General features: G+C 41.7%; 5 protein-coding genes across 14 annotated transcripts; 3 read left to right on the top strand and 2 right to left on the bottom strand.

The window, feature by feature from the left end:
* Positions 1-13,317: 13,317 nt before the first annotated feature.
* KIAA1210 (KIAA1210 ortholog) lies at positions 13,318-67,318 on the bottom strand. Of its 4 annotated transcripts, none has more exons than XM_058848192.1 (12): positions 67,229-67,318; positions 37,085-37,161; positions 32,065-32,233; positions 27,575-27,704; positions 25,063-25,221; positions 24,423-24,488; positions 22,763-22,975; positions 22,177-22,270; positions 19,825-21,420; positions 18,912-19,060; positions 18,338-18,437; positions 13,318-15,531 (listed from the first exon to the last, which is right to left on the bottom strand). In XM_058848192.1, the coding sequence occupies exons 2-12, from the start codon at positions 37,149-37,151 to the stop codon at positions 15,359-15,361; spliced, it is 2,916 nt and encodes a 971-aa protein (XP_058704175.1). In that variant the 5' UTR covers positions 37,152-37,161; positions 67,229-67,318; the 3' UTR covers positions 13,318-15,358. The 4 variants fall into 4 exon arrangements, with proteins under 4 accessions (XP_058704175.1, XP_058704177.1, XP_058704174.1 ...); XM_058848194.1 differs by lacking the exon at positions 67,229-67,318 and adding an exon at positions 66,868-66,953; XM_058848191.1 differs by lacking the exon at positions 67,229-67,318 and adding an exon at positions 53,190-53,288.
* Positions 67,319-72,671: 5,353 nt separating this feature from the next.
* On the top strand, positions 72,672-78,206 carry PGRMC1 (progesterone receptor membrane component 1). The gene is made up of 3 exons (XM_058847489.1): positions 72,672-73,098; positions 74,932-75,087; positions 76,250-78,206. Exons 1-3 carry the CDS (start codon positions 72,777-72,779, stop codon positions 76,348-76,350), a joined length of 579 nt encoding a protein of 192 aa, XP_058703472.1. The 5' UTR covers positions 72,672-72,776; the 3' UTR covers positions 76,351-78,206.
* LOC131583429 (A-kinase anchor protein 17B-like) lies at positions 76,486-91,828 on the bottom strand. Of its 7 annotated transcripts, XR_009278518.1 has the most exons (7): positions 91,743-91,828; positions 90,342-90,438; positions 85,330-85,566; positions 82,995-84,495; positions 81,927-82,131; positions 80,434-80,518; positions 76,486-79,602 (listed from the first exon to the last, which is right to left on the bottom strand). XR_009278518.1 is itself a non-coding variant. In XM_058847488.1 (6 exons), exons 3-6 carry the CDS (start codon positions 85,417-85,419, stop codon positions 81,995-81,997), a joined length of 1,635 nt encoding a protein of 544 aa, XP_058703471.1. In that variant the 5' UTR covers positions 85,420-85,566; positions 90,342-90,438; positions 91,743-91,828; the 3' UTR covers positions 80,197-81,994. The 7 variants fall into 7 exon arrangements, 4 of the variants coding, with proteins under 4 accessions (XP_058703471.1, XP_058703468.1, XP_058703469.1 ...); XR_009278517.1 differs by lacking the exon at positions 76,486-79,602 and having other exon boundaries at positions 80,197-80,518; XR_009278519.1 differs by lacking the exon at positions 76,486-79,602 and having other exon boundaries at positions 80,197-82,131; positions 82,995-83,159; positions 83,495-84,495.
* Positions 91,829-95,591: 3,763 nt separating this feature from the next.
* SLC25A43 (solute carrier family 25 member 43) lies at positions 95,592-113,591 on the top strand. The gene is made up of 5 exons (XM_058847525.1): positions 95,592-95,970; positions 98,404-98,645; positions 99,244-99,416; positions 111,463-111,597; positions 112,659-113,591. Exons 1-5 carry the CDS (start codon positions 95,699-95,701, stop codon positions 112,860-112,862), a joined length of 1,026 nt encoding a protein of 341 aa, XP_058703508.1. The 5' UTR covers positions 95,592-95,698; the 3' UTR covers positions 112,863-113,591.
* Positions 113,592-115,756: 2,165 nt separating this feature from the next.
* Positions 115,757-117,803, top strand: SLC25A5 (solute carrier family 25 member 5). The gene is made up of 4 exons (XM_058847526.1): positions 115,757-115,945; positions 116,062-116,548; positions 116,664-116,804; positions 117,410-117,803. The coding sequence occupies exons 1-4, from the start codon at positions 115,835-115,837 to the stop codon at positions 117,565-117,567; spliced, it is 897 nt and encodes a 298-aa protein (XP_058703509.1). The 5' UTR covers positions 115,757-115,834; the 3' UTR covers positions 117,568-117,803.
* The last annotated feature ends 277 nt before the right edge of the window (positions 117,804-118,080 follow it).

Raw genomic sequence — 118,080 nt, 5'->3', positions numbered from 1 at the left:
AGACCAGCCTTCAGCTGGCACATACTAAATACTTCTTAGGATAGGATGTTTTTCAAATTGTTAAAGCCCAAAAATCACTGGCTGAAAGGATCTATATAATGAAAGTATGCACATGCTGTCAATACCAGTTTTATGCCAGTGTAACATCTTTTGTTTCAGTAGATCTGCTCTTGATTTATAATTCCATATAAATGAAAGGAGAATTAAGCTATTTATGTAAGTGACTTTATTTATATAACTGACTTATGCTGTATTCTGTGATGGCAAAGAAAACGAAGCACATGTCTCTTTTGTGTTTTCTATGAGCTACAGAAAGATTTTGTAAAAGTAATGCTAGCAATAAACAGTTTTCTCTATGTGACATTAGAAATTCATTCTCATCCACAGGGAGGTTTTATCATGAGTAGAATACAGGGTAATAGATGATACGATAATGTGGAAGGATTTAAGCAATTCTGCAGACAGTCTAGAAAATGTGAAATCTGCACATGACAATTTAGACTGCAAATCAGTTCAACAGAGCAATTGTTATTCAGCTCTTCCTTGGATGAGTCAATGATTTGTACTGTGACTATTAGTACTGAATGTACCATCTAAAATTCATTTTGAAAGATTACTGAAGCATTAATGATTTTAAAATTGGTTCTACAAGTATTTTTTTATCAATGAGAAGTCCAAACACTATCAAGGCTAAAGAGCATAACATCGATTTTCAACATAGCTGAATTAGGGTTTTTTTTTTTTCCACATGCTTTTCCATTGTTTTTTATTCCTTAGTGAACAATGGCTATATAATATTTAGGAAATCAGGGTCAGTAGAGTAAATGCTTCTGTAGCAATGTGGCAGACACACCTTTCATAACTCATAAAGTCACTACTGGAAAGGCACAACTGGGTCACAGAAGTGCATGGTGGGATGCTGCTTTCCAGTTATGCAACCAGGGTAACTAAAGGTTAGAGCAAGTACTTGAATAACGAGCTTTTTGCCAGAAAGAGTGGAACAGAAAAACAGTGTTTTTAAATGCTGGCTTCTGAGCAGCAGCCGCCTAACGTGTCTAGTTAGGAGTCATCAAACCGAAATAGAACCGGATGCGTCAGAACTTTGAAGAATGGCAGTTCAACATCCCAAAAGAAAAATACATCTGCTTGTATTCCAAAAGCAGATTCTACCGGTTCTCTTTTTCCCACAGATGATACTAGAGACATTTGCAGCATGCTGCTCCACTTTTTCTCCTGGCTCACTGTAACTGGCTTTATCACTCACCTCATCTTTTTGCTTTCTCCATCATCCAGCAACATTTCCAACTTTGAGGAATTCCACAGTTTTCCCTGTTTTCTTTCTTCCTTATATGCATATGTTGCTGGATTACTTCTAATAAACATAATTAGTGCAGAATTCTTATCTAACCTCTGACAGAGGAAAGAAGAGAGGAAGGAAATTGTGTTTCCACACTACAGTGATTTTTCCAAGGTTTGGAAGGCTAGGACTATAGCCCAAGGGCGCAAATTATGACATAAGCAGCAACTAACTCCCATCGTGTTCAGGATATTAGTTACAAAAACCAAAGGCTATTGCAAAGAGACTAAAGAAAATGGTGGTCTTTTAATCACAATTACATGTCCTGTTACAGCTGCACACCAGATAAATATATTAATCAAAATGACCTCATTTTAGGCATGCGTAGCAGTGTGTTATATAACCATGTTAAGTATGCTATTTTATTTTCCTCCCGCCAAGGAGAAATGGTGTTTGTCTCACAAGAGTTCCAAATAAGTCTGGTTATAAGTGATGGAGAAAAGAACAGGAGGGAGAAACAAAAGCAAGAGCATTAATAGGCAAAATGACTCATTTCCCAAGTGCAGAGGTGATGTTACACTCCGCTTCTCTCATGAGCTCTGTAGGAAACTAATGTTGTCATCAGCGCTCTCAGCATTCCTAACATGCCCAGTATTTCTCAGGATGGGAAAAACAGATGTGTGACAAGGATGGAAACTACATCTTTTGAGACCTCATTGGTTCACAGCATTCCTGATTTGTTTTCAAAGCTGATTTTGAAGGCTGCCTCCCTGAACAAGGATTTTGCAGATTCCCCATCACCCTTTTTGTTGCTCACTTCTTTGATGAAAAGTGACATTCAATTAATTCTTTTCGAGTGCTCCTAATGATGCTTTAAACAAGCACATATGCATCCTTAGAAGCAGAATACATCCCCCCACACACAAGGCTTGTCTAGATTCAAACTGCACTACAGAAAAAAGGACCAAGAGGTGTACATTTTTGCAATATAAGATCACTCAGCCAGAGAACTCTGATAAGTGCTGAAAATGTGAAAAACAAATGGCAGGGTATGCATTTCCCATTTGCTCAATACACACACATAAAAGAAACACTGTGTAGGCTTCACTGCAGCATACCAGTGCGTCCAAAACTCAAAGGTTAGTTACATAAATGATAAGGCGTGGGCTTAAATGCTTCATTCAGCTTGTTAATTACTTGCTTTGTGGCCTGAGCCAATGTTCTGAAGCAGGTTCATCCAATATTGTGCTGCTTCCTCTGAATTTTTCATTTACTGTATTAAGCTGGGAACAATTTGTTGCAATACCTAGGAAGAGTCTGTTTTCTTTTCAAGCAATTCACATAACAAACTTAGACTGATCCACAGATGCTCTTTAAATGTCCTAGCTATTTCAGAAAATTATGAAATTTAATTCTTTGAGCATTCTCCTTAAACAAGGGAACTGCTGGCTGCATAAATATGCATGTGTTATTGGCATATGTTTGAGGGTTCCTTTTTTGTGTTCTTTTCAATCTATAGATCCAATATGGGGAAATGAATGGCAATGTGTTAGAAAACTCTCAAAATGCTTATTATGTCTCTGGCAGAATGTAAGAAGCTACATTTTAATAGCAGATGGTAATATTTCTACCTTCAGTTAACTGGGACGCCTCATTGATAAGGCTCTTTAATGCCATGGCTATGAACAAGACCTCATTATTGAACAGCCCATCCCAAGCCAGGCAAACCAACCATCTATTTCCTGAGATGTGCAGGCAGAAAGTGGAGTTTAGAATTCCTTACCTCTGTGGAAATAAATCAAATTGTGTTCAGAGAAAATCCTCAAGATCTCTCCTCAAGATTGCACCGTGAACCTGAGATTTACATCTAACAACAGAATTTGTTTTGAAATTAAAACTTCCTAACCTGCTTTGTTTTCAGCAGTGTAAATTTGCAGACAGCTTGATTTGCAACTCAGACATGGGCTAAGAAGCCTATGGAGACCTTGAATTTAACAGCTACAATAATGTGGAAGCAAATTGAACACAAACATCTTGGAAATTCTTGACTACCTGCATTTTCAAAATAAGCAAACATCCTTCAAACATCACCTTTCTATTTCTACATGAAGGCTCCATCTTTTCTTTCTTTGGTAAGGATGTCAGAGATTTCTGAGTCACAAATGCAGATTAGCATTTGGATTTGAATTACATGTCAAAAAAAGGAGGCTGACTGAAACAGAAACCTCATCCAGTCCATTATATGGACCAACTGCAAAACACAGATCACAGCTGCAAATCCAGGCTGAAGCTATCTGGCTGTATGGACTGCTGAGGGAAAGGTGATGGCATTATCATGTTGCCACCCTATGTAAAACCTTTCTATATCATTCTCCAGACTTTTCAGGAGTATTACTTCTGAAGTTGCTCATTCCTTTTGTTTCTTCATTTCATATTACTTTCCCCACTTTTACTGGCTTGCTTTACTTTGCCCATTTCCTTGTTTCCTGCCCATAGGACATACCACATCATTTCATCAATATTTTACCAGAATTACTTCCTACTGGAATCAGTACAGATTTCTGCTTAAAGATTGATGCTGCAATATGGCCCCGTGTTTCAATCCTTATGCACCTGTTCCTCTGGAGGTACAATCCCTCTATGTCTTAATACCTTCATTCTTCACATTGTTCAGAATTGCAGAGTAGTCTTAACTGTGTTTAAACTATCAAATGAATAACATTTCTAAGTTAGAACATGCATAAAAATGCCTTTTCTATTAGCAAGTGAGACTCAGCCAGACTATTTAGCTAATTTCACTACACAGATCACTTTTGTCTTCAGGCTAAACATTGTTTCTTCAAACTGAAGATGAAAACTACAATTAAATATAGGCCACAGATGTTCAGAATGCAGAGGACAAAAATATAGGTTTCATAACTCGACAGTTATGCAACCAGTTGCTTTTAACAAATCAAAATGAACGTTTAATTTTATGATATTATTTACCCTTAATCTAAACAAAAATAAACCTGTAAGGAGTCCTTAAAATGGTGAGACTTAAAGGCAGATGTTTCTGATCTATTTTGATCTTTCATAATACTTTCCTCAAGATGTTATTTTCTTACTTAACTTCAGGTCCCTAAATACTCAGACATCCAGTTCTCCATTGCATTAATGAGACACCTAAATAACTTTGAGGATTTCAGTCTCAATTTTGTCACATATCTGTCAAAGGCTAGACTGTTTTAAGATAATGTCTATTATATATAGATGTTATTTACCTTACCTACTGTATTTTACTTAAAGTATCTTCCCTGATAGTTGAAGTCCTCTCTGGGACTGGCTGCGTGACACCCTGCAGCAGTGAAACCTTCATCTAGCAGAGCACAGTCATACATGCAAGAGAAAAATTTTTTATAGCAGCTGAATCTAGACTATGGAATTTAATCCTGTAGCAGATAAAAATGATCAGGGGAATAAGCACTTTCTGTACTTACATAAAAATCCCTTTTTTCAACTTAGCTTCCCTCTAGTAAATCACATATATTAATTCTCTCACACAAAAATAAAGCAGCAAACAAAACATGTTTGGTAAATGGAGACAATGTAAAAGTGAGAGAATGTTCTTCTTACAAATATTTGTGCTTTTAGCCTGGGTTTATACAGAACTTCACTTACAGTAAGGTCCTGCATGTCCATCATCTCTGAGAAGTTTTGAACAAGGTGGCTGACTTGTAACTTTTTTTGTTTTATATTTCTACCACCTCCTTTCAAATTTCAACCTGCCAGCCAACCACCCAACATGCAGGTGCACAGAGAGAGAAGGTGGTGAACTTCCAGGTGCCTCTGGACTATCTGCAAGGTGGAGTGGAGAATACAAGGGATGGGGAACAATGTGGTGGGAAATATGGAAGAGAAGATACAAACCTCTAAGAGAGAAAACTTCTTCAGTGTCAGTACTCACAGAAGTTAACTTCTTAATTATTCAGAAGACACTTGAATATTTTAGCAGTATGAGCACAGTTCCCAGAATGAGAAATACAAACTGAGCCTTGACAATTTTTCAAACTAAGGCCATAAAGCAATATCTTAATAATAATAACAACCAAAAGCAGAATAGGAAGACAACAGGTTTGCTCCAAATAAATAAAGGCACTCATTCCCATAACAAGTAATTTTTTGTAGTCAACAAGATAGCCTTTGTAGATATGTCAATCTGTATTTTGGACTAGTGTGGATATGCAGAACTAGCACACTTTCATTTTTAAGCCAAAGAAGTTTAGTTCAGACACAAAACAGAGCCTCACAATACCATTTTTGCAGCATAATTGCACGCTGAAGAATGCAAATCAGACAAAGTAAGAGTCTAAGATTTCTTAGAACAAAATTCATGTAAACATCTAAAAGAGCTCTTGACCCTTTTACAATGTCTGCAATGCTGGAAAGCTTTACAAAATTGGAAAGCTACACAAACAAAACACTTAATAAATCTGAATTACAGCTGCTGGTAAAAAAACCTAATGCGTGCGTCAATTCATTCTGGGTCCCCACAGCCTTGCAAAGGCAGAATCAGCTGTTCCCAAACTCTGTAGAAAATTGTCATTAATCTCTTCTAAGAACCTGACACAAGTCGGTTGGGTCTGTCAGGTTCAGCCAGGCTGCATGAGCCGGGTCACACAAGTCAAGAATAGAGTTCTGCTGGTAACTTGGAAAGGGAGAGACAGAGAGATGGTTGTTTTAAAGACCCTATAATAGCCAGTCTGAATCTGGCAGGCCAGTTCCTCTCCACAGCACAAAGCAAGCTTCTCACAGTTTCTAAATGAAGCACAAAGTTCTTAATGCAGTTACTAAATGAGAAGTGGCATCTCAGTGGGCTGCCTCAGTGGATTAATTTTAAATGCATAATTCAATATAGACCCACATAAACCTTTATGAATAGAAATAGAGGTTATATAAGCATGTTCTTACAGCATATATTGCAAATTTAAAGGCCAGTTTGAGTATAAATCAACTCTATCTTTTATTAATATTTTCACCTTCCCATTGGTTCATTTCTCTAGCAAATGTGCTAATCAGATTACTTCCTCACTCATACATTGAGATGCCTAAAATAAAAACAGCATTTCATTGCCAGAGACCAACTTTTTTCCTCAATCCTTTAAGAAAAGTTTACACTGGGCTTATTCTGTGGAGGCAGTTTGCATCAGTGGTAGCTCAGCAAAGGCACTGAACGTGAAACCATCGTTTCACATTGCTCAAAGTCAACCATCCACAAGTCCTGCAGGTCTCACAAAGCCTTGTCTCACCAGAGCATAAAAGATACTGGACAAGCTTCCATAGCAAACCAGTGCTAGAAGGCAAATTTGCAAAACTTATTCCATGAAACAGGTATCAGGCAAGAGTGAAGTGGGGGATCCTCTAGAAAACAGACAAAATTTGTCTCTCTGCCTTCTTTGGAGCCAAATCACACACACGTTGTGGGAAACCAGAATGGAAACCAACTTCCTATTTTCAGCCCTTCCTAGCTAAAGGTAATTTGCCTCCAAACATCAGCCTGTACCACACACAGGCATTCACTGCTCTGTGACAATAAATGGTCACAGGTCATTCAGTTTAGCTCTCATTTCTGTGCTTTAAGCACACAGCTGTTAACTCATCAAAGAATTCAGAAAGCAAAAATAAACTAAGGCCTACTCCAAAACTGTTTTTCATGCTGTAGACAGACTGTTTCCCATAACTTGATTTCTTTCAATGCACCTCACTGCATTACAAAGTGTAAAGAAAAAAGAAAGGTTAGCTTGATGATTCCAGAAATACAAAGATAGTTGTCTTTTTAGCCAGGGATTAATACTGCCTTCAAGCAAGGTAAATCCCTAACCCAGTGAATGCCACTTTAGCAAAACTGATTAGCAGCCTCACCAGTTAAAAATATGTCCAAAGCATTACTACAATTTATTATTAAGCATAATCAGATTAATTAGAGTCAGAATGTCAGACTTAGGCTATTAGTAGAAATATTTATGATTATGTGTTGATAGTAGCAGCTATTTTGCTATTAGGCTGTATATTAATAGAGCGAGTCCAAAATTAACACTATTTATAACAAGAAAATTGTATGGGTTCAAAAAACAAAAACAATCTTCCAAATATCCCCACGCTTTGAGGGAGTTCAGATCCAAATTTGGACCAGAGCAGCATCTCTGCATTACAGTTCCACAACACACAGAACCAAAATCTCAACCCAGCTGTGGTCAGCCTGTGAAATGTCCCACCTTGGGACAGCTCAGGGGAAGGAATGTCTGCAGTGACATCGAGGAAGCCAAAGAAGCCAACAAAACAGTATTTTTAGTAAGAGACTGGAACTGTTAATTGCAAGTCAAGTCCTGAAAGGGCTGCCTAGGAAATACAGATATATATTCAACCATTTTTATCCTGTAGGCTATCAGGCAATGTGAATTTGGGGTGATTTCCCCCAGTTTCAACATAGTTTTGGCATAGCTAGGAGGAGACTTGACCTCAAGCTGTTTACTGGGATTTATTTTTGAGCAATGCAGAAACAGAAAGGCCCAATTATAATCTTATTTAGACCAAACTAATTCCGTTGGCTTTAGCAGATTTGTTCCTGTCTGACAGAGCTGTTCCTGAGATCTGAAAGAAAGCCCGAAGTGCCATTTAGCACTGAAATCCTTGTTGTTATTTTACATTTCCTTGGAAAATTGCAGAAAGGCTGTTGCTGTTTAGGTCACCCCTTAAAATAAAGAAATCTTCACTGCAGCACTGTGGTTACAGACCCATACTGTTAATAAAAACAAATTCAAAACTCTAGCAAAAGTATGAGTTCCATCTGGAAAATTGTTGGTTTTATCTGCTCAGTTAATACAAAAGTGTGTGCACTCATTTCTGAAATTCTCATTATTAAACAGAGTGAGAAGACTGACAAACTCATCCAAGGCAAAGGAATCATTTTCCAGCAACATTTTCTGGCTCTGGACACCGCTGGCATTGCTGGCTCCACTCCTTTCACATGGCAAAAGCTAAGAGAAAGTAATTCTGAGGACCAGGTTATTATGCAACGGCCGTGGTTACATCAGCACAGCGAGGGAAACACTAGGGGAGAGTAAATAAACGCCAGGGCTTTGCCACAGGGAGCTGAGCCACCGATCCCGCAGGGAAGTGCTGAGCCCGGCCGGAGACTGCAGCAGCCAGAGCAGGGATGGGGCTGGACACTGCAGCCAATCCTTCATCCCACTGCTCCCCAGCCAGGCCTCAGGCTGCTGAGCAGGGCACAGAAGCTCTGCCACACCCTGAGTCTCCACAGAGGGTCCAGGATCCCAGCATTCCATCCAGCTCCTCCTGCTGTCTTTAGCCTTTGAGAGATGCAGACTGCCCTTTCAGAGAGTGCTGTGCTCTAAAAATGAATCAGAGCTGCGTGTCTGTACACTCTCACTTTTGAGCTACTGCCTTCAAAGGTGAAACCCATAAGAAAAGGATGGAATAAGATATAAACCAACCTAAACAAATTACATTCACTCGATTCCTGTCAGTTCCAGGGGCTTTGGTGAAGTTGCAAAGGAGACTGTTGCTGGATGCAGACTGAGCACACTGGGCACATCAGTGCACCATAAAGACACCTGCACTGCAGGAAACCCACTGAGCCAGACTGATCAAACATGCCATGGAACACACCTGGCTGGGTAAGGACTGGCCACAGCTCTCTCAAGAGAGCCCCTAAACTCTGCACATACACTTCTGCTGTATGACAGGATGGAGCTGATGTCTGAATGCAAAGCCAAGCATGCAGGGTGCCCCAGGCAGGGATGCAAACACACATGGAGCTGCATGGAGCTGCATGGAGCTGCATGGAGCTGCATGGAGCTGCATGGAGCTGCATGGAGCAGCATGGAGCTGCATGGAGCAGCTACTCCTCACTGGGGTTTACAGGACTCTCAGGGGTGACTTATCAAATGTGGCTTTAGAGAAGATACATTTGCTTAGAACTTCTGACCACTTCAGAAACCATTTTGGAGTGCACATAAGTGAAGACCTTCATGCCCAGCAAGTCTAAAGCAACCACATGTCCTAGAGGCATTAGACTGAGCACAGCCCCAGAACCTCACCAGCCTGGTTATCAGCCTTGGATTCCCAGGAGTAACTGGTAAGACCCAACTTTTCCCCCATCCAAGTATGGTTGGACCCTAGATTGCAACATTACACTTTGTCACATCAGCCCATGCCATACCAATCCCTGAGTTTTATAATTTGAATTTGTATTACATGGTTTGCTATTAAAGAAGTAATGCAATTCTCTGAAAGCTTTTGTTCCACTTTGCTTAAATCTCTTAAAAGGGGCCTAATCCAATTTGCAGTGTGCCCAGTGAAGAGGAGGACAAGACCTGCAATCTACCTTTGGACAGGCCCCACAGGGTCAGTCAAGCCTCAGCCCACAATGAACCATGATAGAGTACTTTGCAGAATTTGGGCTTTAGTAGCAAGCCATGCTCTGAAATTATTATATAAATAGCAAATAAGAATTGATATTGATTCTTGTAGCATTTTACATGCAATTATTTTGTGATTATTCTACCACAATATGTAGTACATCTCACAGCCACAGCCCTTATTTTATAAACAATGCAAAATAAGAAGACAGTTATTTTTTCACAGGGATCATAACACTAAGGATGCTTATGTAATAAATCGTTCTGTCAAAGTGGAAGAAAAACCCCCACAAAATGAGGTTCTGTTCTTATTTCTTTTCATGTGATTACAGATGAGGTCACCCATTTTGGGCAGAACTCCCTTTATAAATTAAATGCTGCAAAACATATATTTATTCTTCCTCTTTGAAATATATATGACTCAGGATTCAAACTGAGTAAACGCCTCTTGTGCTTAAAACACAGCTCTAGTTTAATGTAGATATATCCTAATTTGTACATCTAGCTGTGACAGAAAATGTCACTTTGTTTACTCCTGAAAAAAATGAATAAAATGTATTTCTGCAGCTCACAAAGTCCAGTGAAGTTATTTCATCCCACAGGCACAACTGGTAAATTTGCAGCTTTGGGGTGCAGGTCACCCCTGCACTGCTGCTCAGTGACTTTACCGTGCTGCTCTGTCACTTTACCCCCTTGCCCACGTCACCAGTGACGCAGACATTTAGCACAGCGAGTGTCACCCGTGAGGAGCCAACCAGCACCATCCCCTCCTGCTCTGTCAGCTCCCAGTGCTGCCAGTGACACCATTAGGGAAGGCTGCTGCATGGAATTTAAACTCTATGGAAACACAACACAGCCACAGGACTTCAACCTTTTCCCATACATTGCTGCAGTTGCCACAGTGAACTTATTGTGTAACTTGGAAGAAGTCACCTCAATGCCACAGAAATATATTCCTAAGTAATGTGGAAAGGCTCTTATTTTAAAGCAGATAATCCCACCCTTCTGTGTTGGAAAAATACTTATAAATAAAAACTAATATGGAGTTGGAATGGTATAATAGGGAAAATGCAATGAAGTATTAGCTTAACCACATAGATTTGGGTGAGTTTTGAACAAGGATTGCCAGTATTGACAGGTGTGTGATCTTGTGTTTTTCATCCAAATTCTGTAAAATAGGACTGACTACAAAACAGGTTAAGTAAAAATTTGGTTTGATCCCCCAAATGAAAAGTAAAAATGCTTAGAGAGGGAAACAATATATTCCAAGGCAGAGAGAAGAAAGGCTGGAATGAGGCTTCCAGGTACCAAACAACCTTTTCCATGTAGGTTATTTATGTCAATCAATCTCTTCCTCTGTGTTTCTATTTCTACATCATATGAAATTATATAAATTAACTACTCTGCACTTCACCCATTTCCATACCTGCTTCTTGTTTAGCTAACTTGGTTTACTGATCAGCCCAAGACTTGACAGTTAATAATCCTGTTTAGATAATCTGCCTCTAGATTCTTCTTTGAACTGCGTCTGAAAAATAAACAGCTATTAAAATAGCTTCTTTTAAAATCACTCCTAGCACAATGGGAATAAAAATAGCATCTCACATTTTCCATAGTCAATAATCTGCCCCTCAAGTCAGAGGAAGCTGCTAAACTTTGGCTCAGCTCACTCCTGAGGAGTTGCATTTTTAATGCACAGATCATACAGCAATTCCATTTAAAGTGCTGCACTGCTGTGGACTTGATCAGCAGATCACAAGAGGTTTTGATTTGCAGGGCAGTCATGGTGCTTGCCTACTTAATATGGTACAAAGCAATGAGGTCTGGTATCCCTTATGTGCAGAGAGAAATGCAGGAAAAGCCACTATTTAAAGGTCCCTTTCAGTGCCCTTCCTTGGGCTTAGACCCATCCCACTATGGAAGAGTGATTTGAATTGTAGCTTCCCACTCTAAGCCTTTCATTTCTCAAGCTGGATTTTCACTCATCATCGAGCCAGGCCCCTTCAGCTACCCAGCTGGAAACACCTGAGTAACCTCTTTGTTCTGAGCAGATGCATGGATTTGTGTTCCAAATCCAGAATTTGCAATTTATATCACCTGCCTACTTCCATAAAAGACATAAAGCCATTTTCAATGAAAACCAGAGGTTTCTGTGAACCTCTGCACCAAGAACTACCCCAGGCTGTAGCCTGTAACAAATATTGGGTGCAACACTTCCTGGCAACATAGAGGAATCAGAATTCTATACTATAGCAAGCAAATCAAGGTCAAAATCTTAAAGAGATGCTCAGATTTCCCAAGAGGTTCCACATCATCATTATGAACATTTTGGTGATGATTGATGTGACAAATTTGTCAAATCTTATAACCAAGATAAATCTCTAACAAAATTGTAGGTAGGCTAACAAACACTAGAGGAAAAGATGAAGAGAAAGGTTTGCCTTTTTTATTAGGCTGCTAAGGACATCTCTCATTACCTGTATCCTTCAGATCTATCCTCTTCCAGGAACAGTTCTAAAGGACAGAGTACCCTCACAGGCTAATATCTTTCCTGTATTGATCTGAAAAGCACTTAGGAGAGCAGGTGGCACACACTCAGGAACTGCAGCTTTTCTGAGCTGAGAATTTCTACTGTAATACTTCAAAACAAATTACATCTCTTATTTTAGACAACAGCCCTTAAAAAGACAAAATACAATACATGAGGGGGGCTCTCTCTACCCAAAGTTCTACATGAAAAGGCTGCTGTTTAGTGCTTTCCTCTCATTGTAACATTGCACATACATACACTGAAATTCTCCTCCTGCGCTGCTCAGGGATGGCACCAGCACCCTCTGCTGTCACACAGAGCCAACTCCCAGGCACAGGGAATTCAGCTTCCTGCATCCTCCACTGCAGATTCTGAGCCACAAAACCTCACAATGACACTCTGCAACGAGCTCTGCAATTCAACACAACTTATTTTCAAAAACAGTGACTGTGTCTAGAAAGGATCACCCAAAATGAGGTTATTATATTAGTTATTTTTACTCACTGAACACCTAAAAACTACACTAGGACAAGAAATCAAAACCTTGCTAATGGAGTTATCAGCTTCTGTAAATGCAACAATAAATCACTGATATTTCAACATTTATCTTATAATCCCATCTCTTAACCTCCTATGATTACATGAGACTCAGTTTGATGTTTTCTCTTCGCTGTTTGTTCTCTTAGTTGCACAAGAGACATGGAAACATTAACTGTAGAAATGCAGAATGTAAGTGAATTTCAAATACACATCACATTATTTTCTTGTGTTTTCCTTCTTTGGTAAAGCACTCCGAAAAATGTTCTAGAGCAGCTTCTTTCAATACATGCAAACAAGTATTGTCAAGGCTTCCCATGACCACAAGTGCCTGCTTTCAAACCAACCCTGCACTGGAGGAGCAAAAACTCCAGAACAACAGGAGAGCCATCAGCTCTTTCATGATGTTTTAAACTTAGACTTAGAAAAGCTCCTTAGTCTGACCAGCTGTATCAATCAATCTTAAGTCACACAAAATCACCTCAAAACAAAATCTATGCAGTTTATCTATATATAGAGTCAATATTGACCAAAGACCTATTTTTATTTCTTCCTTAATGAATGAGGACCATCCATACCTCTTCTTTTCCCAGAAATGATATCATCATCACTGGCAACATTTAATAGTAAACCAAATATGGGAATGGAATACAAAAAGGCTTCCTTCAAGACAAGGATTACAAAAACATATATACATACCAAACATAAAAGATAGGAACAATATTTAGATCAAAAGGAAACACAGGGAAAGAGAGATTATAGTATCCGTTGCAGTATTCTGGGTGAAAAGTCACAATCCACATTAACAGAATGAGAAGAGAGTTTGCTAAATATAGAAAGGCCTGTATTTCACACAGGGTCAGTAAGTTTGTGGTGGGATGACAACTGTACAAAACTTCAGGAATCAAAGTTGAGTATATTCTTTTACATTACACTCAAAAGTTTCAGAGAAATACAAATTTTTCAGTTCTCTGTACGGAAAGATATGCTTCCTAAAGCAGAGAAAAAACAAGTTACAAAATAGGCATCAATTACCAAGCCAATGTGAAACTCCTACTCTTTCTGGTGTTAGTCCAGAATAAATAGTATCTATAGATTCTGAGCCTTCCTGGGAAAGTAAGTTTTCACCTATATAAAAAAAGTCATTAATCACAGTCTAGCTCCTAGTTAATACTGTTTTCAAATTGCAAAAGCTACATATTAAACTCAGGCCAAGACTGGAAGATTAAAGTCTTGCTTGAGCTGATCTGAAACCAATTTTTTTTCTTTGCAGTTAATTCTATCAATAGATAATATTTTCCTTTAAAAATTCCGATCAACTTTCCAGCTAAAAACAGTCCACCAGCCTTCAGATTTTGCACTGACTGTAAACAAAAACTATATAAATGTGCAATGCTGCAAGAACTGGAAGAACCAGTAAGTGCCACTCTTTTAAGCCACCAACATCATTTCACAAAGATTATTTTTCAAATTACTGCATCCTTCAAGTTCAATAGCAAAACTTTTGTGAGGTTAAGTGACTGCAAGGCCAGGCCCTGAGAGAATAATTTTGCTCCAGCTGCACATTGTCAGACTGATGTTGAGTTAATGGTTAAAGACTGATGAGACAAGAAAGAAAGCAGATGCCCCTTTTATGATTAGCATTAGATACAATTGACTAAATATACATCCTTATGAACATGGAGAGTGACATTTCTTGAAAACAAGATGCCCCTTTCTAAGGAGCAAGTTCTCCCCCCAACACACTCTTTAAGAGAGACAATTGGCTGAGGAATCTCACCAAAAAATCACTATTTGCCATAATTAAAGAAAGGAAGGATTTTTTAGTAGAATGTTTAGTTTGCACAGATTTCTAAAGGTGTAACAGAAAGCAGACTGTATGCTACAGTGTGGTGGTTTTCCAGTGCATGGGAGAGAATGTGTGTGCAGCTCTGGGCCATTCCAGTGGGTATCTGTGAGCAAAGCACAAGATGAACAGCACCGAGGCTTCAAATCACACAAAAGCCAGAATCACTCCACTCACAATGAGTTTAGATCTTACAGCGATCACAAAACAGATCCATTAACAATCTGAAGTAGAGTCAGGCTGCCCATCACAGAGCACTAGAGAAAGAAGTGTGATGACATCAATGTCCATGACTCATGGTGCATTGCTGCCCAGCATTGTATCTATTTTAAAGCATAAGTTATTTCTTAGCTCAAAGCCAAACTGTACAAAAATACTGTATGGTCTTTTTAAAAGAACAAGTTTCTTTAAAAGAAACTTTAAAAACGTATTTTGCTAGAGAAATGTTTCAAAAGCCTGTCTTCTTAGTACATCACCATCAGATGTGTAAGCATATAAAAATGAATCAAATTTTCCTAGTGTTTGGTAGCAGGAAATGCTCAGCTTCCTAATACATCAGATTAAGCCCACAATGGCATTTCTTCATTATGTCTTTTACATACAACAGTCTGATCAAAAGTTTTAAGGCTCTTATTTCTCAAAAGAACAGAAATGGTCACAGTAAAGAAGGGATTAAATGGAGTTAACACAGCTATTGGCAATGCAAAGAAGGATGCTCGTGTCATTTGCTATTGTACGATCTGGGGCATTTCACTCCATGCTTTGGCTTTCTTCTTGGCCAGGGACAGCCAGGGCGGTTCAGCAGGACTGCAGGGTGTCACTGGCAGTTTAGAGGAGTGCCTTGCTTCCTTTTCAACAGCAGGAACCACAGATGCTTCCTGAGAAATTGGTCCAACTTTACCTGCCCATGAGAAGATATACATCACCAGAAGTCTAGAGAGTTAAAAACCCAATTTATGTCAATAGTATTTTCTTCTCTCAAAAGAAACTGTTTTACAGCCCAAAGTGCTTGTGATTCACCAGTAAGTCAAAGGAATTGTTAATTGGATATTGCTGGCACTCTCTGGTCCAGCTATAGCAATGGTGAGGACTAGCTATTGCAACAGGAAAATTGATACAAAACAGTGAGTAATGTGACCATAAAAAAAAACATCTCCTCAGTGCAAACAGCAAGTGTCTGAGCCCAGATAAATGAAGGAAATCTTTCAAAATGCTTCATGTGAAGCATGTGAAGACTATAGCCCCAGTTATTTGTCTAATTCATATTCTTGGTTAATTAATATCTTAATTTTTCAAACTCTTGGTTCCTAATAAAGTGCACAGCAAGGACTTCCACAGACTAATTCCGGCTCTGTGAGAGCAAGAAAATCTAGGAATAAGACTCCTGAGCATGCAGGAAAACAGAAACAAAATAGCTGCAGAATAAGGATTACCCCAGGCTTGCTGTGGAGTTAAAAGTTTATGTTTTCCAATACTGAGAAGACTTAAAGGTTTTTTTTAGTCTTCACTGCCAACACAACTATTGCTCCAGCAATATTATTAAATATTAAGTAGGAATCAAACCACTGCTTTATGTACTTTCACCTGCAAATTATGCTGGTGGGATTCTGATGGTACTAGGTGTTCCTAGAACTTTTAAACTTTTAAAACTAGAACTTTTAAAAGTTCTGGCTGGTTGGTAGTTCTTGCAGGAGGCAAACTGTATTTAAGAATACTGGAGGAAGTATTCTGTCCATTAAACAGGATGAAGCTCTACATACACAAGAAATTTTCAGAAGTATCTAAGGTGAGGTAGGAATTCAAGTGTTACTAAAATTTTGATTTTGAAAATTTATTTCCACATTTTGGGAGAGAACTATCTTCATAAGCACAACAATCCAAATAAATAACTCCTCTGGATACTAATTCTACATCCTTTCCACCAGCAGCATTTTCAACTAGACAAAGCCCTGGTTGGGCTAATGGGAACCAAATCAGAGAAGAGAAGAGTTTACATTTGGGATTCCAAATTTCCTACACGTGTTGACAGTCCTGACCATTTCCTAAACAATAGGACCTGGCTTTCTGAGCAGCAGAAAGCTTTCCTTAAACATCAGCACTAGTCAGAGCTTTTTGTGATGTTCAAGTCATGGAACACCAGAATATGCCTATAAATGCTACCTCTGGAGGAGAGGAAACAGTCACTGGATGTCAGGAAACTAGGCCAGTTCTGGGGAAGAGGTAGCACACAAAAACTTGTAATTCTGCTGTAAGACTGCAAATTCTAGTAAACGAGTAGCAGAGCAACTTGTGAAGTTCTGAATTTTGACCAAAGGCTGCTGGGCTTCCAAGGCTAGGATAATGCAATAAATAGAAATCCAGAAGTCCAGAAAACCAGCCTTTCAAAGGAAGATCTCATCTGAGCAAAAATCTTGGCCTGTTTATATTTCATCTCTCATTTTGCACCTAAAACCATAAGACAAGGCTGGCCTGTAACAGAATCCCTTTAAAAGTTATGGTATTTTAATCACACATACACAAAATTAGCTGCAACTGACATCAGAGCCTCTGTGCTGGTGCAAACATCCTGAGCCAGTCACTTACTGTAGTGAGGGAGAAAGCTAATTTTGTAGAAGCTGTGGATTCAGAAATGGTTAACAGCTCTAGAAATAACTACTACAGGGAGCAGTGCAGAGGTGCTCTCAAGTATCTCTAGTACAACAGCTCTGGGTGCTGTTGGATTACACAGGGAAAGAAAGGGGCCAGGCCTCCCTAGACAGCATCTCTTACTGTGCCAGCTACAGGAATCTGCAATGGAAAAGCCACAGGTCTGACACAGTGGTACATTTCTTATCTACTTAGGCAGTATCTGCAATCAATAGCTTTCAGCTAGAAGATGCTTTTATAGCTGAAGGATGGGCTTATCTGTATCTAGCTGGAGCGTGGCTCTGAGGTTTGGCACCACACTGAGTAAGCAGGGAGGGAGAAGCTGCAGCCCAGCAGAAGCCTTGGAAGAGGTAATGTGAGTCACCAAGTGAGTCACACTCGTCCCCTGCATCTTTAATATAGAGAAACACAGCTAAGTGCTCAGGAGAGGGGCCATCCAGCTTCTGTGTTCACCTGAGGGTGAAACTGACTCTACCTAAATTATTCTTGATACATGTTTATCTATTCAACACATCCAGCCATGGAAACTGCACACTCTCCACATGCAAGCCACGCTCTTCTGCACCTCACTGCTCTTATTGTTAGAAAGTATTTCCTAACAGCTAAGCTAAACATCCCCTGGTGCATTTTAAGTTCATGCTGGCCATAAAGACTAGTCTTGCTGTCTGCAGAAAATTTAGCTGTCTTTCCTAGACTAAACAACTCCACTCCTATCTATTTCCTGGCTGACTGGAGATCTAGAAGACCTGACCTTTTTTGCTGCTCTTTTCTGGACACTCTCCAACTTCAACTGCTATTCTTTAGTACGGATCTTGGCCAATAATAAATCACCAGACTGTTTATATGCCATTTCATGAACTGGCAGTGGAGATAAGAGTTCCTCACTTGCTTTCTCTGCTGAGTGAAAAAGCCATTATGTTGACTTATACAAAAACCACAGTCTGAACAGGCCTTATATAAAGTGTGCTGATTACAAAAATGGTGTCTCTCTTCCCCCATCACCTGCCACCCACACCACTTACTGGTGCAAACTGTAGCCAGTATGTAAAGAAAAAGAATACCTGCTGCTGCAGACACACTGGTCTTCATTTGTGTTTTCTTGTCCTGAGAGCTGGAAGGCATATTCTTCTTCAGTGTGTTCTCACTAGCACAGATCTCTTGCTGCAGCATGAGAAGAGAAGAAAAAAATGCAACTGACTGCCAGCCATGGGCACTCATAAAGCTCACCCTGGCAACCTCTCAAACCTGGCTGTGCAAATGCAGCAAAAGCCAGGCAAGGATGGTTGGGAACATCCTGTAGGAGGGAGGGAGAAGGCAGCGAGGAAGTTAATGCAACTCAAAGCAGCTACACAAATTTGCTCTGGGCAATAAGAAAGATCTGAGAAGGCTCAGGTTTGAGCAGTGCAAAGGAACATATAGGATGATCCAGCTCTGAAACTAATCCCTGTGACAGTGTAGTCACAGGCATTTGCTCACTTGCATCAGTCTCTGCGTTTTAGAGGCCAGGCCAGCAAAGCTCTCTTTGAGTAGTGCTCACAACACACGTGCCATGAAGACAATATTGAACAGTTTGCAAAAGTACCCAGGTGACCTGGGGCAGGATTCACACCCATGCAACATTACTTGGTACTCTACCTCCCCTTGATCCACTTTGGTCAAAGCTTTGTCTTCATCTTTATGTTCTTTGGCAAGAGGATGGTCCTGGAAACCCTTTTGTTTTAGCTTTGCCATGGAGACCCAAGCTGGTTCAGAGGAAGCAGTTTCCAAATATGGAGAGACTTTTTCTACAAAAAGAAGCATTTCTGAAGTAAAGAAGGGATTTAGGTCAAGTCAGCCTAAAGCTAGTGCTTCACATTTTAAATCCTTCAGCATCTATAATTCTCTTTGAACATGGAGGAGATAAAATTACCTTCCCTGATGATTTTGTCCTTGGCATTAACTGTTCTTTCTGTTTATTCTGGAGTTTTTGACCCAACTGTACTTCTGTCTAAGTCAATGGCAGATGTCCCACTGAGATCATTGTGAACTGGATTTTGCCTTTGAAACAACATCTTTCCATTGCAGATTAAATGAGTACTACAATAATGATTTTTTTCATGTAGGCAGTAAAATACAGGCTTCCTTGTCACTTTTAAAATACATTAAATTAAATCATTGTTAGGAAAAAAATAATCACACCTAATGCAACTCCTAGTTAAGGTTTGAGCAGCTACAGTCTGAATTTTTAACTACAAAACTGCAGCACCTTTTAAAAAGCTGTGTTAAAACTCCAACTATATGTACAAATACCTTGTACCAGAAATGTTTCAGAGGCATGTAAACTATTACTCTGTTGTTATTCTTGCTGGAACACACCCTTCATTAAGATAAGACAAGAATTCTCTTGATTGGCCAAACCATCAAGCCAATTAAATTATAGTGGTGATAAACTCAAAGCTGAATTTGGTTCTTAGCCAAGAGGATTTTCTTTTCTTTGTGCCACTCTGCCAAGGCCCTTTTCATGACCACTGTTTTCTACAATGTTTGGATACAAACACAGCATAAATACCTGAAGGTTTATAACCATTTTGCTTCTTTGCCACTTCTTCTGATCTTTCCTTGGCAGGATTTTTGTCTTCTAAGAGATCTGTTTTTTTAACAACAGATTTTGTGTTGCCAGGAAGGCTTGGAGGTGGCTTCCCTGTGCCCATCAATTTCTGATCCTCTCTGACTGAAGCAGAAGAAGCAATTGGAACAGCTGAGGGGATCAGCTTTGGAGGCTCTACACGGCCTTCATTCTGGTATTTCAGTAAAGATGATGTTCTTCTTAGTCTGACCCCAAATGGATTCTCAAAGTTTTGTGTTTTATGGTCAGCCCACTCCATAAAAGAATTCAAATGCAGATCTCTGTCCTTACAATCTCGATCAAATCTGTCTGTGTTGGTTTTTGTTGATTCCTGAGTAACTGCATCAAAACATGTATGTTCTTTTGTCATTCCTTCAAAGAACTCGGGTCTTATAGGGGATGTTGGAGAACTTCTGGAATAGGAATCTTCCTTTGAATTTGAACCTCCTGAGAGAGACCTTTGCCATGCTGGTGCAATGGTAAATCTGACTGGTTTAGCAGAAGCAGTCTTCAGGGGACTTTTTACATTTTCATCTGATGATTGATTGGCTTCTCCTGTTTTTCTGTGAGCAACTGTACTGCTTATCTGGTAATCCTTACTGTCAGCACCAGAAGATACATTACTCTTCACGCCACTTAAACTTGAAGAGGCAAGACAGCCAATAGAAAGCTTTTCAGAAATGTATGATGCATTGGCCTGTTGACTGCCTTGGTTACCCTTTGAAACAGGAACAATATTTTCTTTAAAACATACTTCCAATTTACTGCAAGGTACCACACAAACTGCTTCTGAGACAGGTGCAGCAGTGTCTATTTTTTTTCCTACACTGTCCTTGGGTAACCGAAATTCCATAATTTCACATGTTTCTTTGTCATTTTTTGCTACAGAACTCTTTTCAGACCTCAAAACAGCCACTGTCTTGAAGTCAGAGCAAGACTCTGAATCAGCTACTGCAACTTGTGGAGTGCTCAGTGCAGTATCTGAGACAGCACGGTTGGAATGATTCCCAGTAGTACCAAAGCAGAGTTCTTTGCCAATAAACAGTAGATCCCCCTCTTCCTGGGCTTTAATGTTTGGATCCACAGAATTCACTGAGGAACTTTGTGCAACATCTGGCAGTATGTCCATGGCCACTGTTTCCACACCACTGCTAAACAAGTCAGCTGCTGGTGTGTCTGGAGACACAACAGCTCCTCCTTCAAGTTGTTGCAGTTCTGGAAGTGCAGGTACCTCAGGACTGGTACTTTGCAGCTGTACTTTTGATTCATTAGCAGACTCATCTGCAGAACACAACACTTTTGCACTGTGGGGTTCTTCCAGGTTTACTGGAGAAGCCTCAGGCCTGAGAAGGGGTGTGGCTCCTTTATAGTGATAGTCCACACCAGGAAGGCACCCATCCTCCTGCAGCAAAGCACAGGGGTCTTCTACCCCAGGTGTGGCATCCCAAGAGTCAGGGACAGCATCAGTAGGAGTTCGTACACCTGGCATCTGCTGAAAACCACCTCCCTTTGCACAGTGTCCCACCTGGGCTGATAATCCTATATTAAACAGAGGAAAAGAGTGTGTACTTAAAGGTGACAATTCAGACACCATCTGTATGCATTCCAGATTGTGCAGTCCTTTAACAAGAATGTCCCATGTCTGGCTACTGCTAACTGATAAATAAGCCTGTTCAGAGCCTATTTAGAAATGGGCTAAGTGAGAGACTCATTAGGTTTTAGTTTGAACATACCTAATCCAGAAAATGACTGAAAGTTGCTGTCTGTTTCAGTGTACCACATTAGCTGCTGTTTAGCTGTTTCCTGTGCATACCCATAGTTGTAAGACTACTAGCCAGATTTTCCTAGACAATTCTGCATATGTGTGTCTAGAAAAGCCGTCTACAATGACAGGGAAAATTTTCTCTGGGTGAGTGGCAAAGGAGGATCCAGTAAACAGAAGCCAACCAAAGTCACCCAACACACACAACATGTAATGCCGAGGTTTAGGTTTTTCTGAGGAATTCAGTTTCACATTCATTGAGGTCCAGCCAGCTGTGTAGGGCAGGTGCTTCTCGACATGGTGCTTTCACCTCATGTGTTTTTTAATGCTGCTCTCAAAATTCATCACTTCAGCATCACTTTGCTGAATGTACTCAACTTTTTCTATCACAACAATTTAGCAGCCAGGATTGGTTTTATGTTATAGAAGCAAAAGATGCCTAGTTTGAAAGGACTTACAATTCAAACAGGTCCTGTCAGTGTTATGCAGAAGAGTTCAAGCACCCAAAGTAGCAATACCTATGTCTTCATTACCTTCCCAATCGCTTTCATGTTTGTCACTCTCAAGTAATTCTGTTGAATTTCCCTTCCTTTCTGGAGTTGCAGGAAGACATGCTTCATTTTCCAGCTGTTCCACATAAAGAAGTAAAGATGACTTAATTAAAGAATTATTCACAAAAATGTACTTTATACACATGCATTTCTATCAATACTCAAAACATAGACACAAAACCTCTGTCCTGTAATTAACCAGCACTGTGGGTAATGTACTACTCCAGTTAAGAACTAGATTTGTAAAAATAGACTTAGGCCTCTTTAAAACTGACATTTAGCTTTTTAAACACCAGAAGTGTTTTTACAGATGAAGCATAACCCACAAATTTTGGCTAAATAATAGAAACCAAAAATTGCACTTTTCTTCAGCTTCCATGGTATTGAAGTTTTCAGAGACTTTTTTGGTTGGTTGGAGGGTGCAAAAGAGGTGTTTTCCCTTCACCCAATGGAAAAAGTAAAGGAGCATGGATAGGAAAGAAAAAAGAAATGTAAATATTTAAAATAATAATTAAAAACTCACACTCATTTCCTTCTGCTCAGTGATTCTTTTCCAGAAAACACCTACCTGGAGAGGAAGCTGATGCTTGTTGGTGAAACCTTTCTGTTTCCGAGGGTTGATGGCAATCCTGTGCCTGGCTGCTGAGGTGTCCAGGCAGCCAAGGGGACTGGCAGGGATGGTAAAATCAACAGGAAGGAAGCTGCTGCCTCGTGAGATGGGAGTCCCCTGAGTGGTGGAGGATGAAGGACTGATGGGCCTGGAGGAAGCTCCAGAAGGTATCTGTAAAACAGAAATACAATGTTGTATATATTTTGCTTTACTTCTCCACATCTCTGGAACATTTCCTTTGTTAGCTCATTCCATTTCAGAAGCTTGAAATGGCTATAGTTTTGGACATAAATCCTCATTTTAAAATGCATGTCTAAAGTCATCTCTGCAGAGCAATTACTCCATTCTGTGTGTCCATCTGTGCATAACACAGAGGGAGAAATACCTGTCTGTGCTGCAGTGAGAGCCTCAGCTTGTCCCCACCCCAGCTGTTATCTGCAAACCCGTTTGCAATGTGTGCACACACCGGCAGGAGACACTGCTGCTGTTTGTAAAGCTGCCTTTTCATCCCGGTAACCTGACCCACTGCAGAAATACATTATTCAAAAGCCACAGAAGCAGCACGGATGCTTGCTCCTCATTATGTCTAAGAAAGCTGCCAAAGCCACTTTTCTCTTTCAATATTTTCAGGAAAATCCAACACTTCCCACTACATCAGAAGCACCTTCCAGAGAGTGATGTGGATCTCATCCTCATAGCAAAGCTGCTCTGGGAACCGAGCAGCAGTAACCTTAGACTGTGCTATCAAAATAAAGGATTTACAGAAATGATTGTAGAAAAGCACCTAAATGTGAAGTTTGAGTAGTTTTGCTACTGTTTTGAAATGCAGACCAAACTTTCTGGAACACTTGCAAAATGTCCCAGATGTGCCAAAGAAGCTTCATTCATAAAGCCGGGTGACACACAGCCATTGCACTATTCCTGCATTCGCAATTTAGTTTTATTTAAGCTTAGGCTGTAACACAGCATTTCAAACATGTATGCTGATGAAATGTTAAAGATCATGAAAACACCTTCCCATCTACAAAAACTGTCAAGGTACATCAAAAAATATGACCTCTTCAAATTTTTCCAATCTAGTCAAGGACAGTGTTGTTCTGAGAGCAGAACCTGCTGCTTCTCAAGGTCGTTTATCATCCAAAGAAAATTGCAAATTAAAACACACCCTTTCCTGTGGAATACCTGGCATCAGGAAAGGGTGGTCCTGCAATCATTTCCCATGATAAGAGAGATGGAGGGCATTGCTCACAAGCCACTGCTGGTGGGAAGGTGTAATTATTTGGTATGGGGGGCCTGGGACACGGAAGCAGAATTGAAGCGCATTGCCTGGTCCAATTTTTTGTGTAACTTTATAGATTCATATTGTGTCACAGAGCTGCCTCTGTGCTGTTCATACAACCCACTTACCAGTAGATTTCTGCCTGTCTTTATTTCTTATTCAAAACCCAGAGAGGTACATTTTAAGTATCATTTGCCTCACTCTGGACTCTCAGATTGTTTCCTAGGATACACCATACCCAGAACAAATTTTAAAAAACAAAATTACTGTACTGGCTCCATTTAGACTCCACATATGCCATCTCAGAGAAGTATATTATCAGGAAAAGGAGCTATTTACCTGTTCATCTTCACTGTCTGTCCCGCCTAAACTCAAAGAGCTATGACGCTGAACAGGGTTGGAGGACTGTGGGACAAAATGAGGAAGAGGGTAAGTCAAGGGAAGTATCACACTGAATTATCTTGAGCTGGGTATCCAGTGTTAATTATGAGAAAACACAAGAGGAAAAATAAAGGAAGGGTCACTGGGTCCCTGCCTTACACTGTAGGTTTAACTTCTTCATTGGCATCAAACATAAAGTAGGGGAGATTTCTTCTGCATTGAGATACACCAGGAAGGTTGACCACAGGAGGCAGTATATTTTATAAGGTTCTTTTTGGTTATTGTTTTAAAATCATCAGATTTACAAATTCTCAGAAGTTCACTGATGTCTAAAATCATGCATTTGCTAATGATAGAGGTGAGAGTCCTGGTCTACATAAAAGCATGGAAAATTGTACCCAGAAAGGGTATTTGTAGGGTCAATTTCTAGCTATACCTCAGAGTGAAAAGTCCACAATCCATCTAGGTAACTTCTTCTGGTTCTAACTGATCTGGACCATCATGTTTTGTCACAAGCAAACAAAAAGGTCTTCCCCTTCTCTAGGCAGATTTCATCTTTTCTGTACAGATGTTCACCAAGGTGACATGACAATTATACCTTGTTTGGCGAATCTGTCAGAACTTCATGAAAGGTTGAAATTTCAGGAGGACTTCTAGGTAAACCATCATCTTCAGAAACAGCACCTGCATCTTCCAGCTTTTTCCCAGTTATAACAAGAGGATGTGACCCAAGCCTGATGTTCTGCTGCAGCTGAAGCTGTGGTTGAAATATAGAATATAAACTTTCAATAGTACAATTTAAAGGAGTTGTTCTGGACGTTGTAACCCAGATGCTCCTATTAGATATGCAGAATCCTTTAGTTAACAGGAAAACTTGAAGTAGCAGACTATTTACAGAAAACAGACATTAATAAAATTTTATCCAGCTAGATTCATCAAGGACCCATCATTAAAACTGGTGTTGGTATAAACTTAAAATCAAAATCAGTTTTATTCAGTAATTTACTAAAAGAAGTCAGAAATTTCAGCATTCCAGAAAATTTACTACAGTTTAACTCCATTTAAATTAAAACTTCCAAAATTCTAGATTTAATTCTTTAGTCACATAAATTTAAATATTTAGTCACACAAAGTATTTATTGCCAGTCAGTATTCCCAATCCCATAGTCACCTTTCCCTCACAAAGCCCTTCCAAATTTAAGAGCTTGTTACAATCCTCTCCCACACAAGTACCTGAGTCACGATTTTTATACAATACCAAATCAATTTCATTTCTGGTCCACCCTAATGAATTGCTTGGTAATTTTCCCCATCATCACATCTGGGTTGTGTCTACAGTAAGAATGGTAACAGCAGCCAGGAACAACTTTGTAAAGGAGAATGGGGATTCCTTTCCAGGACTGCACAAAAGAATGCTCTGGCCCTGACCCTGAAAAATACAACAAAGTCTGCAAATTCACAATCAGCCAGATGTTCCCTCAAACTAAAATGTTCAGATCTCAGGAAACACCATTACTAAAATTCTTGGCTTAAGTCTGTCAGCTGTGGCAAAGCTGGAACAGAAGCAAGGTCTGAACACAAACTTTGTCCTTCAACTGAAAACATCTCAACAGAATATTCCCAAGATAAACATGCAGATTTATTTTTTCTGTTTCTTTGTTTATTAAATCATATTGGGTAATTTCAAGCCTAGTTTTGTGTTTTCCTGCAATCTACGCATTCATTTACACCTCTGTAAAATAAACCTAAATTGTTGCAACTCTTACTCAGAAATACTAATTTGCAATACAATTCCTACAGATCTAGCTGCCACACAGGGTAGCACAATGTCTAGAACACCAATCCCCCAGTTCAAACATCTTTCTTTTGCAACTTATGGGCAATATATTGCAATACTGTGATACATGGGCAATGTAAGTGCAAACATACAATATAAGCACTTAATGGGAAGGAAAAGACAGAAAGTCTATTTTGCTTTGGTCTCTTCACAACTGCCTGTCTTAGATTTATTAAATTTATTACATGCAAAGACATGGCATATTAGACAGCAAAGTGGTATTGGGGAAAGTGAATTTGCATTCTGTCATCTACTGGTAGAAGTTAATTTACATTGCTAAGAAAGTAACTGCTTTTATTAATGCTTGGCTTTTATTCTGATGAGAGTCAAGCTCACAAAAAAAGCCTGTCTATTATAGCTACAAAAATAATGCTGGCAGTATTACATTACCATGCAGGATGATGGATGAGGAGAGGGCACAGTGGACTGCAAACAGCATGAAAAGAGCTTTTCCCCCTCCACAATGTTCAGTAATATATGAATGTGATTTCTTCTGTTACTTCTTTGTTGTACAAAAAACAGCTTCGCCTATTTTGCAGTCTTAGAGAGGAACAAGTCCCTCTGTGCATCTTCTATTACTTAACATGTGACTCAATTGTCTTTTGCAACATGAAGCTGACACAGAGCAAAGGAAGAATTTCAATGACCTTTGGCTCCTTTATCAACCATTCGTATTCAGTCTCTGGAAAAACCTTAAACTTTTATCTGAGTGTTCCAAGCTGGGAAGTTAGTGAAATGCAATTAATATAATCAACAGTTCATAAGGGAGCTGTCAAGGAGGGTTCAGTATTGCCTTGGAAGAAGGAAATGACCCAGCAGAATGCAGTATCTTTTGCTGGCAGAGATCAAAAGAATAATTATATAAATAAAGCTGTCAGAGTATCCTGACATATCCATCATCCCACACACTTACACAGCCAATGGTACTACCATGTACAGTGAAAACATCTGAGCCAGAACTGCCAGAAAGAGTGACACAAATAATATTTAAAGAGTAACAGTGTAAGGGACACACTACAGTGTACAAGAATGGCCTTAAACCAAAAACAGTAGCTATGAAGTAAAGAATATAAATCCCATTAGAAGAGGACACACTTAACAAGGAAAGTTTCCAAGACTTCAGAGGCAGAATAGACCCAAAAGTAGCAAATTTGGCTTTGGACACTTCATTCAGCAAAATCCTAAGGCACACTGCAAAGGAATCAAGTGACAGACTTTCCTGGGAGACAGCTGACAAAAAGCAGCACTACTGATGAAGGGATGATGTTCTCACCTGCAAAGTTTTCACTCTTCCAGGTATGTTTTCCTGAGACAAGATGTCACCTGTCACATTTCCTGGTGCAGACTCAAAAATGAAGACGCTGTCATGGGACAAGGCTTTGTTTCCCATGCTACCCTTGGGCCTGGAAAGGAAGGAAGGAAGGAAGGACGAGTGATCAGTGCATTCCCCAGACCACTTCACCAGGGCAGAAGGATGATAAAGGGGCCAGAGTGGGACGCATCATGCTTAACTTCAGATTCGTGCATGTTTAAGATAGTCACTGTTTGCTTCTTTTACACTCGAAAGGGAGGAGAAGCACATTTGATCAAATGCAGAATTCCCTTTACAATGCACTCAGCATCTGCACTGAACACACAGGTCAGTCTGCAGACTAGAGAGGGAGTCCAGCATGATTAGGTCCAATGTTAGGAGTTAGGTGGATGCAAACCACCCTAAGAAAGGTCTCCAGTGCAGAAAGAGACAACATGAGTCCCCTGTCCTCCTTCAGTGGCAGTGTGCCTAGCATGAGACATTCAGGATACAATTTTTGCAGCCCAGTGTGTGTCACACCCGCCAAAGATGATGGATTGTTTTTTTCCCTTCTTGCAAATGTGGGCAGAAAATTTAACTTTGATATATTAACAAACTTGATTCAAATCCTCTCGTGTCCAGCAATAAAACCAGTTGCATTCACCTGTATCCTAAATATGATCAGATCCCAAGCATATTAAAAAATGTAGATGGGACAATGTCCATGGCTACCAATGGCCAGGTTAAAGTACCTAGGCAAGATATTCCTGAACTGTTTCTGTGCTCACTGGGTGTTCACCCAGTGAAGCAATAATGAGTTCCCATAACAGTTGAGTTGTAATTAACTGAGATTGATTGGGCTTGGGTATTAATTGATGCAGAGCAAATTTGCACTTGAGTGGCACAACAAGGAAGGCTCCAAATAATTTATTAACCAAGTTCCACCAGCATAGGCACATACTATTTGTGCATTACTTTGTCCAAAAGACAAGGATAGCCTCTACCAGGATCTCATCCTAGTCTTGAACTGGAAAATATCACAGAATATTCTCTCATTGTTGGCCATGACACTATTAGCAAATACAAATTACAAGGATTCCTTGGCTCAGATGCTGTGCCAGCAATGCTTTACCCCTGAAAGTTTGACTCTGGGGAACAGAGGATGATTAGGAGCACAACTCTGACAAGTAAAACTCAGTATGTCAAAGATCTGCAAGGGAATCAAATAGAAGAGGTCTCTGCTATTTGCCTAACCATAGATTCTCTCTCTATTTAGAAGAAAGCCATGAAAGACTGTGAACATTCATTAAGTAAATATACTATGTAAAAAAACCCCTAACAAATGACTCTTTCTCCTCCTGCATCTTCTTTACATCTCCAGAGACACCTCCTCTAGCTGCTAACTAACCCTTTTGTTCCCCCAAAGGTGTAGTCAGTCAGTCTACAGTTATACACAGCCTCACATTAGGGCAAAATAAATTTGCTCTAAGTTTATGTTGTGTCAAAGGCAATCAGAGATGTTTCTGTCACAGTACAGGTCAGAGTTTGGGCTTCCTCCCTTTACATGCCATGGTTAATGTCTGTGTTAGTCTACAGGACAGCAGTTCTACAGATAAGCAGGGCATTTGCCTTATTTCATCATTAATGAAGCCATCCCATCCTTTTGTGATTTTGATCCTTTGGTCCTTTGATTTTATAGTCCTTTTCAGCATGAGAGGTACTCCATATGGGCAAGACATAATTTTACTGCATTAAGAAAAACAGTCATGCAGCTTTTATTTACTGTAATGCATATTCACTATTAGTTGGCATATTTCATTTATTGCAAAAAAAGCATGTGTATTAGGATGTATTACCTTTCTAATTGGGGAATTCTTTACCCATAAGGGCTGAGATCTTCTTGTTCTTGAGACTGCCAGTACAAAATCTCTTTCTTTCTCTCTCTGCATATGTATCATATGTGTTTGCAAGAGAATTACTGTATTTTCTTCTGGCAGTCACCAAAAAAGCATAGAATTAAATATAGAATTAACTGCAGCTTTAGTACAGATCAGTCTTATGTGCAAACTTCTCTGTAATTCCAGGCAGTATTTATATTTATATTTATATTTATATTTATATTTATATTTATATTTATATTTATATTTATATTTATATTTATATTTATATTTATATTTATATTTATATTTATATTTATATTTATATTTATATTTACATTTACATTTATATTTATACTGAGGTTAAAGATGCACTAACTAAAGCCCAGATGTTTCAGCCATTGTATGTCCACATTGACTTCCCTATACAAATGCTCAACTCATTCATGTGTATCAACATCCAAGCTTCCCATCAAATCAGAAGAAATTATGGACTCTACAGGCAGCCACAAGGTTCATAAACCCATCATGGCTTGTTCCGTCTTCCAGTTCTTGCTGCAACCCCACTCCTTTTATTAGCGTTTGAGGCAGGGGGACAAACAGTGATGATAATTGGTGATCTCTCCCTGTCCTCTTGATCCACAAGGCTTTTAATGAACTTTTCTCTCCCATGTCCAGCTGAGCATGGGAGTGACAGAGAAGCTTTGGTGGGCACCTGGTGTCCAGCAGGGTCAGCCTACCACACATGGTTCAAGAAAGAAGAAGAAAAAAGGAAACCAGTGTTTCTGCCTAAAGAAGCAGCAAACAGCAGCATTGTTTCAGAATTGAGTTTTGTATTCTGCATGCCAGAAATTGCAAAGCTCAGGGTCCTGCTATAAACCCTTCAAAAGTTGTACTTCCAGTGGCTTTCAGGATCAGGTTTTATAAAGGATTATGTAGTTCAGTCTCTTTAGGTACTTATAATGAGTGTTTATGCAGAGTCTCTGTATGACAGGGTTTTCAAATAGCACAAACATATCCCTAAGCTTTTTGGATAGTTCCTCTTATCCTAGCTCTAAGGAAAAAAAAAAAAAAAAAAAAAAAAAAAGGGTTTTACTCACTTTCTGATCTCTGATCTTGCAAACAGTTCATAATCACTGGAGGACAGAACTGAGGTAAACAGCAGCTGGACTTGAAATACTTGGTTAAGGGCAAGAGAAAGAGTTCTCACCCACGGTGCCTCTGGAGCAGACAGCTGATTTTAAGCAGATACCTCCTATGGTCTGATGGGGCAAGCTGAGGTGTTCCTAAACTTTTTGGACTGAGCTGACTCAAATTTCCCTTGCCCCAGGAGACTGGTTGTGTGATCACTTAATCTGTTGCTGTTATGCTAACAAACAAAATAAATAGATTGTTGTTTCATTCCCAAATCATTTCCATGACACACAGAGCAATTGGGGAAAGGTGGGGCAAGGAGGAACAAGCACCCATGAGAAAGTAATATCTACAAGTTTTCCACCAAGGAAATGCAGTGTCCAGCTCCACCAAATGCCTTGTTTGATGGTGCCACTGAGAGCAGTGCTGATTTCAGCATGTCCCACTCTAGTCACCTATTCATGCCCTCTGCTGGTGTCACCTCCATCCAAAATCTCCTCCAGCAAAACTCTGCAAACCGTTGGACATGGCCAGTGTTTTGTCACACTTTGTGTGTGTTGGCTCCACAACCCACGGCCTAGAGCAACCCAGGGAGAGAGGCCTGGCTGAGCGGCTAACAGGGGAGGATGAGGAGGGTGGGGAGCTGGAGAACAGGCAAATAACAGGTTACCTGATACCATTCCATGACACCCCTGGAAACCATGCTCAGAGGGTTGCTCCAGGCAAGAGTCAGTTAGAGATTTGCAACAGAGCTGTTGTGTAGTTTGATGGTCTAAAGATTGTTAGTGAAGCAGTGTCTGCAGAGCAAGCTGATAGCTTGTATTACACTGACTGAGAAAATGACATCGTTTTGGACTAACACCCTTCAGTAAGCTGAGAAATGTTCTTAAAGACTTGCAAACCTCACTTATGTAGCACAGCCCTCTAATGTAGCTGACACAAAACCAAGGGCCTTCAGTTGTTATCTATGCCTAAAGGGCTAGGTAAGAAAGTTAAAGAAGCAATCACACACTGATAATTCCTGATAATATACCAGAAATACTTTTCTCTTCAGTGCAGCCATGACAGAGGGCATTGCTGATGCTGAAAACCAACCACACAACTTCACACTTCTCTGTACTAGCAGTACCCAGTTATCATCCTCTTCCTGAACAGTTGCTACTGATCAGACCTTCCTAGACAGATTTCAAATACTAAAAACAATCAAAGCAATCTGGGCTATCTGCAGCCTTAGACTGAGAGGTTGGATCACCCCTGCCCCAGGCTGCCCTCCCCCTCCTTTCCAGGCTGACTCTTCAAGCACTAGCAAAGAAAGAGGAAATTCCTGGAATTCCTTCATCAGCATTAGAGCTTGTTTTGCACAAACTTGGACAGAGGTTGCTCCTAAGGGGCCAACTCATGCTTTCATCCCACTGCTGTGAGAGGTCCACTTTTATTTATTTTCCTTCCCCGGCAGCTTACCCAGCCTCCCTCGGTGAATGAAGTGCAGTAGTGTGGAGCACAGCAACGCTGACATCGCTGCTGGACTGGCAAGGTTTTAAATTACTCTCTCCCCTGGGAGGTGGAGGTTCTTTCCTTTTCTTCTTGGCAAAGAAGTTCTTGAAAGTCTGAAATTTGGATTTTTTCTTTCCTGCAACATGAAAAAAATGTAAATTTTTGAAAGTTGGTGGTATTGATTAGCTTGGATAATGTTATCTCTTAAATTCTGGAGGAAGCCTCAAAGCTAGAGCAGCCAATTCAGTTTCAGTCAGCTTCTTTGTAAATAATTCAGTGCTGGAGTCCAGTGAAAGGTGAAGCTTCAATCCTTACATCTGGTTCCTATAAAGCAACGCTGGCATTAAGCTGACAATAGTGGTACCTACCTAGGCTCCAGTCTACGCGAAAATATACCTTCTATAGAGGCTGTATCCATCTACAACTGAACAGTGATCATACTTGGTATATTTTCAATAAAAATTGCTGTCAAAGTCTTTACATATTAACGTTCTTTACTTAGTTTAGTTCTGCTTACTCTTTACTCAGTGCTCCAAGGAGACAAAACCTGAAGGACATTCAACATTGGCAAAAAGATTAAAACTGGAAAAATAATTTATAAACTCTAAAACCAAAATATCTGTTTCCACATTAAACAACTGTCCCAAAATAAAATCAACAACTCCTCCAGGGACAAAGAAGCAAACTTAAATTAAGGCACTATCTTGCAGAACATGAAAACCCCAAACATAGTAGCCCTAAGAACACAGTTAGAAAACTGTTGATTTGTTTTCAGATTTTTCCATAGTCCAAATGAAAATACAAAAAGAACAAAAAAAAACCCCACCATGAAACATCACTGATTTTTTTAATAATATCTAAGATGCTTCAACATCCATATATATATTTTCTTTCAGCACACAAGTATTGCATTTTGTCCCTGACTCTTACACTGAGGGGTCACTCTAAGTGACTTTAAGTGGTTTGGGCCAAACTATTGTACTAAGACCCCTGTGATTGACTTAAACACATACTCAGAGAAATAACATCATTGCATATCTGAGCCAGCTTCATTGTTCAATTAATACTTTACAGCAGTTGGCATAACACATGCCCACAGCTGGAGGATTCTTTCATAAGCAAGGCATTATTTCAACACAATTATTGTCTTCTCCCAGCAATGATTTAGTTGGTGATGCTCTGTCTCAACGTGTGCCCTGTACATGTAGGGATCTCTGCCAATGGGCCTTATCTGGGCTGAAGCTGTGCCACCACACAGCTGCATCAGACAGTGGCCACTTTGAGAAATAAACAATGATGCTGAGATCTACTCCCCCTGTCTCCTCCCTGCTCCCCAGCCCAGTGCCAGCACCACGTGCCAAGACACACAAGGATGCTGCCACGGTGGCCGGCACGGCCTGGTGACACGGCTGCCCTGTGCAGGGCCACCAAAGACCTGCACGTTGCTTTCCAAGTGACCTGGGCTGTTTCTGAGATCAAAGTAGCTTTCAAACCATGTAAAGTGAACTCTCACTGGAGTCCCACAATGACAGTGGGATGTGGCTGCTCTTAGGGCGGGTTTATCAGTGGAAGGCCTTTTTATCTTCCACCGCTGCAAATCAGGCAATAAGTGAATGAGACAGTCACAGAAAACATTCAGGTTGTATTGCTGTGGCCCAGACAACAGAGCTAATCCCAAGGGTTTGGGATTTGTTAAGACTCCCACAGAGCTCAGTGAGTTTCATGCTGCACCCATAGCAAGAAGGGGCAAGAGAAGACAGGTCACACAGCAAGCACAGAGCCTCTCAAGTAAAACAAGCATGATGAGAGTGCCTCAGAGTCTTTAGAAACACATCCTGAGCGTTCCTGTCTTTCATATCAGCAATTAGACAATGTGTATGGTATTCTTCCAGGAAACTTGTCAAAGCTGATTTATCTTAGATAGGCAAAACAAAAGTTTAGCAAGTTTAACAAAAGCAGTTCCTCAAAATTATCAATTCTGCAATATCTGCTAACACAGTCAATGACTCAAAAAACAAAATGGCAAACCTTGAGACAGGCAAGGAGCTCTGCAACTCAAAAGCTATCTAAATGAGAAACAATGTTCATTGGTCATGTGCACTGGTGAACTGCCAGTTGTACAGACAGAAAGCAAGCTGCATTTTAGTGCAAGCATTATTGATGAGCTAAATTAGATGCTGGTATTTCCAGAGAACCAGGAGAGTGTTAAAAAAACCCAAAACCTCCGCACCAAAAAACCCATCACACAATAACAAGTGATCCTAAGGATGTTTAAGACAAACAGATGTAAGTCTTGCCACAAAAGCAAACATTGCCAATGTGCTACTCCAAATACTTGTCTAGATCAGAAGTGGCGCTAACTTTAGAATAGAGGCTACAGAAAGGATTTCCAAACACTGCCAATGAACAATACCCACCTGGCATGGGACAATACTTGTACCATTGTGCAACAGAGAGTATCTGATGCAGACACATCAGTTACTTCAGTGCCTCCTCTAGACTCTAATTTATTACTGATGTGCAGGGTACATCCCCTCCAGCAGTAACTCCTCTTCAACCATGCTTTGCTCAGCTGCAAACATTCAGTTGTCTCAGATGAATGAGAAGACAGTAAGTTTCCCTGCAGTTCCAGAGACTGGCACTTGCCATATTATTATGTAAAAATAGATAAAATCACTACAAGACAGTGCTGGATGAAGAGGAAAACTGTGGGACTGTTCTGTGTGAGAGCACAAAAAAGACATGGTTCAGAAAGACAATGCTCTTGTTTGTTTCCTGCTGTGAACAGCTGTGCCCAGTTTTGCACACCACTAAAAGGATGCCACCTTTAAGTTAAAGGTGTCTACATCTCAGTGCACTGTGATGCAGCCCAACATAACACTAAATTGGTAAATGTTCAATGATACTTGAACTAATAAAATACAAGAGAAACTTCATACTTAAAATGGAAAAAAAAATCATTGCATAACTAAAATCCAAGCTCAAACAACTATGCCTATTTCCCCTTCATCCACTGGTGATTTTTGAAATCCTATAGCTGCCAATCTTCAGTTTCATGGCATTAAAAACAAAATACTAAATTTCTAGGTTACTACCCTAAAAAGGAAAATCCTTCCCAAAAATTAGTTGCTTATGCTATGTTTTAGCCAACTGTAACAGAAAATAAGCAGGAATAAGCATTTTCCTGTCTCTGTAAAGTTTGTGTATTCTGTATCTTTTACTGCATGTGTTCTGCCTATTTCATTGTGTCTCCTGTGTACAGAGACAATTAACTCAGGACTTTATGCTCTTTGAACAGTTCTTCCCTATAACAAGATAGAAAAGAAAAGGGTGCTTCTTCCAGAGTAAAAACTGAAACTGCAGAAAGCATAGGGCATATCTGATTTGGAAGGCCAATGATCATGTTTCAATTAAACCATTCATTTGGGAATCTTCTATGGTCTCTGACGTCCTAGGGTGCAGTCAGGATGTATTATATTTTTTTTTCTCTCAAATCCAAGGACTAGATAATTTCAACATTAAAAACACCTGCAAAAAAAAAAAAAAAATCCCAACCCAGAGACAAGATTCTCAGAAAATGTCATGATTCTAGCTTCATAAAAAATACCAGATATTGGCAGACAGGCAACAAAATAATGAAATTCATTACTAATAACATTGGATGCTGACAGTTTTTGGACAGCAACCTGATTCCTGCCACAAAGAAGGAGCAGCATGCATTGAAAGCCTTGTACTACAGACAATAAGGCAAACCTCAAGGAATCAGTCTGACTGACTGGGCTGTGAAGGGTGGGGATTTTAGCCTCCTAGAGCCTTTGCATCATGAGCTAATTACGAAGAGGGAGAGGTAAGGCAATCTTCCATTACACTGGAAGTAAACAGAAGATTCTAAAATGGCTTTATCCAGGTCCAGCCAAGTGTCTCCTGAACTCCTTGGCAGCAGCACAGCAGCCTTTAACTATTTAAAATTTTGTTTATTTAGGGTTATTCCTGGTGGGTTTAGAGCCAACATTTCAGATCATGAGATCTCCTGCTTTTTCTATCACCCAGGCCAGAATTTGATCTCTTTTCTGAATCTTCTGAGTACAAAATTTTCATGCATGGGCTTCACACTAGCTTATCAGTTTGCTGGGATAGCACTAGACTGCATGACAAACTAGATTATAAATATAAGAAACCAGAGAGTGCTGCACTTCTATTATTACACTTTTTTCACCTCTATCCCTCTGCCAATCAGAGTTCAACTAAGAGTCTCTTTGCCATTTGCTTACCTTTTCTAACAGTATTTTGATAGTGGCAAATATATTTCTAAAGGATAAAGCAAGATGACCTTTAAAACACAAACATTTAAGTTGACTACAAAACATTAGCCAAAGAAAAGAGAGAAAAATCAAATGGCGTGACAGCCACTTCTCCAGAGATGCTTCAGACATGATGCTATTCCTGATACTCATACTTGTCTCAGACTCGCAAAAAACCCTTTAATGTAGACAAGTCTCTGGCATAAGTAAGATATTTTCCTTTCTTGCCTATTATTCCATCCCCTCACACTGTTTGCATCAGATCATGCCACCAGATTAAAGAATAAGTAACAAATGCCCGTGGCCAGAAGCAGAGAAAGAAAGAGGCTGCTGGGGGTACTGACACAGCTCCCACAGACAGAGTCTCATTAACAGCCTCAGCTCCCAGCTCTGCAGGATCTAGCAATGCAGGCACAACAATCAGCCCCTCAAGCTCTTACACCCTGCTTTCAAAATCCAAGTCAGAATCAAAAGGAATATCCTCCAATGGGATATGTCGCTCCAGTTTTGCACGTTAAAACCTCTTTTCCATAATACTGACACCTGACAAAGACACACAGAATTTTCTTTACACTACAAAACAAGCCCCCAAAAGACAGCACTGCAAAACAGGTCACTAAAGACTGGACTAATTGACGAAAATAAATCTTCCAAACCAGCTATACATTCAGAGAACAACTGCTTACCTGTGCACTCTTCGACTGTGTCGCCAGTTTCAGGTGACTGTGTGACCTCTGTGGGTCTTGTAGCCATTATATAGTCACTGAAACAGAGATGAAAGCATCAGTTAATTTTAGTTCATCTCCCAGCAGAATATGGTCCCACCCAGCATGAAGAAAGAACACAGCTGAATCCTTTCCAAAACTACATGCTGAAATGGTTATCACAAACATGCTTTGCACACTTTTTTGCACTTTGGCCACAAAACTTTTCATTTTTCAGGGACACTTATTTCTCCAGCCACAACTAACAAGTCTGACTAATCATTGCTGGCACCTCTCTCTTGTTAGGAGACCAGAATCAAACCTTGCTTTCAGGAAATGTGTCACCACACTTGCTCAGCAAACACTGTGCTCCCCAGTCTTAGAATAATGAACCTTTGCTAGAGAGTGACAGCTCCACACTACTGTAAAAAACATAAGTAAGTGCTCAGCTGCCCAGGGTTCATGCATTACAGTGTCCTCACAGCAGGCACCAGTCTAGTCTGTCATCATTATTTAAACCAGTTAAGCATCAGCACTGAAACATCATTCCAGGCTATGCTACATTTGTGGAAACCAATAGATCAAATTTATTTTGGATCCAGTGCAATCAGCTTTTAACCACAAGCTCTGAAACCTTATCACCAACAGGGCTATTGATCGACCAAATTAGCTGATGGCATCATCTTCCTCCCCGATGAAAATAGAAGTTCAGCCTGGTTTTAAGATCACTCAGTGTTAACTGGCTCCACTTTGTATTTTCCAAATGGGTGTCTGTCACAGACAAAGGAACGAAGCAGCAGACCACAAGAGTTACAGTATAAATGTCAAGCAACAATGGAAATGTGATGGTTTAGCAGGGCAGCTCATAAATACTGTCCTTTGTTATGGAAGATACCCCAGTGATATTTTTATATAATTAGAGGTTCCCATATGCTGTCAGTATTCAAAGAGCAAGAAATCTTTACCACCAAATCCTGCTCTCTTTTCTGCATAGATCACATCTAACATTTTCCACATTTAAGTTGTATAACAATACAAATATCTCAACAAGAAACAAGTAAACAAGACTATAATTCTGTACTAATTTAGCCAATCACTAAACTCTTCCATTCTTCTGTATCACCACATACTCTAAAATCTGTCATGCCCAAAAGCACTGGAACTTTTCTATGAGCTCACATCCTCAGACAGCCTTAAAACGTGAGGTGCACAAACTCAGAGGCAGAGGTGTCTGTCAGAGAAAAGAAAGGAGCAGCTCATGGAGGTAAAACAGGAAGGGATCCTGTGAAAAATGAGGCCATGGAGTTACGCATTCCCTGCACTGGCCACACAGACATGTAAACTGTCAAGCTGCTGAACTCTGGGGAGGAATAAAAGAGAAGCAAAGTGCAGTCAAACAGATCCCCTGTGAGCACTGGACACAGAAGAGCATTAACACAATGTGGTTCCAAATAATCACACTTCAACTTGTCAAAAACCTTGCAACAACCAGGACTGATTTTACCTTTCCTTACTGAGACACACTGAGGTTGTTTTCAAAACAGTTGTCAGACAATATTGACATGCAGTAAAATGATTTCTAAATTTCCTCCTGGGTGATCACAACCATTCAACTTTTATCCTTTTTTTCTCTTGTCTCATAAATTATCTATGAAAATGTTTGTATTTCCTGAATACTTTCTTTAAAACAGTCATCAGTAGACTTTCTTATAGACTCTTTCCTTATATTAAAAAGAAATTTAGTTCAAATTTTTCCTTTCAACTTTATGCACCATGCATACTGTGTTAGATTTTTCTGAGGTAAAGGGAAATGTATTTGAAATAAAATATCAAGAAAGCATTCAACAAATTTACAAGGACAAACTGACAAGTCTCCAGACTTGAAATTACTTTCACGGAATGTGAGTGGATCTGGCTTTTGGCTCCTCTAAACCTCTAATTTCTGTTTTACCCACCTCCAATTAAACCAAAGCAAGAAAAAATCGATGCTTTCAGATCCAGCTTTGTTTGCATCAGTTCAAAATTTATTTAACTCAATCATCTCAGCTGCTCAGTCAGAATCCTTCCAGTCTTTGAAGGTATTTGCAGTGCTTATTGAAACTGCAAGTGTGTATCTCCAATTGGTATATCTTTTATACAAGTAGAGCTACAACTGCAGAGCTATTCAGCTCTGAACAACCAGTGGCAGCTTCTTCACAATCAAATCAGCTCCAGCATTAATTCAATTTCATAGCTGAGTTCTCTGGGGCACATGGAGCTCAAGTGTCAATTACAAGGGTGCCCCATTTAGGACCTAAGGGTTTGGTGCCTTCATATACCTCATCATCTTTTTCCAGTGAACTGAACATCACAGATTTTCTCAAGCTTTGAGTTAGATGAAGTAGCTGAATTACAGGAAAAAAACCCCATATAATAGATGATGTATATATTCCACCAGCAAAGTGGAGGTTTGATGACCTGATGACATACCTGGAGGAAAGTTGGCAATTAGATGGCATTTAGACCTCAAATTCTGGTGGCAGTGAGTTGTACCTTACAGAGAACAGTTAGCAAATGCTCTGAGCAACAAACCCTAGCCTGGAGGTCAGTGTAATGGAGAAAAAGAGGACAAAACCCCTTCAATACAAATACATGTGAGTGCACAGGCATTAACCAATCGAACATCCAGACATTCACCACTTCCAGGCTTTAATAACAGCAGACAGACACAGTGTCAGGATGTATCAATACCATGTACATCCAGTTCAATCAGCTGTACTAACACCCTGTGAGCTCTCCCAGAGCATTACACCATTAAAGACAAAGTTTTAAAACAAATACTGTCTGTGTATTTATTTTCAGTGATAAAAATATCAGGTTAAATAAATGGCCTTTTAGAGCAGTATTTCTGATACTCCTGAGATGCTACACAACAGCTGGGAGAAGATGCTCGCAGAGGGATGCAGGAGACTTCTCCTCAGTGTGGGAGCAGGGACAGACGTGACCAGGCAAGGCAGGAGAGCTGCCAAGTCACAGTTACTTTTTGCTTCTCACTAGAAGTGGAACAGTGGGCACATTTCCCCAGTCTACAGCTTTCTAATACATTCTTAATCCTCTCTCAAACAGTATTTGCAATCCCTGCATATGCACAGGATGTACCTCCTGCTGCAGAGGTACAGGGCACACAAGATGTTGAATCTCTCCCACACCCCTCAAAAACCAGACTCAGCTATGGCCAGTAAGCCCACTGCATCAATTCCTATATGGGGCCATGGAAAAGACTGAAAGTTTACCAAAACCACAGTGTTTGCCTCTCCCTGCACAGGGTGAGGGGCTGGATTACCACAACTGTGAATTAGTTTATTACTTGCAAAGACTGGCTTCCTATGCAGATGCAATCACAAAAATAATACTGACATTATTAGACCCCATTTGCATTGCTAGGGTGTACTTAAAAGCAATTACATTCATACAAAGTTGCAGGGTTTGCTGTACCTTCAAAACAGTGGAACTTAGCAGTCACCACTACCCTCACTTGGTTTGGTGTTTTAGATTCAGGCTCTCTGCTATTCCATAAAAAATTTCCATTGATAACCCTACTGTTGCATTCACTTGGAGCTCTTCAACTCATTACAGGAATTAATGAGTCTGAAAAGTAAAAAGAAATCCCCAGGAACAGGGGAAATGTCCTTGTCTCCCCTTTACAAACTGAACCAACTGGACAAATATTTGGAGTACTCTATGGGAGGGCAGTGATAGGGCAAAAGAAATAAAGTTCCAGGATGGTGTCCTGACCATTTGCTTTGCTGAGCTGAACACATGACTTATTATGTACATGGGGGGTAGAGGGGTGGGAGAATGCTAAATGAATAAAAGACAATTGCCTTTCACTGCTTGGCTTGTGTATTTAATGACTCCTGGGAAGTCAGCATTGTACAGGACTCAAGTTTCCTGCATTTAACAAAGGTCCAAGACAAACGCTTTCTGCTCAGCCTCAGAAAAGGGACACAGCCTCCCTGCTCTCTCCCCAGTGGAGCAGAAGACTTGGAAACTGCACAGCAAGCAAGCTCCTACCTCACCTTTAGTGTTTCTTCAGCTTCAGTTCCATGGTTCTGTATAAGCATTCTCTGTCATCTCTTATGACAGAGAGAGATCAAAGGAGATGCTGAACCCTGAACAGCCTCTTTCTCATCAAATAAAGCCTTGAGGAAATAAAGCCTCAAGAATGAGAGGCTCTGCATTCAGTTAGCATCATCATAGCTTATAGAAGACAGACACTGGCAAGCAGCCAAGAGAAAGAGGTGAAATTTTTGCCTGGAGCTTTTAAAGACAAATTTCCTCCATGCTACAAAAAATATTTGAAATCAAGCTTATGCTCCAGATTTCAGGACACACACTTTTCACGGCAAGATTCATCAGCACAGGAAAATGGATCCTGTGAACCTCCAGGTCACCACCCTGCAGCCAGCCTCCCCCAGAACACACAAGCTACTGCAGGACATCAGAGAAAGCCCCTCTATTTCTTCTGAAAACTGAGGTTCAAAAAAACCACAGAATGCAGGACAGTTTAATATCCAGATTACATTCTGCAGCAAAAGGTGACTGAGAGGTTAAATTTTCTTCTCTCTTATTAAAGCACATTAGAGGACTCTGCTCTGACAAAATGTGGTTGATGGCTTTCCTCTCTGGGAACCCAACAAGCTGTCAATGAACTCATCAATCCAATGGCAGCTAAGTGAAGTTTACCCTCTGCAGCTCCACGGAACAGGACTTCAGAGTCAATCATACAGCAGTAGCAAAGCCAGCAAGATTTCTATTCAATTTTCACATCCCCTGAGCGTATCAGCAGCTCAGCAACCGAAGCCCCCTTTCCTCTCCATGAGATAAGGGACCTGTACTTCAAGGTCCACAGTCACAGAATTTGCTGAGCAGCGTGGGATTCTACAAACAGCTTTGTTGAAACAGGGTACAATCCAACATACCAGGGGGAACCAGGACCTGACCTTGTACAGCTGATCCCATTGTGCTCTTCTACAATGTCGTGTTTCTAGGATGAAATTCCCAGGGTTTTTTGCCAGCCCCTAGATGGTATCTCCCATGGGGTCCCTCCCATGACTGCTTTATGTAAGTATAGATGAATAGCACAAACAGCAGTTTACACCAGGATTCTCCACTAGTATGGTGAGGGGAAGAGTATTTTATGAAGTTAATGAATATTGATCTTGTAATTTTCACTGAAGGAGGGATAGTTCAAGAAAGTTTAAGATCCTTTTCCAAGGATCACAAATAATAAATACAGCAGTAGTACCCACCAGGAAGTCTGGATAAGCATCTAGATGATACTTAATATCAATAAAATATTCTCCCAGAATCAAGCAGGGGGCCATAATTCCCCATAGCAACAGAAACCAGTCAGCTTCTAACCTTGACAAGATATCCAGAGCAAACAACCAACCACAGAGAGATCTTTTCACAGCTCTCACACTTTGCATTCAGACAATGCCCCCGACCCCCTCTGTCCCCACACCTTGGCTCCTCCGTGAAGACTCGCCAGAAGACAGGTCCCAATGTGCTGAACGCTTGTTAGCTACAATCTACTTTGAGAAGCCTCTGCCTGACAGCGATTCTGAAGGATTTCTGCTGCTCAACAGTGCCTGAAGCATTATGTCCTGCCCTCCTAGTGAGTGTGTGTGTGTGTAACACTAATGGAAAGCAGCTGGTGGGCTGAAGCCGACTTTAAAAAAAAAAAGTAAGAGGAGGAAATGCCTTTCATACAGTCACACAGACTCATTCTGTAATTGTGTGAGAAGCCAAGAGGATAAGAAGGGGGAAGGGTAAATGGGAAAAATGCATAAGCACTCTGTCCACCAGTTCAGGAACTGAGAGAGTCAATGCCTCTGTCCCCTGCCCTGCTGCCCCATCTCCCCAGACTCCCTCCCTCCCTGCCATTTGTTGATTTAGCACTAGAGAATGTGTCCCTGCATGTGGGGACTGGACTGTAGCACAAACCTGGCACCTTAAACCTGAGGCAGGTATCAGCAGCAGGGCAGCTGCTGGTTTGCACTCGGCTTGGGAGGCCAAACTGAAGTCCCAGCTACCAAAACTCTGCAACACTTGGTAACCACAGGGCAGATTCACTTGGTTTGGTGCCACTTCAGGCTGTCCTCATGCACCTAATTACTCTGCTGTGCTTATTAGCATGATCTTGGGTAGCTGCTGTCTATGCAACATCCCTGCTGCCAGTTTGTATCGTCTCAGACAATAGACCAAATATCTGCCTGTTAGCCAAAAGCCAAGGAAAATGGTTCTTGATAACAATAATTTATCAGAGATTTTACAGTGCATTTGCAGGTCGGTACCAATCAGGAGAAATGTGACAGAAATTTGCCCAAATCAACACTGGCTCTAACATAGTCATGATCTAAGCAGGGTTTTGGCCCCAGACTGTCTCCATTTTAAAGGAATGGACATTAAATGACCCAATTAAATTCCACTATTTTGCATTAGCATAGGAGTAAGCTTTTCCCAAGTACTAATTCCTTCTCTTCATGCTAACACACTGGGGAAAATTCAGGAAACAGCTGGAATGAAGTTCTTCTCCCACTCTTCCTAAAAAGAAGAAAAATAATAGCAAAGTCTTCCAGCAACCACACTAAAGGAACCAGTTGCCAGCAATAGGAGAAACTCTCAGATCCAGTTGACATGGATACATTTGAAGTAGTTGTGGAGGAGGAGGCATTTAAAAATCAACAGGGATGTAACCAAAGGCTGCCTTTGCCAGTTAGAAGCTGCTCCCAGCGTGTATTACCGCCTTTGGAAATGGTTTCAAGGCAAAGCAACAGGAAATGTCAAGCTACTATCACTGAACAGCAGACATGCCTCATGCCAGCAGAGTTGAGATGTCAGAGTCAAGTATGGGAATAAAAGTCAAGCTTATTGTCTCTGCCTCTCCAAGTGGCAAATTCAACAAGTAAGTGTAATCTACCATCCCAGATCTGTTGGTGGACATATTTAGACACCGTTTTCCAGCTTGTGTATGTGCTTTTTACCCCCTCTTCAAATTCCTAATTAATTTTGTTTCACTTGGAGCCTTCAAGCATAGTTAGATAATTGGGATCTGACCTGTGGTGTGCAGAGCCCTGGGAGTCTGGGCTGCTTTGTAGGGATCAGCAAAAGGTGGCAAAGGAAAGAGGTTTACCATCAGCTGGCTTCAACATGCTCCACAGGGGCTTGAAAGACTGCAGGCCTGAGAAAACTTCATGGAAATATCTGCAGACTCTGAAGGTGACAAGTATTAGTTTAGACAGCAAAATCTATGAGACAGAGCTTGTCTTTTAAATGTATTCTGGTAGATGGAGACTATTGAGCTGGGACTTGGGTAAATTCACTGGTTTTCCTGGCTGTGCCATTGGATAGAAGGGCAAATTACTGGATTTCTAACAAGAGTCAAGTTATCTATCACTCAGCCATGAGCTTCTTTACCTGTGAAATCACAATGGTCATACTGAACTCCTGAAAAGCTTAATGAGCCCTATGGAAGAGTTAAGTATCACCTCTGCTGTAGGAAACCAGCATGCTGGAACCATATGGACTGACACAAGTGCTAGAACCATGTAGAATGCAAATAACAAAAATCCCCATAAAATTTCACACAAGTAATCTGCATATCTGCCATGCCCTCATATTTGAATCACAGTGATTTCCAATGTTATTCTCAGAAACTGGGAAGAAGATCATCCTGGGCCTAAAAGAAGAGTCTGGAGGCATTTTTACCAAACTAAATTGTCTGACTATTGCAGGAAAAATGAGGCTGAAACAATAGAGAACTGAACACCACAACTGAAACATGGAACTTTAGGCTATATCTAAAGCTTTCTCCAAAACAGTCATTTATCCGTCAATTTTTGGTTAAAGAGCAGCTTAAAGATGGGAAAAAATAAAAAAATCTTCAGATAAGATGAAACATCTCAGGACAAGAGATAATAAAGGTATTTAACAGCCAAGAATTCAAAGTGCACTGACAAAAAAATGGGGAGGCAAACAGAAAATTCTGGGACAAACTGTTACAAATTTTCACTCTGAAGATCAAAATGCCATAAAACCAGTCAGCCATCTTTTGGCTATAAAGAAGCAAATAAAACACAGGCTTTGCGGTCTCAGAAGCTGCCTTTGGCAGGAAGCTCATGAAATCTCTCTTCATGTGAAGTCACAAAACCTATTTGCCAGTATCTACTGCCTGTACACACAACAAATAAAAACAAGGCCAGCTCCATCCTGTGTTGAAACACATCGTGTCTGGCTGGCTAACCCCGAGCTCCCACTGCCCGTGGCATTTCTGCAATTCAGAGCCCATTTTGATTCCTGATCCAGGAAGGCCAGAGGCAGCCCCATGCTTGCAGAGGGGCTCTTCTGCAGCTGTGTGTGAAGTTTGATGGTTTCCCTCCCTTCTTCTATTCTAAAGAAAACCTCCTGCTGTCCCTGCTCTGCTCTCCTGGCTGCTCTCTCTGGAGCCTCGAGTTAGGCAGCTCCTGAAGTACAACTGGTCTTGAAGCATATGGAGAACAGTCAGAGCCAAGGAAGATCATTCATGTGCTCAAAGCAGTTCCTGAGCCATTTCTGTCCTAAGGGCAACTACTGACCCTTCACTCTAGTATCAGCAACTTCTAGAAAGGGATTCTACTTCTCTGGGATTCCAGACACAAATACCTCTCTAAAACAGGATCATCTAAAATAAGATTTTCTGAGCTAATGCTGTTTTGCACCAATGGAGTATCAAGCTGATTTCAACTGTATTTTGAGGCAGTGGTACAGCAGCATCAGGGAGTAGAGACAGCCCATGGCAGCAGAAAAACCCAGGAGTGTGACACCAAAGACAGCAAGAATTGCAAGATGGGGTAGTGACAAGCAGGCACATGGGGGAGGCTGTAGCAATGCATCTGAACACCTTGGGCCATGATGTGCTCCAGCCAAACCATATTTAGAGTTTATTATCAGACCCTCTGGAATATCTCAAGGTGGCTGAGACATAAGATATTCTAAAAATAAGAAAGAAGAGGCTGAAAAACAAGAAATCAGGACCACAAGAGCCAGGTGACAGAGGGTGGTTGAACACCTGGACTGTAACCAGTCCTGTGCCACGAGGGGTGCGTGCAGAGCACGTGGACAGCACAGGGGCACCAATGAAAAGATGTGTGATCGTGTGAACAGTAGTTTTAGAATGTATAAATAAGTGTATAATGTGAACAATAAAGGGCTTCTGCAAAATCATATTGGTTCATTGTCCAGAGGTCCTGAGCTCCTGCAGGAGAGAATCAGAGGGGACAGACATTCTGTAAGATCTCCACAGGCCAAGGCTGCAAGAAAGGAAGCAATAAGACAATTTGCCTCTTTTTAATTTAAACTTTTGAACCATTCTTTTCACTAAACTGAAATGATGGGAAGTAGTTTGATTGCTAGAGTAAACTAGCAAACAGTTCCTCCACACCTCTGTGGTGAGGTCAGGTCTGTATTTTCCCATGTACATAGATAGCTTGATAGTTACCACAATGTCTCCATCCTAATTCTGAGCTGGACCTCTCAAATACAACTAATTTGCATCAGAACTACTGTGTGGATCACAAGTGCCTTATTAGAGGAGTGATATCTGGAAACCCCAGCAGAAGTGCACAGTTACATATTTCTGAGAATGTATAAGCATAAACTAATTCATCACGAATACAAGTCAAACATTTAGTTCACTAATTAACACCAGATCCTTGAATCTCAGAGGCCAAAAGAAACAACCACCACAAAGTTTTGAAGCTGGAATGCCACTGTGGCTCTGGATGGATAAAGCAAGATTGGGCAGCTTTGTCTGCACAGCCAAGTTTCCCTGCTCTGACTGAGGATGCTATAATTCTCTCTAAAGCACCCTGGTCTGGACTGAGGTAGAGTTAATTTTCATCACAGCAGCTGGTACAGAACTATGGTTTGGATTTGTGCTTGAAAGAGTGCTGATAACTCAGATATGCTTCCTTTATCACTAAGCAGTCTTGCCCAGAGCCTTTTCTGTTCCTCATCCCACCCCACCAGTGAGGAGGCTCGGGGTGAATGAGGAGCTGGGAGTGGACACAGCCAGGACAGCTGATCCCAATGACCCAAGGGATATCCCAGACCATATAACCTCATGCTCAGTATGTAAATCTGGAGGAGAAGGAGGAGGGAGGACATTTGGGTGGATGGTGTTTGTCTTCCTGACACCCTTACATGTGAGGGAGCCCTGCTGTTCTGGAGATGCTGAACATCTGCCTGCCCTGGGGAAGTGGGGAATAAATTCCTTATTTTGCTTTGCTTGTGTGCATGACCTTTGCTTTACCTATTAAATTGTCTTGATCTCAACCCATGGGTTTTCTCATGTTTACCTGGGATTCTCTCTCCAATCCCACGTGAGGGAGGGAGTGGCTGTTGTAGGCCTTAATTGCTGGGGTTAAAGCACAGCAGTCACAGAGATGCCAACATGCTACAGCATGGAGATAGGATTCAGCAGAGCACAGAATCCTTGGCAGCTGTACACTTACCCCAGTGCAGCAGCACACACGGGCATAACAATGCAGTTAAAGAAATGAATAATGATGTGTGTGGCTCAGGTCACGCCTTTTTCACACACATTGTGTTGGAAACCTTGAGCTGTTGGCACAACCTTGACTACTGGCACAGTGATGAGCAGTGACAGCTCAGCATCTGCAAGCAAAATCAGACAGGATATCAACTGACTGGGTTTTTTTTTCTTTGTTTATATAGCGACTCCTGCAATGGAGTGGGAGGCCACCTGCCAACTTGAAAAAATAATTATGAATAAAATAACAAGATGAACAATACAAACTAAGAGAATTTGCAGTTAGTATTTGCTGTATTCAAAATAATATTTAAAACTACTTAATCCATAATAGCTTTACCGACCTTGAGACTATAGCAGATGTAATGCAGAACTATAAGCTTGGAACACATTAATGTAGAACACCTTGTGCTCAACTGTTTTCTTACAGCAGGAGAAATCTGGGGGGTGGAAGGGAATCAACCTTGGAATTACCTTGGGTTTTTTCCCTGTTTCCCCATGGACAGACTTATCTCAGATTTTCTCACAACTGGCTGGTAATCAGCTCTAGCTGCTCTACCACCTCAGGTAGGTTATCTCCTGGAAGTACAACTTGAACCCACTGCATTTTTGTCCCATATATCATCAGATTTCAGCTTTTACATCCAATTCTAGGCCTTCATATCACAGCAGATATGAAAGCCTAAAACTTCATAGACCTCTGCACAAGGAGGAAATGAAAATTAATCTCTCCTGCTGGCTCTAGGGGTACAAAGCTAGACACTTGGAGTAGCAGAAGTTTCTGTCTAAGAAGAGAGCACAAGGAAAAATTATGACAAAATGTTTTCATGGCTCAGTCTGGCAAAATAACATAGTCACCAAATGGCCAAATGATGCAGAAGAGTGAGAATCACATCCAGGAGACTGTCCCAACCCAAGCTTCTGCTCCACTGCAAGTGGTGTAGGACAGGCAGCATTAGAGGTCAATTTGACAGCATATCTGCCAAATACTCAGAACCTTGGTGATAGCAAAAGGGCTGTTCTGCTGAAACCAAATAAACAGGCCTGCTTGGAATTCCTCTGCCTACAGCCAGCAAACACACTGTACCACTGTGGCTGCTAAAACAAACACCATCCAGAGAGAAGCACGAACAGAATGAGGAGATGAGTGACTCACTGGGGTATTAAGCCAGAACTGAACTTCTTGCACAAAGATGAGTCAAACAGAATGAGTCACAAAGAGAAATAGTTGATTTTTTTGTTAATAATATAGCACCATTGTACTAATGGTGCCCAACTGCCTGCAGTGCCATGGCTCTTGACACCTCCTAACTGCTTTTGTTCACCCTCTCTGCTATTTTTGAATAAGAAAAAAAGACTTAAGCCTCTATACATTTAATATCAGGCAGAGCACTGAATGACTCCTGTGGACCCAAGACAAAATGCTCACAAATTCTAAACACTGTATAACTGCCAAAATTACCAATGGCAATTGCAAATCCTGCCAAATACAGGAATATGCTCATAGGTTGTGCACTGAAAGATTCCTCCAAGAGACTCACAACACCTGAGGAGTCTTTTCACCTCAGCTCACACTCCCTGATTTGGAATTAGCAGGGAGAACTCTCCACTTTCCATAAAAGCTGTTTCTTGAAACTCATCCAAGAATTGTCTCTGCACAGGTGAACTTACTTTGCTGGGCAGAAACCACCTATAATACTCAGATATTTTCATCTCAAAATCCCCCAACACTGACAAACTTTTAATGAGTGATTCTTGCTCTTGTTGTGAAATAATATGCTAAAGTGATGTACAATAAAAAGACACGTAAACAGACATACTTCAGAATGCCAAAGTGTTTATGTGAAGCATTTCACTCCTCTTGAATTCATCAGCCATACAAACAGATGCCAGATCACCGCAGGAGCAGTGACTCTGCCACAGCTCCTAGGAAGCCTGCATTGCCTCCAAAGCTGCACAGCCTTCTGACAGCTGCCAACTGAGCCCATGGACCATGGCTGAGCCAAGATGGTGCTGGGGGTTGCCACAGGCAGGGATGGCCAGGGAACTCAGTGTCTCACTTTAAAACAGTGCTGGAGTCTTGGAGAGATGCACGGTCTAAAATTGTGCCAAAGAGCAAAGCATCATTCCCTGCAGTCAGTCAGGAGGCAGCTCCTCAGCCCCTGTGGCTGTCACAGCCCTCTCCAAGGGGAGAGAGGCCACACGAGGTGAATGAGCTGCTGACAGAGAAGAGCCAACAGGCTCAGACTGCCCCGGCCCCCACGTGTCAAGCTGCTACTCCAGTAGCAGTTGGTGGAGCTTTAAACCACTTCCAATCCACTTGTCACTGTCCAAGCTAAAACAGCAGCTGCTTGCTGAGCATGGGGAGCCAAAGGCTCGAAGGACCACACAAACATGTAGAAGTTGTAAAAAGTGTAACTGGCCTCCGGGACAAAGGGATTTTTGGGATTTCCACCACCCCCTATGAGCCTCTTCAACAAGAAGGCTGGGGTGAAGGTGCAGGGGCAGTGAGCAGACAGCTTATCCATCAGGTGGACAGCTCTGTACCATCTTTGGAATATGCCCAGCAATCACCACAATCTCTTCCTGACACTTATCTGAACAGGCAACAAAATACAGCAACAGCACCTAACCCAGAAAACATATTTTACTCAATTTCATGGTCAGAACATCATTTTAGACTGGCAATTGCTTTCATATCAAACAATCTAGAAATACATTGAAAATTCTACTGATGCCTTCCTTGATTAACTTTACCCAAATGCTAAACTTCTTTGCAGGATAAAAGTGCACATCAGCATTTTTTGACAATTATAGAATATAGGAAAAGAACACAATACTTTGCACTGGAAGTGCAAAGCTTGGCAAAGCAGAAGACATTCAAGCTGAAATGTCCGTAACTCTGGGATTGTTTGTGAAAGGCAGCATGAAATCCCGAGTGACGACATTAAAAACAGTTAAATACATTTTCTTATAGTCTGCTATAGAAACCAGTCTGAGCTGTCACATAAAGCCTTCAGCCAAATATTTTATATAGCTTCTAACACACTCTATTTGTCTTTGGAAATTGGCAGTTTGCATTGACCGTCAGTGAACCTTACTATTCAAGCAACCACATTTTCAGCTCATAACAACATACTTGGCTAGGCTCAAAAACTGAGGGGCATATGAAACAATTCCTCCACAGGCTTTAGGAAACTTTATAATCTTTGTTCAGGTATAATATTTTTTTTCTGGCATCATGCTTGGAGCAAGGAAAAGACAGAACTCTGCAACAAGTGTGATGAGGTATAAACTTAGCAGAACAATACAAGATTACTCAGGCTGTATATGCTGGTTTAAGAGAAATATGAAAGCAATCTTGAAGTTTTATTTCAGTGAAGTAGCAGCCAAGATTGGGACTGTGATGAAGAATTACCTGGATATGGCTTTGGGTTCTTTTTTTTTATTTCATAAAAGGACATTAACAAAGCACAGGGACAAGAGTATGTGACAAAGATCAGATTCTGCCACACATTATTACAGTGTGCCAAGGCAGAGCTTTTCCTTCCTCTTGTAAAATGTGGGGGAGTGGGGTAAATGTGACAGCAACACAGGAGAGCACTACCTAAAGCAGCTTTTAAAACATTCCAGGTGCTTTAGCTGGACCCAGCAGCTCAAAGCCCTGGAGGGAACCCTTCCCCAAAGTCCATGGCAGGTTTCTTGGCAGGTACTGAGCTCTAAGTCACTTTGGCCAAATTCCTACTGGTACCCAAGCCAATTTCTTAAAGCATAAAAGTAATTTCATTCCAAAAGAGCTTTCATTCAGAAAGCAAACTAACTCCTACAGGTCAAATGAACACGTGAGAATTTGGGGAAGTTGTTCCAATGACACATTTGTCCAGAAAGACAAATACTTCATGTTAAACTCCAAACAAATTTCATTGACAATTAATCTCAGGCTAAAAACATCACTATTACTGCAACCGGTGTCTTGAATTCATTTTAACTGCCAATAACCACAGCCAAATCAGTATATAAAATTTGTGAAGACTGCAAAGGGTTAGTAGTTACATTAATTCACCTGGGAACACATCACAGGGCTGAAATAACAGGTTGAGAAATATTACCCATGCAGATATATATCAAGTGTAGAGACCTAACTAAAGAATATAAGAAAGATGAAACTGTTGAAGAAAAAAAACCCTGTTCCTCATAAGTCAGGTAGAGATCGACCAGGAAAGAAGAGAAAGTTTAACACATGTAAAAAAGCTTCATCTGTCCAGCCTGTATAGCCTCTCTCTGAGTTTCAAGTTAGTTTTAAGTGCATTAGATTCTGAAATATTTGGGGGGAAAAATCAAACAATGTAAATTTACTACTTTTTGTCAATTCAAGCGCCAATCCACCTACATTGATCAGGACTTACTCATAGCCCCTTCACTAGTTCTCATGCACAACCTCCCTTTATCTAAAGCAAACTTCTCCCCCAAATATTAATTCCCTGTTAAAAATTTCAAAGGAGGAAAGGAGTCAAAATGGTATGGAATTGCTGAAATCCAGAAGTTGTGTGCCTTTGAAAATACACATTTCCACCAGAGTAGTGTGAGACAAACTAGTGGTGTGAGGGACCCTTTGGGAGAAGGAAAAAGAGTCAGTTGCCAGCTCCACTTTTGAACTATTTTCTTCCCTCTGATATCCAGGACTTACATTTAACTACCAGTATTCACATCTTAAGCCTCAATACACAATTTCACTTGCCTTCCACTGTGCATGTTCCCTGTCTGTAATCTCTCACTGGGTGCAAGAATAGAGCCCTCTGCTGATGCAAAACACGATTAAACCACTCAGGTTTGGCAGCAGGAAATTTTGTTTCATTCCTCAGCAGGGATAAAGTCAAAGGAAAAACAATGCATCTTCATGGTGGTTTAAAGCACAAATACTAACATGCAATCTCTCTTTCTCTTTTCCCTTGATAGTCTACTCCAACAGAACACGCCAGAAAAGCAATAAAAAAATAATTATTTTAAATACAACCAAATCTCTCAACAGGGAGCAATTACAGAAACAAACCTCAGATTGCTTATAGAAAAACTGAGCTCATCAAGTCCTTAAAGAGCATTTACTAGATAAAGAGCATTTACTAGCTAGACTTCTAGCTGAACATTTTTTAAAAGCCAATGTGAATTTCTGTATTTCTCCTTTTTATGTGTTAATATATAAACAATATAGCTAATCACTAGGGAAGAGGGCATTTTCCCTCTTGCTATAATTAAACAGGAAAAGGTTTTTAATTCTTTTTTCAGTATTTCATGTTTATACCTCTGAAGGAGAAAAAAAAACATGACAAATTTTCACCAAACTAATATTATAGTCAGGACTTATTTTTTGCACTTTTGTGCTCAGGCTGGTACTTCAGACCTAAGGCATAACCACTTTGTTCAATGCTGCAGCTGCAATACAACAAAGACAGAATTTCAAAGTACCACTAGACTCAGCTCGCTTTGGAAAGGTGGAAGGCTCAGCATGGCACTTACTTTTTACTTTTCAGGCACCCGTAGAAGCCAGCCATGGTGCTTCCCTGGAGGCGTGTGTGCATTTAATTCATCCCTGTGTGTGTCCCCACTGGCCCCCAGCAGAACACCAGCCTGCTGCGGCAACCCCTGGCCACATAAAGTTCCTGATCTCAGACTCTGCTGAACTGGCTCCAAGGAGGGCTGTGCCTGCTCCATAAATGGTTATGAATTGTTAACTCCCCCTTTTCCTGTCTCCTTCCAGCTATTGGTAGGCACAGCATCCGAAGTGTAAAATACCATATGGCATTTGATTCTGTCTCCCTGTGGGACTAATGAGAGGCTTGGTTGTAATTAGGATGTGAAAAAGCCCTGAGGAGATTAATTGTTATTGTTATTTTTTTAGACAAAGGAAAGCTACAGAAAATACTTGCCACATCTTTGAAATAACCACTAAAAAATGTAGTCATTCTCCAGCACGGAAGAGGTGCACAGGATCTTTTAAAACAGGCATTATCCCAATTCACTGTAAATCACAATCTATTCTATCAAGCTATTCTGCACATTAACAGGGAAAAAAACACCAAACAACTGCAAATCCCTGCAATATTGCAAGGTCAGGCAAAAAGCTCTAGAGTTGAAATTAGCCAGCACACCCATATGACAGAATTAGTGTCTGGTGATGACCTCTGACAATACACTAACAATTGTTACTCACCATCACAACCAAGGAGGCACTCACTGGGTGTGGAAACTGGTAAATGCTGGGGAACATAAACCTCACGGAGCCTCATTCACAGGGGTGACCCAAGCCCCGGGGACAACATAGCTGTCCACATTTCTGGCATTACATTGCATTAAATTCATATGGAAATGAATTTGCACCGTGGCTATCAATGGCCTCTGCTGAGGTAAAAGCAGAAAGGAGCAAGACATTGCTTGTGTTGCCTGCACAGAAGGAGGGAGCCTGTGCCACAGGGCGAGCCTGCTCCTGGAGTTGCATGCCTTGCTAAGAATATCAGCTCCTGAATAAAAACTACATGGATATTTAAAAGTAGGAGGTTCATAACTCTCATAATAGCAAAGCAAAGATTTACAGTCATTCCTAGAAGATCAGAAGAAAAACACATTTATTTGTATTTCTCAGCTGGTACATAGGGTACTTGGGTCTGGCAAGCCAGTAGGAGGGAGTATTATTAAGTATTTTTATATGAGTTTCTTAAACACATTTAGTAGAAATACCAGATCTACAGCAGAGAATTCCTTTTTTAATACTTGGAAAAATTACTTTATTTTAATACCTTTCTCACAAGAGACACATGTAGTTAGAGAAATGGACCTCTGGTGAAGAGTCCCATAAGTGGCTCAGCTACAGCAGTTTTCTAACTGTGCAGAAGTTGGACATCTGGGAATGGACAACTCAATTTCCTAATTTTCTGTAAAGGCCCCTCCACAAAGGAAAGCTGTCACACAAATAATAGATGACAACAAGTGCAAGGGCCACCACAAGCAGGAAACAAATCATACGTCTAGTCATACTCTAGTCACACTTAGCTGGAAAGCAAAAGCCTCTACAAGCAGACAACTTCATTGCCATCCACAGAGTGCACTTGCATTTGCAGATCAAAGCTGACCTCAAGCAGATATAATACATTTTCTGTCTCTTGGGAAAAGACAAAGCAGTGAAAACACAGTAGCACTAGTTGAAGTTTTACCCAAATGAGTTTCACTGCTGGGAATTACTGCACTTGTCACAATGACTTCATGCTGAACTCTTAATCCCAGCAGAAAAAGGATCACTAGAGAGCATTAATCTCCATCCATCAGACAAAGCCCATAGGAAAAAAAAAAAAAGCAAAATCAAGGCTTCAGCTATTGGGCAACCACCACCAGGAAGGAATTCCTGGAGATCACTGGAGAAACCTTCTGACTTGCTTAATGCACAAAACCTTGGATGCAGCACTGCATCTGAAATCTGCCTGGCATTTTGTTCAGACAAATGCTGCCAACAGAAACATTTATTCTACAGTAAGAAATTAAGGAGACCTCACAAGAAATTCACATTTATATTTAAAATCAAGAAAGATCAAATGGCCTTCCAGTGAGAAGGCACAATCCCTAAAGCTAGTGGGAGGGTGTAATCCTGATGACTTTGGAAGAAATTCACCACTTTAACTGGTGTAGAACACAGCCTGGAAGCTTAAAAAAAATCCGTGTTTTTGCTAACATAAAGCAGGTTTCCTGTCTCCAAACCTCCTCAGATGGCTTGCCTTCAGAGTATGCTTCCTTTCAATATTGTTTTTTTCTTTCACACATTTTTGTCTTGAAGTTACTTACCTGAACATGCAAAACTTCATCTGTTGGCTTCCATTTAGGTCAAACGTAGTCCTGTTCTCAGCAACCAGCAGTTTAGCAACACACATTGCACTATCTGAAAACCCCCTTGCTTTCCAAGAAGCACAGACTAGTAAACAGTCATTAAAAATAATTATCCCACCTCAGAATTTAATACTTTTTGATTCTCTATCTTCATATCACCCTCCAAGGCACTTCATGCTAGATTTATTATTCACTGCTCTGCCTCTTTATCACTAGCACAGCTTGAAATGGCTACACACTGCACGTTTTGGGTACAGCCCTGAAATCTTAGATGTTGATAAACATCACAGCTCTATGTCCACAGGCAAATCAGTGCAAGCAAGCAGGTATGTGCTGTAGCTGCCCTGACAGCCAGACATCGCTGCTCTGACATTTGCTCCTCACTTGTCAAGTGCTAAAGTGAATGGGCTGCTCTGCTGCCAGTTAATTAATTGAAGCTGGGAGGTAGATGAACACCAAATAACCACAGACTTCGGCAAAGTAAAGATGGTCCTTCAAAGATAGAGAAGACAACAAGTTTAAACACCTGGAATTTCAATCAGATCTGGATTTCCTCTAAAGTTTGTGGCTTGGCTTGATTGAAATAGCCCAGTCTAAGCCTACTTTCATTTGAAAATCATGGCTTTCTTCAAACTCACTGTCATGGCTTTCCCTCAACAGCCCAACACTGCAGCAGCCCCCTGCACATCCAAATCACTGCAGATCCAAATCTGCCTCACTTCTCCTGCAGGGAGGGCGAGCAGTCCCAAGGGCAACCTGCCCTCCCACAGTGGTACCAGCAGCAAGCTCCCAGCGCCTGGTAAGCTTCCCAACAAGTTTCTTAATTTCTCCAGAGGGAACGAGGGAGGCAAGACTGAGCAAGGTCCAGCCACCCAACCATTGAGAAATCCTTGCACCAAAATACAGCTCCTAAAATCATCAAGCTGTTTGTCTCACATGTGCTGCCACTTGAGCCATTGCGAAAAAGACCTGTTCAACTTAAGTAAGCAACAGCAACTACTAATCCAATGGAGGAAACTCAAATACACATATATTACAAATACCAGGGTACATGCCAACAGCCTGAGAGCAGAGGTGTTAGGAGCTACACACACAACCAGCAATCCTGAATTTGTTTCATGTCCAACAGAGCTACTGTGCTTCTTGCAGCCTCTTGCCACTGGATCTCTAAGGGCTAACCACATCCTTGCCTCCCTGGCTGCAAACACTTCACATTTCACAAAATGCTCATCCAAAGCTGGCTTGCATGGCATCAGGACACACAGTGCAGCAGGAAGGGACCAGATGTCACAGAGTTAGGAAATCACGTTTCACAAACTGCTTAAACAGGGGTGCTTGGTTTACATTTTTTAAAATTTATTTTCAGAAAGGGACAAAAATTTCATTTGAGCATTTTACTAAACAAGTTTAGAGGTAGGAGTAACTGATAGACAGTAGCATTTCAGATTTCTGGTATATTTTGATGTCTCTGAACTGACTTCTTCTTATCAAGGTAAGTGTCACATTGTGATAGGATGAGCCATCATACACTGATCTTTGAGTAACTTGAATTTTATGTCATGAAGATTCTGTGTGTTCTTTACAAGCATGTTGCATTTGTACCCCTAGCAACACTTTGCAACTGTGTGCCGACATAAATGTGGTCTGAAGAAACATTTTGCAAAAAAGGGATTCAGCTTTTACAAGTGAAATTCCCAGGCTGGCAAATTTGTCAGGCTTAGAAATTTCTGTAAAAACTCTTCATTTCTAAAGAAACAACTGAACAGGCATCACTGTTAAAAGCTGCACTATCAGAGCTTTAAGCAAACAGGGTTAGAAACAAACACAGTAGTCTGCAGACAACAAAGAAGTGGAGATAAGAGGATTTCTGCCTTGCAGAGTTTATACATCCATCTGTGATTAATATTATGAGGAAAATGAGGGTCAAAGCCCATCTCTGAAACTGAAAGTAGAGAGTGTAGTTGGAGGCATCCAACTATGCACTATTTCAGCTTTTTGTTCATGCATTTATTTATAGATGCATGAATAAATTCTTCACGACAGAAGAATTTGCCATGATACTTGCTCTGGAGTCTAATTACTCTATGCTGCTCTAATTATGTGTGTTTTCACACTTTGTGTACAATGTGTGGGATCTGGGGGATTTCTGTTGTTGTCATTCCCTGTTAGAGGGATTCCCTGCAATCTCCTTCAATAATAAGAATATCCCAAAGACTGCAGCAATAATATAATCTCTTTGATTCCAGTGTTTGGTAATTCTTTGTTATTTCTTTCAGTTTATCACAAACACACAGTCTTCTCCTCTGAGGAAGAAGTGAAGAAGAAATTCAGTATGGGGTATCCAGTGCAATACTGAGTTCTAAAATATGGCCAGAAAAAAACTGGCACTCTAAATCTATCCTTTGTGTCTCACAGCCAAATGTGAACTCTTCCTGGATTAACTGGAGATGAAGGTCAGGTCATGTCATTCAAAAGGTAATTTCCCCTAGATTTGCAACAGGATCACAGATGTAACCTCAGACTTCAAAATATATAAATATAAATGACAAAAAATATCAATTGCCTAACAAATAATACAGATCCAGAGATAGAATTGCTTGTTTGACATTTTACAATCTACAAGGATTTATTTGCATATATATATATATGTAATTTATTTTTAGATAAGTAACAGCATCCCTGTATACAAAGATTAGGATGTGCTGCCTCTCACATCTCTGCTTTTTTCATCCAGGATCATAAATCTAAAATCTAAGATTTTAAGGAATCTAAAATGAAAAACTGATCATTTTTGACAAAGTGGAAGAGCTGCTATTACCTAAGAAAATACTAGCATGGTCAATATTTTTTATACTGGGAAACTGTGGTTCTTTTGTCCTGGTGGGGTTAGGGTAGAAGTTGAACAAAGGAGCTCTATTTCTGCACATTCTGACTTAAGAAAATACCATGTTAAAGAATATTAATTTCCAACAACACAACTTTTCCTTCTCGGTGTCCAGGCAGGCACCAATACACAAGACCATCTGGAAAGAAATGTGAGAACACAGTATGTAGCTACAGGCACATGGACCAGTGCCTGGTCTAAATGTCGAACATCAGAGGTAACAGTTACTGAGTCTAAACAAATATCCTGCGATGATGTGAATAATGAATTGAGTTTTCTACGCACCATTCTTCCCGAATTCCCCTCTAGGGATAGATCCAGTTAATGTCCTTCAAACACTCTAGCCAAGCTCCCTTGGAGACAGATCAGAACAACACTGCCACTAATGCTGTGCTGTGAACATCAATCCACTTTAATGACTTCCCATGTATATTAGTTTAACACTAATGTAGGCCCATCTCTTCAACAGAGTTATTTCTGATTTGTTTGTCCAGGTATAAACAAGAGAAGAACCAGGGACTCACACATCTGGAATAATATTCCTAAAACCATCAACATCCTGAATTCCAGCTGCAACCGAAATAAGACTTCAGAAATGAAGGTCATCTCTGATACCATCTCAGTGACTGTCGACCGAAGCAATAATACAGGAAATCACGGAAGCACAGCTCTGGGGAAAAGCTGGCTGACTCCAATGTCTGCAAACACAAGGCTAAAGATAAGGTGACCATTAACCTTCAGAGAAAGGCAGGGAAGTCCCAGGATGTCCTGCCTGCAGGCTTTACTGCTCCAAGGGGAAATAAACAGAAAAATAAAACTCAGAACTGCATACTCTTGACATTTAACTCAAATGAGTACACAGTGGTAAGAGTGTTTTCTCTGTTACCTTTCCTCTGTATAAAGGCATGAATACAGTACTAAGTTCATTCCCAATCAGCAAAATAAGTGAAAATATTGAGTAATAATAAATTTATTCCTACCACTTGATATCTGTCAGATATCAGACCTGTGCCCCTCTGTACAGAATATATTATTCTATACTGCAGATACAGTGGGGAGAACTGAGGACGAGTAATTCAGTGACTGTTCCAGAATCCATAACTGAACTGAACTCAGAAGTTCCTGGTGACTGAAACTGTATTTTAGAGTCTTTCCCCACGCTTCCTTGCTCAATAAGGACAGCCAGAAAGACCCTACAAGAATAGGCACCCTATAAATACCCAAGATAACTTTAAGTTCATTGGTCAGCCTTCAGCCATGGGAATTCTTACAAGAATACTGGCATCAAAATGCTGAGTTAAATTAGAAATCAGTGACTGCACAACATGATTTGGCCCCGCATGTCAAGAGTTTTAAAATCATCACATAATAAAAAATACCTCATACTGAGCCAATTTCACCAGAGTAGATGCATAGCTCATCATAGTCCTTACACAGCAGCCTAACACATTACTCAGACAAGTTCTGGCAATCTTTAAATCTCTCAGTGTGCTCTTAATTGTCTCTTAAATATGCTGGCACTGTTCCCACAGTAGTGGGAAGGGAAAAATATCTAATACATACCCAAAGAAAGGAAATAAGCTAATTGCAGAAGAATTTTACCCAGAACTGTTGAATAAACCACAGTTCTGTGTCACTAAGTCACATAATCACATGTTTAAACTGAATTTCTGCTTGGTTTTTCCCAACCACAGAGCCTGGCACACACTTTAATCTATTTCCTGAGTGTGTATCTGTCATCCTGGGATCAGTGGTAGCCAAAAAAGCTGCAGTTAAGAGCCATGACAAACTTAAGTTCATTGTTTTAATATCTTTCTGCTTCACCATGGAGTTTAGGGGATACATACAGCTTTCCTAGGATAAATGCCACTCTCAGCCTCACCACTCCAGCCCCTATAGCTAACCTTTGCACAGAACATATTTGAGATCTCTGGTATTGGCACCAGGTTAAATCATCCTTGCTACTAAGTGGATCCTTCCACCCAGGTATTCATACAGTGAAATGCCAGCCAACATTGCAGGTCCAATCTGAAAGTGGAGCAGTTGTCACCCTGCACCATGGAGATGAAAAGTCACCTACACCTTCTACAGATTTTATCAACACCTACTCAAGAACACAAACTCAGCTTCCTTCTCTCATGAAACAGCTGCTTTGGATATAACACAGAGGCAAATATAATTGATACTGCCTGGCATGGTACTAATTGAGTCCTCAAAGGATTCTATACATCACCTGAAGATAAGCTACAGTGAAGGGTAAAGATTAACTCTGCTTGTTCTGCACTCTGAGAGCTCCCTTTGGTCATGGGAATGCTAAGTAAGCCCTCCTTCTATTGGGGACTGATTATATTTCATGTACATAAGACTAGATAGGATTTAAAAGCCACTGAAGATTGATGAGCTAAGTTAACAAGATGGATTTGCAGAGCTTTCCTGATTACACGAAATTGATATTGTAATATTCTCTCACCACAGATGAGAGAGATATAATTTTTCACAATGGCAAATGCAAAAATGTACAAATGCTAAACAATAATAAGACTTTCAGATATTTTTCTTAGCTTGTGCAGTTTCCTCACCATGTAGTTGCTAAATACAATGGGATGTTAGTAAAAACCATCTAAAGGAAATGCCACTGACTGTTGCAGAATTACTACTGGTCACCAGTTAACATGGTATTAGTGATGGTTAAGCTTTTATTTCTATCAGAATCCATTACAAAACCAGTAAATACTTTATCTCTGAAGAGTCCCAGACACCATACAAATGTAACACACATTCCATCAAAATGAAAACCTGTTCAAAATCTGAATTATGTTTCCTTTGCAGGAATGAGGACATGTGATTATGCTGATGCTGAGTAATGTAGGGTAGAATAAAATCTAAGTCACACCCTACAACCATTTTTAACCCTCTTCTGACTACAGAATGAAGAGGAGATGCAATGGCCATAGATTGAGGACCAGTCAAGCAGAAGAAATGTGATCATCAGAATCAGAGCAAGTATATTTCTTGTATTTCTTTTTTTCCTCTATCCAATCCACAAAAGTTGTGATAATATTGATATAACATAGTTTCTTCAGACTCATCACAATAATTATGGCTGATTTTCTAATTTCTTTCCTCTGCTTAACATGATTTTACACTGATATGAATTTAAAAGATAATATAAAATCTTTTGCATAGCCTAGAAGCTTGACAAATCAACTATGGCAAGAACTGAGATAAATTATAGTCTTTCTTTGGCTCAGATTTCTTGCTTTAAGCTGATTTATTGCAAGAACCTTAATATTTTAATGTATTTTCTTATACAATAAGATATCAATTTTAATTATTGCAGAACCCACAGCTTTCAGAGTTCAACTCATTAAATTCACTCCTCAGTCAGCACACAGTCTTCAGTAGCAACATAGTGTTAATGTACAGATGATAGATTCAAAAAAGAAAATAAGCACTAAAAAATGTTTAAAGAAGTACATTGTGGTAGTTAACGACAGGTGTATAAACATTCTCATGTTCATTGTACTGCTCTTGAACCCTTATGAGCCCACAAACAGGTTGCATTGTGGTTTTGAAATATACTTTGATGTGCTGCATGCTATGTCTTTTTCAAAGTACAAAAAAATTTTAAGAACTAAAGCTTTATACATCTGTAAGTAAGGTCTTTCTTAATATATCTACAAACAAAGAACAAAAGGTTTTGGAAAAACTTTCAATACTAATGTAAACAAGGCAATTCTGAAATGGTCTCTCCAGCCAAGTTTAGTCTGCTAATGCACAGGAGGTTTTCTATGCCTCATTCTCTATAACATTGTGTTGACATCTCTGTCTTTTAAATTCAGATTTAAAGAGTCAATTAAATAAATCCAGAAGGTCCCTATGACATGTTAAATCATTTGAAGGAAGACTCAAACATAACATATAGATTGAAAAAGCAAGAAAATCAAGCAAGCACCATTCATAAACACTCCCTGCTTTTAGCATGTTTCTGGGAAGTTATACTGTGGGTCTGTAGTTTAAATTTATAGAGAAACTCTTGGATCATTCTCAAATGTCAAGCAAACCACACAGCCTATCTCTCCTGTTTTCATTCACTTGTCCTTTCACTTCCTCCTACTGAGATAATGAAATCATTAGCATATAAAAAAACAGGGTAAATTTAGGAGAGCTCAGAAATCCTGACACTCTTGGCGAGACAACAGGATCAGAGAACGCATCTTCTCCAAAACTTCCCCCTCCTGTCATTATCAGTGCTTAGAAATATACAAATAGCTTCTTGAACAATGGGATAAAATTTATCCTGCCATAGCGAGGAAGAGCCTTAGATCTCTGTTACCTGGCTGCAGCCATGAGCAGTGAGTGACAGAACTTGGAAAAAAGGTCAGTTTGTCAGACACCAGGATTTCGAGAGAGACAAATGCCCCCATATTGCATGGTAAGGACTGCAGCTCAACTCTACTAAGCTAGACATATTTTAAAAAGAAAAAAAAAAAAAAAAAGTCACAAAAAAAGTCTTGGCACTCAATACAGCAAAGACTTGCAAAGAACCAGACAAATACAGCAGCATTAACCCCCTGTGTGCTGGCAAGTACCCTTCCCACTTTACCTAGTGTTATACAAAAATGATCTTACGAAGCATTCACTGGGAGCAAAGAAAGGACACATTTGACCAGAAGATACTATAATGTGATTTGCTGCAAATTGTACCAATAATATATAACAGACTCCTAAGAATGATAGCAGTCTTTTTTATGGGCAAATATCAGTTAAATCTAAGAAATGCATGTTCAGCAGAAAGAAAAATGAGTGGAGCAGCAGATGAAAAGAATAGCAGTGAAATGACAGGATGGGCTGTGTGATTCCTTGACATGCCATTTTACTGAGGTTAGCCTTAAAAGGGTATCAAAGTTGTAAGCAAAATAAGTATGCACACTAACCTCTGTTTCCCCCCACAGGCTTTTAAGCAGCAATTTCAAGAAAGAGTAAGATCCTTATTACTTTCTACAGTTTTAAGAGCTTAGAATAGTGCAGCCACCCCAAATTCAGCATTCCTGAGTCAGCTAAACTATGAAACAGCTTAAACAAGTAGGTATATTGGAAATAATTTGGTGCTCTCTTCATTTTGTTTCTGAACCATTAAAGATCCTGCTTTCAAGCTTTTGACTGAGTATTTTGGCAGTTTTGCTGCAGTTTTGGTTACTCAGAATAATGTTCAGAGTCTTGCATGAACACTTGGCTATCTGAGCTATGACCTGATGAGATCTTAGGAGATTTTGGGGGAGAATTGCAATAGTCAGCAGGAGTCAGAGATGAATAGTAGTTGAAACAATCCTTGTTAATAACATCAGTGAGTGTCTGCTGCTCACCAAAGAGGTGGTTTCAAGTTCTAACCTGCCGCGTTCCTTCCCATTACACATACAAGCTGTCAACTGAAGATATGGAGATAAACCTCTCCAAATGGAGAGAAATATATTTATGTTTAAGCTACACAATAAATTGAACTTAGACAGAAGAACTGACATAGAAACTCATCTGAGGGAATGATGAGAACTTAGTGTCAAGTACCAAAATCTCATGCAATGTGTTCGAATCCATTTAGAAGAAAATGATGAAATACAAATGGCATCTATGCTTGTGGCATTGGCACTCCTTTTAAATTTTAAGAGGATGTATATGCATCTGTGCACACATGACTCAACATGATGCTGGTGGCACTCCAATAAAACCAAGCCACTGATTCTTCAGCTTGGCCTATATCCAGAGCTCATTAAAACCAATGACAGCCTTTTCACTAAATTCAATTCTTCAGATCATAGCAGTCAGCTTGCAGTCTGATGTACCACAGAGACTGCAGTCACACTGTTTTGTCCTGTTTGACTTACAGCACAGCTTGATGTTTACGTTACATAACTAAAGATATTGAGACCCAACCACACCACGCACACTGTCCACAGTACAAACATAAGGATTACTGAAAATCCTCAGCAGAAAAAAAAATCAGCTCCCCAGTTTAATATACCATGTGTACTTTCTTTTCATTTATATATAAAGAGACTTCATATAAATCAATAAATACCTATGAATGAATGTCTAACACACTTCAGTGGTATCAGATACAGGAGGCATTCCAGTCAAAGTTGTAGTGGATTTTAGCAGATATTAAGCAGGAACAACTAAAGATGTGTTTGTTTGTATTTAATGTATCAGACTCACACACACACAAAGTATTGCTCCACGAGTACCCATTTTCACAGCTGTTCAAAATTGAGTAACATCTCAGCCCCTTTCTTAATGCTTATGCAAAATTCCAATACTTGCACTTGCAGCTACTGCTTTCTTGTGAAATACTCTAAATACCCACTGATCTCTAAATAAATGTATTTACGGTTTAAATAAAAGGGCCTATATTGAGCAAGTCTTTGGACCAAGTACAGCTTCTTGTTTCTTCTCTGAGTGCCATACATCTTCTTCTGGCAAAAGAAAACATAGCTGTGTATTTGTCTGAAGTAAATTCCCTGACTGGCAAATCAAGAACCATTACAAGTGGAAAAAAATATTAACTTTGAAACTAGAGCCAGTAAAACTTCTTAGGTGATAATATTTAACTTTTGATGGTTGTCTGCACTTAATTGTTCCCAGAAATACTAAAAATAAGTCTAAAAGGGGATCTATTTCCCAAATGTCTGAATACAGCCAAAAATCCTGCACTGTGGGTTCCAAAGGACAAAGAATTTTGAATCATCAAATCTGCATTAGGCATGTCTCCATCTCTGTGGTCACAGGAATCTGTGACATTTCATTTTCTGAAAACTTCCATCAAATCTTTGACAGAATCATAAGCAAACAGCTTATATGGAAAAGCCTTCAAACTCACAGTGATCTGAAAAAATTGAGGGATTTACTTTTTGTTCATATGTCATTCATGTAATTTGGATTTGCATATTAGAAAAAGCATTTATATATATATAAATAAATGCCCTAAATATCTAAATATATTCTAAACTTGAGTCAAGTCAAGTCCAAGGTAAGAAGTGCTTAGCACCTTATACTACAGTGAGAACTGAGTCAACTTTTAATTTTGCAGATACGGACCAAAATTCTACATCAGACTGGACAGTTCTGTAATCCTTGCAAACCTCACACTGCCTGTGTGATAGGGCTGCATTTCCTTATGACTGTGTAGGAGCTCAGTCTGGAGAAGTATAGCCATGTTCATCTTGAGAAGTTATCTACCTATGGTAAGTTGTCTACTGACATCCTTTGGAAACAGATGAGCAATTTCACTAAGTCGATGTAAATTTTCTGGTACAATACTCCTCAGGAACTGGCCTGAAGCACTAGCAATGTACTGGTTCATATATTATAGAGCTAGAGGTCCAAACTATAAACAACCAATTCAGTAAACAGTGCAAAAAATTATTCCACGCCTATGAAATCGCTGGATTAAGCTTTCATTGTATTTGTTGTAAAACAGCAAGACAAATATATATTTGTATTTCCTATCTTACAATGGATCTGCAAAGGTATTGGAGTCCTAATTACCATCTATTATATTGTGTGAGTGAAAAAGAAACAGAAAATTCACATTCATTAGGCTGTTAATAAAAGATAAGGACACCAATCTTGCCTTTCTGTTTTAAAGGTTTCAAACAGTACACTTCAAGTTACCTTTAACTGCTTTCAGTTTCTGTCAAATACCAGAAAGACAGCATGAAGTGTGAAAGATCCACAGAGACTGTAATCCCAAGTAGATCAGAATGTGTGTACTTGGCTAACTCTTAATTTTTCCAGTCTGCTACACCAGGTCTGAGATGAGTAAGACTCCATCTAAAATATGCATCAGACAAGCCCTGCTCAGAACATAGATCTAGGCAGAGAGGTCCACTCAGACAGCTGTCCATAGGATGTGGTGCAAGGACACAGCACAAGGCTGGAAGGGAAAAGGGTCACTTTGAATGGCATATTCAAAAGAGGAGTTGAACTAGAAAATGGAAAAGACAGGAGAAGGTTTGCTGGGGTTCTTGGATATTTTGTGCTCACACCCTGTCTACAGCTTGTCACCTGGATGAAGGCACTTGCCCTTACATAAACCACTCTGACTTGTAGAAGCATAGCTATCATAGAAAATTCATCAAAGCTGATATGCGATTAAGGCTTTATTCCTGCATATAGACTTTGGTTAAGAACAAGAAATTTAGTGTATCAGAAAAATAATCATGAAAGAAATAACAAGATCCTTCACAAGACCCTACTACTTCTCTCACAGAGCTCTGAGATCACATGGATTCTCCCACTCCCCCGCACCAGTGTTAAGACCTCACACCTGGGAGACAGCCACCAATTCCAGCAATTCTACTAACGACGCAAGAGAGAAAATAAAGTCCAGTTTACATTAGTAACCAGCCACCTAACTCCAGCTACTTAATATAGGTTAAAAACCTGATTTGGAGCACAAAACGTCGAGGTCCGACACTGGAAGACTGCAAGTCTGTAAACTGGGGATGAGAATGCCGACGCAGCCCGGCGGGCTCTGCGTTCGCAGCCGTACGGAGCCGAGAGCACAGCACTGGAACAAAGAGTGCCTCACGGAGAGCTCGGCGGCCGGCGTTACCCCAGCCCTGCCGCCGCCCGGGGCTTGGCGTGTGCGGCGCCCGCCGCGGAGCGCCCGGCACGGCGGCTGCCGAGGGGCCGGCCGGGCCGGAGCCTTTCCCGTGCCGGGAGCTGGGGCCGTGCCCGTCCCGATGAGCGCCCGCCCTGCCCTGCCCGGCCCGGCCCCGGCCCCGGCCCCGCCGCCACTCACCGGCCGCCGCCCGAGCCCCGCGCCGCTCCGCGCCCGCCGCCCCGGGCACCGGCCCCGCCCGCCGCCGCCCAGCGGGCACCGGGCACCGGGCAGCGGCCCCACCTCCCGAGCACGGCGGAGCACAGACACCCCGGACAGCGGCTCAGCCCGGTGGGCACCGCCGCCGGGACGCGCTGCCTCCGCCCGAAGCCTGCACAGGGAGAGCACCTTACACAGAACGGAGGCGTTTGACACTGAAGGAATTTTGGCTCTTTCTCCAGCCTTTGTGGCATGGGACGTCCCTGCTACCTCCAAGGCTTCCTGCTGGTTTGTTGTCCGTGGAATCGTACAGAGTCCAGCCTGAGAAACCCGTAACAACTCAGGCTGTGAAGGTACAACGATGGCATGACCATAGAACCACAGAATACGCTGAGTTGGAAAGGACCCATCAAGCTCACAGAGTCCAAATCCTGGCCCTGCAAGACACCTCAAGAATCACATCATGTGCCTGAGAACATCGTCCAAACATTCCCTGAGCCGAGACATGCTTGGTGCTGTAACCACTTTGTTGGAGAGCCGGTTCCAGGGCCCAACCACGCTCTGGGTGAAAAACCTTTTCCTGGTATCCAACCTAAACCTTCCCTGACTCAGCTTCTTGCGATGGTAGTGAGAGTTTTTGAGGCTCAGATCCTGAGACACAATATCTCAGGAAAACATTCAGCTTGACCTAAGTCAGCACTCAGCACATTACCTGGAGGGCTCAAGGCACAGTGCGAGCCCTCTCAGCAACATGATTCAGGTAACATCGTTCAGGCTGTGGGGCAACTTTGAAGGTCTGAAAGATTTTCCCATTGAGGGAATTGTATAACTAGAACAGATGGAAATGCATCAGGCTGGAAAATCAATGGAGTGCTTCCTTAGCCTGTTGAAAACTGGATTCTATTGGACCACTATGTAGTGCCTTAGTTTTTGTCAAATCAAGTCCAGTGACTAAACCAACCTTGGCTAAATAAACTCAGATGAGAATCCATCCATCTTTTTGCATTTCTGCAACTAAAATGTTGCAAGGTAACATCTGGGAAAATGCATAGTTTATTGATAACTCCCATTTTCTAACCTTTGAATCTATTAATATTGGGTTGGTTACCAATTCCCACTGAAACAGACTGATGTGCTCTGTTGCAGAACTGGCACTGCATCACATTGGCAGAGAAGTAACAGGCCCTCCTTCCTGGATGCAGTGACACGAGTGAAGACAGCTCATGTGCTCCAAAATGCAAAGTGAATGTCTCCAGTGCAAGTAAAAATAGGTCCTTGTGAACAACGTGTACATGCCATGAATAGCATTTCCATATCCAACACGAATGGAGCAGAGATAACATTTCCTAATCCCTCTAACAGTGCTACTGGTTTGACCTGATCTGGGAATGCATCAATTTTCCTTCACATCATCCAGTTACTTATGATATAAAAAAAACTTCTGGCTTATTAGACCTGGAAGGAAATCCAAGTTGTTATTTTCAGGAAGTCAGGGATTTAATTTACTCTTTCAGTGTCAATGTGTGCTTCCTAAGGATACTAAGACTCTTACATTGCAAGAATCACAAGTGGATTTATTTTTTCTTCTTTCCTCACCTCTTCCAGAAGTATCTGCAGTTTGTGCAGATTGGTTTTGACAGCTGTTTTCTTTCAAAAAAAGGAGCCAATACTGAAAATTTACACCTGGATTTTCATCTGTAGTTAAAAGACACCTCCAAAACTTCCTAGTGTTGTTGCTGTACATAGTGATCAAGCAAGCTTTCTTGTCACAGTGACTGTCAGTCCTGTTCAACATGATCGAACTGAAATCTATAGTCCTGGAAGGGGGGAAGATGAAGTGAGGGAAAGATTTTAGCTGCAAGATCACAACAGGATATTTCTGAGGAAAGCAATTCCCCAGCACAAATAGTCTGCCTTTCCAATACCCCTCTCTGAAACTTGGTAAGAATTCCCATCTAGAGCTGTTTTATGCTGCAGATGTTTACACATTTATCTCCAGGAATGACAGGATCTTGATAGCCTTCAGCACAGTGTTTTCTTCACATTCCATAGTTCTTTCTCCTTGCACATTACTGGATGGAGAGCATAGCTAGAAAGTCAGAAGATGCAACTGAAAAAAATAAACAGAAATGTGATGAAGAAGGAAATGAAAACTAATAAAAAAAGCATGTCCAGCAGAAAGATGGTCTGTGTTTTTAATCTGAGGACTAGATGTAATTCAGGGCATTCTTAGTTCAGACGCCTGTTCCGCACCTGGAACAGACCCACTTCATATAAGAAGGCCATTGGACCACAAGGTAAAAATCATCTCTCTTTGGCTACATGGTATCACAAGCTGTATGTAATACAATCCTACAACACAGTTCCTGAGGTCTCAAATTCTCAAACAGGAGTTACAAATCAGACTTCAGTCTGGGCAGCAAAGATCTACTTTGCCAGAGGTTTTATTCATCACCAGTTCTCAGTAACTTAAAAGACTAAGATACGACCCCTCTACTTTTGAAACCCTGGGTCCCTGCAGGTCAAATACAACCAGCAATAGTTTCAGGTGACCAGCTGTTCTGAGAATCACAAGTAATACAAATGAGGCATTAGCCCCTATGCAAATTCGCAGCCTTAGTTTAAATTAAAATTGTCAGTCAGGTAAGTCAGAGAAAGGAATTTCTGTGAAGGGCTTCCAAAGGAGCAGTGAGAGAACATGAGGCCCATACCCAGCTTGGCAACAATAATATCATGGGGAACCCAGGCAAAGCACACTTTGTTCATCATCATTAAATTTGTTCTAAAAGATGCATTAAATCCACCAGACAAGATACAAAGTGGAAATAGCACAGTAAGAAGAATGATGAGGTGTAGCAGAATTGATTTTGCTTCATCTCCAACGGATCTATGCTGCTTATTAAAAAATAAGTAGGAGTATTTTAAAACTGTTTGAACTCTCCTGACCTGCAAGGATATAAAAGTCATCTGAGTTCCAGTGTTTTCTTCAAGTAATAATAAGTGAGCATTATTCTAGAACACTATGGTGAAGGATATTAACCCATCTCAAAGATGTAAACAGAATAGTTTCACGGAGAAAGCCATTGTCTATAGATTGGAGAGGGAAACCCATGTGGGAGCATAGCTAATGCCAACGGTGTTTAACCAGAGCTGGGGCCAACTCTTCTCTGACTACAACCTCAGTTTTGTTTAAAGGAACTGCGAAGCAGGCTTTCTAGAGGGAAATGTATACCAAAAGGTTCATGAATTTAGGTATTTCCAAACAATGTATTATAATTTTATTCATACCCTTTTATCTCTAAATATCTGTTCTTATCTTTTGCTTAAGATGCATCCTAAGGCATATGAATATTTTTTTTTTATAAAGAGCTGAAAAGTTGGGTCACTGTAACTTCCAGTACCAGTGCTCACGTGACAAATAATGAGATGCTATCAATCTTGGCAATGTTTCCTGGCCCTTCTTAATCTAAGAATGAACTGTTCTTGAACGGTTTCTCTTGGATACTAGGCATAAACAAAGGTTCTTTTCCCTATCTTAGTGTCTGGTTCAAGGTCAAATTCAGGGTTGGAGTTGTTTTGGAGTCTTGGGATTTTTTCCTCGCTGTTGAAAAAAAATGTAAAAGATCCCTCCAAATTTATTTTTTTCTACATCTATTCCTCTACAATTTAATATCAGTACAATGAAGTGTAACAGTGTCATGTCTACATGAGCAGAACTAACTAGGTAATACAGCTCCCAGTTTGAATAATTCTGAAGTTTCAGAGATTTCTCCTGTATGTGAAATGGGTCAAAATGCAGAGCTACTTCATTAAAAAGTACAAATCTCAGTTATCAGACCAATGAAACAAGGAGTTTTTCAAGTTACACAGCAGGTGGAAGCAAAAGGCAGTGCATACCATACAGGAGAGATCTAAGTCCAAATGCTGATTAGTAAAACAAGGAGCTTCCCAAAGGATACAGCAGGTGGGCCCAAACACCCTCTCTTGCAAGAGCCAATGTGTCTAAACATCTTAGTACTCAAAGTCCTTGCATGTAGCCCAAAAGGCAAAACTTTATCCATATCTGCAGTGTCCCACAGAGTTAAAAATTTTCCTAACACTGAGAATTAGAAAGTAAATGAAATGCACTTCCTTCAGTTTTCTATAACTACATGTCCCAGTGCTAGGTTCAGTAAAAGCTGCCCTGAAGCAGTGATATGAACTGATATGACTGACAGATGGTCAAGCTATAACGTGAGATCAGGCTAAAAGTTGGACTCAGTGATCTCAGAGGTCTTTTCTAACCTTAATGTTCTGTGATCAAAGCAGGTACACTGCATTTCTTCTCTAGGTGTTCCCTGAGGTACTGACTTGTGTAGAGGGAATGGCAATACTCTGGCAGGGCACTGCTTTGTGTTCTATTAGAAGGACACAATTTGCAGAGGCAACTACTCAGACCCGAAACATCACTTCTGCTTTCTCAGACTTGATACCAAGGAGCAGATGTCACCAGTCATATTTTACCTGTATTTGAGGCTCCATTTGCTCCATCATGTGAACACCATACCAAGTAGATACATTCAAGTTAGTATTTCCTTCAGCTTAAGTTTCAATTCACCAAAGCCTCCACTGAGAAGAAACACAAATACTCTGTGACCGGGCAACTTTCTTTATCATGTTATATTAATACATTGTGGTTGCTCATTTTGTAGTTTTGTGGGGCCTGGAGGTAATATCCAAATAAGGAAAACCCAGAAGTATGGTAATTTCTTCCCTTTCCTTCTATGTTAAGTTTGACAACATTTCTAGAGTATTCAGAAAAGTCACTGCCCTGCCAAGAAAGCGGAGATGTGCGCTAGCACGGCTGGAGCGAGTGTAGGGAATCACGGAATGGGTCAGGTTGGAAGGGACCACCGTGGGTCACCCAGTCCAACCTCCCTGCTTAGGCAGGGTCAGCCCCTCTGGATGGTTCTGGAATCTTTCCAGTGAGGGACACTCCGCAAGCCCCCAGAACAATCAGTTCCATTGTGTAGTCACTGCACAGTAAAGATGATTTTCATGTTCAGGTGAACTTCCTGTGCATCAGTTTCTGCCCATTGCCTCTTGTCTCAGTGTTTGGCACCACGAAGCTGAGGCTGGCTCCATCCTCCATCCAGCAGGGCCCGGCTGGTTCGCACAGCCCATCGCGGCAGGCCCGACACGGGTCTAACGCCACCCCGAGGTTATTTTTTCCGGAATTTCTATGGAACCGTGCGCCAGGGAGCCGCCGCAGCGGCCTGGCCCGACCCGGCCTGCGGCCTCCTGGCTTGGGCCGTGGGGAGCCGCGGCCATGGCCGGGCCCGCACCACCACCTAGCGCCGGCGGCGGGCGCGGAGAGCCCGGGCCCGCCCGGCCTGGGGGCGGCCCCGCCCCGCGCCTCGGCCCCGCCGCGCCCACCGCCCCTCCCTTCCTGTTGCCGCCACCGCCCCTCGGTCCGCCCCGCCGGGCCGGGTGTGCTCCGTGCCGCCGCTGCGCGCTCCGAGCCCGCTGAGCCGCCGCACAGTCCAGCGCCATGGCCCGCGAAGAGGCGGCGGTGGCCGGCGAGGAGGCTGCGGCGGGCGAGGGCGGTGGGCTCCTGCTGGAGATCGTAGGCTCTCCGCTCAACCTGAGCCTGCTGGGCCTCTGCCTCTTCCTGCTCTACCAGATCCTGCGGGGCGAGAGGCCCGCGGCACCCGCGGGCGAGGCGGACCCGCCGCCGCTGCCCAAGATGAAGCGCCGCGACTTCACGCTGGAGCAGCTGCGGCCCTTCGACGGCGTGAGCGACCCGCGCATCCTCATGGCCGTCAACGGCAAAGTCTTCGACGTGACCCGCGCTAGGAAGTTCTACGGGCCCGGTGAGGGCGGGGGCGGGCGGGGGCTGCCAGACGGGCCCAGCCCGGGCACTCCGCGCCTTGTGCCCGGGGCCACCGCCCGGGGGGAGCGCGGGCCGCGCCAGGGCCGGTGCTGGCCGGGAGCGCCTTCCCTCGGCGGGGATCGGCGCTCCTGGCTGACCCCATCCCGGCCCTGGTCCCCATGCGGAGGGTTGGACAGGGCTCGGCTCAGCTTGCAGCCGGGAGGGCTGCGTGCCGCTGAGCCGGCGGGCAGGGTGACTGCTGCCGCCCGCCATCCAGAGTCGGGCCCCCGTGTTGTAGAAACTCCGGCTTTGCCGGTTTACGTTGTTTCATTATTCTCAGTACTTTCCCGTGGCAGGTTACGCGTACCATACGAGGTTGGGCGGCTTTGTCAGCCTGGGCTGCCTCTGCCTGATAGCAGGCAGCAGAAGCGAAGTGTTCTCTGTGTTGACATTCCATTCCCAACTTTTAGTGGGTATCACTCTATCCCATAATATTTATACTAAATACTTGACAATTTAGATGAAACCAGCTTTCCACCAGGAGCATAGTTCAAACGTACAAAGATTTAATAACGTGTGGTCCAAGAGCAGCCAGTGATGAGGTGGGTGAGACTATGTGCACCCAGGTGAAAGAGTTTTATCATCTCCACGAGGGCATGGGGCTTTATTTTTATCAGAGGCTGCCTATTAAAACGGTTCACAGAGGCTTGCTGATTTGTTCCAGGATCTGCCTGGCATAACCACTCTTGAGCTGTCCAGACAGCCTGGTAGCTGCAGTGGAGAGTTGCCAGTGCTACTTAGAGACAAGGAGAAAAATGCAGAAGACACCGTGTTTTTGGAAACGTTATCAGTTACTACTTCTGGGCCAAACATAGACGAGACTGTCTCTGAATGATGACAGGCTGTAACTTTGCATTCTGCAGCAGTCAGGATAATATGTACAGTTGAGTCAGATGTGCAGCTTTGTATTTGTGCAAACTAAAACCCATTTGATATAAAGGTCCAAGCTTTAGATGCTATGTTCCTTGATGACAGTAAAAGCTGCCTGTTGCATCTGATTTGGTAATTGCTGAATGGTTCACCACAATGTCTGGCTAGTTTGATTTTCATTTTCATGGAAAAGTAAGATTCTTTTGGTTAATTTAGGAAAAAGCACACTCTGGAAGTTGGCATGTGCTCTACAATAACCAGATTTCACATCTTACTTCTTTAAGCTCCTTTTAGAAGAACTTTGTCTAGTTGAACCTGCAGTATCTCAATTTTTGGCTTGTCATGCAAGTGAGTTAATCATTAATGAAGTTTAGCAAGAGTTTATCTTGATGTCTCTGATCTGTGAGTTGCATGTTTTGATCATTTGAGTTCATCTTGCATTTTGTTTTAATAGATGTTTCCTCCAACTTGATAATATCTAGTAGCACTATATTTTCTGTCAAGCCATCCTTTCATCTCAAGTCAGGAGTATCTTTTAGAAAACTTTCATTTCACCCCAGACATAGAAATTCTTCCTCTGTTCCTTATTCTAAGGATGTGCATCCCAGTCTGTATGCTTCTCCTTACCCTGTTTATATGTGCCATGCAACATTGCATGGTTCATTGTCCTGATGTTTCAGCAAACCTCAGTATCTTTCTCCATGATTTTGTTTCTTGTCCTCTTCCGCTTTTTTCTCTTATTACCATTTAGAATAAAGCTTTAAAGCATTTCAGAAGCTTGAGGCACGTGATACATGAATGGCTCAGTGTAGGAACTCTGTTTTAGTCTGGGGACTCTGATCCACGAAGACAATGTAGCATCCTTTACCTCTGCAATAATGTTGCTTATGTTTCTATTTTAAAGAGGGCCCGTATGGGATTTTTGCTGGAAGAGATGCATCCCGGGGTCTTGCCACTTTCTGCCTGGATAAGGAGGCACTGAGGGATAAGTATGATGACCTCTCTGATCTCAACGCTACACAGCAAGAGACCTTGAGGGACTGGGAGTCACAATTCACTTGTAAGCAATTTTAATCCTATTTACAAAGAAGTAGTTACCTGGTAATAGGGGAAGCAATAGTGAAAAGGCTTTAACCAGCTGGAAGCATCATATATATAAATGATGGAAATTGCATACGCTGATAATTACTATAGTGAAAATAATATATCTAGTGTTATATGATAATAAAATCTAGTGTTGAAAGATTTACTATAAGCAGCTACAATGGAGTTTTCTCTGCATGAGGTCATAAGAAATCTCAGTCCTGACCTGATGTGTCCCTACTATTTTGGCCCTCTTCCTGTTTTAATTAAGACTGTTAATCATGCCACACTGAATGGCTGTTTTATTATGCTAACAAGCTTGTTGCAGAAACCAGAACTATGCTATCAAATATCTGGCTTGAACTAGTGTTAAAATGTACCTTTACAAGTGTTGAGCATCAGGACTGACAGTGATGTCCACTCTTTTTTTTTACTGTGTTCCTATTAAATATGGTGAATAGTTGCTTTAAGTTGTTATAACAACATCACTAGTCTGAAATACCTGTAATCAGGGGCTTTTTTGCTTTGTTGAAATTGACAGATAGGCGACATAGTATAGCTCTCTGTGCTTACATGTGTATGATCTTGGCATTTTTACATGCTCAAAAGGAGATATAAAATAAATCAGAAGCTTAATCACATAATCGGATAACAGATCCATCTTTGTCTTTGGGAGAAAGGATCTCCCTTCTGTCCTGTTGAATATTTTTATACACATTACAAAATATAAAACCCCTTCCAAGTTGTGTGTATTTGTGCACATATGAATGTGTTTAATAGATGTTAATAGTCTGACAATGCCTTTGGTTGAAAAACCAGCTTTGATACTGGCAAAAGAAATAATCTAATCCAGGATTCTGATTCTTTGGCTGTGTGGCTTAGTTTGTGTTTATTCATCTTTTGGTTTAGGTAATAAAATGAGGGTTATATTCAATTCACATGATTCTTACTACAACAGTAATAGTAGTTCAGGTGGTAGTTGATTTTAGCTTTTCTCCTTTCCCTCAGTGTTTGGAACAAGTTGTTCAAAGATGTTTTATTAAAATATAGCCATCCTGTTCATTCAGAAAACAGTTGGAGGAGTTTAAAAAGGTGTCTCTTCAGGGCCAAAAAATTACTTGGATTTTTTTTTTCCCCAGTTAAGTATCATCATGTTGGTAAGCTGCTGAAGGAGGGGGAGGAACCCACTGTGTACTCTGATGAAGACGAAAAGGATGGCCAGGATGCAAAGAAAGAGTAGATATTGCAGTGAGGAACAATCTCCTTTTGAACCATAAAGGATCATTTGTAACATTCCACTTCTGCTTCAAAAGGTGCAGCAGCAGCAAGGCTTACAAAAGGTCCAGAGGTACAGTGAATGGTTTCTTTTCAAAGATTTCCTTTTCAAATTCAGTGGGAAGGTTCTGAAGATCTATGATCTGTCTTCCTTTAAACTCACATAAAAAGAAGTATGCATGACAAATGTCTGTGCAAAAGTAAACTGCAATTTTGGCAATAAAGGACTATTTTTCTGCTATCACCATTTAGTGCAAAGTAGATCAAAATCAAGTTTTTCATTACCAACCTAGCATTGTGGACACAAGCACGTGAATAACTTCATATATGCAACACAAACACCACTAATTCTTTTGTGTTAGCTTCTGCAGGACCTGGTCCCTGGCTTGTAATTCCTTTAGAAAAAAGGGACTATATTTTGTTTGTCCACAAAGCATCATACTTTGTTGTGTAGTGTAATTCTTTATTATATAAGATAATTTGGTTTTCAAGGCGTTGCATTAGCCACTTACAGATGAAACACTAACTGCTTTTGAAAAAGATCAAGAATTTTTGAGAGGTTAAATCACTTTTAAATATTTAATAAAGACTGATGAATGCTTGACGTGTTCAACTTGTATAATTCTGCATAGACTAATATTCTCTGTTCACTTTTAAAGCACATCTATAGTGTTACAAAAGTTTAGATAATGAGTGGAACTAGGCGTCCCTAAAGGTACACCATGGAGTGTGACTTGACTATTGTTCATTCAATTTTCTTCTTAGCAAAAAGCGCTCCTGTGAATGTTAATGGAATTATATTAAACATGGAACATCAGCTGCTCTTGATTCCTAGGCCTAAAAAACCAGAAGTTGCTGGTATGGCATGATTAGCAAGTGCTCTTGTACATGCACCTTTACCTAGCAGAAAAACATTACTGGTCAATGTAACTTACGTAAGTTATGTGCAAAATAAAACAGTGTAAGCTGTTTCTGCATTGAGGCCTTTGTTGGTTTGGAATGTTGCCATTAAACAAAATGGCACAATCTCATGCATAACCAGCAGTGCTACACCTGTGGACCTGACCTTTGAGTTGCTTTTTATCTATTTGCTCTCTCAGCTTAACTATATGCTTAATTACTATGTTTTTTCTAAGTGGCCTGCCTCCTTCCAGAGAGGGCTGGGTAAATGGATATGACCAAGGAAAAACGTAATTGTTCATCTTCCAAAATACTTCTGTAAAATTTTCTTATAAATTCCAAGATAACTAATGATTTGCTGATCACTTGTGAATTTGTTTCTTGTCCAAGCGATTCGGCTAGTGCAGAATATTCAGGGTGCCTGTCTGGTGTAGTTCCCTGTGTCTAATTTCTCTGGCTCAGCTGTGTGGTTATTTCAATTTGGCAACATGATCAAAAGGATGAACTGAGTCCTCTGTGGGAAGGTGTAAACTAGGTAAAAATGTTCGGAAGTAGAGTGTGTTGCACTACAGCAGTTTTCATAAACAACTTGACACAACATATTAAAGTGCCTGACACCAACTGTGGTGAGAATAACCAACTCTCCCTCAGTCCCAACTCTGTCCTGGGATTTTCTTCTGGTTGCACTGGGCATTCCAATGAAGAGCAAGGTTGTTTGAGCCAGAGAGTTTGTGTAAAGTGGTACTCTATGGACTACCTAATGAAGGTCTAGAGCCACATGTAGACCTTGTCATGATCTTTGTGTTGCTATTTTATTTTTAGAGACATTTATACTCTTTGCAAACTACTACTAATGGTTTACCTCAAATTGGAAATGTACTTTTATTTGTTTAAGGCAGAAAATAAAATACTCTTGCATAATGGTGGTGTTTTCATTTACTGCAACCAAATGTTATATTTAATACTCCCCTAATGTTTCAAATTTTATATTGTCTTTTTCCAATGTGTCACATTATCCAATGCATAGATTCAGTAAAATGTGTTCTAATGGAATGACTGTAAATGCAGTTCACTAGTAAAACTTTAACAGAATATTAAATAGAGAACATGCTCATTGCAAAAACAGTATTAGGCAGAAAAAAAACCCAAGTAATTGTTAATACTGAGTAAGAGCTGGAGCTTTGGAAGGCTGTAACCTACCCTTCAGTGGACTCTTAAGTTACTCTGTATCATCTCCCGAGGAACTGAACACTATTTTAAGTATTAATCTGTACATCAGAACATTATGCATCACAAAGAAAAACAGTAACAAAAATTATGCAGAAAACAGGCAGTAACACAAGACAATGCTCATTGTTAATACTTCTTGGGGAGGAGGAATGACACTTCGGTAAGACTTACTTTTTCAGGGAAAACAGAGAATTTATTGTGAAAAGAGAAGAAGTGTGTCACAAAAGCTGCTCATAAAGCACCAGGCATGGGTTTTACTTCTTTCCAAAGTACAGAAGAAAATGGAGGGGTTTTAGCTTCTTTTTAAGTCTATTAATTACAGCTTGAACCCTTCCTTCAACAGTGACTGGTACCAATGACTATGCAAAAAGAACAATGCCAGGCAGTTTATCAGTCTGTATATTAACCAGGTAGGACATGATGACCAGTTAAATGCAGAGAATGTCACTAATCTCCCTTATCTGAGGTGTCCAACACCTGTCACAAAGATCTACTCCAGGACAAAACAATTGAGTCATATCTTATTTCCAGCTAGGAAAACTCATACTTTTACCTGCTTTGTAAAATTCAGATATTTTTCACCTGCCCTTAATCACCTTTATTTGCTCTTACTTTCTGCTGTTTCAATTAAACAAAAAAAAGTTCAGTATTGAATGCTTCTGTTGAAAGTTATGTAAGGGGTTTTATGAAAGGCATTTCTATGCATTTCCTGGAATCCCCGGTTTAAGAAAGGGCTTTATATTATAATTGCTGTATTTTATTTCAAGCAGATGGACTGATTTAATAATGGGCCTTGTGTATTTCTGCTTTAAAACCAGCCTGTAGGATTTTGACTTCAGTATTCAGCACAAGGTACAACCCACAGGTCACATATTTTCAGTAACAAAGCATTGTTGAGCCAACTTCTCTTCATACCAGCTCTAGGAGGAGGTATTTTCACCAGTTCTGTACAGAAAATTAAATTGGACGGCAAGATCTGCAGTCTCAGGTCCCAGCTTCATACATGTCAGAGTAAACAGTGTTTGCATAAAAAGCATCCAGCCTCTTGAAACAGCAACCGGGGCAAATAGAACACATCAGGTTCAAACTGAAAGGTGTGAAATTATGCCAGAAATATTCTACATTTCCACTGCTGAACTATATAAGTACTGCTTTTAATGTATCTTTTAATCTAATAAATGTTTTAATTGCCAAAACATTCAGTAACTTTCATATGTGGGATGTGACATTTATAACAACTAACATCCGATTTACAAAGCCATGCATTTTAAAAGTTTTAAAGCAAGCTGTTACATGTCTCTTTAAAAATTAGCCTTCAGGATAATAAAATTATATAAAGCAGTCCATTGTATAAAAAGGTGGGGCTCATATTAAATGTGCTGACAGGAAAAAGAAATTCTTCCCTGTGAGCATGGTGAGGCTGTGGCAGAGGTTGCCAGAAGAAACTGGACACCCCATCCTTGGAAGTGTTCAAGACCATGTTGGACACTGCTTGGAGCAGGTGGAAGGTGCCCATGCCCTTGGCATGGAGATTGGAACAAGATGATTTTTAAGGTCCTGATCCAAACCATTCTATGATTTTGTGAAAAGTCAAAAAACACCTGAAATCAGGTTCTAAGTAGTATCAAATAGAAAACACAGAGGTTCTCTTTCAGTGTGAAGATTACAATGATGTCTCACATTTTAAAGTGCATGCATATTTTATTAGCTAACAGTATTTTACATGGAATGAGGACTTGGGAGATAGAGCAAATCCTCTACCAATTTCAGTCAATACAGGTGAATGCATGAAGCAATTACAGAAATTTATTTGTTATTGGTTATTGTGACAGCATGTTGATAAAACACTGGAAATTTACACTGAAGGAAATCTTTAGTTCCTTCTCCCCCAGATTAACAAAAAGAAATACTTCCTCACCTGTCACCAAAAGGCCTGTCTCACGGGAAATGGGTACTCATGGACACAAAACTGTGACAGAGGGGGAAGTTTTGTTATCTTTAACCTGCAAATATTGCATAGAGAAAAAACACCCTTGGTATGTCACATCAGTGCAACTGAAAACATTTTACACAATCGAATACAACAGTCCCTCTTCATTATAACTGTATAAAATATTAAATGGGAGACTTAAGAGGGGCATAAATGTTCTCCAAAATAGTCAGAAAATATTTCTGTCAAGAAAATAACATCTTTTTAGATAAAAGTAAGATTAACAGTACTTTGACTAGCAACCATTTGTCATTCATGACCCTGAAAAGGCACTCAACATCTCAACATATGAACAGAAAGACTGATAAAACCTGGCTTAGAAGCCTGTAGGAGTCACCAGTATTGAAGACGGGGGGAAAAACCTATCTACCATGAACAACTACAATTATTCTTTTTTATTACTATTTATTAGAGCAGAAGTTACAAACATGAGTAAGATCTTATGTAATGAAGGCAACATTTTCACATTAACTTCGTCTACTGACATGTAATAAGTAAAACATAATAAAAGGAAAGCTGCAATAATCAGTGTCTTGAACTTCAAACTCTATCTTGCTAAGGGACTTCGTCCAAGATCAATTGTGGCTGTCTTCTAGATATAGCCAGATGAATAAATATGGATATAACTCGAGCTTCTAGACTCCATTTTCACATTTTTATCTACATGAAGCACAACTCTTGACAACATTTCACAATTCCTCTGGAAAGCATTTGTAAGCAAACACATACTAAACAGCTACCTCACTATATGTGCCTTCAGAATCTTGTGAACTGTCAACCTGCATTTACATGGGGACTGTCAGCAGGCTGACATGCACTGCCCTTTCATTATCTAACACTCAGAGTTTGTTTAAACAACCATTCAGATTCCTGGAAGCACTACATTGGGCATAAGTTCAGTGAAATCCTTCCTCCCAAAGGCCAGCAAGTTTTTAGAAACAGCTCTAGAACTGTGAATAGAAAACAAGGATTCTTCTAGTGTGGGTTGTGTGGGTTTTATAGAAGATAGGACTTTTTTCACATTTGGAAATCTATTACTTTTCAAAACTGAGTATAAATGTCCCCCTATACCTTCCAATCCCATCATTATAGCAATCTGATAGAGGAGGCACTTCATATGCTTGCTCTAGGATTGACAATTACTTTTTTTTCCAATGACTCATTATTAGTAAATACTGTGATTTACATGATTCCCTGCATTCAATCAAAGTATAACACTCCAGAATCTCAGTCTGTGTCAAGTTCTTTAGCCACTAGTCCATGAAACTTTCTTCTGGCTCTGGGGAAAGTTTTGGTCCTTTTATCCAAAAGGCAAACACGGATTCTGCTTTTGTGGCTCACTACACCAGTTAGATATCCTAACCAAAGAAATTACCTAAGCAAAAATAAAAAATCAAAAACCAACCCAGTAGTTCATATACCTTTTAATGATCAAAGGGCTTTCTTCTCCCACTTTATAAAAACTTCAGAGCTATAATACAGTAGCTGTTCAGCATCCTCTTCTGGGCTCTCCTCCACAGAAAGTATCTGAGAAGGGGTTTGTTTGAATTATCTCAAGAGGAAATAGAGGACATCCTCTGACATCTGCATCCATCTCTCTTCTCAACATTAATTTCCTCTCATCTCCTGTAGATAAGAAAAAGTTTCCTGAAATGAGTTGTCAGGCAGACAGGGAGGGAAAAGGAGGTGGCTGTAAGGAAACATAGTAAAATGTAAAAAAGGCTGTAAGAACAGCCAGTAGCAATCCTGTATGAACATCAGATGTATTTTAGCTTTGTAAAATTTACTCACCTGTCAAAAGTGGACACGAAATAGGAACACAGATTTAATCACAGCAGCCAGAGGTTTTTCGTCTCAAGAAGGCAGAAGCCTTTATTTTGGGGTCTTTACGCCCCTTTTATAAGGTGTTCTGATACAGGTTAACACGATTGGTAAAGGGATACAACACCTCACTGGTCCCATTGGTGGAACAAGAGAAAACACTCAGGACATCTGTACAACATTGTTTTGAGAACCAAAAACCTATTTACAAAAACAGTCCTTGGGAGAAACGTTCTCAGGAAACTCCTTTGGGAACAGATCAGCCACTGACAGGCTGAAAACTCTCTCAGGCTCAGAAAGTCATATCCACACTCACCTGAGACAGTACTTCCCACACAGCTGTGCCACACATTGAATTGTGCATCAATGTTCTTGTTGTCATGTTGTTACTATGCATGTTGTTAACAGAGCAACCATCCATCTCCAAATGCCCAGGGCAGATACTGTGCTACCCAATTAAGTCGACAAATAGTACTCTTGAGCTGCATTGTGGTTCAGAGCTAAACTGAACAAACCCTTAGTTGCAGAGAACCTGTACTGGTTTTTTTTCATGCCATGTTTATACCTTTTAAAACCAAAAACCATTCATCACTGTAAGAACTGTGGCAACCTCACCTGCCACAGACCTGTCAAATTCAGTCCCCTTAGGTGTGCTGCCCCTCTCTCACCTCTCCTCTGGAGGGTCTCCTGAAGGGGTGAACCATCATGAGGGGTAACATGTGGTGCTGCCATAGAGGTGTGATGTGTCTTGAATTTCACTTTCTTGTGTAACATTTTCTTACATTTTCTCTGTATCTTTCTGAGCGACTCCAGCTGCATGCAACTGTCCGTCTCTGAAAAGCCACATTCATCAGTTAAAAGATTAGAAGAAAGCTTTTTTCGCTTTTTCTTCATTTTATGAGCATTTTTCTCCTTTTCCCTGGATTGTCTCTCACTTTTCTTTCCTTCATATCTTAATTTACTACTAGACCTCTTGCACGACTTTTTAAGTTTACGTTCACACTGCCTTGCCAAGCCCTCATGGACAGAATTAGAACAGGAGTTACACTGGCTGATTTCCTTCTCTTGACCTTCCAGAGCTACATTTTTATGGTAAACTAGTAATTTTCTTTCCCCGGCTCTTGCAGACAAGCACCCTTTATTGCAACTGCTGTAAATTTCTTCATACCTTCTTTCTGCTCTCTTCACTGAGCCGCCACATGCCTCTCTAAAGTACTCAGAATCACTGATCTCTTCCAACAAATCCTTTAATCTGCAAGCAGATCTACTTCCATATGGTACAGTGCCTTCATCTCTACCATCTTCTTGTTTGAATTCCTTATTGTGAGTAACAGTAGTGCACTCCAAAGAATGGTTCAGTCCAACATGTGGTAAGTTATCAACAGTAAGCGAGTTATTCCTCTGCACTTGCAGCTTTTTTGCAAGCTTGCCCCCATGGACCTTGCTTTCTAACACTTCGTCTGTTGACTCCAGTTCCCCAAGAGATATCACCAGCCTATAATTACTATCACTACTACAATTTCTCTTTTGGAGGTTTTGTACAGGACTCACTTCTCTGAAGTGCTGACCATGTTTGTTACTCAAGCTGTCAAACCCACTACCATCATCACACACCACTCTCTTCCACCGGGAATTGTTCGCAGTGGTTTTTGGCTCTAAGCAAACACGTGCGTAGTGTGGTGTCTGATAGTAGTTTAGTAAATAATGGATGAACTCATCAGTCTCATAAACCTTTGGCTTTTTGCAATCATCCTCCTCAGACAATGTCTGTGTGTGAGCTACATCCAGTGCTGGGTGGTGCCTTCCATGGAGAGGTTCGATGACCCTGCCGTCCTGGGTAACCGTGATCAGCAAAGGCCCACAGCCTTTGGCGGAGGAGGTGCACACATCTCTGCCAGGCAGTCCATCAGAGCTCGGGGCTGGAGACGGATCATTTAAAATTGTCCTGACTATGTGACAAGTAGATGCATGGAAGTTACTCACATCTCCTTCCTCACAACATAAACCACTACCTTTTTGGGTTAACGGGCACTTAAACTCCTTACGTGTCAGCTCTTTGTGCGTACGATAAAGGGAGTTAATCAGCTCCTGCTGTATGTCTTTAAATACTGTTTCAGAAAATGAATCGTCCTTTATACCCAGTGAAGGATCCACTTTTTGACTTGCCAACTGCGAAACCAAGAAAATAGAAATTTATTTAAGACACCACATTCATAATTAAGAAGGCTAATGTCAGATGTAATGGGGCCCTAAAATTCATGCAGAATGGCAAGGGTATCCTCTAACTTCCACTCATAGTAAATTACAGTCCTTTAAAAATCCTTTACATTAAGGATTGGGAAAAATACGCACTTGTTAAAAGCTGCAAGCAAATTTTTCTCTGCAAATAGTGGAGACAAAGCCATATTAGAAATTAAAACCCCTGTTTTCATTTGAAATCTTTTTTGCCCAAAGCACTAAACTGAACTTGAAAACATTAATCTGTGTGCAAAACAGTTAAATTTTTAGCACTTCTCTGCTGACTTTCTCAAGACATTATCTGAATCAAACTGAAATAAGCCTGGTAATGAGTGCTGGCCAAGAAAAAAAGAAGAGGCTATTAGAAATGCAGCTGATATAATCTGTGCCAATTTAATTCAGTCACTTGTAGACCTGAGACCAAAACAAGCATCACTTATGTCCCCACTCCAAAATTCCTTGCTTGTAACACTGCATCAAGTCTAATAGAGCTAATACAGCCTTTCCAGCCCTATTTTTTACTCAGTAAAGACAAGGTCTTGAAAAAGCACCAAAGGCAAAGTTTCTGGGTGAAAATGCACTACGTTTGTTCTCAGGGCAAGACTGAGAGCAGACTGCCACAAGACGTGGGCCTCAGGCCTTCTCAGTGTTCAGTCAGCCCAAAGCAGTCTCCTGAATAGCATCAAGATATCAAATATCTAGTGAATTATTCAAGCTCTAATAAATATCCTTAAAAATTTAAAATATGTTTTAAAATAGTCTTACTTTCACACGATTTAACAGCACTGTAAGCAGTCTGACAGATTCCACTCTTCTCTGAGCTAGCAGGGATTTCCTTTCTTCCCATTCAGGCATATTCTCTGGCCACTGCTGTTCTTCAGCCGGTACCTTCTGCTGCTTTGGGGGATGTTCCTCATCTCCATCTATCTGCCTCTCTTCTCTCCTCTCGCGCTTAGCTTTCCTTTTTCTCTCTTGAACTTCTTTTCATCACCACGTCTTTTTCTAGGTAATTATCAATATGGGACAATTTAGATGACACTTGTTTTACATTTTGCATCCTGGGGAATTGGATGTAAGTCTTTGAAGTGCTAATAATAAGCAAACAGTCATCAGGAATCACATGTGGCTAACAAGGAATTTTGTTTGCTTAAATAACATGTTTAAAAAAACATAAATTACACACACCCGACTGAGCCCCACAGTTAGAAAGCTGTCTCTCCAAACAGTTTGTATTCTTGGGGTTTCTTTATAAGCACTACCAAGACAACAGCATCACACGATTGTTTGTCCCCAAGGACACAACTGGAGACTAATCATTTGTATCTAATTCTTACATTAACAAATCTCCCCTGCAGATTAGCATGAGGGTCTCATTTAAGAAGTATTACAAGAGTAATTCAGGGGTTATCACTGAGCAAGGCTTACCCAGAGCCAAGGCCTTTTCTGCTCCTCATGCACCCCACCAGTGAGGAGGCTGGGGGTGAACAAGGAAATGGGAGGAGACACAGCCAGGACAGCTGATCCCAACTGACCCAAAGAATATCCCAGACCATATGGCCTCATGCTCAGCAATAAAGCTAGAGGAGAAGGAGGAAGGGAGGACATTTGGAATAATGGTGTTTGTCTCCCCAAGTCACTGTTATATGGGTTGCAGCCCTGCTGTCCTGGGGATGCAGAACACCTGCTTACCCTGGGGAAGTGGGGAATGAATTCCTAGTTTTGCTTTCCTTGTGTATGTGGCCTTTGCTTTACCTATGAAACTGTCTTGATCTCAATCCTCATGTTTTCTTACTTTTACCTTTGTGATTCTCCTCTCATCCCACTGGAGAAAGGGGCAGGGAGGGAGGGAGCAGCTGTTGTAAGAGTTAATAACCAGCTGAGGTTAAACCACAACAGACTATCACCACTTTTTGGAAGTAACTTTACGTAGTTACAAGTTTGCCCTGTAGGAAGTAGCTCTACCAAATAATCAACATGAGACATCACAAAAACCTCCAAAAAATTCAGGGAACAGTGTTCACACAAATGAGTATTTAAAAATATTTTTTTAAGAACTCTTTGAATAAGGAAGAATTAGCAATGGAAGCATAGCAGTGCTTTTAGAGACTTAGCATTGGATTCACCGTGTTCTGCATTCTAAGTGTCTGTTTTTTCTCAAGAAGGTGCATAAACATAATTGATTACTAGTGACAGTTTAGGATGCCACCCAAACACATTATCTGAAGGATTTAAAACTTCAATATACTACTACTATTACTCATATGCAAATTTAAGAACACTGCACTAAAGATTTCAACAATAAAAAATAATGCACAAAAATAGGTAAAGACAGAAAAGTATTCATTTCATAGCTTTGGACTTTCTAGTCAATTGGGAGGCACTGAGAAATGTACATCACATTAATTTTATTTCAGGGCATAAGGAAGGGCATTAATTTGTTGCAGCATAGAGCAATACAAAAAGCCCACATGTGGAACCTTAAGGAATCAATCCTCAGAAGAATTTGAGAGCAACAGCTCTCTGATTTCACTGTAGGCCCACATAATCAGAGAATTATCCAATCTGAAAGGCAACTTGGCATATCCCCAGTCCAACCTTTCTCATAATCCAGACCCCTGCATCTGATGCCTAACATGAAGAATTATCACTACGGTTTTCTTTCAAATATATAAATTAACAACTACATAGTTGTTAATTTATATATTTTAATATATGTTTTAATATATAATTTAATAATTTAATTTTAATATATGTTTTAATTTCTCCAACTCCTGTTTCCTCAAAGCCTGGATTTTTACACAGCCACTCTTCCTGTGTTTTACTTGGTATGAGGAGGTGTAACAAATCTCCAGAAAATCGGACATTCTCTAAAAATATACTCTCACCTTTCAACCCCCTCTCTTTTTTTTCCCCCCTATTTTGAATGTGCTCCTGTTCTTGCAGCTTTAGTCTTTCCAGGCTTCTCTGTCTTATGGTTCCTTCACTAAAAATGTCTGGTTGTGTCAAAAGCCACCTGTCACAGAAGAAGCAGAATCAGACTTAGCAGCCCAGTTTGCTGTGTATTTATACAAACACAGACAACCTGCTGAGCAAAGGTCTCTCATAAGAGACCCCAGGTGACTACCAAAATTTCACTACATTTGTGAGAATGCCTCTCTCTGCCCTGACATACCAGAACTTCTGAAGTTCATACTGGGTTGTCAATCAAGCTCAAACACGCCTCTCCCAAATGTCTCCTCCTGCTGTGACATCAGGGGCTCACAATCTGACATCATACCTTTGACCAAACCCATTCCTAGTAGGCTCTTCTGGGGACTCGAAGTTCAGCATGTTCAGCACAGCATTCCTAATTGCAGGAGTCATGCAGTTCTGCCCAAACTAGAGTTCATTGACTCTTAGAGCAACATCTTTTGGATCCAATGCTTGTTTGCTTGCTTAAAAATTGATGGATTCTGTTGATGTGTGCTGTATTTCGTCAGCTATTTCATCAGCTTCAAAAGCCCAGATGTGAGCACATTAAAAGAAAACACTAAAGCAAATTGCATCAAAGTCTATCTACACTGAAAAAATAAGTAATAGGAAGTATTATTTCCAACATAGAGGGATATGTCAGGGTTACAGCTTAGAAATTACCAGCTGGGAGAAAAAAATGAAACAGGGTACACCCTAATAAGTGCTTATGGAGGTAAACTGCTGAAACAAAGCTTACAGGTTGCACATTTTCTCTTATAATGCAACGGGATAGGCATAACTCTTCAGTGGATTAATCTCTCAACATACTTAAACAAAAAGGTACAGAGAAGAGAATAGGTACCATTTTCTAGCCAAGAATCACCAGGCAGCTGCTACACCTACTTCATATTTAACAAGAAACTAAGTATCTTTCAGAGTCTCATCAGTTCCTGAGATCATCTCCCAGTTTCAGTGCCAACTACACAGAAAATATTGACAACCTTTACCTCACCCAGAGAAATTTTTCAGGAAATCAAAACAGTATAATGCTGGTTTTTTATTAGAGTTAAGTTCAGACACCTGAACTCCATGTATCAGTATACCTACATCTAGTACAAATAGGATACTTGCCCAGGGGTTTTTTGCCCCTCACACGTTCAATTGTCAAAAAAGTTTACAGAGAGGCTTCCACTGGTTATCAAGGACTTTTCAGGCCTAAATTCAAGAAAAAAGAAACAGAAGTTGGCAAGCCACCATCTGTGCCAGTTTGTTCCACAAAGTCTCAGCACCTAGTTACAAGTAAAGCTTAGTGTATTTTAATGCTGTCCATATGCTATATTTTTCTTTATTTTATAGACACCATTTTAACATAAATACAGAATAAATCAAATAGATAAAAAATACATATATAAAGAGAACTGCAAGAGTGCCACATAAAAGCTTCCACTGAAGAAACATGAAAAAAAAGGTTGTAAGATGGTTTTCATAGGTTATAAATTATACTGTAATGAAAAATGCCTGTTTGCTTTCAACGTGGGAATGTACAAGGGAAGACAAGCACAGAAACTGATAAAATAGGGTGACTATACTTTATTGAGAATGACAAAGAAAAAAACCTACATATATACTGGAGAAAAAGTTAGTGCAATTAACATTAACATAAAATAACCAGGAATCTCTGGAAGCAGCAGCTACAGCACAGACTGCAGCACTGAATAGCTCTTCTCAGGGAACTGCTGCCAAATGCACTCAGAATTAACTGCAACTTTGTCAGGCAAGGCTGAATCTCTCAGGATTAATCTCTGCACACAGCTGTGTATGTATACAGACACACACCTTCAGTGTCTCATATAAGGAAAAGAGATACACAAAGTACTTTCTACAAAACTGAAGCAGTGAGTAATCTCTAGAGTCCTCTCTGCTCACTGTGCATTAAGATAAAGACCTTCCTAAAGCTTTCCACCAAGTTAGTGCCAACTAAACTTCTACCACCCCACTAAGATTTGTGATGCAGCAGCTTAAAACATCCAGGACACTGTTGTTACAGCCTGTAGAGATATGAATGTCAAGCCTGCAGACCACCTGGCGTATACAACATTTTGCTCTGTTTTGCAAGTACATCTTCTATTACACCAACTGGTATATTATCCTGCCTTTGTAAATCTTCTTTCACTTATATCCTTACACCATCACAGCTGCAACCATCTTCCTACTACTGCAATAAATCACCTAAAAGCCCTAAACTCTCTTCATATGGCTGAGTAAGCTAGAGTGGTTTGCTGGTGCACACCATTACTCTTGCTCTTCCCCACTTGTGTTCATAGCCAAGAGTTCTTCAAGCATCAGAAATTTATTTCTCACTACATAACTGTGTACAAAGCACAGAATTAGTTACTGGCAGATCCACTGAATTGCTGCTGAGCAACATGGTCTTTTGGAATCAACCCTGACATATCAATAAGCCACTGCCTTAACTTTAACTGTTGCAACTGACAAATCACAAGGAATTTTAATTCAACCCCTTTATTAACTTATTATTTCCTTTTGGCCATCTGCCAGAGTAAAAACATTTGGAACACATCTGCCCTTGCACTAGGATTTACTACAATAACTGCAGGCTGAACTCTCCTATCTTACGACACCCTAAATTGTGTCACCCGAGTTCATACTTTAATACAAACTTACACTTTAGGGAAAAATTAACAACCTGGAAATATCTAACCTCTCACATAGTTCATATGAGCAATGTGCAAGTAATGGGTATAATTGTTCCAAAGGCACCCCTCACATTTGCTCACTGTACTGCTAGCTCAAACAGCTCTTACCATCCCCAGTTTCCCAGCTGGTCACTCATGCCAAGCCCTGGGCCATCACAACAGTTTCAGAGACCATACCATCAACGAGGTCACGATAGAGGGTTATCTTGAAGAGAAAAAAAAAAAATCATATTTTGCTAGTTTACTTTCCAGACATTTGGTTTCCCTGTTCTCATGGACAGTATAGCCCCTGAGCAGTGCCACCAGCAGAGGTGAAGGTAAGCTCAAGAAGAAATATTTTAATTCTGCAGAGGTTGGTATGCAGGAGCACTACAAGCGAATGCAATGTGGTAACTGTATGTATTGATCCACACCAGAAGAGTTTATCATGCAGAGGAAAAAAAGCTGGAGTTGTTTAGTCTGGAGAAAAAGAGGCTGGGGGGGACCTTACGGCTCTCTACAATCACCAGGTGGAGGTTGGTCACCTCTCTCAAGTAATGTGTTAAGAAATGGCCTCAAATTACATCAGAAGATTAGACTGGATATTAGGGAAAACTTCTCCACTGAAATCGTGATCAGATATTGGAAGAGGCTGTAAACACCATCCCTGAAAGCCTTCAAATGGTTTGTGGATATGGCACTTGGAGACATCGTTTAGCGGTAAACACAGTAAATGTTACTGGTTAGACTCTGTGATCTTAGAGGGCTTTTCCAACCCTAGTGATTCTATGACAAGCACTTGCCAGAAAGCCAGTTGGAGAATTTTAAGAATAGCTTTAGACTGATTTTTAACAAATGAGTTTATCCAGCCTGCTCTATGCAAAATTAACTGAAAAGGAGCAAGGATCAGAAGTGCTGCTGCTCTCACGAATATTGTAATAAAGGACCGTTTTAAAGCGAGCACTCCCAGCACCGCTGTGCTCAATGCTGTCTGAGGTGAGGATAAAGCAAACCGCCAGCCCCAGCCCAATGGACGGAGCCACTGAAGGCCGCGGATCCCGAGATCCGGCAGCGCCGCAAGCGGGTGCCGAGGGCAGCCCGGAGGGCAGGGCCCAGCCCTCGGCGGCTTCAGCGGGAGCCGCGGAACCGCAACCCGAGGGGCCCCGCTCCCCCGCCCCGGCTGCGAGCCCCGGGCAGGTGCGGACCCAGCTGGGGCCGCCCGAGCGCCGCAGCAGCCGGGCAGGGCGGCCCCAGCGCCCAGGCCCGCCGCGCCCTCCGCCCGGCCCGGCCCGCCGCCGCAGGGGCCGGAGCACAGGGAGGATCGGCCGCCCCGTCCCGGCAGGCCTGCGGGCTCCGGGCAGCCCCAGCGGAGCCGCCGGGAACCGCCCCAGCAGCCGCGGCAACTTTCCCTGGCGGAGCGAGCACCGCGGCACGGCACGGCCCAGCTCACCCCACCCTAGCCCGGCCCGGCCCGGAGCGCCCTCCGCCGGCAGCACCCCGCGCCCTCTCCCCAGGGCCGGCCGCTCTTACCCTCCGGCCGCCGCGCTACCGCCAGCCCTTCGGCCGCCACCCCGGGGCGGAGCGCGGCAGCGCCCATGGACCCATGGACCCGCCCCCGGGGCGCGGCTCCTCCGCTCCGCCCGCCTCCCCTCCTCCGGCCCGCGCCGCCGGCCGCTCCGGGCGGATTTGACCGGGGCTCCTGAGGAATAATTCACCTGGTGCCACTGGCTGTTCGTCCTACCCGGCCCTTCGCCCATGTCCTGCACGGCTTGCCTCGGCTGCAGCCGCCTGCTGCCGGCATCTTCGACCTGCGGGCATCGTGTGTGCGCATTGTATTAAAAATAAGCCAAAGAGAAAAAGTTACTCGGCAGCTGCCTCTCTCAGGCAGAGCAAAGGCTTGGTTGTGATGCAATACTGTGTTTTACTTTGTCCTGTAGCAAAGGTAGTTCATCCACCACTGCTCATGAGTGAGAGGTGTGTGAGGGTTTATGTCAGCCTTTCCCTAGTTTAGTACTGGTTTGTAGGTGTTCTCCCGGTGGGAAAGCGCTGTCTGTGTCTGCACGGTACAGCTGCCGGCTCCCCGTGGTGCAGCGCTCGCCCATGTGCTGCCGATGGCACCGTCCCCTCTTCCCTGGTTGCTCTGAATTTAGCATCGGCGGGGGGATTCAAGGTCGCGTAGTCATTTTTTCAAATACTCCCTCAGATTTCAGTTTGGGATTTTTTTGTCTCTTGCGCTATTCTAAATGCAATTGTACAACTTTATATATATATATATATATTTACACTTTTTATGTACTTCGTTAAAAACAGTCACCTTACCTCTTCTCCTGAATAAATACAGTTGTGACTAGGACGGGTGATGATTGGTGGGTACACACAGGGCTAGGGGCTGCAGGCAGAGGGGGTGTGCCAACCATTTCTAGTCTGCAATGGTCTAGTTGCTATATATGCAATTACAACCCCAGACCAATGGTTGCACGTATATTTACTGTGGGAGCCTATTTCTGTTACAATTTTGTGTGCCTAAAAGGATGTCTGTGTTTTCTCACTATAAAAGCTAATAAGACTCTATGATGACCTACAAATGTTTTTCTGGTCTCATTGCCTTCTCCACAGATGTTGCTTCTTGTGTTAGGAAGGCTTCCAAGGAGTTATTATATGCTGACATTTGTTTGAGGGTTTTTATCTTAAAAGATAAAATTGTGTTTTGATTATACAAATTTCCAATATACTCTAAGCTATGTGGTGGGTTTTTTTCCTTATACATAATTTTTCCAAACCCAAACAGGCATTTGAGATCAGTTTGCACCAGCAGGGTCATTCTATTCCCCTAATGCTTTTCCAAACCTGCAACAAGTTGAGAAACTTTAATGTTTTAGCTCTTGAATAAAAAGTTTAATGGTGTCATACAAAGTTATATCTTTCAAGATCTGTGAGTGTGCCCCCTGGATGCAGAAAACTAGTTCCTTGACTGAAATTAAAAAAATTATGTGTCAATACAATCTATTTTATATTCTGCATTTCAGGGAGCAAGCCACTGTAAACCACGGTCCTTTGCCGTTGTGGAATAGCCTGCCTGCTGGGATCAAGCACAGAGCAGGAGCAGCATGGAAGCTTCCTCCAGGAAAGGAGTTAGGGAATGCACATCACAACCAAATGAGTTTGCTGTGAAGCCTGACAACCAGGGCACACAGACAAACTTCTCTGGAAGCTTCAGATGGTTGGAAGATGGTTGGAAGAAACTGTGAACACGAAACTTGTTTAAATACATAAAAGGAATACTTTTGGCTATGTTTCTTCTTGGTAATGGCTTCTGGCTTGGTAATGTCATTCCAGGAACTACATCTGGATGTTACGTACTGCTTAACTTATTTAAAAGCTAAGATAACTTTCCTGATTGAGAATATAGGTATAGATGGTATAGGTATAGATGGGTACAGGAAACCCCAAACCTCAGAGTTGTATTTAATTTTGAAATAGAAAACTGAAACCTCTTCCTAGGGACAGTAAAAAATCTCACACAGTTTTGTTTCGTAAACAACAATGATACAACCTTGCGTATTGTAGTTTGCTGTCATTGCAGGTTTGACTCAGGAAACTAAGTCGTGCAGTGCTGAAATACCCTTTGCTTAGATACTAATGTGACCAGTTATTGAGTGAGAGGCAGCTCACCTACACAACCGCTTTCTGGCAAGGAACAAGTGAATAATGGGTTGAATGCTGCCATCCCCTAGCTGGCTACAGAAAAAGCTTGTTAAGCTTGCATGTCTTTAAGGTAATACTGGAAATTATCTGGTGGTGTTTTCTTCTTTCAATGTGTCTAACTTCCCTGTCCAGACTTTCTAATCATTCTGTATGGTGACCGGTTTAATCTACAAGAAGGTTACTTCAGAAATATTTTGTATCTAAGTGGGTAGTTTTGCTTAGAGGGAAAGGAGAAGGAAGGGAGGAAGGGAGGATGGAAGGAAGGAAACTGCCTTAAAGATCATCTAGTTCCAGCCCTCCTGCCATGGGCATGGGCACTTTCCACTATATCAGGTTGCTTGAAGCTCTATCCAACCTTGAACATATCCAATTTTTTAATGTATGACTTTAATGTATGGTTTTATTTTGGCAGGTCCCTTTAAAAAGGAGAAAAACAGAGACTCACACCAACCACCTTCTTCTCCAGAGATTGCTGTGGGAGGCTGAGGTCATCTGGTGATTCTTTTTATCAGCCAGAACAAGTATGTAAAAACTTGCCCCAAAATGAGTAATGGAAATGGGAAAGACTGTATGGAAAATACCAGAGCTCAGTAAGACTCTTAAGTTGAGGTTTGTCTTGTGCAGATGAGCAACAGAAAAAAAAAACAAAACCCTGGAAGAAATATCACCATTTTCTTTGAAGTTTTGAAATAAGGCTTGAAATCTTGTTTCCAAGCACTATTAATGTATAGCAAGTTATACCCTTTTGTTGTTGTTTTTCTCCTCCTTGATGGTTAAATGCTTTTTTCTCGCCAAGAAAACACAAGACCATAAGTAGCTGAGTTCCTGGAGAGAGGTGCAATTCTAGAGAGAAGTCTTTTAGCTCTTTTATTGATCCGGGAATAGTCCACCGGATTGGCAGCAGAGCATTCTTGCCAAAGGCAGACTAAGAGTCATCTGACACTGTTCTGTTGGATGCGGTGTAAGATACTGAATATAGCTTTCAGTTTCAGTGGAGTTTTTTGGTTGGTTTTTTTTTTTTTTTTATTTTGGGTTTGTTTGGGGTTTGGGGGGGGGGGGGGGGCTGGGGATTGCTGGTTTTTTGTTTGGGGATATTTTATTACAAGAAACAGAACACCCTGTTCTGGAGCAAATCTCTGCTACTGCCTCCATACTGGCTGCTACCTCCTCACTCCACAGATTCTGGTTTCAACTTGTATCTCCTTTCCACTTTCGCCTCTCCCCTCCTTGTGCCTTTTTTTCTTTTCTCTGGCAGCAGGTCAAGAAAACCTGACCTAATCAACCTCGTAAATCATACTACTGATGTTCACTCGGTCACTCAGTTCCAGCATCAACACAGAGTGACTCGGGAGCAGAACGCGGTGTTTTTCTGTACTCGTGCTGTCGCTGCATTCGCTGCCTGTGGAAATAGTTTAATTGTAAGGAGAAAGGGGTGTGTCCTGGGTGCAGCTGGGTCACTGTTGGGAAGGCGCTTTTTTTCCGGCTACAGAAATAGAAACACTGTACTAATCCCTGAATTCAGGTGCAAACAGGAGTAGGGGGCACAGTCCGGGCTCACCGGCGGGCAGAGCCGCTCCGCTCCGGGCCGCTCCGCTCCGGGTTTTCCTTTCGCCTGCACAGCGTGTGCCCGGGGCGCGCGGAGCCCCGCGCCACAGCGCCCCCCGGCGGCCGAGGCGGGCGGCGCCGCCCCTGTGTGGCCGCGCCCCGCCGCGCCGGGCCGGGCCGGGCCGGGCCGGGCCGCTCCGTGCGCTCCGCTCCGCTCCGGCGGGGCCGGCGGGGCCATGGCCACCCTGCGCCGGGACGGCCGGGTCACCGCCCTGCAGCGCCTGGGCTGCGCCGGGCTGGCGGGCGCGCTGAGCCTCAGCCTGACGGCGCCGCTGGAGCTGCTGACGGTGCTGGCGCAGGTGGGCACCTGGCACTGCCGGCGGGGGCTGCGCGGCGCCGGGCGCAGCCTGTGCCGCACCGAGGGCGTGCGGGCCCTCTGGAAGGGGAACCTCACGGCCTGCCTGCGCCTCTGCCCCTACAGCGCCCTGCAGCTCGCCGCCTCCCGCCGGTAAGCGACCGGCCCGCGCGGGGCTCCGGGGGCTCCGGGGGCTCCGGGGACCTGCGCTCCCGCCGGCCTTCGTAACAGCGGAGGGGAGCGGATGGACAGTGCCGAGTTTAGTCTGGTGTCTCTGCCGGGTGGTCAGCTGGGTGTGCGCCCCTTCTCCCCAAAGACGCGGACCATTGCTTAAAATTTTATTTACCTAATTTATCCCGTGCTTGGCGATTGTGAGGTGATATGCCAGCAATTGCATGTAAAATCATAGGTGTTCTTCACATTAATAGGGTCGATAGTCTGTTAAAATTCTTTTGCTCGGGTTCATTTAGAAATGAAGTTACAGTGCAACCTGCGGGTGTGGCTGTCACATCTGTTCTTTGCAACCAGTTTAATTAATTTATCCACTCTCATGTATTTATGTTGCCTGTATCAAAGAAAATAACAAAATCATAAGTCAGATATTTTGCCCTATCCTACAGGAGCTGTTACATAAATATGACCGGTTTTGACATTGATATGTAACATTATTTGTTTTAAGATCTTGTTTTTGATAATATACAGATATTAAACTAAGGGAAGTGCTGGAAGGACTGCAGCAGGATGAACATGGAGCAGTGCTGATGGAGCTCTGCCAACCGTGCTATTTCCTAGGATTCCCTTCTGCTGCCAGTATCTCTCAGCCTTTGCAGGGAGTGCCTGACTGTTTGCACACACTAGAATGTTTTGCTGCTCTGGGGGCTGGGCTTCAGGGTTTTTTTTGTTGCAGTCAGCTGTTCATGGAAACACATGACATTTCCACCCAGCTGGGCAATGAGTTGTTCTGCTCTGGGCAGCAGCACAGTCCTGCTGGCACTGCCAACCTGCTGGGTTTGTCACTCATCTGCCCCTGTAAGTCACCTGTCCATCACTGCCTGAGCCCTTCAGGAGACCACAAATGAAGTGACCCTAAAACTGGGCAGCTTTTTTGTGCCATAATAGACACAGTGGTCAAAGAGCAAGATACTGTGAGTGGGAAGGCACAACAGTAATTTAAATGTAATTTAAAATTCACAGGAAAGGCAGTGTGTTGCACCAACATAAAGCAGTTGATTTTGAGCATAATAACTTGTTTGTTCAGCTTGAAACAGTGTATTCCTTTAGCAAGGCTAAAGTTTGTGTCTAGTTTGCACTGAGTGTTCTGAATTAAGGGTGCAAGTAGGCCACCAGGAAATAAAATACAATATGCTTAACCCTTGATACACTAGGGGTTTTTTGAAAGTCTTTTCTACTGGAAGAATGGTGTGCATAAAGGCAAAAAACACAAAAGGAGAAATGTTATAGGGCAGCTTAGGTAAACAGTCCCAGGAGGAGCAGGACTGAGTACAGTCAGCACTTGGGAACAGGGACTCCATGATGCCTCAGCAATTACTCTGTACGGACTCTTGTCTTTCCATGGTAGTTTTAAATGTTATCAGGTAGTGCCTAGAGACACCCCAACACCTTCCCCACGCATTTGTGCACACACAGGAAAATTAGGCTGTGTGGGTTTAGGGACTGCATAAGACACACTGAAAAAAAGGTTTATGCCCTTTTGCTTCTGCTTGGCTGAGCTTTCTGCCTTGGACACTCCCAGGGCCTGAGACAAGTAGATAAAAGGATTTGTCATGCAGTAGAAAATGCACATCCGTGTGAAAAAACATCAGTTGAGCAAGCAGTGACTTGTTGATATATGCAAATTATTTTGTTCTGTACATGGTTACACAATGCAGGTTAAATGTAGATGTGCTGTTTAGATGTTTCAGTTAATGCTTCCAAAATAGAATAATACAGTTCTTTACCTCCAGCTAAAACTCTGAAGTGTTTTTACTTGCTTCTTGCTGCCTCCTTGACATTATTTTCTGATGCAGGAGTTTTCTGTCATAGAAAAGTCCTTCAGTGCACCACAAATGCGTGATTTGTATGTAGCTTTTAAAACTGTGCTTCAATTTCAAATTTTCAAATTGAGTCTTTAACTCCTGAGCATAATAGTGCCTAGACATAAGTCTTCTCTGAGGCGTGTCCCTGTGAACCTTCCTGTTCCAACATAAGTAACAGAAGAAGGTTCCAGTTGCTCTCAGGCCTGTGATGTCATTACCTACATATTTCCTCTTACGTGATAGCCTTAACTGGCAGGCTGGACCAATTTAACTGATGATCAGATAATTTCTTGCAGATGTGTTTTAAATCATGGTAATTTTCATCCTGTATATGGAAATATAAAATAAATAATTTCATCCTGTAGATGGATGCTTGTGTGGTGTTAGGTATAGTAAGATCTTGGATGAGCCACATGTTAAAATTTCAATTCCTGCTGCTGCAGTGGCTTGTGGACAGAAGAACATTTGCATCAAGAATCATCTGCCTTAATTTTTCATGTGTTTTCTTCATAGTGTCATTAATAGTACTTATTTTATATGTTTGCTTTAGACTTGTTACCCTTTTCATGGATGAGCTGGGCCATATCAACCACTGGAGAGCCATCATGGCAGGAAGTCTGGCTGGCATGGTTGCCACCATTGTGACATACCCCACTGATGTGATTAAAACACGGCTCATCGTGCAGAACCGGCTGGAACCATCTTATGAAGGAATTCTTCATGCTTTTTACAAGATTTATCATCAAGAAGGACTCCGTGCACTCTACCGTGGTGTTTCACCAGCAATATTAGGTAAAACAATACTGGGATGAAAATCACCTCACTGCCTGTTTTTTGTTGCAGCTGTGTAGTGTGTTCACTTGCTCTCTCGATTTCAAAAGCAAATAGGAATGTTTTCTTGTAGAAGATACGGAGATTTGCAAGACACTGCAATACTGATAACTTTTGCTGCAGCTTTATTACTTCAAATTAGGACCAAGTGTGTAGCATTTTATATGTGGTTAAGTGTTCAGCAAAATACTCTTTTCCTTCTTTTATAGATGATCTAATTGTGGTTGGATGCACAATTTTCACCATTAAACTCTTAAAAAACATTTATATACAACATACACAGTGCTTGTAATTCCTGTCATGAGGCTACAGCAGTTAAAAATTCTAACATGCACATTCCAATAGATAAATGTATGCCCCTATCAGCAGATCTAGGTGGTACAATATGGGTGTTTGGTGATAAATCAGGGCATAAAGTTCTTCAACATCTGGATTGGGTTTGGGGAATGTGAGGTGTAAATTGGGAGCAGCTCCTCCCATCTTTCTAGTTATGTGATGAGCAGCTCTCTTCTCTAAGTGTACTGTGTGTTGATACAATTCTGTCTGGTTTGCTTTCTAGGTGCGGTCCCGTTTTCTGCAGGTTCATTCTTTGTTTACATCAGTCTGGACAAAATCTGGCAAGAACCCATCATTCATTTCACTCCTCTTCAAAACTTCATGAATGGCTGTGTAGCAGCTGCTGTGGCACAGACACTTTCTTTTCCCTTTGAGACTGTCAAGAGGAAGATGCAGGTACAGAACATTCATGTTACCAGTACTTTGTCGTAGGTGCTTGATGCAAGAGCTTGGGACAAGAATAGCCAGGTGATCATGGGTGCCATTTTATTTCCCTTACCAGTAGGCTACAAAGACTTTGGTTTTGGTTGTGTTGGGTTTTTTGCTCACTTGTGGGTTTTTGTTTGTTTGTTGTTTTGTTTTTCAAGTCTGGAAATCATTGCTACAAATGGGTTGTTAATACCTTTGATATGAGTTTAAGTACTATCATGGGATGTGTATGCTCTCAGACTCCATCTCTATAGTTTTATTTCTTTCCTTTTTCATAGCAGTTCCATCAAATTCTCAAAATTCAGAATTGGCAAACCTTCAGTGAAATACAGGTTGAAAGTTTGCCAGCTGAAGAAATTCCATCCCCTTGGTGGTAGGCAGGATGAATGAGATCCATGTCATTTTCAGAGCCTGTGTGTCTGCCTGCCTCACCACAAAACAAACTTGTTCAGTATTAAGTTGAAGGATCATAACTGTTCTTGTTCTTACTTCTGACTCCTCTGATTAATAAATGACTTATGAGCTGCAGGTGCTGCTGTTTTCCTGGAGCATAAGCAAAATGAGAGTTACTGTATCTTCCTGATCCTTTCTCCAGAACTTTAACAATAATGATCTTAAAAAGACCCAAACCCCACAAAACAACCACAATGCCATGGCTTCCATCTCACTGGCATAATTCACTTGCTGATGTTGGCTTTTCATTAGAACTTCATCAGTAGAGAGACAGTGAAGAGCTTTCATCATATGGTCATTCTCTGTCAGGGGCATATTAGTTTGGGTTTTCAGCCTAGTTCCTGGGGTTGCAGATTTATGGGAAGCTTTTGTGATCTTACTAGAAAAAGTCACTTATTGTGGCAGCCTTATATAGGTCCTTGCCCCCTTCATCAAGTGGTAGCCTGGTTGGCAAGTCAAAAGGTAGCAAAACGTCAATGAAACTGTGAATTTCCTTCTCCTGCTTCCCGAGTTCCCCTTTTCAGGGCTCAGGTGCTGTGTCACAGAAGCCTTCACTGCCCTCTCTCCATCTTGTAGCAGAGAACCTCAGCAGGGGGAGTAAGGTCTTTTATCAGACCAGCCCATGTAGCTGATGTGTCCAGAAGTCAAGGTTTAAACTGAGGGCTTTCATCAGGAATATTATAAAATATTTCAGACAAGAAAGGGATTCTGAGCACGAAAACTTCATCATTTTATCCAGCTGTACCAGTGGGTCTAAGGAAAGCAAATGCTTCTTACAAGCCTTTTTTAACTTTCTATCTGTATGTTCACAACAATACTGTTGCTCTGAGGAATAAAAGAAAATAAAGGCATTTACTGTTCTTCTAATATTTTCTGTCTATGCAACAGTTACTTGAACATCCAACTTTTGTAATCAGTTCAGAAGTAGGTTTTGGCTGTGATTGGCACAATGTTTCCTGTCAGGCTGTGTCGTGACAGGCGTGGGACAGGCCCGCGTCTCATTTTCCTGCCACTAGGCCGTGCTCTTCCACTGAAGGGAGGTTTAATCATCTGATCAGCACTTCCAGCAATACGGGAACTGGATTTATTGCCTAAATATGTAGGACGTGGAGGGGCTAAAAATACCTTGCATGAAAACAAAAGGCTCATCAGCAGAGAGGTTTTTTCCTCATAAGTGCATTGCAACACTGAACAGTGATTTTTTTGAGCTTAGAGAAACACCTCCTGTTTAGTGATTTATTCTGAAGGCATGGGAGAAAGCAAAGGTATTTCAAGAAAAACGAGCTGCCTAAGTGTGAAATCCTGTAATATGTTGGGTACTGGAAATTACTTAATTCATGTAGAGTTGTCCAGAAAAGAGACCTGTTGAAAATGGCAACCCATATTGATACCAAGAGCACGCTGGAACTCCTGCAAGGTTATCCAAGAATTTTGGGTTTGCCAGTTAGCACCAGGGTATGACCCAGCTTTGCAGAGATCAGCTCAGCTTTGTGCTTGCTGGTCTGTGCAGTTTGTAGGGTGCTGGTCAGAAGAGAGAAATGCCTAGTACAGCACCAGGAAAAGTGTCATGCAAAGACATGGACCCAGAAAGGGGAAGAATAAAGAAAAGGAAAATATTTCAGAGTTCTGTAGAAAATGGGGGAGCAGATACATCTGAACAGCCTCTATTTAGTGACTCAGCTTTCTGGCTGATAGAAAGAGGGGGCTACCAAAGCCTTCAGCTACCTCTGGGCCTTGTGCATGCTTTGCAGTGCACACGGAAAAATGCTGGGCTTTTTTGAAGCAGTGGATGCTGGGTTTATGCTGTATGAAGAGGAACCCAGCACACTGTGGAAATCAGTATCAGATTCCTTTTCCCTCCCTTTTGTCCCACCAGTCTGACAGATGGAGGGAGTATGTTGCTAAAGAAGATTTTTCCAGTGAAGCTCTGGTGATGGGGAGCCAGGGGCTTGAAGACAATCTCAGGAGCTGCAAAAACTGAAAAACCAGGATAGAAGGCTGTCTCCATTGATTCTGGGGTCGAGTACAAACATGAGACCAGGACACCCAGTTCAGATCTTTACCTGATATGCTAGGCAGTTTTAGAAGAGTTAACTCCATTCATCTTCTCATCTGGACAATACTTGAATTGTTTGTATGGACTAGGAAATTAATTCTGCTATGGGAGGAAGGATAAGGTGCTATTTTTGATCTGCATTGTAATAATCTTGCTTCATCCTTTCTCACTTCACATTTCTGAATCCTACACTTCTGATGCTGGCTGCTTCTGTCACTGACAGCTGTGGGAGTAGGAGCTGACTGTCAGTGAACAGTTCTTGAGGAAGAATTGTGTTTTGGTGATGCTTTATGAAGTCAGATTTGCTCTGTAACCATGGCTTCTTCTGCCTTTTCTGTTAGAATTAGCTTTATCAAGATTTGTTGTTTTTTCTTTAAAGATGCTGTGTTTGCTATATATACTTGAATGTTTTTCTTAAAATAAATGTTAATTAATATGAGTGAGTCTTACTGAATATTTGAGTCCTCTATGTTGTGCTTATCCTAATTTTATTCCTTTGTCTTCCTTTTTTCACTTTGCTCCTGATTGGCATGTTAGAGAATTCAGAGGTACTGTATGCATGTTTCAGCATGGAAATACAGCTTTTGTTTTGCATCTGTAGAAGGGGATTAGTGAAAGAGAGTTATGTTCTATATTAAGTGTTTTCCTGACTTACTTTTATGATGTTTCAGTTTCTGAACAAAAACTTTCTGACCTTTATATTCTTCTGTTACTCTTGTCTTTCCTTCCTTACCTCACAACATAGTGTTCTTTGTTAAATCCAGTTTCTAAGCTGTATTCAATAACTGCCCTTTTTACCTTGCAGACTTGCATACAAAAACACTTTTTTCTTTTTCAATTTTTTTTATGCCTTTAGCAGGGAGACTTTCCTTTGAATGAGTCTGGGTTTAAGGAAGCACTGGTAATGTTTCTACTTCCCTACATCTTTTTTTGGTCAATGATAACCTTCATAAGTGCCTATTGGACTGAGCTGTGGCATTTCAGTAAGGGAAGATGAATTTAAAGCTGTTACAGGCTGTACAGAAGGTTATTATTAGAATGGCATCCATCCCAGGCTATGCATGGAACTGAAAACATACTAACACACAAATGGTCAGTGCAAACCCAGTATTCAAGTTTGGCACTTCCCTCTTAGTGCTCATGACATGCAGAAGTGGGCTCAGACACCCCTGAGCGACATTTATTAGCCTCTGTCCCAAACTGACCTGTGACCTTGGTAGTTTTTTAAGCAAAATGCACAAAGATGTCCTTAAAGCTTCACAGGTACTCCACAGTTACTCCTCACCTGCTTGCATGAACAAACTTTGCCTGTTTTTCAGAAGCTCAGCCCTGTCTCCATATTTCAATATCTTAGACTGTAACCTTGCTTAAACTCTCCTTCACCAGTAAATGCTACTCAGATATAGCTTTGCCATCAAACCCTTGTAACAGAGAATAAATCATACTGTTAGTAAAGTGCAAGATTCAGCACATTTTTGGTGTTGACTGCACTGCATTCTCAAGCTGTGAGGACATCTCTGTGGGGAAAGCATTGTTCAGTGCTGATCTTTCTGTTTCAAAATGCAGGCTTTGACTTTGCTTCACTCCTGCAAACAAACAGGCTTACTGATTTTAGTGTAGATAGTTGCCATGCATCACCCCAGAAGTAGACTCTTCTATTAGTTTGGTCTGGGCTGCCTATAAATCTGCAATGTGTTCTGGGATTTTTGTTGGATTTTTTTTTTTGTTCTTTGAAACACAATTTGCTCTGCAAATATGAAATCTGTTGTAAGTTATGTAAATGCTATGTGTTAAGGTGAAGAAAAGTAAGCAGACATTTATTTTGTGAGGTACCCTGTTTAAAGTAAAAGCCTCTCTTTTAAAAGGAATACTGTTATTTAAGTATTTATTTGAAAATAGTCCCCCCCTTACATGGTAAAAGTCAGTCTAGCAAGAACATAGTGGCTGGGTTATAAAGAGTTTTGAAAAAAAGAATGATAAATGTTCCTTCTCTCTGCTGAGATGACAAGCAGTGCTTCTGCTTTGCTTAAGCATGAGTGACTTACTGAGTTCTTTCATTGGGATAGTCACTCACCTGGCATGCAGTCTCTGGAAGCTCACAAGCTGTAGTGTCACTGCTGTTCATGAGATCTGTGTTCTTGTCAGCTGGGAATAGGAAAGTTATTGGAGTCATGACCTGGTTTAAAACTAAGAAATCATTTGTGGATCATGTGGTTCACACAACATCTCAAAAGCGTATATGCTCTGAGCCTTTGGGCAGGAAGACCCTTTAATAGCGAACAGCACGAAACAAAAGTTTTCAGAAATTGAGCCATTTGACTACATGAATTCCATAGTGTGGAAGCAAATAAGGAGCAATATTACTTTTTATAATAGGATTTCTTCAGTGAGGCTTATACGATTGCTAGTTTGTCGTTGTCCTCAATAACTTTTGATTCTGCTGTCCAGCTTCAAGTAAACTTGACAAAAGATTGCAAATTTCAGAGATATGAACTTCCATCAAGTGTTGTGAAAACAAGTGCACAGATAGGTGAAATATTTAGAGCCTCATTCTAAGGAGGAAGCTGTAGTGCGAGTTCTTTCCTTACTTCTCTGTATGATCTCACACTCACCTTCTTCTTGCTGCTCGGGTTCAGGCATCAGCCAGGTTCCCATGCCCTGGGTGGTACTTGAATTTAAGACCAGCCTGGCTTCTCTGATTATCAGCAAATAGGTAATAGATGGCAGATTCTGGCTGTGGTAAAATCCCTTCTTTCCTTCTCTTTTTCACTATATCTGAATGCTTTGAGCTACCTGCAATTTTAATTGTTTCATTGATGTTGTTACAAACATATTTTATACCACTTTCTGAAGCTGTTGCAGAATACTCCTCTGCTGCTTAGGGAAGTATTTGGTCTGGTAAATAGTCAAGACAATGCCTGAAAAAAGCCGTGGAGCATAACATAGGCTTTGCCTTCTTGATGAGTTTTTTTCAATTTGAACAAATCTCAGAAACATTTTTCTTAGATTCCCAGACTTCCACAGGAGAAAAGCGTGAGGACTGTGTCTGTCAAGTCGGAACACTGAAGAGTGTTAGTAGGAAAACTGGATAAGAGGAAGAAATTGTAGATCAAGGAGTGGAAGCAGGACTGGGCTGCTTTACCTGTGAAGTCTGCCTTGACTCTAAACCTGTTCATCCAAGAAGCTGTGGTGTGATAATTATGTAATACTCACCTTGAGGTAGCTTTGCACTGCAACACAGTGGCCTGCTGAAGAAAAGCAGGAAAACACATTGTACCTGTTTCACATGCAGGAAGTCTGAGGGATGGCAAAATGCAATTCTCTCCAACTGATCTTCCCAGACACTAAAGTGGCCACCATGCTCCCAAACTGAGATTTGGTAGTGCCAGCTGATCGTATCTGCCAGCCTCTTACAGCTGCTTTAGCTCTGTCATCAGTGTGGTGTAAGGAAGAGCTCTTTAATCTGCTTTGGAACAGATCAGATGGGTTAACTCAGCCCACCTTTTTAAACTCCATAAGCTCACCCAGCAGACAGGACCTACCACAGGCTGGCTTCACTGCTGTTCATACACAGATATTACAGGCATAACTTTCAGCCAAGAGACAGTAATGTCTCTGGAGGTACAGCTATTACTGTTACCCCAGCATAAGTACTTTTGCATCAGTTATACAGGACAGTCTTCCATCCATTTGTCTGTGTTTAGAGTGATGTGCCTATGACATGCAAGGTGACTAATTATGGAAAATATTCCATAAACAGGAGCTAAAACTTGATCAACACTCTCTTGATGGCCACAACAACCCCCTGCAATGCTACAGTGTGGGGGCAGTACAGCTGGACAGTGCCCAGGCAGAAAGGGACCTGGGGACACTGGTGACACCCAACTGAACATGAGCCAGCAGCATGCCCAGGTAGCCAAAAAGGCCAATGGCATCCTGGCATGGGTCGGGAATAGTGTGGCCAGCAGGAGCAGGGAGAACATTCTTCCCCTGTACTCAGAACTGGTGAAACCATATCTTGAGTGCTCTGTCCAGTTCTGGGTCCCACAGTTTACAAAGGGCATTGAGACGCTTGAGCACATCCAGAAGAGGCAATGACGCTGGTGAGGGGCTTGGGACACAAACCCTGTGAGGAACAGCTGAGGGAGCTGGGGTTGTTTAGCCTGGAGAAAAGGAGACTCAGAGGTGACCTTACTGCTCTTTACAACTTCCTGAAAGGTGGTTGTAGCCAGGTGGGGATCAGTCTCTTCTTGAAGGCAACAACTGGCAGAACAAGAGGACATAGTCTTAAGACTGAGTTAAATTTCCCCTACACCAGGGAAAATTTAGGTTATATGTCAGAAAAAGACTGAAAGAGTGACTGGGCAATGGAATCACCTGCCTGGGGAGGTGGTGCAGTCACCATCCCTGGACATGTTTATGAAAACACTGGACATGGCTCTCAGTGCCATGGTATAATTGAGGAGGTGTTATGTTATAGGTTGTGTTGCAGCAGCCCTCTTGTTAGAGGTAGACATTAACCAAGATTCTGGTCCTGGTTTATTCCTCTTACAATTCAATTATCCTGACTCCAACTATTCACCAACTCTGGCTGCAGCAAGCTCCTACTGTAGGTTTCCCTTGCAGCCTCTGACTGCCGCTTATTTCCTGCTATGTCTACATGGATTAGTTTGCAGACTACAAATGCAGGCTTTTACCCACCTAGACTGTGACTGCAGGTTCTAACAACAGGCTCTAACTGCAGACCCAGTCTGACCTTACAGCAGTAATTCTCTCCCGTGCTTCTCAGTCCTTCCTCAAACTCCTCCCCGACTAGCCAGCCCACCCCTTTTATCACACTTATCTTTATTGGATATAGCTGTGACTCATCAGGGACGAGGCTGTATTGGCTAATTAACACAGCTGTTACTTACCAGGGGTGAGGTCGCCTGTAATCCCTTCTCCTGCAAGGTTGGATTTGATCTCAAAATATCTCTTCCAAACTATTTCATTCTGTGAGTCTTTTATAGGTGATTTATTTTGGTTTGGTGTAAATCCTTAACTTATCCATGTAAGGTAAATGAAAGTATGACCTGTGAAAAGCCTCAATCAAAATTAGTTTTCTCCTCAGTTCCTAGATGGGCAGCAGAAGATGCAGGAACTAGTGTTGCCATCCACTGTGTGAAGTGTTGGACCAAGCTAGTCTGGCTAAGGGTTTGCACCATTTAATAAATTAGTGTTAATATGCATGAAAATGATGCATCTGTTTGTAGGGCTTGAGCTGAAGCATCATGAGGTATCTTTGGAAGCCGCCAAGAGTTGCCCATGCAAGGGGTTTGCCCTGCCTTGAGGAGAAAGACTTTTATATTCTGTATTAAAAACTTTGTAGCAGTGTTAAAGCAGAGGAAGCTTAGGCTCAGCAGCAAAGGAGGGATTCTGCGACAAACTGTGAAGCCTCAGGGTACAACTGGCCTGGTGATATATATTTAAAGCAAAGAGTCAAGCTTTTGACCAAGCTTGAAGCTGTTTTGCTCCATGATTTGGCCCCAGTTCAGGTTACAGAGGAAAGGACAAGGTGTTCCTGGAGCACAAGACACTGCAGGTCATCTGTGCTGTGCTGCTCTGAACCGACTGTATCCTGATAGCTTGCCATGGTTTACCTTCCTCTGTGCCTGAATACCTTTGGGTGGACTTTAACCAGGGGTAAGTCAGCATGACCAAACCACTGACAGGGAATGACTGCTGAGTAAGGCTGACCTTTAGGAGGAAGAATTGATTAAGCCCAAGAGGATGTATTTTTCCTGAAAATATTAACACATATTTACTTTTTTTTTTTTCATTGTAGTGGAATGAAACACTCTTTCAAGCATCCAGTCTTCACTTGAGTGAAATTTCTGTTGACTGGAGTGGTATTAGCTTGAATGAAAACTGCAATCCTTGACCTTCAGTTTCCTTTGAACTACAGCTGCACTTGCCTGTTGCATATGCCCTTATTAACCCAGACTGCAAAGACTTCTTTTTTTAGCTTCCAGATTAAGAGTGTGAACTCTTGAGCTGTGTCTAAATTGTCTTCCTGTACGTTTGTTTTAAGTAATCAGAAGTGAGGACACCTGAATCTGTTGAAAATATGTAAATAACAAGCAGTTTTACTCTATCCACCATCAGGGTAGCATACCACTGATGACAGCTATTCACTGTTAGTTATCTCACATATTCCATGCCAAGAGTATGGTGTACTCAGAAAATAAATAGTAAATATCTGTACCAACAAACTTTATGAACAGGGAAAAGGGAGGAAGTACATGATTTAAATGTGTGAATTCATAGTCTCTGGCACATGTGAATACAAATAATTGCAAACCAAAATGTCCCAAAAAGCAAATGAAAAGTTTTCATCTGCACAGGAGAGGGGGCTGAGGGAGGTCATTGAAAAGGTCTGTGAGATCAATTCCCAAAATGGGATTATGTTGTTCTGGCAGTCACCTCGTAATGCAGACAGTGGGAGAGACGGTATCTGAAGAGTCTTCAGGTAACAATTAACTGTAACAACTAATGTGCAGTCATGACACTGCACCTTTATTAAAATATTTTGTTTATTTTGAAGGAATATGAATGCAGGTATGGGCATGTCTCTATTGGGTTTAGAGTGTTGCAGTAGAACAGTGGATGTGTTGCAGTGACACAGTCACCTTGGGGGGCTCTGGATATAAAAATACTGTGTTTGTAAGAGAGCAGATGGAGGCAATTCTGCATTAGATGTGCTTTAATAATTTAGAGAACTGTCCATCAGAGGTAAAAAGATAAGCAACTTATCCCTGCTACTACTATGAGTAACACCTTGGCTCTCTGTTATCAGCACAGGGAGCTGTATCCCCAGGCTCCTGCAATTTGAGACAGCTGCAGCTGGAAGGAAGGAAGTCTTTAAAAGAGTTCCTAATAAATAAGTTTCCATGCAGCAGCCCATAGCATCAAGGGGTGTCAAAAGCAAGGAATTACAGCTGCTTTGAGGTGCATGAAATTCTCTGTCATAAATCTGACCTTTTTGGAATGAGATTAGCTGTTTGATTTGTATGTCATGGTAGGTTTCTGCAAAGGAAGTAGAAAAACCAGTTTGATCTGTTTTGTTGCTTCCATTTTCTGGCTCTGGTGCCATAGGGTGATTGTGAGGGTTGCAGTATGGTGAACATGCTTAGATGAAGAGCCACCAAAACCCACAGCTATTTTTTTCATGAACAATAGTGCCAAATGAAATACATTTGGAGTATTATTATTTTATTAATACATTTTAACTTCATTTAGCTATGTTCCAAAATACTGAAGTTTTAATTACACACTGATACAGTTTTTAGTTTTCCTCTTGCAGTAGGTGATTCTGAGATTCTGTGGACTATTGTTATTTAAATACTGTGTGCAAGGTCCCAGAAGCATACAGCTCCTGTAAAGCAGAAAGGCTGGCAACACATACTTCACTTCACAAACTGAAATCTTAGAAACAGCTCTGTCTGTGGGGAATGGTACTATAAATAATTTCACTAAATCTTTTAAGAGGTCAGTATCTATGGGCAGATTGGAAATCTAGAGGTTTGACTTACCTGTTCCTTTTTAACTGCCTTCTGGAGGTGTTTACTGTGTTACTGAAACCTGCACTGTGCTTGTCATTTCTTTTGGTGTTGCAGGCAAGAGTACTGTAATCAAAACCTTTGATCTGTGCCTTTGCAGTGTGTACAGTAATGAAGGGGATTAAGTCAAGCTCACAAAGTTAAATTCTGGCAGGCCATGCCCTGCCTATCACAAAGGGACTGAAAAAGACAGGAACTCACATGTTAATAGCATTGTTGTGTATTGAAACATTTCAGAAACCTGTCTTTCTTTACTGCTTGGCTGCTTATAACTTAATTTACAAAAAAAAACCCTTGTAGAACCTGACTGTAAGTCCAGAAAGCAGAACAGGGTTTTGAATCTAGTTCTCCTATGACTGCTTGCATTTTTATGGATACTTTAATTATTTTACTTTTCTTCAAAGCATTGCTAGTGCTAGTATCACCATTCTTATAGAACTGGTTTCTGAAGTCTCAGTTGGAGCATTCAACATCTTCTGCAGTACAGACATGAAAGTCTTTGTGCAGAAGGTTTTTACCTGTTACCTGCCATAAGAGGTATTTCACATGCATTTCAATCAGGCAGAAAAAAAATTGAGAAAAAAATCGTCATCTGTGATTTTTTATTTTTTTTTTACACAAAGGAGACTATATCCTGAGTGAGAGAGGTAATCAGGGTCTTTTTTTCAGCCTTTAAATTTTAACAGTAGATTTGCCAGTAACTATTTGATTAGCAATTTCTCTTATATATGTAGAGATTTGATGAGTTTTGATCTGTTTGCCTTTCCATCATCTCAGTTGCAAAGAATTTGAAATGCTATAGCTAAGGCATCTAGAAAATGTCATCACTTGTCAATTGATGAGGCTTGTCATAGGCTTAGCAGCTCTGAGCAGCTACAGGTTAGTCTGGACAAGGAGTGAAAAATCGCTACTCTATGCGGTGTTTCAGATCAATGTGGGGATCATGATACCCCTGTTCATCAATCAACTGTACAAGCCCCATTTTTATCCAACTTCTACCTTAGGATGATCAGTTTGCAAGTCATCAACCTGTGTCCTGGGGCCCCTGACACCAAAGTGTCCACTTGCCATGTGTTTGAGTGAAACCCTGATTTGTCAATGTGAAATAAATCCATGGCTGCTTGTGCACAGATGGAAGAGGATGGGATTATTCAACTTATCCTGTCTGTGTTAACGCAGTAGGAGATTAATGAAGAAAGGATTTAGCTGTTAAAAATGACCAGCTACACTTCTTCCATGTGAACAGACACTGTACTGCAGTTGGAAGTTCAGCTGCCAGCCAACAGGATTCTCTCCAGCTAACTTTAACTAGTCCCTATCAACTGAACACATTGATATGGGAGCACAGGCACCAACTGCTCACCTGAAAGGCCTACCAAGGTTCCATTCTTCCTTTTCTTCCTTCCATTTCTGCCATGTTGCTGCTCCTAAGCCTGTAGTACGATTCTTGTTTCTCACAGCAGTGCAGACACAGCTTCAGCAGCCAGAGACAAGTCAGCTGGTTTGATCAGAGTTACAGGAAGGCTGTGCAGCTCCAACCTTCCCTCTCATAGTGTTCCACTGCCAGGAATGTGAAATACCTGGACCTGAGCAGCTGGCATGGGGCTGATGGGGATATGTGGCTCTTGTTTGGATGGTCTGTCCTCACAAGGGTGGGATTTATTGCTAGTAGTGACATGGCACAAAAGGAGGTGCTGTGTGAAATTACTGTTCACTTTCATACCTATCAAAAAGTGAGTTCTTTCCCTTTTGAATTTATATTTTGAATTGGATACTTTTGGGAAGAATCCAGATCAGTCAGTTGAAACCTGGTATTGACTGTTCCTTATATACCAGAATGGAGAAAATAATTAATTACTTTGGTTTTCTCTGCTTGTTCTAAATGCCCCTGGGTGTCTCTTGACAGGCCCAGAGTCCTTGGCTTCCCCACTATGGAGGAGTTGATGTCCATTTTACTGGCATGGCTGACTGCTTCCGGCAAACTGTGAAGAACAAAGGTGTGCTGGGACTTTGGAGTGGACTCACACCCAGTCTGCTCAAGGTGAGGTTTTGCTTTCATCCCAGTCAAATACTATCCTGAAGGAATCAAGATAGTTTTGGACAGTTGGGGATAGAAAGCTTATGACATACCTTTGTACTTAGTATCTTATAGATGACAGAATCAGTGACAAACAGGTTATAAACCAGTCTTGGAATTTGGTTTGGTTGTATTTCCCCAAATGCAAACTTGGCTTCTAGATGTCACCACTTGAAAGTTCATTTCAACAGCTTTGAAGAAGCGGGTGTTCCTAACACACAAGGTGTGGAATGGATGGGGGATTGCAAGCAATCCACTTAGGACAGCTAAACAAATTGTCCTTCTGACCTGAGCTTCAGTAATTTGACATGTTGTAGTAAGCTGCAAAGAAAAGTGTGCTTGTATAAGCCACTTGCCCAGAAGTCCAAAGCTGAGCTTTCAGCCAGCTATTTAATGCATGTGTATCAGTTACTGCAGCCCTTGGTGAGTTGAAAGCATGAAATAAAGCATGGTAGCTTAAACAGAAGGTAATTTCATTTACATAAATACGTGTTATAGTGCTGTGATGAGGATTACCTACATAGAATACTACAGGCCAGCTAATTAGTGCTAATGGAGTGACAGTGGGATTGATTGTGATGGCCTGCCTGTGACTGCCTTACTTTGGCTGATACAAAGCCAGTGGCCCTGGAGCTGCTGGTTCTGCAGGGGCAAAAGAAGAAAATTGTGGAGTCACTCCAGTGTTTGTAGAATAAATCCCACATTTCCTGCCAGGATTTGCTGAGATTGCTTAGGATGTACGTGGGTATTTGGCAAGTTCTGGTAATCTATAGGCTAGCATAGACGTTCTTCTTCACAATATTGCTATAATTAGTTATGTAACAACAATGAACTCCTACTTTTAGCACACTCCTGCTGCCAGCATAGTTTGAGATGAGACTCTTATTTTATATAAATGAGGACAAGGTCTATTAGCAGATCAGATCTGAAGTCCTAGAAGTTCCCTTTGTTTTAAAACATCTAAGCTATGGATGCTACTAGTAAATCTTAATATTTTTTTTGTTCTTATATTACTTTTTTATCAGATTGTGCCATACTTCGGTGTTATGTTTAGCACCTTCGAATTCTGCAAGCGGGTTTGTCTCTACAGAAATGGTTATATTGAATCTCCTTTAAATTACAAGCTAACACCTGGCGTTGACCAGAGCTTACACCCACAAGAGCTGAGAGAATTAAAACTCCTCCGAAGGGAAAATTTTGAGCCAAGGAAATCAGCACTAGAAAACTGACATCAGTGTCCACTGCAGATATACAAACACCTTTCTTAAGGAACTTTGCAAGAAAGATATGCTGAGCTACAGGTACTGACATTTCAGTGGACTGCATGGTTTTTCTGGAAAGAATAAATCTGTATTGCATTTGCTGAACAGATATAAAGAATATGACTGGTAAGCACATATTGAAAAGGAAAGATGCCACTAGTTTGAAAACTCTATACTACTGGAACTTGAAATGACATTATTTTAGGTGCTTTTTAATACTGAATAGCCATTTGAGATTAAACCAGTTTCAGAAAGGCAAGAGGATAGAGATGAAAGTATAAATTGTCTTTGAAAACATTAAGAAAATGGACTTTTTTTAAGCAATCTGAGATACCAAGTCAGCCAAAAAGAATAAAACAGAATAAAATACATGCAAAATGCAAGAATTTCTACTGAAATCTCCAAGTTTTTTAATGATACTGTGTGAACATGGCATTCTACAGTCAGAATTAGTCTTAGTTCAGTCAGACTCCCAAATTCACTCCTCAGTTTTTGAGATGTACTTGATTTTGTCTGAATCTGCAGCATAAAGATGAATGTATGCTGCTGCAACTGTGCTTTTGCTAAGACAGAACTGTAATGTGCAAAATGGACTATAAACACTAAAATGACAATCTTGCAAACTTAAGTGCATACTCAAAAATATTCCTCCCTTTCTTGTGCATTGTTACTGCATGTATGTGAATTACTTCACACTTCGGAAAATAATTTTCCTGAAGTTCTCAAACTGAAATATTTCCTGGAAAGTGCAGTTCTTAAACATGTTAGATATTTCAGAGCCACAAACTCTGTCATGTTGTTTAGGTACTTTTAAAGCTCTATTTTTTTATTAGACCACTTTTTAGTCCAGTGCACAGACCTAAGCCTAGGATGCTGCTCTGAACTTGCACGCAGAGTAGCACCATGCGCACCACCTGTGATTGACCCACTTGAACCGTGTGCTCCAGGGGCTGCAGACAGGTCCTGTAGGTAGAAACCTCTGTGGAGAGCACCAGGTTACTGCCAGTGCCACTGCCAGCAGATGGGTCTCTTAGGAGCTTTTGGACAACAAAAGCTAATTTCATGTTATACCTGAGGAACCATGGTGTTGCTCCAATTCCTTTGTAGAAGTTCAACATTGGGACAGCCCATCCCAGTGCCTTCTGATAGAAAACCCAAACCTATGTCCATGTGCAAAGCTGGCTGTGCCCCTGGCAGCATGGGAATCACAGCAGCTCACAAAGATATGTGCACACTGGCTCCTGCCTGAGCTGCAGTCTGGGCTCAGCACAGCTTTTGCTGCTTTACACAGCTCCTCATCTGTGTTTTTGCACTGTTTATAATCCCTGATGGGTGAAAACAAGTAAATCTCAGAAACTGCTTGGTTAGAACATGTCACAGCAGGATGAGGCATTGGCAAATCCATGCAGGAACTGTCTGTAACTGTGGAGAGAAACTTGCAGAAAGATTTGGGATAACTGTAAGGCCTGCCTTGAACCTTGAACTCACTGTTGATGTATCTTGCAGCTGAAGACTTGCAGTATCTCTCTTAATGACTTGCTCTGTTCTGCTGCAGTGGTGCTTCATACTGATTTTTTTCTCAGCGAAGAAATGCATGCATAGATAGCAAAAAAATAAGATGGTAGAGAGCAGATATGGTGGCTCATGCATCACACTGAGGCTGTAAGTGCTTTTGGTTCTAATCAACCTGCCTAGTGATCATGTTTCTTTGTGCCTCAGTTTTCCCATGGGCACAGTGCAAATAATAATACTTGCAAATAATAATACTGAGACTTGCTGGACATGTATGGACACAGAAATGTGAATTGTAAGCATGTTGGGGAGGAATGGATTTTTTGCCTTGTCCAAACATACCTATATGTTTTTTACTAACACTGTGTTTCTAAATAGATTTTAAAGATTGAATGGGTACGTATGAATGTCTGATCAGCTCTTCAAACCTTGTAAGAATCAAATGAGCCAAAAAGTTATCTCTAACTTTTTTCTGATGTGCTACTATCACCTTTGTATTGTTGTGCACTCCTACAACCTATCAAGCACTAACTAACCTTTTATCAATCACAAATACACATGATAAATCCCCAAAAGGCAGCACTATAATATTTCAGATGTCACTGAAAGAAAACCCTTCATCAGTGGATCACTAAGATGTGAAATGGTGTATGACCATGAAGAACCAGTCAATAGCAAGGCTAAACTCTTGGCTAGGTGAAGTTCTCCTCGCGTGAGGTTCGGATGCTGCTGTGTGATAGGGGGGTGGGTAGTACCTGCTGGGATGTGCTTGTCTGAGCATCTCGGCTGAGCGCAGCACTGTGACTGCAGAATACTCCATACACGGCCTGGAGCTCGGTCACTCCTGGAGCCCTGTGACAGTATCCCGAGGGGTCTGTGCGCGCGGGTCTCGGCTCAGAGAGATGGGGGCCTCTACACGGCTGGAGATGAGGCAGCCTCAGAGCCCGCCCCGTTCCAGCCTGCGCCGCGGCTCTGCTGTGGCCGGCTGCTCTCGCCATGGCATTGGGATGGCGCAGAGGGGCCGGGGGATCGTGGTCACGGATGGCCCCGTCACCGCCACGTGGTGTGACCGGGCCGGGGCCCCATCTATGTCCCGCCCGCGGTGCTGGTGGGATCCTCCATTCCGCGGTACCCCGTCCCGGTGTGCTCCATCCCGGGGTGCCCTGTCCCTAGGGGCTCCGTCCCGGGCTCCCTGTGCCGCGCTACCCCTTCCCGTCACCGCGGCCATGTGCCCCCCGCCCGTTCCAACGGCGGCCCCGTCCTCCTGCGGCGGCCACGCCCCCTGCCGCAGCCAATGGGCGAGCGGAACTCGCGCCCCGCCCACGCTCGCGCCCCAGCCCCTATATTAACGGCCATTGCGGCGCCCCCTCAGCGCCGCCTCCCGCCTCCTTCGCCCGGCATCGCCTCCCGCTCGCGCCGCTCCCGCCATGACCGATGCGGCCGTGTCCTTCGCCAAGGATTTCCTTGCCGGCGGGGTGGCGGCCGCCATCTCCAAGACCGCCGTCGCCCCCATCGAGAGGGTCAAGCTACTGCTGCAGGTGAGCGCCGGCGGCCGGGGCCGTCCCAAGGTCGCCGCAAGGAGAGGGGGGGCGGCGGCAGTGGGCCGGGGGCTCGCGGGGGAGCGGCGCTGACGGCGGCATCTCGGCCCCTGCAGGTGCAGCACGCCAGCAAGCAGATTTCCGCCGACAAGCAGTACAAGGGCATCATCGACTGCGTGGTGCGCATCCCGCGGGAGCAGGGCATCCTCTCCTTCTGGCGCGGCAACCTGGCCAATGTGATCCGGTACTTCCCCACCCAGGCCCTCAACTTCGCCTTCAAGGATAAGTACAAGCAGATCTTCCTGGGCGGCGTGGACAAGCGAACCCAGTTCTGGCGGTACTTCGCCGGTAACCTGGCATCCGGGGGTGCCGCCGGCGCGACCTCCCTCTGCTTCGTCTACCCCCTTGACTTTGCCCGAACCCGCCTGGCAGCGGATGTGGGTAAAGCCGGCACCGACCGGGAGTTCAGTGGGCTCGGTGACTGCCTGGTCAAAATCTTCCGCTCAGATGGCCTTAGGGGCCTGTACCAGGGCTTCAGTGTCTCTGTCCAGGGCATCATCATCTACAGAGCCGCCTACTTTGGCATCTACGACACTGCAAAGGGTAGGTTGACCAAAACGGCACTAAAAGGGAGATGCTGGGCTGTGGCAGGCCTGTAGTGCATTTCAATACTGCTGGTGGCTTACCTGCCATTCTTATCAAAGCCTCTCTCCTGCAGGCATGCTTCCAGACCCAAAGAACACCCACATTGTTGTCAGCTGGATGATTGCTCAGTCAGTCACTGCTGTTGCTGGTTTGGTATCCTACCCCTTTGATACGGTTCGTCGTCGCATGATGATGCAGTCTGGTCGTAAAGGAGGTAAGTTTCTACATCACTGTGTAAGACTTATTGGGCATCCCTGAATCAATAGCTTGTGGTGGAGCTGAATTGAAGGCAGAGTGGCTTGACTTTCACCAGCCTGTGTAGATACCCTCATCTCTTGTAAGCAGGGGTGTAGGAGGGGCTGCAGAAGCATATGACAGGAAGGGGCACGAATGGGTCGGCCTGTGCAGCACACCTGTAAGGCAGCATGCACAAGTCAGGTGTATGTCAGTAGGTAGGAATAGCAAACTTGCCCAAGGATGTTGCAATCCCCTGTCTCTGGGACAAGAAAAGACAGTCTCCGTAGCAGGCATAGCCTGGCCAGCTGCGCAATAGCTTTTGGATTTGGAAATGTTGGTGTCAAAGCAAGGAGTTGCTGCCTTCTGCTTGAACTGGTCCTTCCAGTGTCTCCCAGGGATAATGCAGCAGCAGCACCATCAGTCCTGGGCTGTCTCGTCCTCTGATGTGCTAGTGTTGGAGAAAGTCAGCTATGAAATGGGATGCACTTGAGGCTGTAAAGCTAGTAGATACATGAGGCTGTTTCTGACCTGGATGTTGGGGGTCATGGACAACCAGTTCCTAAAGCTGTCTGTCTCCTGCAGCTGACATAATGTACTCCGGCACTCTTGACTGCTGGCGGAAGATTGCCCGGGATGAGGGCTCCAAGGCCTTTTTCAAAGGTGCATGGTCAAATGTACTCCGAGGAATGGGAGGTGCTTTTGTCTTAGTCCTGTATGATGAAATCAAGAAGTATACATAAGTTTCCTGTTGTGAACTGGCATGTTGTTCTATGTAGTCTATGACTGTTCATGGACTTGTTTGAAAACCATCTAGTTACTAAACAGTGGCGGCTGATGTTTATACAGGTTGGCTTGAGGCAGGGGTGACTGCCTGCCCTGTCTTTATCAAACTATTCCCCCTGATGGGACTCATGATGGTTTCTATTTCAGTCACTCCTGCTTAAAGAGTACAGAGAAATAAAAATCTGAAACCAAATTTCCTCATCTCATGTTTGTTCTTACAGCAGTTGAAGTATGAGGGGGTTGGGAGTCTCAGCAGCTGTAGAGAAGGAAGAAGATGAACGATCTCCATCCTGCAAGCCTTAGTACCTGCTAAGTACTGGCAGGTAAACACAGTGCAGGCTGCCAAGGAAGCTTAGTGTTTCTTCCAGTGGTGTTGGCTGGAATGGGGACTGGCAGCTCTGAAGGTCTCACCCAGCTGACCTCCCTGAGACTCCACTAACCAGAGATGATGGACTGAGTGGGTGCCACAG

The sequence above is a fragment of the Poecile atricapillus genome, chromosome 12, assembly GCF_030490865.1.
Source record: "Poecile atricapillus isolate bPoeAtr1 chromosome 12, bPoeAtr1.hap1, whole genome shotgun sequence".
In the NCBI taxonomy this organism is placed as follows: domain Eukaryota; kingdom Metazoa; phylum Chordata; class Aves; order Passeriformes; family Paridae; genus Poecile; species Poecile atricapillus.
This window is presented reverse-complemented; position numbering and strand designations above follow the sequence as displayed.

What these genes read in the sequence shown, in the direction of transcription:
- PGRMC1 (XM_058847489.1), top strand. Translation starts at nt 72,777, where the DNA reads ATGGCCCGCGAAGAGGCGGCGGTGGCCGGCGAGGAGGCTGCGGCGGGC. An exon ending in TAGGAAGTTCTACGGGCCCG is followed by an intron (nt 73,099 to 74,931) that starts GTGAGGGCGGGG and finishes TCTATTTTAAAG; the next exon opens with AGGGCCCGTATGGGATTTTT. An exon ending in CTGGGAGTCACAATTCACTT is followed by an intron (nt 75,088 to 76,249) that starts GTAAGCAATTTT and finishes TTTTTTCCCCAG; the next exon opens with TTAAGTATCATCATGTTGGT.
- LOC131583429 (XM_058847485.1), bottom strand. Translation starts at nt 85,419, where the DNA reads ATGCCTGAATGGGAAGAAAGGAAATCCCTGCTAGCTCAGAGAAGAGTG. An exon ending in TGCTGTTAAATCGTGTGAAA is followed by an intron (nt 84,496 to 85,329) that starts GTAAGACTATTT and finishes TTGGTTTCGCAG; the next exon opens with TTGGCAAGTCAAAAAGTGGA. An exon ending in GGAGACCCTCCAGAGGAGAG is followed by an intron (nt 82,132 to 82,994) that starts GTGAGAGAGGGG and finishes TCTTATCTACAG; the next exon opens with GAGATGAGAGGAAATTAATG.
- SLC25A43 (XM_058847525.1), top strand. Translation starts at nt 95,699, where the DNA reads ATGGCCACCCTGCGCCGGGACGGCCGGGTCACCGCCCTGCAGCGCCTG. An exon ending in CAGCTCGCCGCCTCCCGCCG is followed by an intron (nt 95,971 to 98,403) that starts GTAAGCGACCGG and finishes TGTTTGCTTTAG; the next exon opens with ACTTGTTACCCTTTTCATGG. An exon ending in CTGTCAAGAGGAAGATGCAG is followed by an intron (nt 99,417 to 111,462) that starts GTACAGAACATT and finishes GTCTCTTGACAG; the next exon opens with GCCCAGAGTCCTTGGCTTCC.
- SLC25A5 (XM_058847526.1), top strand. Translation starts at nt 115,835, where the DNA reads ATGACCGATGCGGCCGTGTCCTTCGCCAAGGATTTCCTTGCCGGCGGG. An exon ending in CATCTACGACACTGCAAAGG is followed by an intron (nt 116,549 to 116,663) that starts GTAGGTTGACCA and finishes TCTCTCCTGCAG; the next exon opens with GCATGCTTCCAGACCCAAAG. An exon ending in GCAGTCTGGTCGTAAAGGAG is followed by an intron (nt 116,805 to 117,409) that starts GTAAGTTTCTAC and finishes TGTCTCCTGCAG; the next exon opens with CTGACATAATGTACTCCGGC.
- KIAA1210 (XM_058848191.1), bottom strand. Translation starts at nt 53,251, where the DNA reads ATGCACACACGCCTCCAGGGAAGCACCATGGCTGGCTTCTACGGGTGC. An exon ending in AGCATCAGCTTCCTCTCCAG is followed by an intron (nt 22,271 to 22,762) that starts GTAGGTGTTTTC and finishes TATGTGGAACAG; the next exon opens with CTGGAAAATGAAGCATGTCT. An exon ending in CAGTGTGTCTGCAGCAGCAG is followed by an intron (nt 15,532 to 18,337) that starts GTATTCTTTTTC and finishes TCTCATGGGCAG; the next exon opens with GTAAAGTTGGACCAATTTCT.